Source organism: Nothobranchius furzeri, chromosome 5 (genome assembly GCF_043380555.1).
Source record: "Nothobranchius furzeri strain GRZ-AD chromosome 5, NfurGRZ-RIMD1, whole genome shotgun sequence".
Taxonomy (NCBI): domain Eukaryota; kingdom Metazoa; phylum Chordata; class Actinopteri; order Cyprinodontiformes; family Nothobranchiidae; genus Nothobranchius; species Nothobranchius furzeri.
Genome location: NC_091745.1, coordinates 12,359,884 through 12,504,062, shown reverse-complemented (window position 1 = coordinate 12,504,062; position 144,179 = coordinate 12,359,884). Strand labels below are relative to the sequence as shown.

Sequence of the window (144,179 nt, the reverse complement as noted above, 5' to 3'; positions counted from 1 at the left end):
GGACAGAACGGCTGACAGGAACAAGCAGCTGGTGGACCGCAGGCGACGTCCGGCCCCGCATTATACTCCTGGTCAGGAAGTATGGCTCTCGTCTAAGGACATCCCATTGAAGGCCACCTCCCGTAAGTTCACTCCCAGATTCATAGGTCCGTTTAAGATCCTGGAGGTTCCCACTCCCTCCACAGTTTGACTGGAGCTCCCACGCTCTTTCAAAGTTCACCCGGTTTTCCACTTGTCCCTGGTCAAGCCTGTTGGTTCCAGCCCCCTCTGTCCTGTGCCGGCTCCCCCGCCGCCTGCAAGATACTACAAGGGGGGCCTGGTTTACACCATCCGCAGGATACTGGATTTTCGGCCTCGCGACCACGGCACCCAGTACCTGGTCGATTGGGAGGGGTACGGCCTGGAGGAACGTTCCTGGGTCTCCTGCTCCTTCATTGAGGATCCGTCCCTGATCCGGATTTACGAGGCTGCGTCTGCTGGGAGGCCAGGTGGCGTCCGTTGAGGGGGGAGGTACTGTCATGTGCCGGGGTGAGTGCTCCTCTCATTGTTTCCATCTTTGAGCTGCTGTGTTTCAGGAGAGGGAGGCTCCAGCTGCAGCTCATTGACAATCAGTGGGTCCAGCTATAAGAGGAGGAGGTGATCACTACTCAACGCCGCATGATTAACTACAACTTGGTAGTTCCAGCCCTTTGTGTCTCCTGGTTAAACTAGTGATTTTTTGAGTCTCTGTGGATTTACCCTGCTTACCTGTTCCTAGGATTTTTTTGGATCATTTTGGACCTTACGTTGACTCCTCAGGATACTCCTTGGACTACTGAGGCTCCTCTGTTTTCTGGTTCTCCTGTGGCTCCTCTGTTTCCTTTCCACAGTCCCGCTGGATTACTCACCTCTGCTGGATTACTCACCTCCGCTGGATTACTCACCTATGCTTCCTAAATTTTCTGGACGCAGCACTCACCGTTCTCCTCTCCTCCCTTCCAGCCCGCTCTCCTGCCCTCCTCGCGCTCCCTCTCCTGGACACCCCCCTTCCTGGATTCACCCTGGCACTCCACCTACCTTCCCTAACTCCTCAGCTCCCAGCTCCCCGTAAGTCTTAACTCTGCACCTAACTAGTTTTGACTTGCCTCCCTGTACTCACCTTCTCCTCTGCTCTCCTCTCCTCAGACGCTGCTGTTCCGTTGCAATCCCACTGGGCCTTATCCAGTGCGTCCTCAGTTCTCGATTATTTAAATAAAAGAATACTTCATTTTTACCTGTTTGGTGCGTGAGTGGTGAGTCTGCATGTCTTTAGTTAAACTCGTTCCCAAAACCATGTCAGGACGTATCCAAGCATTTTGGGGGCCGAGGCAAAATAGACCCCTGCCAGGTATTTTAAGTTGAAGTGCTATCTGTTTTTATATTAGACTTTTTATATTTGCAATAAAGTCCAAAAGTGAAGAATTTGTTATTTATTACTTGATTGTTCAAGCTTCCTCACAGAAGTGATCTGTTGTTAAATATTAAAATAAAAAGGTAATTAAATAAAAAATAAGGAACATTCTGGAACTGTTTCTTCCTTTTCTTTTTTGTTTTTTATGTATCGAAAGTATTGGATCGGGACTCGGTATCAGCAGATTCTCAAAATCAAATGACTCGGACTCTAGGGCAACAAAACCTGATCGGGACATCTCTAACATTTACTGTTTTGACGCATTTTAACAAGCTTCCTCCGCGCCGTGATTTTGTTGTACGATACAAACTGTACAGCACTCTCACGGAGTAAAGGTTTGGTAGATATGTTTGTTTACATTTTTGCCGCTGCACGCCTTCAGTGTTAGGGAAAGGAAGGGAGGGGCCGACGCGATGCTGCTGTCAGGGTATCTCTAGGCTCCACAGTAGCAGCGACGGACGGCTGGTTTGACCGGCTCTGAGAGGCGTTAATCAGAATTTGCAGATAGCGTTTTTTTCCTTCTACCAATCGCATAGTGATGTCTGGGCTTAAAAGCAACTCATTAGATTCATAGTCATTTGTAAAAGTAATGCATTACCATAAATAGTAATGTGTTTACCAACATTGGTTATGTATATTACTGATTGCAAAAACACCCCTAGGTATTTTGTCTTCTCTTTTTACTGAATATTTTTATTTTATATATTTCTGCTTTGTTCACTGCAGATTCAAGGAAGAGAGAGGAGACGGATGAGAAACCTCTGCTCTTACATTTCCACAACCTTCCAATGAAAGACGGAGGTGTCCCAACCAGCAGCTTGGCTGGGCAGATGACAGCAAAAGTTGGTGGAGGAGCAGAAACTATCAAGAACCTAGATCAGGACCCTAATGAAAAGACATCTGATTCTTCAGAGATTGAAGTTAGTGGAGAAGATGAACATGATGTGAATCTAGACTGTGAGTGTTCAGACTCTGGGCCTGAAACTGGAAAGGGAGACCATGGCTGTAATGAGAACAAGTCTTCGGAGTCTGATATTAAGACGGTCAACAAATCATTTAGCTGCCCTGTGTGTGGTATACAGTTCCTCCACAAGTGGTCTCTTCAGAAACATGTGAGAGTGACAAGTCATTCAGCAGTAAAGTCTTCAGAGTGTTTGGTTAATACAAAATGTGTGAAAGAGAAGCAACATGGAGGCTCATGCAGAAAATTCCAGAAACAACCGAAATCATTTAGTTGTGATGACTGTGGAAAAAGATTTAGCCAAAAGTCCAGTTTAACCCGTCATATGAAAGGCCACACCGGGGAGAAGCCTATTGCGTGTGACCTCAGTGGACAAAGATTTAGCCAAAAGACACATTTAAACACACGCATGAGAGTCCACACAGGAGAGAAGTCTTTTGCCTGTGAGCTCTGTGAATACAGATGTACCCAAAAGGCAAGTTTAAACTCACACATGAAGGTCCACACAGGAGAGAAGCCTTTTGCCTGTGAGCTCTGTGGACAAACATTTAGCCAAAAGATAAATTTAAAAAGTCACATGAGAGTCCACACAGGAGAGAAGCCTTTTGCCTGTGAGCTCTGTGGACAAAGATTTAGCCTAAAGACAAATTTAAACAGTCACATGAGAGTCCACACAGGAGAGAAGCCTTTTGCCTGTGAGCTCTGTGGACAAAGATTTAGCCTAAAGACAAATTTAAAGAGACATACGAGCATCCACACAGGACAGAAGCATTTTGCTTGTGAGCTCTGTGAATACAGATGTACCCAAAAGGCAAGTTTTAACTCTCACATGAGACTCCACACAGGAGAGAAGCCTTTTGCCTGTGAGCACTGTGGACAAAGATTTAGCAATGAACGTAATTTAAAGACACACATGAAAGTCCACACAGGAGAGAAGCCTTTTGCCTGTGAGCTCTGTGGACAAAGATTTTGCCAAAAGATAAATTTAAACAGTCACATGAGAGTCCACACAGGAGAGAAGCCTTTTGCCTGTGAGCTCTGTGGACAAACATTTAGCCACAAGACAAATTTAAACAGTCACATGAGAGTCCACACAGGAGAGAAGCCTTTTGCCTGTGAGCTCTGTGGACAAAGATTTAGCCAAAAGATAAATTTAAACTGTCACATGAGAGTCCACACAGGAGAGAAGCCTTTTGCCTGTGAGATCTGTGGACAAACATTTAGCCATCATACAACTTTAAAGAATCACATGAGAGTCCACACAGGACAGAAGCCTTTCGCCTGTGAGTTCTGTATCAAAAGATTTAGCGAAAAGTTAAGATTAAACCGTCACATAAGGGTCCACACAGGAGAGCAGCCTTTTGCCTGTGAGCTCTGTGGACAAAGATTTAGCCAAAAGACAAATTTAAACAGTCACATGAGAGTCCACACAGGAGAGAAGCCTTTTGCCTGTGAACTCTGTGGACAAAGATTTAGCCATCAGACAACTTTAAATAATCATAAGAGAGTCCACACAGTATAGAAGCCTTTCGCCTGTGAGTTCTGTGTAAAAAGATTTACCCAAAAGACAAATTTAAACAGACATATTAGAGTCCACACAGGAGAGAAGCCTTTTGCCTGTGAGCTCTGTGGACAAAGATTTAGCTAAAAGACAAATTTAAACAGTCACATAAGAGTCCACACCGGACAGAAACCTTTCGCCTGTGAACTCTGTGTAAAAAGATTTAGCCAAAAGACAAATTTAAACAGACACATGAGAATCCACACTGGCTTTTCGCCTGTGAGTTCGGTGGAAAAGATTTACCCAAAAGATCCATTTAAACGGTCACAAAAGAGTTTATAATGGACAGAAGCCTTTTGCCTGTGAGCTTTGTGGACGAAGATTTAGCTGAAAGAAAACTTCAAACGATCATCTAAGCATCCACTAGGGCTGAACGATCTATTGCAGGGGTCTCCAACATTTTTTGGCCCGTGAGCAACTTTTACACAATGAAAGTACAGCAGAGTTACTGCCATATGATTTATTTACATTGATACTTTCCATGTGGGAATGTGCCTATGTAAAAAATGCTATAATTACTACATTAACAAGCATTGTATTCACAATGATTTACTGAATAATTTTGATGGTTTTTTTGGTCATGAAAGTTAAGTTTTGCTGCGTTTATTGCTGACAATATTAAGGTTGGAGGTTTATCCTTTTTTTCTGCATCTTGTAGGTTTTTTTCTCCGCAGGTCTGAAGGCTGTGTGTTACACAGAGCAGAGAAACAGAGAGCAAGAGACCAGAACCAAAAGAAATGATCACATCACACCAATCTTAAAATATTTACAATGGCTTTCATTAACTTACAGGATTGATTTCAAAGACCTTTTACTTACTTTTAAATCATTAAATGGCCAACGACCTCTGTATATAGCAGAGATGTTTGAGATGTATCACCCTTCTAAATCACTTAGGTCAGCAGTTTGTACGATACTGCAAAATGTGGTGTCGATCCGATACCAAGTAAATACAGGGGCTAGTATTGCCGGTACCGATACCAATACCGATACATTTTACTACTAGTCTAGAACATCTAGTTTTGTGGGATTTATTAAGATAAATAGGATAAATAAAACTTGAGTTTTCAGACAACATTCTTATATTGATGATGGAGAATCTTCTCTGAAAACTCAAGTTTTATTGATTACTGAAAAATTTTGCAATTTTTCCTTTAATAAATCATGTGTACGATGATTATAAAATGCAGGGAACATTTTCAGGCAAATAAAGTTTTCATTAGGAAACTCAAAATGGTTTAAAATGGTTAACAATCTCAAGATTTTTTTCTATTTGAAATCTATGAAGCTGTGTGAAAAAATTCCAAACGGCGATCATTTTTCGGTCTGCCATCATGCAGCCACAACAGTGCTTTCTGCTGTTCTGTGCTTGTCTCGTGCTGGCGCGCTTTTACTTTTTTTTGTAATGTAACGGTCATCGACATAAATATACTGGACATCTCCTTTCCATAGGCTCCAATTTCACATTTTTGAGGCCAAATGGGAGGTGGCCACCACCGCCATTTTGACTGTGTCACAGGTTCCGTCAAGCCCAGACAATTCCACAAAAGGGAAGAGAGGAGGAGCTGAGGGTGGGGCTGTAAGGCTGGGATCAACTGACGACACCCGGTCGAACTAGCTACAAGCTAACCCAAAGCTAACACGGAGGTGGGAGCTAAGCTAACGGAGGTAGCAACCTAGCTACAACCGGAGTTAACTGTGCACAACACCAGAGCTTCTGAGTCAGAGATACGCCGGGCTGACCGCTGGGTGAAACCGTGTGGAACACAGAGGTCTCCGAGACCTCCACAAGCTGGCAGCCGCACAGCAGACAAGCGCCGCTGCGATCTGAGATGCGCAGAGCTAACGCTGGGGAGAACCGAGTGGAAAGGTTTCCATCCCAGAGCTCCACAAGCTGGCAGCCCACGCATCAAACAGAAGCCGCGATCAGACAGAGATGCGCCGAGCTGCCGGGAGACCCAGCCGGCATTCCGCGCAGCAAACAGAAGCCGCGATCAGACAGAGATGCGCCAAACTGCCGGGAGATCCAGCCGGCAGCCCGGCGCATCAAACAGAAGCCGCGATCAGACAGAGTTGTGCCGAGCTGCAGGGAGAAACAGCCGGCATTCCGCGCAGCAAACAGAAGCTGCGAAGCCAGGGGAGAAGCGGGTGGAAAACATCGGTCTCCCGAGAGCTCCACAAGCCGATAGTCAGAACCCAGCTCCACCAACATGTTATATTTCAACCCATTTTCTGAAGTGCAGCATTATGTCAAATGCACTGGGTTTTCAGATTCAGAAATACTTTATTAATCCCAGAGGGAAATTTACCCTATTACATTTAAATTTCATGGTTAAACAGTACATGTTAAAATCTAAGCTCAGCTCGGCAGTGACCTAAAATAAATAAATATAATTTTACTTACCGACAAAAATGAAGTGGAGACTCCTTGGACGCTCTATTAGTGCAATTAATGCCACAGCAAGTCATTTTGTCCAACAATTGCACTAAAAATGTCCAAAACAGAATACACAAACACAGAGACTCAAAATGCCGGAGCAGTTTCCAAGCCAGATCAAGGCTCTACTGAGGCCTTTCCACGGAGCTAGCTCTGTGGTCACGTGGGTCTGAGGCGACGGTCACGTGTGTTGGATGCTCATTAATTATACAGAATTTTAGGCTTTTAATACACTTAAACAGAAGAGTGAGAAAAAAATCACCCCCCTCAGAGTTGTCATGAGTGTAAACTAGATAATTTAAACAAAAAACATGTCTTGGTACCAGGCTGTAAACATGTTTATTTCTGCTGTGAAATTGGTATTTTTAACATGGGAGTCAATGAGGATTTGCTCGCTTCTGACACCAGCCCCCAGCGGATGAGGGTGGAACTGCAATTTTTGGTACTTCCGCGTTGGACTCAATTTTAGAGCTCCATTGTGGGGACTTGGTAACGGCAGACTGCCCCGTTGACTGACATCTGTGGCGTTCCAATCACAGTGCTTTACTGTTTTTTTGGGCCAATCACAGCGTAGGCGGGATGTCCCTGCAAACAAACATGGCTGCCGCTCGAAACGGTCCAATCACAGGTATCAGCCAGGTAAACTACAAATCAAGATGGCTGCCGTTCTGTAGTGGTCCAATCATGGCGCTATATAGATTTCATGGGCCAATCGCAACACCAAAGTAGGCGGGATATTATTGAAGAAAAAAAAACGTGACTATTGTTACTAGATATGCTAGGAACTAGCAGCCCTCAGCTGGTCATTGACTGATTCAAACACTCCCTCAGCTGTCTATTAACATGGATAGGCTAGCGTTAGCCTGGATGGGCTGGTGTTAGCATTGGAGTGGCTATCTATTAGCATGCCTAGGCTGGCCACTAGCTTGATGTCCTACCTCCTCGATGGACCATTAGCATGGATAGGCTGGCGTTAGCATCAGAGTGGCTACCCATAAGCATGCCTAGGCATTCCACTAGCTGGATTTCCTACCCCCTTGACCAGGGGTGACCAGGGGTGTCAAATATGCGGCCCGCGGGCCGTATCCGGCCCGCAAGCAGGTTAAATCCGGCCCACGAGATGGTTGTGTAAACTATTTTCATACTTTACAATGTAGAGTGAAAATAAACTTATCTTTGTGAGCAAGTTTTCTCTGTAATGAGTATAAATAAAACAAAGCTGCGCTCAAGGCTCACTCACACAAGAACTTGAATCACATCCTGAATTTAGCTGCCACTCAGGATGTGACTTCTGATATTGATGTGCTGGTGAAAGCTAAAAGATGTAAAGTAAAATGAGTCAAATATACTTTAAGTGCTGCATGAAAGTGATCTAGCCATGTGATCTGTAAGCTCTTTGAACCACTAAGGAATGTTTATTTATTTATTGATTTTTTTTCTTCAATTTTTCAAGTACACTTTAGGTGTTATACTATTTAGGATACACTGTCCTCAAGCTCCAGCCTTGTTTTATATTGATTGTATTAAAACAAAGAAAACAATCTGAAGTTGTTTTTGGTCCGGCCCACTTGGGACTAGATTTGCCTCAATGTGGCCCCTGAGCTAAAAGGAGTTTGACACCCCTGCCCTTGACGGACCTTAAGCATGGATAGGCTGGCATTAGCATCGTAGAGGCTAGCCTTTAGCATGTCTCGGAGAGTCACTAGTCAGTGACCAGTCAAAGTGAATACTTGTAATAAAGTGTAGTTACTGTGTAAAGCAGTATATACTTGGAATGATTAATAAAAATAAAAACTAGAATTGAACCTGCGTTACATGGTAATAACAATTTAAGAACTCAGAAAAAAATACACTAACTTACTAAGTAATTACCATGTAAGTACTAAGTAATTAGAGGACTGTAAAAGAAAGCGCTACCAATAATTTTTCTTAATATGCTTTTATTTTTTGTGCTATGTTCTGTATATTCTTTGATTTTATTTTACACAACATGATGTGACATTGTAACTATTTCATTTCACTTGTGATTGTTTTAACAATGTGAAGCACATTGGGCTACCGTTTTGTGTATGAAATGGGCTATATAATAAACTTGACTTGAAAGAGAATTTACAATCATGTTTTGTTACTAAATGAGACACTCAGCTGAAACTGGGGGAAATATATGATGAATCTAAATCACAGGAGATGTCCAGAGTTTTTACACGCATGAACCCCCCTCACCCCACCCCTTAAGAGAATTAATGGGGGGGCTTAAACAGGGCCAACATTTATTCTAAAAATTTTAAAATATTTGGTCGCCCGCTATCTACACACGAGCACTCTAGCTAGCTCACCCTGGTCTTCATGGAAGCGCGAGGGTGGGCAGATTAAGCATATGTGCAGAAGGACATCTAAACCAGCAAAGAGAGGGGGCTAGCCCCAGCTCCTCCTGGGGTGCTCCCAAGAAGCCTGATACACAGGCAACACAAACCTTCATAGCTCCCAATACTAATAAAACAACGAAAGGATCCTCGCCCAAAGGGGCGGGGATCATAAGTCTACAAGGGAGCCTCATACTAGACTACGTGATAGAGCATCTGCAATGACGTTGTCAGAGCCCCTTTTGTGCCGGATGAATGCTCGGGAAAGATCTGGAGCAGCTAAAACAGGAGCACAGCAAAGGAGGTTTTGCAACGACACAAAAGCTGACTGACATTCTGGGGTCCATGTGAAAGGAACACGAGTGCTTAACATGTTAGTGAGAGGCTGAGCCACAACTGAGAAATTCCGACAGAAACATCTATAAAAACCAGCCATACCTAGGAATCGTCGGAGCTCACGACAGGTTGTTGGAGGAGGAGATGTTGGAGAAGGATAAGAGACCATGGCCTGGATCTTATATGATAACGCACGTACCTTACCATACTTCCTTTCCTAGGTAGCGGACTGTGGCTTTCACAAACTCACACTTGTCTAAATTCAAAGTGAGTTTAGCTGATCTCAGGCACTCGAAGACGAGTTTCAGAGTCTGAATATGATGGTCCCATGACGAAGTGTAGATTACTATGTCATCTAGATAGGCACTACAGTTTGGAACATCACACAAAACCTGATTCACAAGCCTCTGAAAAGTAGCAGGGGCATTTCTTAAGCCAAAGGGCAATACCGTGTACTGTAGGAGGTTATCTGGAGTCACGAAAGCAGAGACCTTGGATGCAAAAGGGGTCAATGGGACTTGCCAATAGCCTTTCAAAAGATCAAGTCTGGTGACAAAAGAGGCGGCACCCACGCTATCGACACAGTCGTCCACATGTGGCAAAGGGGACGAATCTGGAACAGTAACAGTGTTTAATTTACGATAATCTGTGACGAATCTGTATGTACCATCGGGTTTGTTCTCTAACAAACAGGGTGAACTCCATGAGCTGGTACTGGGTTTAGCCAAGCCGTTCTCTAGTAAATAGTTTACTTCTTGTTTCATTAACTCACGCTTCTGAGGACTGGCGCGGTAGGGGTGCATCCTCACGGGGGTTGAGTCTGACAGCGAAATGCCGTGGGTGATGAGTTTGTGTAGGAATGTCTGAAAACAGCTCAGGAAAAGAACGAACCCGGTCAGAAAAAGTGGCGTAAAATAGCATTGTAGATTTTATTAATTCCCAGATGACCGGACCACTCAGTTTCATGAGCTAAGGCGAGAATATGGTTTCTGAATCTTTCCGGAACTACAATTTGTTTAATCTGGACCCATTAAGAGTCGTTGGCAGAGGGCAGAGTCCAGCAGCGGAACAATATGTAATCATCAATCACATAGGTAGCCAGACATGGAGGGGACGACGGAGCAACACCATCCACAGAAAAATAAGGGTCTAAGGTTTTATCTGTTTTCTGAGCATTAGCCAATGTCTCACAAGAGATAGGTAAGTCCGTTAAAGGACCTCCAGCGGCCAGATCGGACGGAGTTATTACAAGATCTGGACCGGGATAAATCTGAGTCTTCCCCAATTTCAGGGGAAGAAACAAGCTCAGGAGGAGGTAAAACTACACCCCCAGCAGCATCATTTCCCAATATCAAGTCCACACCTTGAGTTGGTAACTCATCTAAAACGCAGAACTTCAGGTCCCCCCGTAACCAAAGGACAGGTCAGGCGAAGATGATGAACCTCATCTGGAACGGCACCCATTTCAATACCCTGTAGTAAGACTGAGAAGCCAGCATGGCTAGCTGTAGAAAAGGGTAACACCTTTAGTTTGATTAGCGTCTGTGATGCACCCTTGTCTCATAAGATCACCACTTCCTGTATGATTTCACAGTTTCCCAGCGACACAAGCCCAGAGGAAAAAAACGGTTTCAAACTAGAGTGAGGTGTTTCACATTTATCCACTGATGTAGGTTTTTTTGAACACAAGGCTACTTTCTTGGCTGTAGGAGAGGTTCTACTTCTCCTATTTTTGCATGGGGCAGTCTCGGATGAAATGTCCTCATTTATGACAATAAAAGAACTGGCGAGATCTCTGGGCCAGGCAGATTAACAGATGGTCTCACCACTTGGATAGAGTCAGGTTTAGACTCTCTGAACCGATGAGTCAAGGAGAACTCATCCGCTAACAGGGCGGCAGAAGAAAGAGAGGAGACTTTTTGCTCAGTCAAATATAAAGCAAGCCTCTCAGGCACATGTCGTTTAAATTCTTCCACCAAAATCAATTCTTTTAGGTCAGCCAAGGAGTTTACTCCCGAAGCTGAACACCATTTCTCAAAGAGAGCAGATTTAAGGTGAGCATATTCTACATAGGACTGATTAGGCCTAGGTTTATCTAACTGGAACCGCTGACAATAAGCCTCAGGAACGAGTTCATATGCGTTTAAAACAGCCGCTTTCACACACTCATAACTAGCGCTGTCCGTTAGAGACAGAGCCGAAATAACCTGAAGGGCCTTACCTGAGAGCTTGCACTGCAGAAGCAATGACCACACTTCACGAGGCCACTGCAGAGTCACCGCAATCTGCTCGAAAGCAAGGAAAAACCCATCCACTTCAGTTTCTCTAAACGGTCGAAGGAGGGAGACACACTTGCTGACGTCGAAGCCAGGCGGTAACGACGAGGCACCTGAAGGAGATGGTGAGGCGTCTCGGTGCAGGGCACGGGAAGGCAAAGACGAGACTGGAGAACGGCCGGCAGTCGTATGGCTCGAGGACGCGGCAGTGTCCAGAGTCCTCATCTGTAGTTCGAGTTCACGGAGGCGAATCTCCGTGTCCATACGCTTCATTTCAATCTCATACCGGAGATTTCGCTCGTGAGTCTTTTCTTCGGCTTTGTTCTTAAGATGTGCTAACTGTAGCTGCAGACGAGCTCTTGATAGTGGGGAACGAGGAGGGCTAGTTCCCGACGAAGCTACATCAGACGGAGGGCCACCAGCAGAGTCCTTTCCCAGAGAAGGCGGAGCTGTGGCGAGGGTCTCTTTTCTTTCATCAAGCCAGTCCTCTTCATCGCCGGAGGGTGGCGGAGATGCACCTGGAGTGGAAGGCGGAGGATGGATTTTCTTGGTCCTGTGTAATCCGTGATGAGCTGACAAAGTGCACCCTTGGTTAGCTGCTTAGGCAGGAGTAAACTGAAGTGGGTGGCAACCTGCTGCAGATCAGCTTTGCGGCAACTCTCCAGCAGTCAGGGTGAAGGAGCCGCCACAAACACATGCAAGTCAAAGGATGCCATTCCAACTGAATGTGTTCGTGCACATGGTTCACACTTGCACAAAGTAGAAATTCACTGAAAGAAAGCAAATTGATTACATATTAATTTGGTACAAGTGTGAACCTAGAGCCCCACGACTGTTATTATTTTAGGTACGGAGAGTGATCACGCTAGATCAAACAATGGGCTGAGACAATGTCTTCCTCCAAACTTGAGTTTATTTACACACAATGCATAAAACAAGTTCTTCTATTTAAAAAAAGGAACAAGACAGTTAAAAACTCCAGAGGGGACTATTGACACCTTCTGCTGGAGGAGGGAGGCAAAACAACCAGGGCTGTGTAACATGCATTTACTTAATACGCACGGCAATCATCATGCAAACAAGAAAAAGAATAAAAACATGTACTATTATCCACACCAACTGGTAACACGGCTGAGCCCTCTCACGTATGCGGCCCTCCACAGTCAACCAGACCCCCTTTCTAAAATTACTCACAATGAAAACATTAGGAGTTTCATAAAAGGAAAAATAAGTATAACAAAATAATCAACTGAACAAAAACAGCAGTGCCAGCGCTTTCTGTTAAAAGGAAGGAAATTATTAAACTGCCGATTTCCTTCCTTTTCAATGTTGGGGCTGCATGGTGGCGCAGTTGTTAGCACTGTTGCCTCGCAGCACGAAGGTTGCAGGTTCGAACCTCGGCTGCGGCCTTTCTGCAGGGAGTTGCGTGTTCTCCCCATGCATGCGTGGGATTCCTCTGGGTACTCCGGTTTCCCCCTCAGATCACAACATGCCCTATAGGTTATAAATTGTAAGTCGCTTTGGATAAAAGCATCTGCTAAACGAATAAACATAAACCTGTTATGTTTCATGGGAAGGGCTCACAGACAACGGCACATCCACACCGCTGATCCTACAGCGCATTTCCATGCACGCACGCACACACACACACACACACACACACACACGCACCATAAAGCCCCAGCCTTTCCAAACAATTGTATAAAATTTAAAAGGATCCCTTATCCGTAAAAATAATCCTCCATGCACCCAGTGTACAGCTCAGACACGCTGCCCCACCTGTCTGTCAGGACACCAGGTAAACGCTCTCGCGCAGCTGGACACAATCAGGGTTTTTAAAGAGCCGGCATAATTACGCAGGGAGGAGGAGCGCAGCGCTCATAGAGAACAAACGGCCATCCATCACGCAAGTATGCTCGCTCTCGGCGGCTTTCGCTCTGTGATTTAATCCCAAAATGGACAATTTCCTTCCGTCATATCAAGAGAAGAAACAAAACACTTTCTAACGCCTTAAGATAACACATTGTAACTTCCAGCGTGTCAAAAACAAATGCTTGGTCAGCCACCCTCCATGTCAGACCCTTGACGCCAAAAGTGCCCTTTTTCGTCACTTGTGTGCAAAAAGGGTTTTTTACCTTTTCTGACTGCAGATCCCAATGCAGCGTAAAACTGACGCGAGGTGAGTCCAGGAGATAAACGGCCGAGGCAGGAATACTGAGAGGAGACTTATGGGAGATGATTTGGTTTGGGGAATGAGGGGAGGTTGAGAGTCAGGGTGATCCAGATTGGAGTTGTTCTGGGATGGAGAGGGAATGCAGGGTTGAGGATGAGAGCGGGTCGTTCTGGGAGGAGGAGGATGAACATGGCTGAATGCGGAGTCCAGGAGTCCTATGGAGGTTGAGTAAGCTATTCCAGATGAGCAGAGAGCCTGAGGTGGGTGAGTCCAAAAATACAAAAAGTCACACAAGGTCCAAAAACACACTAGAGCCAAAATACACTTAGATAAATCACGAGTAACCAAGAGAGGAAGAGCGAGGGCTGGGAATTACCGAGTTGCATCCAGTGTCGAGCTGTGTTCACCATCTCCTTAAGTAGTTGAGCCTCTAAGCTGATGAGGTGCAGCTGCCACTCCCTCTCCTGCAAACACACTCAGAGATATTTTGTGAGAGCGAGTACTCACCACGGCTCACAACACGGACAGGGTGTGCTTATAAGATCTGCAGCAGAAACAGGCGTGATCAAACATGAGTAATGTATAGCATGCACTGTGATTGGAGCTTTTTGGTGATGACCTGGAGCTGACGACATTTAAGGTATAGAACCCGTGACTGGGGACAAATCAGGGGCTCTCGTCTAGAGAGAGTCCGCAGAGAGGGTTTGCTTAATCATAGCGATGGAACAAGCTTTGTTTGATCTTGGAACACCAGCGCTGGCTGTGAAAAATAATACCAACGGGTGTGTAATGCACTAACACATGAGTCCAGGACGGAGGGTCTTCTACCCAATCCAGAGGGATCTAGGTCCACACTGGTACCTATGGAATCCACGACTGTGGTCACTGACCTACTAACGCAGGTTCTCCTGTAATAGGAGCTCTCACCGATCCCAAAACAATAAAACTCACCGGAGTTCTAGATACGAAAGGGAAAGAATGGATTTTAAAACTAACCAGATTTCTCTTGCAGTTTTCCAGCTGTTCCATCAAAAGACTTCAATCTTCCAGGATTTGGTATTAGCATTTTACTTTGAATCATTTAATATTTGTGACGTACACCGTCAGCTTTTGGCCACAAGAGGCCCTCGGTCCCCTGCCTGCACAGCTGCAGGCAGTTAGTTCATTTATGCCTCCCTATTAAAAGGGAAGGCTTCCTATCATTCTGAGAGAGATTTTCAGAAGGGTGTTGACACGGAGGTGTTTGCTCTCCTCTCTAGCTCTCCTCGCTTTACAGACGTTAAAGTCTCCGTTCGCTACCTGAGTGGTATTTCTTCGTTTTGTTACCTGAGTGGTATTTTCGTTTGTTTTGCAACCTGAGTGGTATTTTGAGTTTTGGTAATATTAGTAGTAATTCGTGTGTCCTCGTTACAGAGAGACTTTGCTCACCCTTTTGGTGCAGTTTTGTGTTTACCATTTAGCCTTATTCCAGCCTTGTGCTGTGTTCCTTAGTTTATTATTAGATATCGTTTCTTTATTAGAAATCCCTTTGGTTTAATAATACCCAGTCGTGGAAGACCTTTTTGTTTCCTTTTCAGCCCAGAGTGCTGTTTTGTGTTAATAAATAACCTTTAGAGAATTTTAAAAGTGTTTGTTTCATTCCGGTACAACATCTTCTTTACTCCCTTAATCACATCGTGCTCCTAGCGAAGCCGAGGGACGTAAAAGAGTGGGGGCTCGTCCGGGATTTTTTGTTATTTATAACATTTTTACCCGTAATTTTCGCTTGTACTGTGTTTGAAACTAACCTTTTATTTTTTTCTCTTAGAGGCGAAGCAGGAATCATGTCTACCTTTTACGTACAGGCATTTGTGGAGGCTCCTTCGCGCCGGCTGCTGGAGAATTGCAGAAAATCCGATCTGCAGCAGGTTGCCGCCCACTTCAGTCTGCTTGTCCCCAAGCAGCTAACGAAAGACGCCCTACGTCAGTTCGTCTTGGATTTCCTGGTTGCACAAGAGATTCTTCCGCCTGTGTCACGCCCTTCGTCACCCCCGGTGACTAACGAAGAAGAGGAGAAAATGGAGAAGCCAAAAGAAGCCTGCTCCTCGGAGTCCTCTTCACCTCATCAGAGCCCTTCGTCGTCTCCGTTAACCGGAGCTCGCCTGAAACTCCGACTGGCTCGTTTGCACATTGAGGCAGAGGAACGCGCTCTGGAAAGAAAGCTTCGACATGAGATTGAACTTAAAAGACTGGACGCTGATATTCGACTGCGAGAACTTGAGCTCACACTACAGAGCAGGAAGCATGATCCTGCCACTGTTCGGACTGTTCAACCAGCCGAGGACTCAGACGCCGCCATTTCGCCTCCCCTTGGGGATATCCGACCGTAACCAGAGACTCCGCTTACTCCTACGTCTTCTACGCCACCATTCAACATCACCAAATGCCTCACGCTCCTGCCTCCCTTCCGAGAGACTGAAGTGGATGGGTACTTCCTTGCTTTCGAGAGGATGGCTGCGATGCTCCGGTGGCCTCGCCTTTGCTTTTGACCTGTAAGTTGACAGGTAAGGCTCTTCAGGTGGTATCGGCTTTGTCTCTAACAGACAGTGCTAATTATGATACGGTGAAGTCTACTGTTTTGCACGCTTACGAACTCATACCGGAAGCCTACAGGCAACGGTTCCGCTCCAAAACGCCGCGAGACAATCAGTCTTATGTCGAGTACGCTCATAACAAATCGGTTTTGTTCGAGAAATGGTGTGTTGCTTCTCATGTTACTTCGCTAGCTGAGCTCAAAGAGCTAATCCTATTAGAGGACTTTAAAAGACATGTCCCAGAAAGACTAGTGCACTACTTGAAATGAACAGAAGGTTGCTTCCTTCTCCGAAGCTGCCTTACTCGCTGACCAATATTCTCTCACCCATCGAGTCAAAGAAACTCGTTCGGAGCCCGTACGAGGAGTCAAATCTCCTCCTAAACTTCGCCCTGCTACTGAGAGTTCTGAGTGTTTTTACTGCCACAAGCGTGGCCATGTCATCCGGGACTGTTATGCTCTAAAGCAGAAAAACAGACAAAACGGCAACTCGCCCAGAAAAACCCGACCGGAAGTGGCTCTTTGTTCGTCAAAACCCTGTGCTGGGATAAATGTAACCAAGCCAAACCCATGCTATAAACCATTTTCGTCAGAGGGGCGTGTATCACTTCCGGGTTCTGCAACAGATGAAAAAGTGGTGATATTAAGAGACACTGGAGCTTCAAAAACGCTAATTAAAAAGAACGTTTTGCCTTTCTCTGAAATGAGCCGAGCCGGCTACTCTGTGATTTTACAAGGCATTGAAATGAGAACAGTTGCTGCTGAAGTGCATCAGATTAATCTGTCTTGTCCTTTAGTTTCCAGTATTTTAGCTGTGGCTGTAGTGGACGATCTGCCGACGAAAGGGGTGGATCTTATCCTGGGAAATGATGCCGCAGGAGGTTTGGTTGTGCCTGTTCCTGAGCTCATCACAGAACCAGAGGTGCAAGAGAGTACCGACAGTTTGCCTGCGTGTGTTTTAACTCGAGCTCAAGCAAAGAGGGATCCAGATATAACCCTCCAAGATTCCGTTCTGAGCAAGCTTTTCTCAGATTCTGGTAAACACCCAGATTCTGCAGTTCGTGTGTTGCCTCAGGTTACTCCTGAGAATTTCCCCATAACCTGTGATGCTCTAGTAGAAGCTCAAAATTCAGATGAAACTCTGAAGCCCTTCTTTGCCCTAGCTTGTGGTGATGTTAAGTCTGCAAGTGGCACTACTGCTTATGTGCTAGAAAATAGCATTTTGTTTCGGTGTTGGGCTCAGCCCTCTGCAAAAGGGGCTGACTGGGGGAATGTAAAACAGATTGTGGTACCTGTTAAGTTCCGTTCCCACATTTTGGCTCTAGCTCACGAGAGTGACTGGTCCGGACATTTGGGAATAAACAAAATGTACGCCATTTCTTTTGGCCCGGATTAAAACGCTAGGTCTCGGACTATTGTAAGTGTTGCCAAACATGTCAGACCGTGGGAAAACCGAACCAGAAAATAAGACCAGCACCATTACATCACACTCCTGTGATCTCCACCCCGTTCGACCACATAGTCATCGACTGTGTAGGTCCACTTCCTCCCTCTCGTTCAGGAAAGAAATATCTTCTCACTATCATGTGTTCTGCCACCCGCTTTCCTGAAGCTGTACCTTTATCTTCCATTACAGCTGCTAACATCATTAAGGCCCTAACAGGTTTCTTTTCTGTGTTTGGAATGCCTAAAGTCATACAATCGGACCAGGGCACCAACTTTACCTCACGGGTTTTTGCTCAAGTAGCAGAGACCTTGCACATTGAACATCACAAGTCTTCTAGTTACCACCCGGAAAGCCAGGGAGTAGTCGAAAGATGGCATCAGACTCTGAAGTCCATGTTAAAGAAATATTGTTTTACCTCCGGCAGATCTTGGGAAGATGGCCTGCCATTTGTATTATTCGCTGCTCGGGACACCATTCAGGAATCCACTGGATTCAGTCCCCACCAACTTGTTTTTGGCCACTCTCCAAGAGGCCCTCTCAAAGCCCTGAAAGAGAAGTTTTTTGTGGCCAGCTCCCTCTGCAGGTGTTAGTGCACCTTTGTTTGTCAAGACGTTCCAGAAAAGGTTAAGGGAGGCTAATCTCCTAGCTCAGCAACACTTAAGCAAAGCAAAGCCGAAAATGAAGGTGAAGTTTGACAAAAAGGCAGTTGTCAGAATGCTACAACCTGGAGACCAGGTTTTGTTATTGAGTCCTGTTGTGGGTTCCTCTTTGTCTCCAAAGTTTGAGGGTCCTTTTGAGGTTCTCTCCAAGCTCAGTGAAACCAATTATGTGATCAGAACTCCTCTAATGAGAAAGAAAACCATGACTTGCCATGTGAATCGTTTGAAGCTATTTCCTGAACATGCTACCGCTGTGACTCAGCCTTGTTTAGTCCCTGCAGAGGTTTCTCCCCCACTGCCTGATACTGTGCAAGATGATGCTGTGGCGTGGAGTTCGCTGCCCCCTGTCACCCCACGTCTAAACTGGATCTTCTAAAAGGCTATTGGCAGGTGCCACTAACTCCGTTTGCTTCTAAAGTGTCTGCTTTCGTCACTCCAGATAACCTGCTGCAGTACACCGTGTTGCCGTTCGGTTTGAGGAACGCCCCCGCTACTTTTCAGCGTTTAGTGAACCAGGTTTTGTGTAATGTGCCTCATTGCAGCGCGTATCTTGATGACATAGTCATCTACACTCCGTCCTGGGATCTTCACCTCCAGATTTTAGCTCAAGTATTTGACCGCTTAAAGATGGCTAATCTGACTTTAAATCTCGCTAAGTGTGAGTTTGTGAAAGCCACTGTCCGTTATTTAGGGAAGGAGGTAGGACAGGGCCAAGTGAGGGCGCTGTCTGATAAAATCCAGGCTACTGTTTCATTTCCGCCACCGACCACACGCAGAGAACTCCGTCGATTTCTGGGCATGACCGGTTATTACCGCTGCTTTTGCCGTAACTTCTCCTCTGTTGCCAAACCTCTCACAGACATGTTAAGCACCAACATCCCATTTTCTTGGACCTCCGAATGTAACCAAGCTTTCCTTGCTCTGCGTGACCTACTTTGTTGTGCTCCAGTTCTTACAGCTCCTGACCTTTCTCGACCTTTCAAGCTTGAGGTTGATGCCTCTGATGCCGGAGCCGGAGCTGTGCTTCTCCAGGAGGACGCTGGTGGACTTGATCACCGCATCTGCTACTTCTCAAGGAAGTTTAACCTTGCACAACGCCACTATTCCACCATAGAGAAGGAAACCCTAGCCCTCATATGGTCCCTGCAACATTTTTCTGTTTATGTTGGCAACAGTGCATTCACCACCATTGTCTTTACAGATCATAACCCGCTGATCTTCCTCCATCGTATGTATAACCACAATCAGCGCTTGATGAGATGGGCCCTCCTCCTCCAAGAATTCAACTTGGACATCTGCCACAAGAAAGGGACAGAAAACTTCATGGCTGACGCCCTTTCCCGCAGTTTTTCAGTTGAGGCTCCCTTGTAGGTTCTAGATTGTAAGATCTCTTATAAGGCTAGTGTTGTCTGTTCATTCAGACATCTCGGGAACACTCTGCGGCGCTGGGGATCAGTGCCGTGAGATACTTTGTGTTTAATCTGCCCACCTTTTGAGATCTAGGGGTTAGTTAGTTAGTTCTTTTTTTTGTGTGTGTGTAGATAGCGGGAGTTCTCATTTGTTCGTTCGGTTACAACAACTATGGTCGTTTTTACCTTTTAGTTGTTGTTTTGAGGCGGGGGGGAGTGTGACATACACCGTCATCTTTTGGCCACAAGAGGCCCTCGGTCCCCTGCTTTCACAGCTGCAGGCAGTTAGTTCATTTATGCCTCCCTGTTAAAAGGGAAGGCTTTCTATCATTCTGAGAGAGATTTTCAGAAGGGTGTTGACACGGAGGTGTTTGCTCTCCTCTCTAGCTCTCCTCGCTTTACAGACGTTAAAGTCTCCATTCGCTACCTGAGTGGTATTTCTTCGTTTTGTTACCTGAGTGGTATTTTCGTTTGTTTTGCAACCTGAGTGGTATTTTGAGTTTTGGTAATATTAGTAGTAATTCGTGTGTCCTCGTTACAGAGAGACTTTGCTCACCCTTTTGGTGCAGTTTTGTGTTTACCGTTTAGCCTTATTCCAGCCTTGTGCTGTGTTCCTTAGTTTATTATTAGATATCGTTTCTTTATTAGAAATCCCTTTGGTTTAATAATACCCAGTCGTGGAAGACCTTTTTGTTTCCTTTTCAGCCCAGAGTGCTGTTTTGTGTTAATAAATATCCTTTAGAGAATTTTAAGTGTTTGTTTCATTCCGGTACAACATCTTCTTTACTCCCTTAATCACATCGTGCTCCTAGCGAAGCCGAGGGACGTAAAACTATTTTACATTTTTTACTATATAAAGTTTTCTGGTTTACATTTTTGCTTTGCCTATCACACATACTCAAGGTTTTAATGTTAATCAAAAGCTTTTACATTTTACATTATTGTCAACCAAAACAATCTGAACCCTTTGATGCATGAATTATGAAATCTTCTACCATGATTTTTGTAACAATGATTTCATTAAATTTTGGGTGTGAATGAAACAAATTTCAACAAATATTTTTGTGACATTTAATAATTTACAAATAATTTATTGCATGTCCACCTCAGTGGACAGCGAGCATTCTGAACATGAAATATGTTGGCTGGACTTACTGAAGTCCAAATGGAGGGGCTCACATGCAATAAAGTCTTCAACAGCTGTGCTTAATAGCAAAAATAAATAAAACTATTGTGAGTACCTGTCCACTGTAGTGACCATTATGCATCAAAGGGTTAAAACAACCCAATCAAACACAAATAAAACATATGGAAATGATATTCTTTTTGATCATTTCCTTTTTTATAATCTTCAGCTTGATTATCCACAACAGGGATACAGTTACAGATGAGTAAGGGGGATAAATAAACTTGTTCCATCAACCTTATCAAACTTTTACTCATCTCTTATCTGCTTGGAGTGAAATTACTATATTTGTAACTTTTTATTCATTAAAAGGGTTTCCTATATTTGAACCCAAAAAGAGAACATGGTCTCTGGTTCTTTACTTTTAACCTAGATAAGTCACTAGATCTACTCATAAACCAAACGCCGTTCTCATAACGGGAGTTTTGGTCTAGGATAACAAAACTTCCCCCCTTCTAGAGACCCCGACCCCGGACGAGTTACTAGTGAAAGCAGCATCGCCTGGAGCTGGTGTGACCCGTCTACAGGGCTTTGCATCCGTATCCCAGGTTACCCTCGCCTCGACCACAGACGAGTGGAGTCCAGGACCAGGAGAGTGTGGAGAAGATTTCTCCTTGGCCAACACTTTTCCCTGGACTCAGATCCGAGAGGTAAGTCCAGAGGGCAGTGCCCACTTTCAGCTATAAAGTCTGGCATTGTTGCTCGCGCAGTTGCAAAAGACTTGCAAGCTGAAGCTTTGCTTGATTAAATGTATTTAGTCAAGGGGTTGCCACCTGTTGGATCACACATAAATGCATTAAATGCGATGCGCCGATCGTTGCTCTGACTTTCCAGTTAAAATTAGAAAGAGGATCTGACGGAAATGGAATAAGCAAGCAAAATAGAAAGGCAGAGGTGAAGCTTTAGAAGAGAAACCTTTAATCGTAGAGGGAGATTAATAACCTCTCTAAAAGTTAACCCACGTCTTTCACCACTGTTTCTGCTCGTTAAACAACAACAGACAGCTACAGCTTATAAGCTTGACTCTCCCATATTCCAGTTAGAATTGACAAAGCTCCTCAGATTAAAAGCCAAACTTCTTCAAGAACCAAAGAAGCCTAATTGCCTTCATTTGAACCCTTTGGATTACCATGACCTGGATGACTGACAACCTTCAACATCAAACTGAAACATTAGCTTCTATTTTGGGTTAACGTATGAAAGTCCGCTCTGCACAAGCCCCCACAATGCGGCTCAAATATTGAGGCCATCCCGAAGTACCAAAAGTTGCAGTTCCACCCTCATCCGCTGGGGGCTGGTGCCAGAAGCGAGCAAATCCTCATTGACTCCCATGTTAAAAATACCAATTTCACAGCAAAAATGAACATGTTTACAGCCTGGTACCAAAACGTGTTTGTTGTTTAAATGATCTAGTTTACACTCATAACAACTCTGAGAGGGGTGAATTTTTTTTCTCACTCTTCTGTTTAAGTGCATTAAAAGCCTAAAATTCTGTATAATTAATGAGCATCAGACCCACGTGACCACAGAGCTAGCTCCGTGGAAAGGCCTCAGTAGAGCCTCGGTCTGGCGTCTGGCTTGGAAACCGTTCCGAGATTTTGAGTCTCTGTGTTTGTGCAGGGGCAGATTTAGCAATTTGGGGGCCTAAGGCGAACACAGACATGGGGCCCCTTACACTAAATTTTCGACAATCTTGCCTTTAACTGAATTTGCGAAACTCTCCCCTCTTCTGACATGAGTTATTTTCCCTTTTTATTAGTCCTCCTCTTTTTTTTCCTGTGTTTCCCTCCCTTTGAGTGCTTTCAATATTTGCTCTGCTGTCTTTTTTCTGTCAGCGCTCCTGTGCTTTAGCCTTAGTTGTTTTTTTTTCTATTTTCCATTTTGGTCTGTTTTCCTCCCTTTAAACATTTTCCATTGTCTTTCCTTTCTGCTTCCTTTTGATGTTTACATCGAAAAATGATGTCACTTTCAGAAGTGAAGATAAAAGTTTTTATGAAGCAAGCTGCTTCTTTCTCTTATTGGAGCCACTAGGATAACTTCATGTCATGCTTAATGTTTTGACTATCGCTTTGAGTTTGTTACGAATGCTCCCGCCTCTCTTCTTATTCTTATTTGTGGTCTTATGGCACTTGGCAAACAACAATTTGGTGCATTACTGCCACCAACTGGATTGGAGTGGAATGACTACCAATCACTTCCTGTTTGTGCATCGCAGTCTTAATAACCCTCTTATGACCATAATTATAACAGGGCCGCCTGGTATTTTTTTTAATCTTATGGCTGTAAAATTGTAATAAAAAGTGCAAAGTGTGTGTAACTCTTCTCCTTTTTTCAGAACAACCTCAGCTTTCAATGTATGGTTTGTATTTCCAAACCACTATAACATTTCACGAAAAGAAACGTGAAGCCACTTCTCCTCCAGCTTCACTGGCTGCCAGTCAACTTTAGGGTTCATTTCAAGATCCTGGTTCTGGTCTATAGGGCCTTACATGGATAAGCACCATCTTACATTGGTGATCTTCTTAGTCCCTACACCCCCAGCAGGTCCCTGAGGTCCAGTGATCAAAGCCTACTGGTTGTGCAGCACCAGGCTAAAGGTCAAAGGTGACAGATCATTTGCTGCTGTGGCCCCCCAGACTCTGGAACTCTCTCCCCCTGAGCCTGAGATCAATGGTCTCAGTGGTCTCCTTTAAAAAGCAGCTGAAGACTCACTTGTTCAAGCTGGCTTTTGAATGACCTTCTTCACCACTCTCTCTTTATTCTGCTCTCCCCACCTATTCCACCTTCCTCACTGATTTCCCTCTTTCCTATTCACTCTCTCTCTTTCTTAACATTTTTTCTTTTAAATCCCAGTTGCCTATTTTTGCTCATTTAAAATATATTTTTAAACATTTTCTAAATGCTTTTTTATATTTATATTTTTGTGAAGCGCCTTGTGATTTTTATCTTGACAGGCGCTATAGAAATGATATTTTCTTCTTCTTCTTCTTCTTCTTCTTCTATTTAGAATGTATTTCTATTACAGCCTTTAAAAAATCAGCTTAAAAGTGAAAAAAGCAAAAAACGGATTTGAATTTTTAACAGTTATTACTGAACAGGAACTTCAAAATGACTGGGCAAACAATTTAAACTTTGAACTGAAATGCATCTATTCTTAAAAAAGTTTGAACCTTGGTGTCTTGTAGCAGTTTTTAAGACTTTATTTTTGTAAACTTTCAGATGTTTTTATTTGATGTTGTAGACCTTGAAACAGTTTCTCTCCAGCTGCAGGCAGAGCCCTGCACACCTCACACCGCCATGGGGTGCTTCTCTTGCACACAGTGCATTGCTACACCAAAAACATTTGTTTTAGCAAAAATATTATTTATTGTAAAAAGATAAATAATGCTGGAATGATGCTGAATCTTACAATTAGCAAATAGTTGGGTTGTTCAAATAAAAAAATAAGGACTGAACAAACGTTCATATCCTGGTTCACTGGAGATCTGTCCTTCTTCATGGTCACTGTCTTCAGATATAAGCCTTCTGGGACACCTAATAGATCGTGTTGATTTTCTTTGAGGCATTTCCATAATTTCATGCTGGCTTTTTATGCTAATTAGCTTCCCCGTTCCGTTATCCGCTTTCACCGCGGTGCTGCGCTCCGTTTCAATCAGGCTGTACAGCAGGATTTCCCCTCGTAGCGATATTTTCCCTAAGTCTGATTGCTTCATGCTATAGATCGTTGGAAAGCTGCTTTTATGTACTTTTAGGAACCGTTGGAATTTCCTGGATCTGATCAGCCATTCAAAAGTTATAAAACGGAGCATTTTGGATGACGAACTTGTTGTGTTGGGCTCTTGAATAAACTCCGCACAAGCGATAACGTGGAGCAACAACCACCTTTTATTTTAGCGTCTCAAGCTGTTCACCTGCCACACATTTTCTCTAGCTTGTGAGTACTGTCCCCTAGTGGCGTATGAATGTATATCAATATAGATTACACCACATCCCCCTTACTGAAGTTAGGCTGGTACATTCTTTTTCTCTCCAAACAAAACACAACTGTATTTTCATAACACTTTCTTTTCTCTTGTAACACTCAAACCGTATTCCCTTTTGAACATTCTATTATCAAAAACAAAACTTAACATTTCAAAATACAACTTTTTCCATTGCCAACAATTAACTTCACAAATTAAGTCTTATTGGTTTAATCACTTCCCTACCAGACCGGGTTCTAACCACGCCTGGTGTATGGGCTGTGCTTGGCTCAGAAACAGTCTCTGTAGGAGTGGACTGGATCTGTTTTGCTTCGTTTTGAGTCTCTGTTGGTGGGATCGGCACAAGATGACTGCGGTTCCTTCTGATTGTCCCTTGGGGTCCACTGATGATGTACGATCGTGGAGTTGGGTGGACTGATGTCACTGTGCCCTGTGCTTTTGCATCCTTGATCCAGACTGGTTCCCCTGGCAACAACTTAACCAGTTCTCCTGTTCTGTGTCTTTTGTTGAACCATTCGGTTTGTCTCAGCCTTTTCTCTCTCTCAGAACGACAAAGCTGCTGAAAATCCGGCAGACATGGCTCTAAGGTTTCAGGAAGCATTGGTATAGTAGTGCGAAGCCTGCGCCCCATGAGAAGTTGAGCCGGGCTGTAGCCATTCGCCAGTGCTGTTGTTCTGTACGCCAGCAATGCCTTGTAGGGATCACTGGCCTTCTTGAGGAGATTTTTGATGGTCTGGACGCCTCTCTCCGCTTCGCTGTTGCTCTGCGGGTACCTGGGACTACTGGTTACATGCTCAAAATAGTAGTCCTTTGCAAAGTCTCTCATTTCTTGACATGCAAATTGTGGGCCATTATCAGTAATCAATACTTCAGGTATTCCATGGCGTGCAAATATTGACTTTAAATGCACAATCACATTGGCTGAACGAGTTGGGCTGAGTTGAGCAATCTCGACATATCTCGAGAAATAATCTACCACCAACAGATAGTTTTTGTCTTTTAGCGTGAACAAATCAGCTCCTAAATTCTGCCATGGCCTCTCAGGTAAACGTGTGGGCATAAGAGGTTCCCTCACATTAACTCTCTCCTGTATGCACAGCCTGCACTTAAGGACAAGTTCACTGATCTGATTACTTAAGCCTGGCCACCACACTGCTTGTCGGGCACGTTCTCGACACTTAACTACCCCTTGGTGACCCTCGTGTATTTTGTCCAAAACTGCATTTCGCATGTTTGCAGAAATGACCAACCTTGTGCCTCGCAGTAGTAGTCCATTGTGTACACTCAAAACTGCTCTTTCTGACCAGTAGTGTTTTACTACTCCCTGCAGCTGGTTCCTGTCAGGCCAGCCCTCTGCACAGAACTTCATGACTTGCGAACAAACGCTGTCCGACTGTAGCTGCTCACGGAGATCTGTAAGGTATTTGCTGCTAGTAGGAAGGCCCTCCAGCACTGCATCAACGTAAATATCGGTGTCCTCCATAAGATCATTGTCTCTGGGCGTCACGCTGCCTGCCAGCGGTAACCGTGACAGCGTGTCGGCTGTAGTGATGCTTTTGCCTGGAATGTGCCTTATAGTGTAAGAATACCTCATTAGGCGCATACGGGATCTCTGTATCCGTGGTGGAAGCAAATCCAAGGCTTGCCCTCCAAGTAGGCTCACGAGTGGCTTATGGTCGGTCTCAAGCTCAAAGTGTAGCCCTAAAATAAAGTCACTGAATCTTTCACAGGCCCAGGTGAGCGCCAGCGCTTCTTTTTCCAGCTGTGCATAGCGCTGCTCTGTAGGTGTCAATGATCGGGAGGCATACGCGACTGGTGACCATACGTCATTGTCTTTCTGTAGCAAAACTGCCCCCAACCCATATGAAGAGGTGTCCGCTGAGATCTTTTGGGGTTTGTTTGGGTCGTAAAGCTGTAGTACTGGAGCAGATGACAGTTCTTCTTTTAAACTGCTAAACGCGTTTTGTTGCTCGTGCCCCCAGTACCACATGTTTTTAGTTGAAAGCAAGTCTCTCAGTGGTTTGTCTTTTTCGGAGAGGTTTGGGATGAATTTCCCCAGCTGATTCACCATTCCTAAGAAGCTCCTTAGCTCACTCACGGTGCTTGGCTCTTTCATATTCTGCACCGCACTAGTTTTGTCAGGGTCAGGGCTCATGCCTTCAGATGACACAATGAATCCTAAGAATTTCACTGCTCTTTTGCCGAACTCACATTTTGACATGTTCAGGGTGACGCCCGCCTTCTCTGCACGGTCGAGGACAGCGTGGAGTCTCACGTCGTGCTCCTCTCTCGTGGATCCCCAGACCAGGATGTCGTCCATGTGGCACACGACCCCCGCGAGGCCGGCTGTCACCTCCGTCACCATCATGTTTTGGAAATGCTCCGGTGCACTGGAAATACCAAATGGCAAACGATTGAAATGGTATCTACCAAATGGCGTAATAAATGTGGTGAGGAGAGCAGATTCTTTGGACAGCGGTATTTGCCAAAAGCCCATGTTAGCATCGAGCTTGGAGAAATACTGCGCACCTGTGAGCATGCCTAGTGTTTGCTCTACAGAGGGGAGGATATATCTTTCACGACATACCGACTCATTTAATGGTGTCATGTCCACACAGATGCGGACGTTCTCTTTGTCCTTTTTGGGGGCTACGACCATGCCGCAACACCAGTCTGTGGGCTCTTCCACACGACTGATTACTCCCAACTGTTCCATCCTCTCCAGCTCTGTTTTGACTTTGCCCAGTAGTGGCAGTGGAACACGCCTTGGCACTTTCAGTGAATAAGGTTTAGCGTCAGGCTTCAGCTTAATGGCGTATGGTTTTTGAACAAGCCCGAGCCCATCACATAGTTTCGGGTACGCTTTCCTCACTGACTCAAGGTCGACATTGTCCATTCGGGCAATTAGTTTCAGTCTCACCGAAGCTGTCCTGCTTAAGAGAGCTACACACAGGTTTCTGACTACATAGATTGTCTCTGTAGTGCTCCTGTCACTGTAGGAAATGTCCTCCCTTGTGGACCCAATTACGGTCAATGCTGCGCCTCCTGGTCCATACCGTGGCTTTTCGGCTTTTTGCAAATATTCATTTGGCTGCTTAATGTCTTTGAATGTCTCCTCTGAGATAGCTGTGACATCTGCCCCCGAGTCTAATTTAAATGTAACGCTTTTGCCTCTCACGCAGATGTTAGCAATCCACGGGTCTTCTCCTGAATCCAGTTCACCTAGGAAGAGACCATCTGCACTGTCTGCCACCTCATGCACAGTTGTAGACCTACAAACTCTCCCGTAGTGTCCACGTTTCCCACAGTTGTGGCATTCTGCATTTTTAGCTGGGCACTGTGCTTCTGGGTGCATCTGTGCTTTTCCACATCTAGAGCATGCTTTATTCTCTCGTTTTGTTATTTGTGGTTTTTGTGGCTTGAACTGCTTTTGGTCTCTGCTTCTGAATTTATTTGGCTGTGATTTTTTGACATGCACGGCATCCACGGCTGTTTTGCCCGTGCTGCTTTCCCCTCTTAAGTAAGTTTGTTGTCTTTTTATTTCCTCAGATTGTCTCGCCATTGTGATAGCTTTGGTTAGGGTCAAATCTTTATCAAGCTGCATTCTCTCTGACAGTGATGAATCTTTGAGACCCACAACGAGCCGATCCCTCAAAAGTTCATCGTGAAGTCCGCCATATTCACAGTTTTCAGCGAGAGCATATAGAGCTGTTATGAAGGAGTCAACTGTTTCTGCTGGTTGTTGTACTCGCTTACTAAACTTTGCTCTCTCATAGATCAGATTCTCTCTGGGGACAAAATGTCTATCAAATGCGTTTCTGACCGCATTGTACTGCTGGCGCTGCTCGTCAGTTAGGTCAAGTCCCCTTAGCACGTCGTCAGCCTCGTCTCCCATGCAGTAAACTAATGTGTTCACTTGGTTAGCATCTGTTGAACTGTCCAGATTATTTGCCATTCTGAAACGCTCGAAACGTCTGATCCACTTCTCCCACTCCTGGGGCTTTGCGAAGTCGAACGGTTCCGGTGGCTTGATGGTGAAAGTAGCCGCTGGCGGAGCTGCCATAGCCGGGCCTGTTGCCGCCGGTACAGCTGCCATAGCCGGGCCTGTTGCCGCCGGTACAGCTGCTGCTTGCTCCGTCATGTTTGTCGTTGGCCGTTCGCCCAAATCGACTTTTTCTTCGTTTCCTCAGTTCACCGCTTAGAGCGAGTGCACTTCTGACACCATGTTGTGTTGGGCTCTTGAATAAACTCCGCACAAGCGATAACGTGGAGCAACAACCACCTTTTATTTTAGCCTCTCAAGCTGTTCACCTGCCACACATTTTCTCTAGCTTGTGAGTACTGCCCCCTAGTGGCGTATGAATGTATATCAATATAGATTACACCACAGAACTCAGCACGTCTCTGAATCTTTGTTGTGATTCGGTGCGCTCAAGACAGGGAATCCCGGTGGCTACCGTAATGTATTGTATATGTGCGGAAAGCCCCATTTTTAATCTTTTCAGCACTTTTGGAATTTTAATGATATCTTGAACGGTTCAGGAATTATGGTAATGAGAAGTGCGCATGTCCAAACCCGTCTGCGGCCACAGGTTGGTAAGAAGAATATTGGGGCATTAACAGAGGGGTGCTGGCGGTCAGGGCTAGGGGCCCCCCAACGCAAGGGGGCCCCAGGCGGCCGCCTACCTTAATGGTAAAACTGCCTCTGTGTTTGTGTATTCGTGTTTGGATATTTTTTGTGCAATTGTTGGACAAAATGACTTGCTGTGGTATTGATTGCACTAATAGGGCGTCCAAGGAGTCTCCACTTCATTTTTTTCGGTAAGTAAAATTATATTTATGTATTTTAGGTCACTGCCGAGCTGAGCTTAGATTTTAACATGTACTGTTTAATAAAGGTGGGAAAAATGATCGATTCTAAGATGCATCGCGATTCAGCCGTGCATGATTCCGCATCGATGCAGCAACGTGACATAATGAGATTCTCTCCCTATGTCTATGTCGGAGGTCGGCAATCCGCGCACTGGAGCCGCATGCGGCTCTTCCATCTGATGTGGCTCTCTGTGTCACGTTCTGCCCCTGCCCTCCTGACTGTGTTTCTCTTCTGCCCTGATTAGTCCGTATTGTTCTCACCTGTCCCTCGTTTACCTGCCCATGTTTCCCTAATTAGCCTTCTGTATTTATACCACCTGTTTTGCTCCTGTCCTTTGTCAGATCATTGTTGTTAGTAGTCATCGTTGTTTTGTCCTGTTCATCCCATCCAGTCATTAAAACCATTTTTACTTTATCCGAAGCCTGCATTTTTACCTCCTGGTCAGCTCATCCACACATGGTCCACCGTCTCCACCTCGTTCAACATGACACTCTGTGCTTGTAAAATAATGAATGGATATTTAAATAAAATGCTTTATATTTTACTGCATTAATTTTACATCTGTATGCCAATTCTATGTAAAGATTGTCTGCGTAAACCTGAACAGTTCCAACCCGGTCTTACTGTGAGACCGGGTTGACGCGTCACGCTTGTGCTTAATCATAGGCGCATTCTGAGCTGACGAGGATGTGAGATTCTGGGATTCTCCTCAGACAGGCTCATGGATGCGTCGCCACACTGGAGACAGGAACAAGCACTATTCAGCCAAAGTTTCATAATCAGGGAACATTTTCTAAGTGACAAGTCTCGCTTCAGTCGGAGGAATCTTCCTGCATGCGCTCTGGTTCTGCGACGTGCTCCAAGCCCCTCTCCACATCTTCAGCTCGCTGGGCGCCGTACGTACGCGCTGACAGTGAGCTGCGCTGAGCTCAGTGTCCAGCTCAGATGGGAATCATTTCTTGAGTGATTTAGCTACATCTGTGCGAAACGAATAAAGTGTCAGTTCGTCTGCTTAAGTCAGGGTAATTCTTTCTATTCTTTCTCCGTCAAAATAAACAGTGAAATACGGGAACTATCCGGTCAACACAAGCCCTGCTTTTAACTGTACTGTTTTCTTGTGAAAAAGATCAAATTAAACTTGATTAACACCAGAGCCAGGCGCACTGCGCCGTTGTCTCCGTCACTGTAAATGAGGGAAAAACAAAATGATCGGATCCTTTTCTGACCTCCCCCACCTACAAAGTTTAATTACAACAATCAAACGTGACAGAGCCTGGATTTGTATTCTGAACAGTCTAAACATGTTTTAAAAAGAAACGTATGACAAAAGTGGCACCTGCTCGGTAAAACCACCAACAGGGTAAAAAATATCAAAATATGGTCGGCAGAGACGGGCTACAACTTCTGGACCCAATTTATTTAAATAATTTTATTGATTATCGTCTTATGAAAGATAACTTTGACGTACACGAGCGACCGATACTGGCCGCTGTCACCTGTTGTGGGCAGCGCTCTGCTGTCTGAGGGTAGGCCCCGCCCACAACGCCGCGGCTGCTGCCGTGTTTTCTTTACTGTGGGAAACGAGTAATAATGGCTCTTTGATGGGAACAGGTTGCCGACCCCTGGTCTATGTCTATGCGAAGACAATAAAGTTTTGAGGTTTTACAACTACTTCTGGGGGCAGAGTTGCACTGACATGCGCACTGCGTTGCCCTAGCGCCAATTTAAAACAGAAAAGGCGGACAGGGATACAGGGCCAACATTACCAGTAATCAAAGATGTACCCGTTACATTTAAATCAGATGTCTGTTTCGGTTTTGGGATCCTGGATGTGAAAGAATCACTTAACACAGTATTTGTTTACTATTTTTAAGTTCAGTAATGTTCTATCTTAAAGCTGCTCTACCGAAAACATTATTTCTTATATTATTTAAGTAATTATAGGCAGCACACTTTGAAAATTATTGCTCACTATAGTGAATAGATGAATGTTCTGTTTTTCAGGGATTTCGAAATCAAAAAGAAATTGAAAACTATTCTACTGCTTTTATTAAGTAATGAAAATTTTTGTGTGAAGAATCGTGATGCATTTCAGACTCAAATCAAATCGTTAGGCAGATAATCAAAATCGGATCAAATCGTGAGGCAGGTAGAGATGCACACCACTACTGTTTAACCATGAAATTTAAATGTAATAGGGTAAAACCCAGTGCATTTAACATAATGCTGCACTTTAGAAAATGGGTTGAAATATAACATGTTGGTGGAGCTGGGTTCCGACTATCGGCTTGTGGAGCTCTCGGGAGGCCGATGTTTTCCACCCGTTTCTCCCCTCCCCGCAGCCCGGCGCATCTCTGTCTGATTGCGGCTTCTGTCTGCTGCGCGCGCTGCTGCGCCGGGCTGCCGGTTGGTTCTCCCCGCAGCTCGGCGCATCTCTGTCTGATCGCGGCTTTTGTCTGCTGCGCGGGCTGTCGGCTGGTTCTCTCCGCAGCTCGGTGCATCTCTGTCTGATCGCGGCTTCTGTCTGCTGCGTGGTCTGCTGGCTTGGAGCTCTCGGATGGAAACTCATGTTTTCCACCCGTTCTCCCCTCCCCACAGCTTGGCGCATCTCTGTCTGATCGCGGCTTCTGTCTGCTGCGCGGGCTGCCGGCTTGTGGAGCTCTGGGATGGAAACTTTTCCACCCAGTTCTCCCCAGCGGCAGCTCTGCGCATCTCAGATCGCAGCGGCGCTTGCTGCGTGGCTGCCGACTTGTGGAGCTCTCGGGAGACCTCTGTGTTCCACCCGGTTTTACCCAGCGGTCAGCCCGGCGTATCTCTGACTCAGAAGCTCTGGTGTTGTGCACAGTTAACTCCGGTTGTAGCTAGGTTGCTACCTCCGTTAGCTTAGCTCCCACCTCCGCGTTAGCTTTGGGTTAGCTTCAGTTTAGCTTGTAGCTAGTTCGACCGGGTGTCGTCAGTTGATCCCAGCCTTACAGCCCCACCCTCAGCTCCACCTCTCTTCCCTTTTGTGGAATTGTCTGGGCTTGACGGAACCTGTGACACGGTCAAAATGGCAGTGGTGCCCACCTCCCATTTGGCCTCAAAAACGTGTTATTGGAGCCTATGGAAAAGAAATGTCCAGTGTATATGTCGATGGCTCTGCAGCAGCCTCTTCATGAGCTCACCACAACTCATGTTAATGCAGAAGCATTTGTTATTCCAGTCCCTGTGGCAGCGGATTGCGGATTCAGCCAGAACATAATACAGCAAAAAGTCTGTCTGAGGCAAAGTGAACCTCACGGCTGTAGATGTTTCAGTTTTTCCCTGGAGACATATGATTACGCACAAGCAGATGACCAGTTCAGGTTTTCGCGGAGCAGAAGGATGGAGAGAGAGCGTTCTGGCCTCGAGTGGAAGCATTACATTGCATTGGTTGGGTAGATTACAGGCTTGTCTTGAGGGCATAAAAAATTGGATGACTCTAAACTTTTTGCTTTAAAATCAAGACAAGATGGAAGTTCTCATCTTTGGACCAGAAATCCAGAAAAGGGAATTGCTTAGTCAATCACATGACCTGAATGGCATTACATTAATCTCCAAGAACAAAGTAAGGAACCTTGGTGTTATCTTTGATGAGGACATGTCATTCAAATCCCAGGTTAAACAGGTTTGTAGGATTTCCTTTTTCCACCTTCCGAATATTGCTAAGATTAGAAGCATCCTTTCCAGGAGTGATGCTGAAAAACTAGTTCATGCATTTATTACATCAAGACTGGATTACTGTAATTCATTACTCTCAGGAAGTCCACAGAATATAGTTAAAAGTCTTCAGCTTGTCCAAAATGCTGCAGCTAGAGTTCTGATGAGAATTAAAAAGAGAGATCATATCTCTCCTGTCTTAGCTTCCCCACACTGGCTACCTGTTAAATTCAAAATAGATTTTAAGATCCTTCTTCTCACATAAAAAGCTCTTAATAATCAAGGTCCATCATACTTCAGTGATCTGATTGTGCCATACGTTCCTAACCGAGCACTTCACTCTCAGACTGCAGGTTTACTGGTGGCTCCCAGAATATCTAAAATTAGGATGGGAGTCAGATCTTTTAGTTATCAGGCTCCTCTCCTGTGGAACCAGCTCCCAGCCTTAGTCCATGAGGCAGACACCTTGTCTACTTTTAAGAATAGGCTTAAAACATTTTTATTTGATAGGGCCTATGGTTAAAATCTGATGTTAGCCTAAATCTGGACAAGTGGGGAAGTAGAGGGAGGTGGAGTGTACAGTCGGTAAAGACGGCTCTCCCTTGCCCTGCCTCCAACATGCCTCCATCTAAATAGGATAAATTATCCAGAGTTATCTCTGTAGTTATGCTGCTATAGGCTTAGACTGCTGGAGGAAACACTGACCACTTTTCACACTTCACTACTTTCTTCTACAATCTGCTCTTTAACTGTACTATTTTCTGCAATTTCAGCTGTTAACTTTATTTTCTCTCTAAGTGTTTTTCTCCCCAGAAGAAGCTACAATGATGTTCTGCTGAGCTGTGGTGGCCTCATGGAGGGGGCCATCGTCCAGCACACTGCTGCTAACCACTTAAACATTCTCCCTCTCCTGATAATAACTTTTTGCTTTCCTTGACGTTGGACGTGCTCAGAGGCGGTTTTACCACTAGGCATAGGTAGGTGGCCGCCTGGGGCCCCCTTGTGTTGGGGGGCCCCCTAGCCCTGACCAGGGGCGTAGGACCAAATTCTGGGCCCTAGGTACAAGTCTTCTAGGTGGGCCCCCATGCTCAATTACTTAATATCTCTCTTACACATTTTTTGTCATGCTATAAGACAAGATAATAAATATGATCTTAGTTTAACCACCATATTGAGCAAATACAAATGCCAGCATAATAAAAGTGAAATGCCCAGACTTCAAATATAATTATTTTTATTTGCCAACAATGTGTTCAAACAAAAATCCTGGAATTTATTTTCCAGTGAATGCCCACTGACGGGTCTTCATGTTAGCAAAATCACTCATGAGATCTTTAAAGTCCAATCCTTTGGCTAATTGGCTTTCAATAGAAAGAAGAGCTAGGCTGTTCAGTCTATCCTGGGACATTGTTGATCTCAAATAATTTTTCACCAGTTACAGTTTGCTAAAAGCCAGTTCACCCCCAGCAACAGTCACGGGTAGTGTGCAAAACATCCTCAGTCCAATACAAACTTCTCTAAAAATGCTCTGTAATTGCATCCTGTATGGCATTAAGCAGCTCAAGAGGAGACTGAATGTGTGGAAATGTGGCACCATATATTGTTCTCAGGTGTAGCATCTCATTCTCAAATTCAGCTGTGAGATCTTTGTAATATTTTCTCATCAGTGCCTGGCATGATATCTTCATCTGCTCTTCAGTCATGTCTGTCATGGTTCATGATGTTAAGCTTTGCTAATATGTATTGATATATTAAATCTATATGACATGAAATAAACCAGGTTCTCTCTGTGAATGTAATGTACTCTAAATTTTATAATCCCTGCATTATCAGCCAAATTATGAGATTGTCCGTTTTCAAGATCAAATATAAAGAAATTTTAAATAGGCTTAAAATATCTAACCAAGTCAATAACAATCCTCTAACACCAGTGTCATCATGCTATACAAAAAACAGTGGCAGCTTCTCATTCCTGAGATTACCACGAATCCATCGATACCAAGTTTGTCCTGGTCCATGACTGGGAAGGAGCTGAAATATCCACACAGAGTGAACCTGTTTTTACTGCGAGGTCCGCGAATTAATTGGCGGCGGCCGCCCGCGATAATAATTCTGATTAATATATATATATTAATTAGTGTTTTCACTGATAACACTAATTAATTTATATTTGATCTTGACGGTGAAACTAAAGGCGTTTAACACTGAACACCTAACATGAATGCAGCTTCTGAGAGCTAGCTAATATCAGCTAAAACTGTGTTCTACTGCTGCTGCTGCTGCTGCTCACCTTCTTTCTTGAAAAACCTAGTCAATACTTGCTTCTGTTCAATTAACTTTTTCTCCTTCTCCTTCTTTTCTTTTCTTTTCTTTTTTTTCTTTTCTGGAAGCCAGATTTCCCTTTCTTGGGAAAAGACATGACTGACTCTCCTGCCTCCAGCTCTGGCTGTCGGCATCTGCGATGTCTCATAGCTGTACATGCAGCCGTGCAGCCCCTGGCCGCAGGTGTGGACTAAACCACTTTGCACATTTTTAAGGGGTGATAGATGCCTCAGAGATTATTCAGTTATTATTTTTAAGGCGAAATTCTGTTTCTTAACCTCTTTATCCAGGTAAAGGGAAGTTTATTAAGACATTAAGTAAGTTGGGGGGAAAAAACAACAACAATAAAACATTTTTATTCAAAGCTGTCTCAAGGCCCCTCCCTGCAGTGGGCCCTGGGTAAACGGTACCCTTTCCCCCCCCAGTTCGACGCCCCTAGCCCTGACCGCCTCACCCCTTAATGCCCCAATATTCTTCTTACCAACCTGTGGCCGCAGACGGGTTTGGACATGCGCACTTTTCATTACCATAATTGCTGAACCGTTCAAGATATCATTAAAATTCCAAAAGTGCTGAAAAGATTAAAAATGGGCGTGCATATACAATACATTACGGTAGCCACCGGGATTCCCTGTCTTGAGTGCAACGAATCACAACACAGATTCAGAGAAAGTGGATAACGGAACGGGGAAGCTAATCAGCATAAAAAGCCGGCATGAAATTATGGAAATGCCTCAAAGAAAATCAGCACGATCTATTAGTTGTCCCAGAAGGCTTATATCTGAAGACAGTGACCACGAAGCAGATCTCCAGTGAACCAGGGTATGAACGTTTGTTCAGTCTTTATTTTTTATTATTTTATTTGAACAACCCTCAACTGTTTGCTAATTGTAAGATTCAGCTTAATTCCAGCATTATTTATTTTTTTACAATAAATAATTATTTTTGCTAAAACAAGTTGTTGGTATAGAGCTCCGGACCCCACGTGACTCTCAGTTAGTAGACGCCATATTGGCAGGAAAAAAAGGTAAAAAAAACACGGATCGTAAACATGAACATGAACGGGATTGGCTTGGATTTTACTTTGTCAGAGTTTACTTCACACTTTAAAACCGAAGAAATCGTTTTATATAGTCAGAAGTTAAATAGACTAAACATCTCCGACCCGTACCGTGCCCCTGGGATACTTAATAAAAAACGCCAGAAGCTGTCAGAGCGGACTTCTTACCGGACCTGGTCAGGGAACCCCTTGGGATTCCCCCGGAGGAGCATGGCCCAAATGAAGGGGAGAGGGAAGTCTGGGCCTCGTTACTGCCCAGACTTGGATGGATGGATGGACATATAACAGATTTACATGTAAGTAGTTTAAATAGAGTGCTGTGCTGTTTGAATGTATAAACTGAACGCCAAGAGAAATCACTAGTCTGATTTTTTTTTTCGTGAATAAAATAAATGTCAGGCAGGAGCGTCTCAGGATCTGTCTGAGATCTGTCTCGGTGAGACAGATAATAGCATCCAAAGTGCTTTTTATGTATGATCTGACAATTGATCAACCATTGCTTAAAAATTAAATACAGCTTAGCCGGTTAATTGCTGTGATCATAAGACACGTAAACGGCAGCACGCAGAACTCACGACGCAACGTTTTACGTGATGTTTACTTGTTGCTATGAGTAATAAGACAGAAAAAGCCACGCCAAAATAAGTTTAGGAAGCCCACTAAGAATCGTAATAAAAGCATTTAAAATAAATACCATACACAGTTGAGGAAACGTTGGTTTAAGTACCTGATATGAAGCGGTCGCTGCATAAGTGAAAACCTTTACTCTCGGGATCCCACAGTTTCATTTTAGCCCGGTCTCTAGCGCGTTTTATTACAATGATCCAACGTTTGCGGCGCTCCGGATCTTGGGGAATCCTGTAGATGGCTCATTCCTTATGTCGTCCGCGTCAGTTCTGCATCCTGGGGCACAACAGGAATCTACCATATTTCCCGTTTGATTGAGTTTTCTGATAATAAATAGTCCAGCTGCGGGCTTCTGCATGCCAATATGGTGCCGTTTCGATTTGAACTGTTGCATGCCGGGAGAAGTGACGTCAACTCCCAGAGCTCTATAGCAGTGCACGGTGTGCAAGAGAAGCACCCCATGGCAGTGAGAGGTGCGCTCTGCCTGCAGCTGGAGAGAAACTGCTTCAAGGTCTACCACATCAAAAAAAAAAAAAAAAACTAAAAAAAAACTCAAAGCGATAGTCAAAACATTAAGCATGAAATGGAGTTATCCTAGTGGCTCCAATAAGAGAAAGAAGCAGCTTGCTTCATAAAAGCTTTTATCTTCACTTCTGAAAGTGACGTCGTTTTTCGATGTAAACATCAAAAGGAAGCAGAAAGGATAGACAATGGAAAATGTTTAAAGGGAGGAAAACATGGACCAAAATGGAGAATAAAAAAAAAATAACTAGGGCTAAAGCACAGGAGCACTGACAGGAAAAAGAAAGCAGAGCAAATATTGGAGGTGCTCAAAGGGAGGGAAATACAGGAAGAAAGAGGAGGATTAATAAAAAGGGAAAATAACTCATGTCAGAAGAGGGGAGAGTTTCACAAATCCAGTTAAAGGTAAGATTGTCGAAAATTTAGTGTAAAGGGCCCCATGTCTGTGTTCGCCTTGGGCCCCCAAATTGCTAAATCTGCCTCTGGATGTGCTACTACTAGTTTATCCGTTTAATTATAGATCCACTAGGATAAATACTATAAAGCTTATCTCTCACCAAATAGAATATTTACTAAGAAATCACAATATAACTATAGACACATTACTGTGTCTTTGTGTGTGTGTGTGTGTGTGTGTGTGTGTGTGTGTGTGTGTGTGTGTGTGTGTGTGTGTGTGTGTGTGTGTGTGTGTGTGTGTGTGCGTGCATGCGTGCTTTGTCTTCTCGATCCCCAGTGAGTCGTGGAGGATGGCTGCTTATACTGAGCCAGGATTCTCTGGAGGTTTCTTCCTGTTAAAAGGGAGTTTTCTTCTCCACTGTCACTGCATACTTGCTTAGTATGAGGATTGCTGTAAAGTCACTGACACTGGTCAGTGACTTGATGCAATTTGCTGGGTTCCTTATATAGGAAACATTATTTCTGATTGGCTTAATGAACTAACCTGAAATGGAATGTTTATTATGTGAAGTGCCTTGAGACGACTCTTTTCGTGATTTGGCGCTATATAAATAAAATTGAATTGAATTGAATTGCTTACCGGGGCACTTTAAATATCCATGATAGTTAAATTAAAACAGAAATGTAATGGTGTTGAATGTTAATTATTATTATTTAAAAATAAAAGTAACGGAAAGAAGCTTATCATGACCCGTTTTTAACCCTGCGATCAGAACGATGGGGAAAAAACTCGAACATTTATATATATGTTTGTATGTATGTATACATATTGTTATTTTAAATTAACTTCTGTTTCATTTCATTGTATGATGGCCTGTGTAAGGAAAATAATGTTTAATCACATATGTGACAATCATATATTCATTTTTATGGTTAATCATAAGTTTGCTTTGTGAAAATAAGGTTTGATCAAACATGTATTTATATGCTTATAATTAATCACCTGTATGTTAATCCCCATATTAATCATTTCAATGTTCGGGTGTTACTCACGTCCCTTTGAACTGAACGATGCATATACCAAATGGATGACTCACCTGTGACTGGTACAGCCTAGCACTGAGTTAGACCTATATCTGATTTATGCAGGCTGATACTGCTAGAAGTTTCAGCTTGTGCTGAAGGAGATTCTCAACAGGCGAAGGCCAGGTGCAGACTAGACCATCTAAAAGCTGTTCAAAGGGGAAAAGCCAGGGCGTAGGTCATCACAGCCTTAGCAAAGGAAGATAGGGTAGGAAGCAGATGGGGCAATGTGTCTCCCATCTTATCTGGAGGAGGGAGTGAAAGCAGAGAGGGATGTCTGTTACCAAGGCAACAGGTGATGGCCTTCAATAAAGTTGGGGAGGGGTCAACATGAAACTTTGCTGCATGAGAGGATGAATAAAAAGGTGTACATCTTGTAAAATCTTCAGATTTTTCACAGGGACTGGGGTGGCAGAATCTCTCCTAATGCATGTGGAAAATAAAGTGTGATGATTGCAACATAAGGCAACTTGTGGCTTACTTCTTGTCCCACGTCCCTGGTTGTAACTGCCTTCTATAATTTTGTACATAACTGTAACAGAAATGTTGTGATTGTATATTTTGCTGCCTTTTGGCCAGGGCTCCCTCAAAACTGAGAACTTTAATCTCAATGGAAGCTTCCTGGTTAAATAAAGAATATAAAAATAAGTAAATAAAATGTATTTAGATAATGAAACGTCAAAAAGGAAAATTATTTTACTTGTTTGTCAGTGCATTTGAAGAAACAACTTAAAATGTTATTTATTTAACCAGATGAGTCGATAGAGAACTCATTCACATTTACAACAACGATCTGGCCAAGAGGCAGCAGCAACAGACACATAATTGTCAAAGAAAAACAGATGAGATGAAATCAAACAAGATTAAAATAAAAATAAAGGAAATAACAAAACTATTATAACAGGTGTAAAACTAACTTGTCTTTACTTTAAGTAATTGTTTGAGGAAGATATCACATGTTATGTGTTTATTAGTCCCATTCTGAACACACAGGTGTGTTTTATTCTGCTCCAGCAGGTGGTGCTAGTGCACCTTTACGCTGGTCACCGACCACCAGAAGAAGCAGAAACCGGAAGCTGCTAGCTGAGCTAGCTTTTTGTTGTTCTGGTGTGTGAGGAGAATATTTGAGGCTCTGCAGTAAAAATGTCTTCACTTCAGTCTCTGGGAGAGTTGATCAGCTAAAGCGACTAAATGCTGCTGCAGAAATCTTCTCACCAGGCTGTGGAAACTTTCTTCTCCTCCTCAACAACTTGGTGGAGTTCTTTCCAGAACCAGAGAAGATATTCTGCGGTCTTCGTGACAATCGGAGCTCCAGAATCAGGTTGTGGGTCAGAAAAGCTTTTCTCTAGACTTCCTGCCCTCTGGATCTGCTGCTGTTCCTTTGGCCTCTCTGAGAAACGCGCTCGTTTTGCTGCTTTCATCAGATTGAAGAGGTTCCCTCTATCAGACTCGCTCATCTGAGTTGGTCATCATCGCTGCTCGCTCTCTGATCCATCCTGCTCACACTCTCCGACGGAAAAGCCCCGAGTCTGAATGTGACTCTGGAGGAAAAAGCGGTTAGCTCTACTCCGTGAACTCAGGGGACCAAGGGTCCTCTTTTCCAGACTGGATCTGTCCTCAGCTGATCAGAACCAAAGCGTTGGATCTTTAATCTCCTGCGTTGTTCTGAAGCAGCATCTTAATCAGCTCTCCTGCTTTGTTTCTATTGCAGCTGTTAGCTAAACACGGCTAAAGAAAACCTGCTACCACTTCAGGATCATCCATCAGCTGGGACTGATTCATCGTGTGTTCTTCACCACCTGGACCTGGACAGCATGGACACAGGTACTGGTGGATGAATGAATATATGGTCAGTCTATGGTGAGACATTACAGTGAAATTATGAGAATGAGGTTCAATCTTTAAAATAATGATCTGTATGTGTTTAGCACTACTGGGGTTCTAAACCCCCCAAAGCTTTTTACATCACAACCAGTCATTCACACACTGTTGTGTAACTTTGAAGTTTTAGAGTGATTAGATCTCTCTAATGAATGATTTTGAAGCCAAGTATAGTGGTCATGTGACTCGTATTGATCCAAAAAAATTTTTTGTTTTGAGGGGAGTTAAAGTCCCAAAGTGATCGTCCCACACTGGTGAAGTTACGTCCTGCATTTGACCCATCCCTATGGGGAGCGGTGAGATCATCGACATAAATATACTGGACATCTCCTTTCCATAGGCTCCAATATCACGTTTTTGTACTAAAATGGGAGGTGGCCACTAGGCTTGGGCGGTATTACGGTATACACGCAGTATTACAAAATAGCAACGGTGTCAGTTCCATTACCGTCATGAAAAACAGCTGTGCGTGCGTGCACTTAGGAGACAAGGATTAAAAATGTAAAAATCAATTTAAAAGATGAAGTAATTTCATGTATAAAACTGATGCGTTTTTGAATTTTTGTTTTTACTTAAATATTTTAAAAATGTTTTGTAAGCTTTGGAGATATTTCATAAAGTTTATGAACGTGACGTTACGTAATCACGTGACAGTGCGGAGGAGAAAGGCTGAGCGAAAGGTGTAACATCTGCAGGATGGCGCCGCAGATGGCAGCCTCGGTACATTGCTCTCTTTTGTTTGTGTTGTTTTTGTATATTTTTTTGGAAATCAGCGATGCAAAACGGATTACTTTCAGTAGAGATGAACTACTGGGTATCAGGCAACAAACCACAGAAACAAATTTTCAAAAATTTGAGGACCCTGGGAGTTTATTGGAAGTTTTGATCGGAGGAACTGCTGTTTGTTGGAGAAGGAAGCGCAGGAGGGGTAAACGAGCAGGATCGCTGGTGAGACTCCGCCAACGGGGATTTCGTATGCCTCTCCCAGCAATACACCTAGCGAACGTCCGATCCCTACCTAATAAAATGGACGAGCTGCTCCTTCTGAACAGGACCAACCGAGATTTTGCACACTCCGCTGCCCTCTGCTTTACGGAAACGTGGCTCAGTGACTTGATTCCTGATAATGGCTTATACCTGCCCGGGTTTTGTTTACATCGCGCAGACCGGGAAAAAGAGCTATCAGGGAAGATGAAAGGAGGTGGAATCTGCTTCTACATTAATGAATGTTGGTGTACAGATGCTACAGTTCTCAGTAAACATTGTAGCTCAAACTTGGAGACAATATTTTTGAACTGTAAGCCGTTTTACTCCCCGCGGGAAATATCATCATTCATTTTGATTGGAGTTTACATACATCCTCAAGCAGATGTGAGTGTTGCATTGCAGACTCTCGCCGATCAAGTTACCTCCACAGAGAACAAGTACCCAGACTCAGTGCTCATTATTTTGGGTGATTTCAATCAGGCTAAACTTAATACCGAACTACCGAAATACAGACAGCACATCAGATGTCCGACTAGAGGCAAAAACATACTGGATCATTGCTATACAGTTCTTAAAGGGGCATACCACTCTGTCCCTCGTGCAGCTCTCGGCCTCTCTGACCATAATTTGATTCATCTTATCCCCACTTATAAACAAAAACTAAAATCTGTAAAGCCAGCCATCAGGACAGTGAGGAAATGGACAAATGAAGCAAAAGAGGAGTTACAGGACTGTTTTGTTTGTACAGACTGGAGAGTATTTGCAGATGCCACAGGGGATCTGAACGAGCTAACAGACACTGTGACATCCTACATCACCTTCTGTGAGGAAGTGTGTGTGCCAACAAAGACTTTTCGCACCTTTAATAACAACAAGCCATGGTTTACAGCAACTCTGAGCCAGTTGAGACGGGCAAAGGAGCAGGCTTATAGGGCAGGAGACAGGCCCCTGTACAAATCACTCAGGAACACGTTGAACAAGGAGATCAGAGCTGCTAAAATTAAGTATGCAGCAAAGCTGAAAAACCAGTTTACAGCCAACAACCCACATTATTGTGGAGAAACATTCAGCAAATTACCAACTACAGGAGACCATCCTCCATTTCTGATGCTAATCATGGCCTTGCGGAGGAGCTAAATGGCTTTTATTGTCGCTTTGAGGAAAGGAATGTCACACCCCTCCTCCACTCCAGCATAGCTGCAGCCACCACCCCTCACCTGGACACTCTTACTCCTCTTTCCTCTAAATCACAAGCTACGTTCCTTGTGAAGGAAGAGGATGTCTGCAACATCTTTAGGAGACAGAACGTACGGAAGGCACCAGGCCCAGATGGAGTAACTCCTTCCTGCCTCAGGACATGTGCTGTCCAACTAGCACCTGTCTTCACAACGATATTCAACAGATCGCTGGAGCTGTGTGAGGTTCCATCATGCTTCAAAAGCTCAACTATCATCCCAGTACCGAAGAAATCCTCCCCTACAGAATTGAATGACTACAGACCCATGGCTTTGACATCAGTAGTCATGAAGTCCTTTGAGCGCTTGGTGCTGTCCCATCTTAAAAGCACCACAGGCCACCAGCTGGATCCCCTGCAGTTTGCCTATAGGGCAAACAGGTCAGTGGATGATGCGATTAACATGGGGCTGCACTTCATCCTGGAACATCTTGATCAACCAAGGACCTACGCAAGGATATTGTTTGTGGATTTTAGCTCTGCTTTTAACACCGTTATACCAGAAATCCTCACCTCAAAGCTTTCTCAGCTCACTGTTTCCCCTGCTATGTGTCAGTGGATTTCCAGCTTCCTGACAAATAGGAGCCAGCATGTGCGGTTGAACAATGTTACGTCTGGCACAAGGCTGATCAGCACCGGTACACCACAGGGGTGTGTCCTTTCTCCACTGCTCTTTTCATTGTACACCAATGACTGCACCTCTAAGGACACAGCTGTAAAAATTCTGAAATTTGCAGACGACACCACTGTCATTGAGCTCATCCAGGATGGTGATGAGTCTGCTTATCAGCGAGAAGTTGAGAGGCTGGTGGTCTGGTGTAGTCAGCACAATCTTGAGCTTAACACCCTTAAGACTGTGGAGATGGTCGTGGATTTTAGGAAGCTTCGCACAGTGCTGCCCCCCCTCACAATATCCAACAGCCCAGTGTCAATGGTGGACTCATTCAAGTTCTTGGGAACTATCATTTCCAGGGATCTGAAGTGGGAAACAAACATCAACTCCATCCTCAAAAAGGCTCAGCAGAGGATGGATTTCTTACGGCAACTAAGGAAGTATGGCCTACCACAAGAGCTGCTGCTCATCTTCTACACTGCTGCAGTCGAATCCATACTTTGCTCATCCATCACTGTCTGGTTTGGGTCAGCCACAAAAATGGACAAATGCAGACTACAGCGTATTATTAAAACAGCAGATGCCCAACTGACCTCTGTCCAGGAACTGTACATCAGCAGGACCAGGAAAAAGGCAGTGAATATTGTCCAAGATGCCACACATCCTGCATCTACTCTTTTCCATCTCCTCCCATCTGACAGACGCTATAGATCGCTGTACACAAAAACTACCAGACACAAGAACAGTTTCTTTCCTTCAGCCATTTCTCTCCTGAATCTGTAGATTATTTTACCATCCTTTTACTATAGTTTTTAATACTTAATCAGTATGCTTATGGATGTGTGTGTGTGTGTGTGTGTGTGTGTGTGTGTGTGTGTGTGTGTGTGTGTGTGTGTGTGTGTGTGTGCGTGCGTGTGTGTGTGTGGGTATGTATATATGTATATAGGTGTGTGCGTAAATGAACATGTGTGTGGGTATTATGTTCTTATGTGTTTTTAGGTATTTTTATTCTCATTTATTATGGTTGTTGTATGTTTTAGAGAGCGACCATCTACCGAAGACAAATTCCTTGTAAATGTAATTTTACTTGGCCAATAAATCTGAAAGATGACAGGTTGCGCACCGACTGACTTGGTGTCTAGAGCTGAAATGATTCCTCGAGTACCTAGAATAATTCGAGTACAAAAAATCCTCGAGTCAAATTCTCTGCCTCGAGGATTCGTTTAATTCATATTTAATTAATTCATGGCTTTGCAATCGCCCGGGGTCATGTTTCACCCGGACCGAAATAAGTGACGCACATGCCCACTGGACTGAATGCACACGCGAGTAGCGAATATAACTTAACTTTCTCTTAAGCCATGGCGGACAACGTAGACCCCGGTGGAGGGCGAAAAAGACAGAAAATGTCAAAGTTGTGGGACCATATTTCACGTCGTAAGGCGGAAAACGTAGTCCAGTATAAATACTGTAAAATGGATTTAGCCTACCACAACACCACATCCTCCGTGCTGCAGCACCTGTAAATGTCACTTCTGCAAGCGGACTCGGAGCCTCTACAAGATAATGCATTTTAGCCTGTTTTTCTATATATTCTGCGGACTCTGCGACTTTTTCGTTTGTAGCACTCAGTTTCAGCTCACACCGTACATCTGGTAGCAACACGTCGGACTTAAAATGTGCCAAAAAATAGCAGTTTTTACACAACACGTCAGATTTTTTTATTGTGTTATTGATGTCTGTTGTCCCTCGGGGTTTCTGCAGGAGGACACGGGTATTTATGAGTGGCGGAGAAAAACGAAAGAAAGTAAATAAATGTTTTGTGATCAGTATAATTTGACAAAACCACAGCAAACATGCTTTTGGCAATCCTTGTTAGTGTGAGAAAAAAAAGTGTGGAAATTAAAACGGACGTGTGTTAATAGGGAAACAGCCGGCGAGCTGTTTGCGCCGTGAGCGGTTCTGGTTCTGTTTGGGCCGCAGCCGCTCGCAGCGTTATTCTCCTAGTTTTTGTCTGGCTTGCAGGCAGTGGCGGCTGGTGAAAAATATTTTTGGTGGGGCTGTGCTATTTTTTTATTTTTAAACAAACTTGTGCTTTCTGAGCTTTGTGCACAACTTCACTATTTCCTGAAGTAAGAACAGCTCTTTTATTTCCTGTCTTACATCATTGGACAAACTGATTAATCCAGGTGTGTCTGACTATTGGCACGCTGCCTTGCAGACCAAGGTTGAAAAATACTGCATTAAATTGCACATAAAATAACACGACCATAAATGGTAAATAGGCAATGCAAGAGGCAAGTAACAAAACCATTTTGTTTAATTTCAACATTTGAGTGAACACCAAAAATTATGAGCAGGTCACTGTTACAGTAATGGTAGTAAACACCACTTAGACAAAATTCAAGAAATTTACACTGTTAAATATTTCTGGAGTGTTGTGCCAAGGTCAACTTTATACAAAGATCAAGTGGATGCATTTGTGTGTGTGTGTGATACCTCATTTGTACAGAAATTTTGCCCTTCTGTCCTTCTGAGTGGCAAAGCTCTCGATGAGCTTTTTATTGAAGTCAGGAATGTTTGTGACAAGCTTTTTTTCCATGGAGAGCATGGCAAGAGCATTCAGCCCATCCTGTGTCATGGTGTTCCTCAAGGAAAGTCTTAATCCTCTTTAAAGTAGAAAAGCACCTTTCTGATTCGGCTGTGGTCATGGGTGTGGTGACAAGAATCTTCTTTTGCATGGCTCAGGATGGTGTGAAAAACCTGTCATATGATAAATAAAAAACAACAGATAAGTACATAGGAAACACTTTTATAAGAAATAATGTCATCAGTATCCTCTTACAAATGTCATATTTCCCAGTTTTTGGGACAATAAAACATTTCTGATTCTCAATCAGATGTTTTTACATTTGAGGTAAAAACATCTAATTGAGAATCAGAAATGTTTAATTGTCCCAAAAGCTGGGAAATTTGTTTGCTGCAGCAGAAGTGTAACAAGTAAAATGGAATCAGATTGATGTACAGGTGCTGGCCAGTAAATTAGAATATCATCAAAAGGTTGAAAATATTTCAGTAATTCCATTCAAAACGTGAAACTTGTACATTATATTCATGCAATGCACACAGACCAATGTATTTCCGATGTTTATTACGTTTAATTTTGATATTTATAGGTGACAACCAATGAAAACATCAAATCTGGTATCTCAGAAAATTAGAATATTCTAAAGGCCAATGAAAAAATGTTTGTTTCTCTAATGTTGGCCAACTGAAAAGAATGAACATGAAAAGAATGTGCATGTATAGCACTCAATACTTAGTCGGGGCTCCTTTTGCCTCAATAACTGCAGTAATGCGGCGTGGCATGGACTCGATCAGTCTGTGGCACTGCTCAGGTGTTATGAGAGCCCAGGTTGCTCTGATAGTCGTCTTCAGCTCCTCTGCATTGTTGGGTCTAGCGTATTGCATCCTCCGCTTCACAATACCCCATAGATTTTCTATGGGGTTAAGGTCAGGCGAGTTTGCTGGCCAATCAAGGACAGGGATACCATGGTCCTTGAACCAGGTGCTGGTGGTTTTGGCACTGTGTGCAGGTGCCAAGTCCTGTTGAAAGGTGAAGTCTGCATCCCCATAAAGTTGGTCAGCAGCAGGAAGCATGAAGTGCTCTAAAACTTCCTGGTAGACGGCTGCATTGACCCTGGACCTCAGGAAACAGAGTGGGCCAACACCGGCAGATGACATGGCACCCCACACCATCACTGACGGTGGAAACTTTACACTGGACCTCATGCAACGTGGATTCTGTGCTTCTCCGCTCTTCCTCCAGACTCTGGGTCCTTGATTTCCAAAGGAAATGCAGAACTTGCTTTCATCAGAAAACATAACTTTGGACCACTCAGCATCAGTCCAGTCCTTTTTGTCCTTGGCCCAGGCGAGACGCTTCTTGCGCTGTTTCTTGTTCAAGAGTGGCTTGACACACGGAATGCGACACCTGAATCCCATGTCTTTCATGAGTCTCCTCGTGGTGGTTCTTGAAGCGCTGACTCCAGCTGCAGTCCACTCTTTGTGGATCTCCCCCACATTTTTGAATGGGTTTGTCGTCACAATTCTCTGCAGGGTGCGGTTATCCCTAGAGCTTGTACACTTTTTTCTACCACATTTTTTCCGTCCCTTCGCCTGTCTGTTAATGTGCTTGGACACAGAGCTCTGCGAGCAGCCAGCTTCTTTAGCAATCACCTTTTGTGTCTTGCCCTCCTTGTGCAAGGTGTCAATGATTGTCTTTTGGACAGCTGTTAAGTCAGAAGTCTTCCCCATGATTGTGGTGCCTTCAAAACAAGACTGAGGGACCTTTTAAAGGCCTTTGCAGGTGTTTTGAGTAAATCAGCTGATTAGAGTGGCAGCAGGTGTCTTCTATATTCAGCCTTTTCAGAATATTCTAATTTTTTGAGATACCAAATTTGGAGTTTTCATTAGTTGTCACTTATGAATATCAAATTTAAATGTAATGAACATTGGAAATACATTGGTCTGTGTGCATTGCATGAATATAATGTACAAGTTTCACGTTTTGAATGGAATTACTGAAATATTTTCAACCTTTTGATGATATTCTAATTTACTGGCCAGCACCTGTATGTACAAATTTACATGAAATACACATTTACGTGATTAAATATGTATAATAAGTATGTGTGTTGAAATTAGTTTTTACAGTTATTGCACATTAAACATGTTATTAAACAAATGTCCCGGTTTGTGGGACAACCAAGGATTTCTGATTCTGATTGTCTTGTTCACAGAAATGTAATGTACAGCTTACCTCTGCACCCAGCTGCTGTTGTTCCCTGCATGGCAACGTTAGCTCTGCTGCCTAGCATGGCTAGCTTCACCGTGTTGTTGTCCATGTCTGCCCGGGATGACTCGTGTTTCTTCCCCTTCTCAGAAAAATGTTTCATGTCTGTAACTCCTGACTCATCCATGCCTTATCTGTCCCAGCCGTTTTGAATAACAAACACGGAAAGCAAAATAACGCATTAGCGTGATTGCATCCAGCTAGCCAAGCCTTCCTGGTGTACCAATTTCGGGAGAAGCCTAGTGTGTACAGTTTACCTCTCTCCTTCTCCTGCTGGCTTATCTTTACGTCGGGCTGATCTGGTCCAAGCTCTTTGACATTAAGTTTTTCCACCATAGTTCTCCTCTCGAACGGATACTGGAGAAGAGACCGAACTGAATTCAGTGGCTGCTGAGATCCGGTATCCATGCTGGTTGTAGTCACCGGCGGCGTCCATGTTACATCTGCGTCACGACCAAAAACGACTCTGCCGAGTTCTATCGAACACCAACGAATCCTTTGGCGGTAGCTCCATCGCCCATCATGCTTCTGAAACGTTCTGAAACAACGTCGACGCTGATTGGATACATTCCCACTCCTACCCTTTGATATTGTTGTCAGCAATTGGACAGCTGGTCTCGTCCTGTTTGGGCGATTGAAAAACAGCACACAGCCTCCACCGCTCGGCAGAGCTCGGCAGAGCTTGGCAGAGACCGGCAGAGACCAATATAGATATATATATATATATGATTTATTTTTGTTACAAAACACACAATTAACTTAGAATATGTGATTATTGTTAATTTTATTTATTTATTTATTTTTTAAAATAAAAATTAAAAACACTGAAAAACTGGGAGGGCGGCGCCCTATCGCCCTCTACTGGCCAGCCGCCACTGCTTGCAGGCTAGCAGATTCTCGCACGAGGGGAAAATCGGCTCAGGTTGTTTACTTATTTTTTGCACAGTTATTTGTTTACTGTGAAGTTGAAGGGCTGAAGTTATGCAAACTAATTTGGAATAAAACTTGAAGAATAACTGGCAATTGCTTGCTCATTTTAAGAGGTCTTTCATAATTATAACATGCTATTTGATATCAAATCAAATCACTTTTATTGTCACGTCACATGTGCAGGTACACTGGTACATTACATGCGAGTGAAATTCTTGTGTGCGAGCTTCACAGCAACAGAGTTGTGCAAAAATACAGTAATGTAAAAACAAGTAAAATATAAAAATGGCTAATCTAAGTATACAAATGAATAAAGTAAACAATAAGATAAGAGATATAAAATGTGCAGAGCGTTGGTATGTGCAAAACAGTGGCATTAATGTATAGTATGGAGCGTGTAATGTTGGAACTTGGTGGAGCTCGCGACGAGGCAGCCATACTCGGCGCCATCTTGGCTCATCAATATATGATATAAAGGTTTACAAACACAAAAGGGTAATTTATTAGAGTACTCGATTAATCGAAAAAAAGATTCGATAGAGTACTCGATTACAAAAATATTCGATATCTGCAGCCCTATTGGTGTCCAAAAAGAAAACAACCTCTGCAATTTGGGAATTTTTCAAACCAAATGACAAAGGAGAGCCGGTGAATCCCAATGAGGCAATTTGTAAATTATGCAACAAAAAGGTAACCGCGAGAAATGGAAACACCTCAAACCTACGGACACATCTCAGAATCAACCACCCAGTCACTGCTGCGAGGATGAATTTGGCTCCGAGTTCAGTCAGTGCAACAGATTCAACACCTCTCACTGACACCGATGCAGGACCAGGACCAACAACAAAGTCCACCACCAGTTACGCGCAGCCGACATTAATAGGGGCCTTTGCCAAAACAACAAAATATCAAAGGGACAGCCTCCGTTGGAAAACTTGCACTGATGCTGTGACAACATATTTTGCAAAGGAAATGGTTTCTTTCCACACGGTGGAAAAAAAGTAATTTAAGGACATGGTAACGGTCCTAGATGCCCAGCACGAGCTGCCCGGACGGAAACATTTTTCACAAACAGCGATCCCAAGTTTGTATGTTAAAGTCAGAGACGATGCTCAGGCGTTGCTGTCAGGGGCAGATAATTTTTCCTTAACAACTGACATGTGGTCGTCGGTTAATATGACGCCATACATGTCTCTGACTGTCCACATAATTACACCTGAGTGGAAACTTGAATCCAAATGCCTCCAAACAACCTATTTTCCAGAGAGTCACACAGTGGAGAATCTTGCAGCTGCGTTCAAAGCTGCACTTCAGGACTGGAAACTCGGAGAGGAAAAACTTTCAGCCATAACAACTGACAACGCTGCAAACATTTCTGCTGCAATCAGGTCCCTGCAGTGGCCGTGGCTTAACTGCTTTGGTCACAATTTAAACTTGGCGATCACAAATGCATTGCGTGACCATAAGCAAAAAACTGAGCGCGCCCTCGGATTATGCCGCAGCATTGTGGGGGCATTCCTCAAAATCCCGGAGCAGTTTCCAAGTGAGACCGAGGCTCTACTGAGGCCTTTCCACTGAGCTAGCTCTGTGGTCATGTGGGTCTGATGCTCATTAATTATACAGAATTTTAGGGTTTCAATACACTTAAACAGAAGAGTGAGAAAAAATTCACTCCCCTCAGAGTTGTCATAAGTGTAAACTAGATCATTTAAACAAAAAACATGTCTTGGTACCAGGCTGTAAACATGTTTATTTCTGCTGTGAAATTGGCATTTTTAACATGTGAGTCAATGAGGATTTGCTCGCTTCTGGCACCAGCCCCCAGCGGATGAGGGTGGAACTGCAATTTTTGGTACTTCCGGGTTGGGCCCAATTTTAGAGCCACATTGTGGGGGCTTGGGTGAGATTAAGCTGTGGGAACTATTTGGTCTTCTATCGGGTTTCAGTCACTACGAGAATCAGTCAGAGACAGGAGAGGTTTTCATCTTGTTCACAACCTACCTTTGTTGTAGCGTCAGTCACGCATCATCATTTGACCAATCACAGTTGAGTTGGGGAGACAGCATGCTGCAGACACAACGGCAGCAGCGCTGACAGCACGTATGACTGCTGTTGCTTCAGCACGTCGCTGTGGTTTAGAGCTTAAAGGCCCAGTGTGTAAACATTTAACTCTTTAGCGCCACGCAGTTCAGAGTAAGTATTGCAGCTCCGGTAGCCCACACTAGGGTTGGGCTGCTTTTCCATTCGCCCATCATTAGTCCAGTAAATGACGATGGGCCGTGGTTGGTGCATGTGACTGATTACGGTATGATTCACTGACTGATTTGCGAACACAGAAGAAGTCTAAACATGGATTTTTTATGGAAGCGAAGCACAAATTAGATTTTTCTTTTTGTTTAACTCACTCACTGCCAGCTGTTTCCTGAACAGAAAAGCCCTTCGCTGCCAGCGTTTGTCAGCGTTTTTACTGGTTTTTAAGAGTCACAGAACGTTGTGCTCTATGAGGATGTCATAGCCAAAACTACCAAATCATAGCGAAGACTCACTTCTTACAGGAAGAATCCGCGCGTTTTGAGTGTTTTCTGTTCTTTCATAGTGTGTTCTCGAATTGTGATCTGCAGAAGCTTTTCTGGTTCTCGCCTCATTTTTTTTTACAGCAGCGTCCCAAAACGATCTCCTAACACTCGTGTCAGACACAAGGCCCGCAGGCCACATCTGGCCCGCGGAGCATTTTTATGCAAGTAGTGCTCGCTGCAGAACCACAAAGGAGGAGCTGCACCAGAAGGTGGAGCTGCACCAGAGTCAGTCCCGCCCATAGAGGGTGTTATAGCTAATATCATCTAAAATGCAAGATTGAGGATGGAGTTGAGAGGTTAGTTGAACAGTTTTTGTAAAGGTTCCATATAGGGCTGCACGATATTAGGAAAACCTGCGATATTCGATAACAGTGCTTAATATTGCGATATCGATATTACTCACGATGAATGAACAAATACTAAAGTATGCAGTGTTGATGTCGTTTGGCGTGTGACGTCTGCTCTGGGTTCAAAGCAAACTAATGCATGAATTCCATTACAACATAACATTTTTATTGAATAAATATGCAGCTGCACCTGCTACTGTATTAGCAGCAAAACAACAAACTGCATGCATGCAGTTCCATATAATTAAAAATCTAAATTTTGGAACTTTTTATCATGTTATATTGTCATTTCCTGATAAGAAACACGCCAAAGCCATTTTTGGCCTCATTCACGCATTTTCCTCCCATCTCAGCTTCAATTTAGTCTCCTCCCCTGAAGCGGGTCTGGTCTTGGTTCTCAAATCTGGATATTCTGTGAAGTTCCTGACAAATTATTTCTGAAATGACTTCTACTGAGACACTGCTAGAAAAACCATACATCCCATCTACAACGACACACTGGATGGCACAATTACATGTGAGGCCACTTCTTTATTATCAGATGTAGTGGTGAAGTGGTTATGGAGTCAGATTGGCATGCAGTTTTGTGAAGGTTCGCCTCCCAGCAGCGGCATTAAGTTTTTTCTTCCTTTCTAGCTACACTTCCCTTTACTATGTTTACAACCATTTATTGGTATAACGTTTAAAATATAATGACTAATGTGTTATTTTATTTATTTATTTGTTTATTTAGCCAGTGTGAGTCCATTTGTGAGCAGAGTTTCAACTAAAATGCTGTTTAGGAACGACCAATTCAAAGAACTTTTACAGACATAAATATTTTGAATAAAATAAACATTACAACTAAAATATAAACCTATTAAATGTTTCAACTGGCTAAATAGATTGCTGCCCACCCCACCGAGAGTCGAACCAGCATCAGCAGAGGGGAAAGCAAAACTTAAGGCAGACGATCTTGCCACAGGACTACCAGAGCCCACACAACAACAAGCCTTAAATGTTGTATAGGACGCTTTTGTTGGAGAAGCTGTGGGCAGATATTTGGTAAAAGAAACCTTTTCGTTTCGGGATAAATTCAGGCTTTGTCATGTAGCAAGTTATATTTATCTTGTTTAATTGGAGCATAGAACATAGCATTAACAATTGTAAACTAGTAACAGCCGTAATTCATGTGGGTCAGGTTACACAAACAAAAACGGAAGAAGTCAGTGGGCTAGGCTGAGTTTGCGTGAATAGGCGGGGCTGATTCTGGTGCAGCTCCACCTTTGTAGTTCTGCAGCGAGCACCCTCTCTTTTTATGTGGCCCGCGAGATAATTATCAAAAATATGTTAAAAGTGACCCGCTGGCCGATTTTACCGCAAAGACTACAACTCTCATGATGCTTTGCGGCGTTAGCGCGGAGCCGAAGCGCCTCCTCCTTTGTGTTTTTTCCAGTGTCTGCTGCCGGTGTCTGCAGCTCCGCTGTCTCGGACAAACTAAACACTCCTCTCACTCAGCGCCGAGTTTACTCAGCTATTTTCTGACGTTGAAGCCCAGAAACAGAGATTTTAACCGCTCAGTAATGTGTTCACGACTGAAAGAGAAAGTGTTCCAGCTAACTTCCAGACAGAGCTGATATAACTCCAGCGAGCAGCGACACGCTCAAACCAGCATGACTCTGTGGCTGCTGTAGTTTTTATTTTTCCTCCCCGACACACAACAACGTGGTCAAGCTGCTCAGACATGTTCAGCAGCACAAACCTATGTGAGCACCTGTTGTCATCTAATGTTGTCATTATTATGATGAAGATGAACAAAACAACAGGAGTCTCCTCCTCAGCTCAGATCAACCCCATGATGCAGGTATCTGGCTGGAACAGGTGAGCATCACAGTAAACCAGTGGAGAAAACTGAGCTTTAAATATTTAGGTTTTATGCTCTTTTCCTAGCCTAGTGATCTAGAACAAATTCTTGCTTTGCAAAGTTTGGTCTAGCCACGCTCCATTGGAACCTCCGCAGCCCCTACCAGGACTCTGGCTAGCCAATCACAGCTCTCTAGAGGGGTTTCAAACACATAAAGAGCTGTGATTGGTCCATAATGGTGGGCCAATCATAGTGCTCTATCTGCTTTGTGAACAAATCACAGAGCTTTATACGCTTTATGGGCCAATCAGGGCACTCTATTTGCCTGGTGGGTGGGATGATGCAACAGAGTGAAACAAGAGTATGTCACATTCATTGTCCAGTGGAATGCGGAGATCATTTGAAAGACAACGGTAGAACCCGCCCCACAACCGAGAGCCATCAATGGAGCGTGGCCATTTAGTCTGGCTTGCCAGGCTACTCTTTTCCTGCTCTAAAACATGACAGTTAACAGGTGAGATGTTGCATTTTCATTTAAGATAAAATGATTTTTTTATTTTGTTTGCCTGTGAGAAAAGATTTAACCTACAGTAAAACAGGAAGTGGAAAGGCTGCAGATAGATGAATAGAATAGAAAATCCTTTTATTGTTCTTCAGTGGGGAAAGCTAGATGTCACAGCAGCGATGATCCAGGAGAAAAAAAGAATAAAAAATAAGAAAAATGAATAAACAACAACAAAACATAAATCCTGAACAGATTTTTAAAATGCTGAATATACCACAATTAATGAATACCACTGATGGGTTTTATTTAAAACGGACTTGCTCGAGTGTAATTTGGTTATTCCACATTCAGTGTTAAAGCAAAAATAAGTTTGTTTCCAAATTAAAAGGTTCTAAATTGCATAAATGTTGATAAAGAAAATGTGCAAATTTGCCGTCACTTTTTCAAAAAACATTAAGTTTGGCCCGCGACTTCGTCCCAGTGTGAATTTGAGTTTGACTCCCCTGATCTAACACGTGGATGTTCTGCTTCCTGATCATGGGACGTGTGATGTACACGGATGAAGATCGGCTTTATTGCTGGGATGTTTGTTCTCACGGTGCGGGGGCTCGTTCCGACGCCCACACAGTAAAAACATGCCAATGACAGTTAAAGAGTTGCTAAAGCGTTGAAAGGAAGTATGGCTTCTGCAGATCACAATTCGAGAACACACTATGAAAGAACAGAAAACACTCAAAATCCGGGCGACTGGTGAAGCTTAGAGGTCTTCTGGCCCGCTCACCTGCCTCCTTCAGGATTTCTGTCGGCGTGGGGCCCAGTCTGTGTTCCTCTTGGCATTCCCTGGATCTGGCAGTTCCATGTCTGATCTCGTTGGAGTTGCCCGGGGATCTGGCGGGCCCACAGATTCGCTCTGTGCCAATGGTGCTGCGCCATCGTGGAATCTGCCCAGCAAACCTTCTCCTAGTGCCTACGTCATCGGCAGTCTGCTCCACGGCTCGGAATGTACGTCAAGACTCGACCTCCATCAGCTTTGCTCTTATAAACGCAAGATCCATCAGAAACAAAACTTTTATACTAAGAGATCTTTTCCATGATCAAGCGCTGGACTTTCTCTGCGTCATGGAATCCTGGATCGCCCCGGGTGAGTCAGCTGTTCTAGCGGAGGCTCTCCCCCCTGCATGCTCATTCATAAACTCTCCAAGACAATGCGGCCGTGGAGGAGGCCTTTTAACTATTTTTAAATCTTCATTTACCTCCAACCCTTTTTCTCCTTCCACCGAAATTACCTCCAGGGGTGGACCTTTAAAGCGCCCGAGCGCCAATGGCGCTAAATTTTCTCGTCGGGCGGTAAATACTTGACGACTCACCGCCCGGGTGGCGCCCAAGCCTTATTTGTCATTTACACACCGGCTTTCACTTACATCCTAGACGCGCCCTGTAGGAAGCCGCCGTTTTCGTTTCACCCGCGTGAACCTGCGCGCCTCTAGCCACGTACTGCACGTACTGCACTTGTATGATTCGTGCACGTACTGCACGATTCTAGTTATAGTCACGTGAACTATAAGTTCACTATTAAAGACGTAGTGGAACCATGCTAGAAACACACAAGCACGCAGGGAGATGCCGCCGCCACAGGGATGGGATTTCTTGATGAAATCTCCGGCAAAACACTTTAAAACTGGTGAGAAGAAGCAAGAGAGTTCGAAACGGTATGAAGCGGAGAAGCGTGTGCGTAGGTGGAACGATTCTTGGCGGTTTAAAGAAGACGGGAGGCGCAGAGAATGGCCGTGTTCGAGTTGAGCAGCGCCTCGCCTGGAAAACAGACGAGAGCAGACGGAAGCAGCAGGGGGAGTGGCTGAAAGCCGGACAGATTTCCCTACATGTGTAGCTCGAGTTGATGATGGCTGAAGATATCGCGTGAGCGTTCACACTTGTTCAATTTTCAATTTTAATTCTGGTTCCTGTTAGCAGCTGAAACACATCCTCACGTGCTTGTGGATATCATATATTGTATATGAAGACATGACTGTAATAATAAGTAAAGGTTATCAGCTGTAGGTTTAGTGTGCTCATAGCAAACGTGACAAAAGAAAACAAATCACATTTCTCTTTATGGCCTATATAGTTGTCATCATCAATATAACATGATTTACAGAATACATGTGACCAACTATCATTTCTATCATTTCATGTTCTACCACCGGATGTTTGGATCAAGATGTGAACCAATCAGATCTTAGATCAGGTGAGAGCCAGGCGTTTCCCGTAATCTAGGTTTTGCAGCTGAAGGAGGGCAACTGCAGCATCTTGCTCCAAAATCTGCGGCCGCCTTGATCTCACGAGGTTATCGTTGCCTACGTATGCATGACGTCAGAGCAAGTCGGCGTCAAGTCGGACACAAATCTAACCGGCATGCACTGCGCACCGATCACCGCTGGTCTAATCTGCGCAGAACTGGCTCATCTCGAACACAGCCAATGGCTCGAGTACAGCAAAGCGGAGTTGGTGATGTACTGCGTTGTATGCCGGAAGTATACGACGACAAAATCGAGTTGTTGAGGGAACAAACAAATTCAAACTTGAATACGTTATTATGTTTGTGAATGTGTACAAAATAAAGGTTTATTACATTTAAAATGGTTCAGTTGTTATTTTGACTCGTTTTGGCAGCTGACCAGCGGGGCAGGTAGATTCTTGGCGGGGCCGGTAAATATTCAGAGTTACCGGCCCGGCTGGCCGGTTGGTTTTGAAGTTAATGTCCACCCCTGACCTCCTTTGAACTGAGTGCTTTTGAACTGGCAATTTCTCCCCCCCTCCTCTGTGTGTTAATTTACCGCCCCCCCAGATACAATAAGAACTTCATAACTGGTTTCTCTGCTCTCTTAGCTGAGATTTTCACTCGATATCAACATGTTCTCATTCTTGGAGACTTTAATATTCACATCTGCTGTCTGGAAAAACCATCGGTCTCTTCGCTCAGCCGAGCAGGAACTTCTGGTGGTCCCCCGGTCGAAATTTCGATCGAGGGGTTGTCGTGCGTTTTCTGTTTTGGCTCCAACTCTGTGGAACGAATTGCCACTGAGCATTAGGCAGGCTCCATCCCTTCAAGTCTTTAAGTCTCGTTTAAAGACTCATTTTTATCTGATTGCGTTTCAGCGCTAGGGTCACTTGAACTGCCCTAACATTATGGTTTTAACTATTCTTCTTTTTAACCCAGATGCTTGATATTATTTTGTCCGACATTTGTGTTTTTATCGATTAGTCTTATTCCAATATCTCTTATCTGTAATAGTGTTTGCTAGATATTTTATAATTTTATGTTTTTATCCTGCTTTTATGCCCATGTACTGGGAATGTTTTTCTTTTAATGATGTTGTTCAGCACATTGGGCTTCGGATAATGTTGTAGAAGGTGCTATACAAATAAAATTTGATTGATTGATTGATTGATTTGTCACAGCTTTTATTAGTCTAATTGATGCTTTTGGTTTGACCCAGTCTGTAAATGCTCCAACTCATGTACACTCACATAATCTCGACCTTGTGCTCTCATCTGGTCTGTTGTTAAATGGTCTATCTCTTTTTTCTAAAAGAGATAGACTGCTGGTCTGACCATATGCTTATTTCTTTTGATATTTGTTTACCTGTTAACAATCATTCACTGTGTCCGTCACGTTCGTTACGGCGCATCATTAACTCTGAAACAGCAGGATCTTTTGTCAGTGCTTTTTCTGTGTCTGATCTGCCTAGTCAGCTTAGTCTGGATGATCAGATCGCTTTTTTAATGATAAATTCCTTACAGTCTTAAATTCTGTTGCTCCTCTGAAACCTACTCACTCCAAACATAAATCTGACCCTTGGTTCTACTCTCATACTCGAAGTTTGAGAAAACTTTTTAGACAGGCTGAGCGCAAATGGAAAAAAGACCACCTCCAGATTACATATCAGATCTTGCAGGACCTTTGGTCCAAATATCAACAAGCAGTTATGCATGCCAGAAGCCATTATTTTTCTAAAATTATTTCTGCAAACCGGTCCAGTCAAAAAGTTCTTTATAAAACTATTAATTCAGTTCTCGTTCCTCGTGAGTCCAACTGTTCAGTTATTGCACCAAATCTCCTGGATCACTTTCTTGATTTCTTTTCTGATAAGGTTTCCTCCATCAGGGCTAGCTTATCACTACCTCTGTACACCCTGCCTACCTTAACCTTTAATACAGCGCCCTTCCTCAGCTTTCAACCGATTTCCCTACCATGTCTGCAATCTTTGCTTCTGTCGATGAAACCATCTGGTTCCCAAGACGACATCCTTCCTCCGCGCCTTCTGAAAGAGGTGTTCCCAACAATAGGTCATTATATCCAACACTTTATCAATACTAGTCTTAGTTCCGGTGTTGTATCCCCGTCTTCAAACATGCTGTGGTTCAGCCGCTTCTAAAAAAAACCCGGCTTTGAGGCCTCAGTTCTTTCCAATTATCGCCCTATTTCCAAGCTTCCATTTCTGGCAAAAATTCTGGAGAAGGTGGTCTATGATCAGCTATCGACTCATCTAGCCGATCATAACATAATGGATATCTTTCAGTCAGGTTTTCGACCCCTGCACAGCACTGACTCCACTCTCCTCCGTGTTTTTAATGATATTTTTATGGCTACTGATTCTGGTGCCTATGCTGTGTTATTACTTCTCGATCTGTCTGCCGCCTTTGACACCGTTGACCACCACATCCTTTTATTACGTTTAGAGGAGGTTGCTGCAATACGTGGTCCAGCCCTAACTTGGTTTAGGTCCTATTTGTCTAACAGGTACCAACGGGTGGTGCTAAACAACATCTCATCTCGCTCTGCTCCTCTCTCGTGTGGGGTCCCGCAGGGGTCTATTCTGGGCCCTTTGTTGTTTTGCCTTTACCTCCTTCCACTCAGCTTAATCCTAAAAAACACTCGGTTCAATATCATTTATATGCTGATGACTGCCAGATTTACATGTCGGTGAAACCCCAGCAATCAATCCAGCCTCTTCTAGACTGCCTATGAGACGTGAAATGTTGGCTGGCCTCAAATTTCCTGCATCTCAACGATTCCAAGACTGAACTGGTCCTGTTTAATCCGGTCAGATCCAATCCATTCCAAACCCCAGATCTTTCATCTGTTTCTCAAAATCTATAAACCGTTGTGACAAACCTGGGTGTAAAGATGGATTCATCTCTTAGGATGGACGCCCAGGTCAATGCCACCATAAAATCCTGTTTTTTCCAACTCCGCCGTCTGTCCAAATTAAGAGCAGTTTTATCTAGGAAAAAGTTGGAATCAGTTGTTTATGCTTTTATCACATCTAGGCTCGACTATTCGATGCAATATTGCTGGGTGTCAATAAGTCAACCCTTGCCAGACTTCAACTCGTCCAAAACGCAGTGGCTAGATTCCTTACATGTACTGACAGGCGCCAGCACATAACTCCAGTTCTAAAATCCCTTCATTGGCTGCCCATCACTTTCAGGGTCCAATATAAAATATTGCTTTTTGTCTTCAAATCCCTCCATGGTCTTGCCCCCGTGTACCTTTCTGATCTTCTTAGGTGTGTTCTTGCTGTGCGTTATTTCTAATTCCATGTTGTCGTTCTTTTTTAAAACCCAGAAACGGTTTTGTTACCTGTTGTTGACGCTACGTTTCGCCGACAGCTGCCGGCTTCTTCAGGCTGACGCTGATGGTGGCGCGTCCCTTCCTTCTCCATTTATCTGCGGGCAGCAGAGGACGTTGTCGCCCTCTACTGCCCGCACTCCCCTCTCTGACGATGCAGTCCCATGCGTGGTCCAGCGTGTAAACTCCGTCGTCCCTGTTCATGGTCCCACATCCACGTCTCCTTATCTCGATTGCTTCCTTGATCCATCTTTTGTATTTTTGTTGTTCAGTGGTTATGATCCGTGTGTTTTCCCAGTCCATTATATTGTTTTCTCTTAAGCAATGATCTGTTACGGCTGACTTTTTTATTGTACTTTCTGCTTCTTCTTTTGCTGCTCTTGTGTGTTTTTGATTTGCCTCTTTCTCGCACTCCTTTCTGTGTTCTATTGTTCGTGTGTTGAGTTGGCGTCCGGTTTCTCATATGTATGTTTTTTTTTTTTTTTTTTTTTTTTAACGTGTCCTGTCTGGCTGTGAAGCAAGCAGAATTGATGTCTGAATGCTGGTAACAAGCCTTACAGTTTTACTCTCAGGTGGAGCATCAGAGCATCTGCTTTTAATGTCTCAGGTGGAGCATCAAAGAGTCTGCTTTTAATGTCGCACCTGATATTTAAAACTTTATTGTTATTGTTTTTGAATGCTTTGTAATTTCGACCAGACACGGAGACAGAGGTGAAAGAGAAAGGAAAAGAGAAAAGGTGGGGAGAGAGGGGGTTAGGTGGGGGGGGGATTCAACAAAAATAAACAATAATGAACAAGAGTCTGCTTCTAGACCTGCAAAATGAGACGAGAAAAAAGCAAAACATAACAAAAAAATGGGACACAACACCAATATAACAAAATCAAGCTATCACTGCGTCAACTTGATGAAGAAATATATAATCAATCATTGTTTAACTAAACAGTCACACGATAATATACCACAGTGCATTGAGTGCCCACCATAGTCTTAAGACATGTGTTGAACGTGCCCAAGCCCATACTTATGAGAGCACCATGTGAGCACCTGTGTGTGTACACGCGCTTGTTTATGTAAGGTTTATCTATAGGAGCGTCCAATAGAGAGTGTGAGGGACCACAGATCTGCCCCCCAAAGACGCGTAGGAGACGGGGGGGAGCTCCAAGTCCCAGAGATCCAGGCGCTGCCCCAGAACACAGGAACCCCAAGGAGCCCGCAACCAGAAAGGCCCCCGCCCCCCTCGAGAGGCACAGAGGATCGCCCCGGGGGGCCACAACCAGCAGCCGGCAGAGCCCCGGGAGATATCAGCGGCAAGTCCTCAGGCCTGCCCGCAGCCTCCCACCCCCTAGCCGGCCGAGTCCGGGACCCAGCGACCCGGGACCCAGGGGCGACCACCCCCGCCGGGGACCCAGCAGAGCCCAGGGACCCAGACCCCCCCAGGTCGCCACCGGGATTGATCAGGCAGATGCCAAAAATCTTAAACTCCCTGACCCGGGAGCCACGAACACTCAGGCAGACCAAGGCATCACACCCCCACCAGGTGTGACAGGGGGGAGGGGAGACGAAGATCTATATCATCAAAGGAGGTCCCAGGAGAAGGGAGGAGTCAAAGGCCCCACCTGACATATACAGTCATACACAAACACAGTCACACACTCCCTCCCTCATGCTCACACATGCACATACAACCAAAGACTTACAAAAATACACGCCGGACACCCATTCATGCTCCCCATACACACCCTATTCACTCTGGTCCCGGTAATGCTGCACATGGGGTACAACCACCACCGGTTACCAGAGTTTGACCCTTTCTGCTGGGGTGCTGATGAGCAGGCTCCCCCGCCCACCGCCGAGCACAGCAACCCACCACCCCAGACCCCAACCAGACGGCCAGATCTCCCTCCTAGTCTCCAGCCCCAGGCAGCCAAGCAACAACAGAGGTGTGCTAAGACCCCCTGGTCTCCCTCCACCTGCTCCAACATAGTGTTGTGTGTTAATGAGGTGTATTCTATTGCTGTGGTGAGCGGGCAGTGCGGGCATTTTCTGGCCTATGCCAGCTGATGCCACTGCACCACCCTACTTGCACCCACAGCCCTTGGTGTCTAAATGCAGTTTAAAATTCGAAGTGGGCACCGGCACTCGGGAGGAGGCTGAGAACTCCCCCTGCCAAGTGCCGTTGAATGTGCTCACTCCCAAGGCCCTAAGTGTATGTTTGCGTGGAATGTCGTCGGTGGAAGTGCATAAGGTGCAAATAAAATTGGGGGGCAGGAAGCCACAGGAATGCGGAAATGGGGTCCATACCCGCACTCCTCGACTTGTCCACCCCCCAAGATCCTATGTGCATGTTTGTGTGATGATGTGAGGGAGCAGGAGGAGAGAAATAAACGGGGATGGGGAGGAATGGCTGGTAGGGCTTAGCCCTCCAGGGAGCCAGCTCCCCCACTGACCCCAATAGGCACCTCCGTTGTCATACCGCCGCCCAGGGCATGGAGACCCCAGCCCATCCTGCCAGGGCCCAAAGCAGCAGCATCACAGAGCCCCACAGAGCCCGAGGGAGCCGACCCAGCCCCACCCCAGCAGAATATCTATGCCCATCCCTGCATTTGCACAACTTCCAGAATATATAAGACATAAGACATCCAGGTAAGGTTGGGTCCTCCCCCTCCTGGACCTCCCCCTCCCCTGTGATGGGACAACAGAGGAGCCAGGGCCTGCCCTACGCCCCCGAACCCGGGCCAGGTACTTCTGCGTATTCCTGCCTTCTTCCCGGCAGCGTACATGTAGGGACCCGACCCCCAAGGCCCAGCCCAGATCCCCACACGGGGCCGGCCACCCCAACACCCCGAGCCCCCAGGCCCCCACCCAGACCCACCCAGGGGCAATGCAGCCGCCAGGCAGTAACCCATGGCCGCCGCCAAGACCTCCAAGGGGCCCCACTCACAACCGCCAGCAGTACACCCCCCGAGGCAACCCAAGCACCTCCAGAGGGGGGGAACAGCCCCCCAGTGCCAGACATCCCCAGTGAACCCATCCCCAGGGAACATCCAGATACTCCAAACTCAGACCCTCCACCCCCCCACCCACATCATCCCGCAGGACATCATCAACGGCCCCCCATCACCGCTATGTGATGGAACCGATCAAAGGAGCCCAGAGAGATTTATTTGAAGTGGAAGCAGAGGCTAAATCAAGTGCAATATGATCTAACAAAAGATTTCTATACTGGTTAATGCAGAGATTTTCTCTATTTTTCCAATTCAAGAGGATAGTTTTCTTAGCGATGCATATGGCAGTCAGAACCACGTGAACCAAAGATTTTTCAATCGGGACATCATCCAGGTTTCCCAGTAAACAAAGAGAGGGGGTGATTGGGATATGACATTTCAGAGACTTTGACAGGTCTTCACATACTCTACCCCAAAATTCCTGGACAGGTGGACAGGACCACAGTGCATGAACGTAATTGTCAGGAATGTTGTTTGTGCAGTGTGTACAGATGTCAGACGACACAAACCCCATCTTGAACATCCGATGACCTGTATAGTGTACTCTGTGTAGAACTTTGTACTGAATTAATTGTAAATTGGGGTGTCTGATCATTTTAAAAGTTTTTAAACAAGTTTGGGACCAGAAGTTCTGGTCAAAGCTGACTGATAGATCCACCTCCCATTTTTCAATAGGGATTGCTATTCTATCGTCTATTTTGGACAGTGTCTTATATACTTTAGACAGTAGTTTAGGGGGTTTGAGATTGCAGAAGTCTAAAACCCTTGGCGGGGTTTGTAATTCTATTTTATTGAGCTTAAATTTTTGTTTGACTACAGATTTGATTTGGTGGTATTCTAAAAAGCTATTCTTTTCTATTCCAAATTGGGAGACTATTCTATTAAATGGGATGAAGTCCAATCCTTCATATATGTTTTCCAGGTATAGGATTCCTTTATTTTTCCAGTCCAGAAGGTTCATCATTTTATTATTTTGCAAAATATCAGGATTATTCCAGATAGGTGTGCGTCTGCATGGTACTAGTGAAGACTCTGTCATTTTAAGATACTCCCACCATGCTGTCAGAGAAGTGCTGATACTAATACTTTTGAAGCCTTCATGTTTTCTTACGCTTGAGCTAATAAATGGTAAGTCTGAAAGCTCTATCGTATTGCAAATTGTCTGTTCTATGTCTAACCAGGACTCATCTAGTGGGTTATCTTGCAACCATCTTGGTATATATTGCAGCCTGTTGGCTAAAAAATAATAATAAAAGTTGGGTAGATCCAGTCCTCCTCTGTCTTTGCTCTTCTGAAGCGTTTTTAAGCTAATTCGTGGAGGTTTATCCTGCCAGAGGAATTTGGTAATTGAGGAGTCCAGAGATCTAAACCAGTCAGCTGGTGGTTTGTTTGGGATCATTGAAAATAAGTAATTTATTCTGGGTAAGACCATCATTTTAATTGTAGCAACTCTTCCCATCAGTGATATTGGTAAGGATTTCCATCTAGCAAGATCATCCTCCACTTTCTTTAAAAGTGGGATGTAGTTTAATTTGGTTAGATCTGCTAACTTGGGAGAGACATTAATTCCCAGGTATGTGATATTACCTGACTCCAGTTGAGTATTAAGTAAATTGACAAAAGAGAAATTAATTGGTAGAACTGTTGATTTTAACCAGTTTATAGAGTAATCTGAAACTTTTGAAAAAGAGTTTATCAGTTCTATTGAATGAGACAGAGACGATTGAGAATTCTGGAGGAAGAGTAAAACATCATCTGCATAAAGACTGATCTTATGTTCTATTTTATTACACTTTATCCCTTTAATACCTGTTGTTTGCCTAATTGCTGCTGCTAGTGGTTCGATAAAGATAGCAAACAGTGAGGGGGAGAGTGGGCATCCCTGCCTGGTCCCCCTCTGAAGACAGAAGCTAGCTGATATTTGGTCGTTCGTCCTAACACGTGCAATTGGCGAACTGTATAATGTTTGTAGCCAGTTTATGAAGAAGTTCCCAAAACCAAATTTATGTAAAGTTGCAAATAAGAACTTCCAGTTAACTCTATCAAAAGCCTTTTCTGCATCTAGAGATAATATACTAGTTTCTATGTTTCTACTGTAAGAGAAATCTATCAAATTAAGTAATCTACGCGAATTAGTGGACGACTGTCTACCCTTTATGAAACCAGTTTGGTCAGGGTGTATTAAGAAGGGGGTTACCTTCTCTAATCTTTTTGCCAGGGCTTTACAAATTATTTTGAGATCAACATTAATAAGAGAAATTGGGCGATAGCTGGTTGGAAATGCTGGGTCTTTGCCTGGTTTTAACAAGAGACTAATATTGGCTGAGTTCATGTTTGGCTGTAATCTGCCGCTCTCTTCGATTTCCCTCACCATTCTGAAAAATGTTGGAGCCAAAATGGTCCAGAATTCTTTGTAGAATTCTACTGGGAACCCGTCTCATATGTATGTTTTATTGCAGAGTTTGCATGGGATTTCGTAAATGACTTCACATTTTTGTCCAGCTGATATTTAGTCTTTTGGGTGTACTAGTCTGTTTCTAACTGTTGTGTATGGTTTTGTTGGTGTTTTTATATTGTGTTTTTTCATTGTTGCTCTTATTTTTTTCCATTTGTAGGAGCCAAAAAGCAGTGTTCTGTGTACGTGCATTTTGACAAGATGTTGATCAGCCCAGCATCCTGTGTACGTGCACTTTTAACATCTTGATTGTCCAGCTGCTGCGTACGTGCTCAACAACATGTTGTTCAGTCCAGCTTATGTAACTTCCAGTAAGTATTGGCTTACTTTGACCATATTGGGTAATAAAACAGCCATCCCATCATTTCCCGAAATCATGAGGGTGGGGGCCAGAAGAGTATAACCGATGCTGCGTGGTGTAGGAGAGAGGGCTTTTGCAGCAGGTTTCCAGCCGAGGCATTTAGTTCGAGGCTGAAGGCTGTCCCCATGAAGTGTTGGTGATGTATTGCTGAATTGTACAAATAAAGCCCCACGCTGAGATTGGATAAACTGTCTCTCTCTTGTTTTTGATAAGGAAAAAGAACCACATTTGGTGACCACGAAGCGGGGAGTGGAGGTGTGCTCTTCGGATCATTTCTCAATCCACTGAAACCTGACTCCGGGGCCCTTATAGGTAAGAACAACTTTTGTTCAATTTTGGAGATATTTTCGTGGACTGAGAAATGGTCTGGGAGAAAAAACATGCCCTACTCATAATTTAGAATAACAACAAGAGAAGGCGCTTGTCCAGAGCAGCGGTGAAATTATTCACACATGTGTGAAGTCAGCTGAGTCATTTTGATGACGGACAAAGTTTAAAGTGACAAATTAAAAGCTGGGACAGCGAGAATTGGAATAGAATTTGACAGCTGATAAAAAAAAAAAAGAGTCCAGGAAGGACAAGTAAAAGGTCGACAAGTGAGATCCATATGCCCCGGTGAGGCCGGGATAAGATTGGGATCTGAGAAAAAGCGCTGAAGTTGTGACAGATAAGCTTGCCAGTAATTTGGTTGAATCCTCGAGGATTGGTAAATTTCATGTGTTGTTGGCAAAAGGCATGTGTTGAACTCATAGGAGCAGCGGAGAGGCTGCAAGGGAAACGACAGACCCGGGTGCTCGGGGAAACTGTCTATTGAGTTTTTTTGTGTGTGTGTGTGTGTGTGTGCGCTGAGACAAGTGTGTGTGTGTGTGTTTGTGAAGACAAGCGTGTGTGTGAGTGAGAACAGCTGTGGGTGAGGCGCCAGAGGTTAGGAGGAAAAAAGGAGGAAAAACTAGGAGAAGCTTTAAAAAACGGTGTAAAACAAATCAATATTATTCACTGCAGTGCTACATTTTGATGTTTAATGTTATACAAATTTCAAAGTCTGTGATCTTGTTCTGATTAGCCTTTGAACAGAAAACCAGAAGTTAAAATAATAATAATAAGTTTTTAGAGTGACATATATATAAATAAAAAATATATGCTGAAGTGCACAAGCATGATAACTATTTTTACCAGCTGGGTTATGTGAAATATGAGAAATATAGATTATGAGTAAAAATAATAATGTGTATGTGTGTTGCTGTTTGGCATGAAACGTTGTTCCAGTGTCAAATCGCTTTGAAGTGTGTTTTTTATCTCTATGCAAGTGTGAAAGCTTTGTTGTGTGTGGTTGTTTTACTCGTGAAAGTTCAAATACTCTGATCTTGTTTAAACTATTGCTTGGATAAATTAGAGAGAAACTGATTTTTCTTCTGCTGATTCGGTCTCAATTGTGGTTGACTTTTTCCTGTGTTGTAATGTTATAAAGCTGTATGAGAGTTGCTAAATTCTGAAGACTGGGTGCGGTTGATGTCACCAGGACTTGTTCGTTTCTCTGTACAGACATCCTTAGCGGTCAGACTCTCAGCTTAGACTGGGCAGAGAATCAGAATAGAAGTGTAAGCTCCACCCACCAGCTGTGTGTGCGTTAATCTCCTAACACACACAGACACAGAAGTACAGAGGCGATCCCGCCTCTGACTCCACCTCTGTGTGTGGATTGGTTGGTGAACCGTAGGCGTAGAGAAACCCTACCCTGTGGGCTGAACATTGCTCACACACAGCTCGGACCAAGGATACGGCTATTTTAGCCTGTCACACAAGCCTGACTCCAGCAGGACAGAAGATTTGAGTCAGACTCATCTTGCAGCTTAACTGCTGGAGAAATAAATACATCAGGCATTAAGTTTTCTTTCAACAATAAATAAAGCTTTTTGAACTAACTTTACTTTAGTGTTACATCAGAAGAGATTTGATTTTAAGGCATTTACAATAAGAAGATAAATTGTTCAACATTTGTGTAAACAGAGCAACAACAGATTACTCAAGACCACAGCATCATATGTCACCAGTATCTGTTTCAACTTTCAATTCTTGTGTTATTTTCAGGAGATTATAAATAAACAAACTAGTCAACTAATCAAAGGAATAATAGTGTCACTGAAACTTCAAAATGTCTGTCACGCCAGCAGGAATTTTGGCAGCGAAGAATCCGGCTTTAGCAAAAGAGATAAAGCACATGTCAGAGAAGTGGTCAAAACGGACGAGAAAACTATGCAATCCGTGGCCATCTGAAGGCACTTTTGACGTAGTGGCGTGTGATAATTTGGAATTGAGAATTCAGGATCATAAAGCAGATGGATCCAAGAAAAGACAGCAGAAAAGAGAAAAAGAAATTCAGATCCTGGACTTATTCAGGAATGAAGGAAAGATTTACAGACAGAACTTTAAACATGCCATTCTCAAAATGAAAGACAAATTGGACAAACCCCAGAAGGAAGTGAAGGCCCCAGCAGAAGAGGGCCTGTATCCCCTCTTGGGAACCGTTACAATTACGGGAGATTTTGATTTGCGCGACACATTCGACAAAGGTCCTAAGGGTTTAGATGTCGACAATGCAATTTTAAAATTAACAACATCACAGCAATCAGATGAAGCACCTGGCAAAGAAAAGCATGCAAAAGGAAGTGAGGAAAGAGAATTCGAACAAACAACTCCACCTCGTGGAACGCATCCAAAATATTGCAGTACAGAACGTCGAGCGGTAAGGGAAGAAGGACGAAGGGAGATTGATTGTTTTGCAGAACATAAGGATTTTTTGAAAAGGCAACCGAAGGCTAACTCATACTGGATTGACCTTGAGAACAAGGATGAGGATGTACATGATGAGCTAAACGATGTTGACCAAATTATACAGGACATATCTGAAGGCCTGCGGAAATCCTTAAATCACATCACAGGCACACATTCAGATGAGGTTAGTGAGAACACCACTAGCACAAGCAAGGAGAAAAATTTCAAGCCTTTTTACAAACCAGGCATTCATTCACCAGAGCGTGGTGATCCAAATACAGGTCTGACTCAAGAGAAGGAAAAACCAGGTCCTAGCAATGAAAGCCGTGATCTGAGACCCAGACATGACTTAAAACCACCTATTCGATACACTAATGATGGTCAGTACCCAATTTTAATTAAGGGCACAAGAGCTAATTATATTCCCTGGCAGAGCCTCGACCTCACTGGTTTGGTTTCGCGGCTGCCCGAGATACAGGATGGCGCTGGAAAGTGGATTCGGGCCTTCGAACAGGAGACAACTGGGCTAATGCTTGCCCTTGGAGATCTCAAAGCTATTTTGGCTCGAGTTGTTGGGACATCAGCTATGGGAACATTGCTAGCATCCAATGGAGTCCAATGGATGCTGGACCCAATGGCTGACGGCACGGAGTTTAACACACACAGAAATGCACTCTGGAACATACTAAGAGCAGCATATCCCAACAGGATTGACCCCAAAGCCTTGAAAGGTGAGCCACTTTCAGAGACTGAGAGTCCTGCGTCATTTGTTGACAGGCAGCTCAGACGGTGGAAGCTGGAGACGGAGGAGGGTCCTGAGGGGACGCCAATAATGACTTCTCTGTTCCGAACATCCCTGATTTCCACTCTCCCGACTCCTGTGCGAGACAAACTGGAGGATGTGGTGGGACTGGACTCAATGCCACATGCACAGTTCAGAGACCATGTAGTCCACGCCGTGGACCGCTATCGGAAAGACAATAACAAAATGATTGAGCAAGAAAAGTGTGCTCAAAGAAAACTCACGCAGCTGCACATAAATGATCTCCAGAGCAAGGCAAAAACTCAGGCAGCAGTGGTGAAAAGTGACAGCCAAGTCCAAGCATTGCAGACAGCTGTGGCCCCGCCTCAAACTCCATCTCAACCGGTTATCAATGTCTACCCAAACCAGTATGGTAGACAGCAGCCCGGACCACAGAGACGATTTCCAAATCGTTTCCCCAATCGCTACCCAACTCGACAAGGCTGGGTGCAGCAGAATCGACCCCCACTTCCAGGTTCATGTTGGGGGTGTGGCCAGATGGGTCACCTGTATCGAGACTGTCCGAATCCAATTCCAAACCCTGAATGGTCTGGGCGTGGTCGTGGAACACGACCAAACCGGGGAAGAGGAGGTCCAGTTAATCCATGGGCAGCACAACAAGGATTCTAGGGATGCCCGGAGGGCCCTGGGGGGGAGGAGCAACTACCAATTTTAACAGCTAACGCCGATAAAGAACCAGTGATCAATGTTAAAATAGAAGGCAAATCGGTCCCAATGTTAGTTGATACTGGGGCAACCTACTCGTGCATAAAATCAAATTATGCAACTCATCTCCCCATGTCTGAGAAAAGCGTAAAGACAACAGGGTTCTCGGGAGCAAAACAAATAAACCCCTTAACAGCTCCAGTAAGACTAGCAGTTGATGACAGTGAAATCGTAATCCCAATTCTGATTTCAGACCAAACTCCAGTTAATCTACTAGGAAGAGATGCATTGTGTAAACTAAAAACAAAAATCTGGTGCACACCAGAAGGAATTTATGTAGATAGCTCTGGAATAAACTTTCAAATGACTGCTCAGACAGAACACGCTAAGGTCTACTGGCTTGGTGACATTAACAAGCCAGTCTACGAGATGTTTCAACAATGGGAGAAATTTATTGAAGCTCAAATTCCAGAAGCTACTGTACCATTCAGTGACTATCACTGCACAATGACTTATGATCCATCATGCAGTAGAATCTTTGAAGAAAAATGGGACAAAGAAACAAAAGACTTGCACGTTAGGCTAGTGTCACAATACATCGTGATAGGACAGCAAGGTGCAGCTGTGAATGTGGAAGAAAACCCATTTATTGAAAAATGGCACACTGTGCCAGAATCAGCACCACACATTACCTTAATGGTAAACAAAGGCTTTGAGTCAAAAGATCTTGGACCAATGATGTTAACAGCAACTAAAACAGAGTGGCAGAAAACAGATAACCCGCTAATCTACACTACAAAAAATGCAGAAATGATTAAAATTCTCTGCGGTACCACCATGATGTCAAAACCACAGGTTGTAACAGTCGCAAACAAAAAACACATGCAGGGTGTAGCAGAATCAGAAACAGTTCAAAACGAGTTGAAAGCTGACATGCTAAAACAGATTCCAGACCAGCTATGGTCCAAACATGACACGGATGTTGGACTGGTAACATCGGCAACTCCAGTTCAAGTGGAATTGAAGCCAAATGCAAGACTGCCTTATCGACCCCAATACCCACTAAAGCCAGAAGCAGAAGAGGGTATAAATGCAACTATTGAAGGTCTAATTCAAGCAGGAGTACTAAAAGAAACCTATAGCACATGTAACACTCCAATTTTGCCAGTGCTGAAAGCAGACAAGCTCAAGTACAGACTGGTACATGATTTAAGAGCTGTAAATGAAGTGATCACTGACTTTGACGCAGACGTGCCAAATCCAAGCACATTATTGAGTAACATCGATGGAGAAGCTAAATACTTCACGGTAATTGATCTGTGTTCAGCATTTTTTAGCATCCCATTGGCCAAAGAATCACAATATCTTTTTGCATTCACGTTTCGTGGAAGACAGCTCACGTACAGAAGGCTACCACAAGGGCTAAAACACAGTCCACACATCTTCAATCAAATTTTGAAACAGAGCCTCGAAGGCATCGAGGTGAACAGCACTGTGATTCAGTATGTTGATGACCTACTGATTTGCGCACGAACAATCGATGATTGCCATCGTGACTCCATTAAAGTCCTACAGAAGTTAGCTCGGGGAGGACACAAAGCCTCCCTGACAAAGCTTCAGTATTGCCAACCACAGGTAGAGTACCTAGGGAGAGTAATCTCCCATGGGACTGTCGCCATCTCACCAGAACACGTGGAAGGTGTGAGCAAAGCTCCACAACCACAAACTGTTGGACAAATGATGACATTTCTGGGAATGACTGGTTTCAACTCCGAGTGGATTGAAAACTATGCTGAAAAAACCGCACCACTTAGGGCACTGATTAAAGATGCTGGAAGTGAGTCTTTAAAGTCGACTCTAAAATGGACAAATGAAGCTAAGATAGCTTTTGAAACTATCAAACAAGACATGCAAACTACGCCAAGTTTAGCAACACCTGACTACACAAAACCATTTTTGCTGTACGTCGCAAACAGACATGACATGTATGCCTCTGCAGTGTTAATGCAGGACACATGCAGTGGACGTCGGAAACAACCTATTGCGTACTACAGTGCAAAACTTGACAATGTGGCACAGGGATGGCCCCCTTGTTATCAAGGATTGGCTGCTTTGCATTATGCTTATGAGAAAGCCTCAGTGATAACAATGGGATATCCTGTCACCATCTACACACATCACAAAATATCTGAACTAATCAACCGAGGGAAGTTTGTGTTAAACCAAGCAAGATGCCTGCAGTATATGCCACTACTGACATATCCGGACGTTGTCATAAAGAGGTGTACCACGACAAACCCTGCTAACAGTGTTCCCTTTGAGTTCGAAGGAGAACCACATTGCTGCATAGCTGAGGTATCTAGATACACTAAGCTAAGGCCTGATTTGGAATCTACTCCTTTCGATCAATCTGATGTCACCTATTTTGTTGATGGTTCATGTTTTAGAGACTACTTAGGAAACCATGCAGCGTTTGCTGTTGTGGAAAAAGTAGATGACAGATTTGAAACAGTAAAAGCTGAAAAGTGTAACCAACCCTGTTCTGCGCAGCTAGCGGAACTCAAAGCCCTGACCGAAGCTTGCAAGTTGGCAAGTGGCCAGGTAGCAACTATTTACACTGACTCTGCATACGCCCATGGTGTTTGTCACCTGTTTGGAAGTGTGTGGAGACAAAGAGGTTTTAAGAAGACGGACGGTACACCCATCCTTCATGGAAAGCAGATCAACGAGCTGATCTCAGCAATGATGCTTCCATCGAAACTGGCCATTGTAAAATGCCCTGCACACCGCAAGGGTAACTGCGATGTCATCAGAGGCAACAATGCAGCAGATGAGGCGGCAAAATCTGCCTCCAGGTGTGAAGAAGCCATTTTGACGCCTGTAATATCATTAGAACCTGTAATAACACCAGAAGACATCATTTTGATTCAGGAAAAGGCAGAGAAAAGCGAGCAGCAGTGTTGGAGAAAAAGAGGTGCAACAATGGACTCAAGCGGCTTGTGGAGGTCTCATGAGGGCTTGATCGTTGCACCTGTCTCCCTGCTGACAATGCTAATCTCAGAGAGCCACGGTCCTGATCATTGTGGTCGTACAGAGGTTCTGAAAAGACTTAACAAACAAGGTTACTGGTCACCCTACCTAAAAGCCATGGTTGAGGAAGTAATAGATCAGTGTGACATTTGTGCTGAGAACAATGTGAAAAAGGGCATCACAGTCCCAGCGGGACACATTCCAGTGCCCGAAGGTCCTTTCAAACATTTGGTCATTGACTATGTTGACATGATTAAGTCTGTGCATGGGAAGCGGTACATGTTGGTGATCATTGACAGATTCAGTCGGTGGATCGAAGCCGTTCCCTCCAAAGATCTAGGTTCAGAAACAGTGGTAAAGTTTCTAGTCAGAGAAGTGATTCCTCGCTTTGGTATCCCGTCGGAAATAAGCTCGGACAATGGTCCTGCTTTTGTTGAAAAAGTCCTTAAAGGTGTGTTGCAACAACTAAGGATAAAGCAACGATTAGGATCAGTTTATCACCCCCAGAGCCAAGGAATGGTCGAGCGAGCGAATCTGACGTTGAAGTCTAAAATCTGCAAAATCTGTGCTTGTACTAACCTTAACTGGGTTGATGCATTGCCGCTTGCCTTAATGAGCTATCGCATGCAAACTAACAGAAGCACGCATCTTTCACCTCATGAGGTCCTAACAGGCAGGCCAATGCCAGCTCCTCAGCTCAGAGGACCCCACAAGGGGCCTTCACTGGAGCAGCTAGAGCTTGAATTCAAAAGCTACATCAAGCAACTAACCAGCATCCATAAAGCCATCTATTTGCAGGAAAAGAGAAAGGAGCTCGTCTCTAGCGCAGGCGCAGACGGGCCAGTAGTTCCTGGAGACCAGGTGTACATCAAAGTTTTCAGGAGGAAGTGGCACGAACCGCGGCGAGAGGGTCCCTACAAAGTGGTTCGAGCAACGCCAACGGCAGTCCAGGTCGAAGGAGGATCGACGTGGCATCATCTGACACACTGCACGAAAGTCAAAGACAAAACTCAGGGCAGTATTGTGTCTGACGTAACAAACCGGCATGATGGCCGAGGAAAAGAAGGGCGTGCTAAGCCTGATAACAGTTCTGTTTTGGATGACACTAGGGGGTCTGATGGTGGTGCTGGAGGAGGTGAAGATGGAGACGATGGCCGAGGAGCAGATCGTCGACCCATCACAAGAGCATACGCTAGACGACTTGGTCAACGACGAGGCAGCACACCGTGATCAAGTTAAGTACAATCCAGCAGGCCGGATGCAACATAGGTCAGCATCCTTGCCTGCATTCGACGTAGCAGTTGTTAAAACTGGTGTTACAACCACGATTCCAAATAATGTTTTGACCACAATTAAGATAAATAAAATCCCTGACAGTGTGACCACAGTTCCAAATAATGTTTTAACTACTAGCGCTACTACTACTACTACTGTAATCCCTGATGTTTTGACTACCACAGCTCCTGTTGAAGAGGGGAGGTCCGACTGGAGCTCTTCCTCTCACTTACAGCTAGTGACTCCACTGATTTTAAGACCTGAAACAACGCCAGTTAGCAAGTTAAGAAGTGTAACTACTAAGCCACCTGTTAGTACTACAACTCCCACAGGAGATGTAAATGTGAAATCTGATTTTCCCACAGAAGCCTCTGGTAGTAACCATGTTTGTAATCTTACTCAGCAAGGCCAAAATGAACAAGAAGTGACCAATCGCAAAGCTGTGCCTAAGCCACTTTTTGGGCCGATTAGACCTAGGCCCGGGAGTAACACAGGACCTATCTCCCCTAGAGCGGGCAGACCATTGCCGATAGAGGATAGGCTTTGGGATGCCGCCATGCAAAATAGTTGGTATAAATGGGCTTTGTATACGACGAGAGAAATGACTCCTAATGACTGCATAGTGTGCGCTCAAGCACCCGGAATGTTACCTGAGGTTGTTCCAGAAAAATATACTTCTAGTGAATGTGCCATTACACAACGACGCACTTGTAAGACTAGAAAGGAAATAGAGATAAATAAAAAGATTCCACCTATTCTTAAGTTGCCATTGTGCGGATTCCACTGCAGATTGCTCCATGGTACACGAGATAAGCACAAATATGTTAAAAAATATGCAGAATATAACATCTTAGAGGAATGTGCTGAATTTGCGATCCAAACAGACCAAAATGGTCCTCCAACGGACTACAAAATTGATTATAGTGCTGATTATGAATGTTTTGCAAGTGGAGGTTTCGCTGACAATGGAGGAGTGGACGTAGGTAATACATCTGTCAACTGTAACGTCACTTGGGTATTATCCTGGTTCCCGCATGCAAATATGACGCCACTTCTCATTGATACCCCTGTTTGGTATGAAAACCCTGTAACTCTTAGTCAGGACTGTGAAAACATATCGATGACGATCCCCACTCTGGATCTCATAGGTGAGCAAGACATTCCAGTGGCCGACAGCTACTGGATGTGTGGTGGTGATGTTTTAATGAATGTTTTGCCAAGTTTTTGGGTTGGGTTGTGTACGCTAGTACGTATGAAAGTTCCAGTGACTATCTTACATGAAGGTGTGAGTGAATTACTTCAGTTGGAGACTACCAATAGACGTAGGACAAAGAGGTATGATGTGTTTGATCATAAAGTGCATTTAAACGCCATAGGACTGCCAACAGGAATTCCCATAGAATTTCAAGCAAGAGATGAGGTAGTAGCTGGTTTAGAGTCAATTCTTCCTTGGATAACAATAAATAAGAATGTGAAATGGATCAACTATGTTTATTTTAATCAGCAAAGAATCTTAAATTACACAGTAAATAACCTTGGCCTCTTGGGTGAACAACTTCATGCCACAGTCAAGATGACTTTGCAGCATGACCAGGCTTTGGACTGGTTGCTGGCCGAGAAAGGTGGGCTCTGTAAGTTTCTGAACTCCAGTGGGCAAGAATGTTGCACCTACATTCCAAGTAATACGGCCCCTGATGGTGCATTTACTGAAGGAATGAGGAAATTGAAAGATTTAAAGATAGAGCTGAGGGAGAATGCAGGCAGGGAAAGCTGGTCCTTAGACTCCTTAGCCCTCAAATTGGGTCAGTGGGGAGCTATTTTGGTAAAAGCAGGAATTAGTGCAATAGTAGTACTAATTCTGATTTCTCTATTGGCATGTTGCATCCTACCTGTTGTGAGGAGACTGTGGGAGCGAACTCTGGCTGCCCAAATGAACCTTGCTGCGTCGTCTCAATATGTGCAAATGGAAATGGCCGCAATGGACTCAGCACGACACCCAATGTGCCTGAAGAACGGGACGGCTGATGAGATGGCGGTGGAGTAAGCTTTGCGTCTCATCAGAGATGTTGTTGTTGTGGTTACATGCACTCGACTAAGGAATCGGCCTCGAAGTCCTCTTCCAGCGACAAGACCCCTGCAGCAGTCATCAATGAAACTGAACTTGACTCTTGTGTTTTCTTCACTCCGTTTCTTTTTTCCAGCTCTGCAACTGAGACTCTGACTCCGTTCTCTATTTCGGTTGAGCAGTTGTGTTGTTACATCTAGTATATTCGTATATTCATTACATTTACTGTTGTGTTTAACTTTTTATAGGTTTAGTCACATCAACATCTCCTAGTTGTTCATTCGTATCCACGTCAATCATTTATTTCATATGAGTTTGTATTTTTGATTGCATATTCACGTACAGTTACTGGTTGCAATGTTGCTAAGGGTAATTAATGCACGATCGTACTCATGATTTTTTTTATTCTCTGTTGGAAGGTATCATCACTTCATTTTCTCTTATGTGTGTTCTTTTGTTAATTCAATGTTACCTAATGTCTGCCATATACTTAGGCTAGACTTGTATGCTCACTCTGTGCGTTACGTGATCGTCCTGTTGGGGCAGGAGGTCAAGGGGGAATTTTCCTGTTAAGAACAGCGGACAGGTTTTTCGCCCTCTTACAGTGTGCGCATGCATTTTTGATGTATTGCTGGGGTGGTTAAAGACGACACATTCAATGTTGTGTCTTGCAGCTGATACTTACTTTGCAGTTACTTCGTCGTTACATTTATATCTATATAGTTTGGCTGAAGGCTGCAGTATATTAGTCATTTTGTCATTTAACACCCATTTACTGGTCTATGTTAACATTCATTTATGTGTTATGTTATTTGTTATGTAGCCAGCTTGTTTATGGGGGTGGACACCCCCATGGGGGGGATCTGTAGGAGCCAAAAAGCAGTGTTCTGTGTACGTGCATTTTGACAAGATGTTGATCAGCCCAGCATCCTGTGTACGTGCACTTTTAACATCTTGATTGTCCAGCTGCTGCGTACGTGCTCAACAACATGTTGTTCAGTCCAGCTTATGTAACTTCCAGTAAGTATTGGCTTACTTTGACCATATTGGGTAATAAAACAGCCATCCCATCATTTCCCGAAATCATGAGGGTGGGGGCCAGAAGAGTATAACCGATGCTGCGTGGTGTAGGAGAGAGGGCTTTTGCAGCAGGTTTCCAGCCGAGGCATTTAGTTCGAGGCTGAAGGCTGTCCCCATGAAGTGTTGGTGATGTATTGCTGAATTGTACAAATAAAGCCCCACGCTGAGATTGGATAAACTGTCTCTCTCTTGTTTTTGATAAGGAAAAAGAACCACACATTATGCCTCTGATGTATGGTAGGGTTATCACTGGTTTTGGTTATTGTCTTTCTGGGTTTCTGGTTCTTTTTTTGGGCTGTTCTTTGCTTTCTGTTTTTGTTTGTCGTTTTCCTTTGTTTATTGCCCATATCGGGTATCTGCAGGTAAAACAATTAAAACACCTAATACTTAAATGTATAGATCATTAAATCATTTTATTTCATGGAAAATAGTCAATTTAACATGTCAAAACTAAATTTCTAAACATTAGCTTAGTGTTGCTAACCTTACCATCAATTGATAACTCAACCGTTTGGTTGAGCATGTTTTAGAAAATATATTCTGAATTGATTACAGTTATTTTCTGGTATCAAAAGACATGATAACGTTCTGCAAATACTATGACATGATTTTACAGTGGAAAAATGTACTTACCTTCACAATTTTTTGCCAAAACAGTCCATGTGTCCAGAGTGATTTTTTTGTTTCTGATTTCCTGGTGGGAGCACTGCAGATGAGGCCTGCAATTTCCTGAAACAGTGCCATCTAGTGGATTTTTTTAGTACAACATAACTCAACAAGGTGGTAGAGATGGCTCAATAAGGTTAAGTTAAGTTAAATAATCCTGTCCATTAAATATGGTGTCTCAAAATATGCTATACCAAATGGTTGAGCAGGCAGTGAAAGGGTTTTAATGTTGCCCGTGTCATCAATGTTGTTTAAGTGTTGTGTTAGTGTTTCTGTTTGACCTTTTGGTATGATCTCCAGTATGTCGTCCACGTAGCGTTTCCATAGTTTTATTTAGCAGTTTGGGGGGGGGGCAGTGGCTATGGCTTTTTGTTCCAGGTCTTCCATGAAAAACTCGCACAGGGTGGCTGATAACGGGTTACCCATGGCGAAGCCTTCCAGTTGTTTGTATATTATGTCATCATATGTGAAGTAAGTGGAGTTAGCTACCAGTCCTATCAGTTGTGTTGTCGCGTGCCCGTCCCATTTACCGGTTCCTTTAAAACCCAGTTCCGTTAGAACTTATGAGACGGTGCATCCATCAGGGTTCGGGGGTGTATCGACGAGTATAATTGTACTAGATCCGGGTTTGGACTACCTAATTAGAATCTTCTCTTTTATTTTAAAGGTGAAATGACTTGCACGAATAGCCAGCCCCAGAGTACTACACTTCTTTTAAACTCGTTACCTTTTGGTTAAGATACTAGAGAGAAGTCGGGAGGCAAGCCAAGCCTCTCAGCAATTGTTTGGATTATCCGGAATTAATTGCGCCTCTAACAGCTTATGTGGGAGGTTGGTAACTATAAAATGATTTATGCTAGTTGATCAGGCTATCATAAGTTTATCAATTTATTTATTAATCCAACCTTCCAGCTGATTAGAGACTTTTTCAACCTGCAATCAGAGCCAAAATAACCTCGAATATTTTGCTTTTATCGCCCTTAAGACAACTCGTTACTCGCAAGGAGGGGGAAGTTAAAACTTACCTTATCTTAAGGTTTCTTTATATTATTCTGTTATAAACTGTAAAGTAAGTCCTGATAATTCAGAGACCGATCTTCGACATGCTTACCTCTGTGCAATTATGGCCAGGGCCCCAAACGTGAAGCTTTAGAGAAAACCTGAAAGAATCAGGATTATGTTTCTTTTTCAAAAAAGTTTTATTACAAAATCAAAATACAAAAATGGGTAAAGTGAAAAACAACTGCTATCCCCCACGGAGGAATTAGTTCAAAATGATTAAATAAGAGTTAGTTTACACTAGCTCTTGTCTTCTCAGAATCTCCCCAAGAACGAAGCCCTCTAGCTCTGCTTCTCTCCAAAAAACTGCCTGTCATCCCCCATCCAGCAGGACGGGGGATGACCCCTCCAAATCTGCTCTGTCTCTTCTTGTCGTCTGCCCCAGCTCTCTCAATCTGATCTGAGCTGCATCCTTTTATATCACTTCTGAGACTGCTCTAAACAATGTAAGAGTCACAAGTCATTCTCTCCTGACAGTTTAGGTCAAGGGGTCATTTACCAGATACACTTTTTTAGCTCTACATAAGACATTTGGTATCTTTTTCACTACATGCAGTATTCACATGAGGGCACAAAAGTTACATTCTGCACTCCTGGAATGAGAGCACAGGTCATAAATCTTCATCTTGGTAGCAAATTGTAGATCTTCCTCCAGCATTCCTGAGAGCTCCTGGGTCCAGTTGGACTTTCCTCACTCCATGCCAGTCCTTCTTTTCCCGCCAGAGGTGGAGTTAGGGGCGGGCTCAGGGGTGTGTCCATGGGTGGATCCAGAGAAGACAGCCTGTCTTTTGACCCTTTGCCTAGTTCTGTCCTCACCAGCAAGTCCTGAACTATTGTCCTCTTGACCCTTGTGTGACCCTTGTCTCTGACCACTGTTTCTAAGCCTTGACCGGTTGCTCGGACTTGCAACATCCCCCATGAGGACGAACTGAGGCAAAGGACCATAAAAAGATAGAGCAGCAATGCAAGCCTTCATAAATCTAGCATCCATCTCACTCAGGAACGGCTGAACACTCAGACACCTAACTGTGGCCTCCACATCAACCCTCATTCTCATCATAATGCCATCATCAGCTACGGGTAAGCACAAGGTCCCTTTGCGGGTTGTTACATAACCTTTAAACTGCTTTCTCCCATCTGTGGGATCTTCGCCCAGAAAGAATAAAGATAAATCCATCACTGGAGCCTCTCCACGTGGAAGCGATCCCATCATTTGAGGTGGGAAGCTGGCGCTGAAAACCAAAACATGATTTTTCGTATCTAACAAAGGTGCGGTCCCAAAAGAGTCACAGACCTCTGGGCCGAACCATCCAGTCTTTACAGACAAAATATTCATAAACTGAAAGCAATCTATAATCTTGCCTTGACAAACAAAGTAACACCCCTTCTGGGATTTAATCCTCCATCTCATTTCTCTCCCAGGTGCAATTCGGACAGGGGGAGGAATGCCTGCTGGCTCACTACTTAGACAGACCATAGGGATTTCACGTATCACATCAGGACACGGGACGCATGTCGAAGCTGCCGTCATTACTGATACAACCTCTTCAGCCACGTCAGATGAGGGCGCCGTTGTCAGCTCCTCATCGTGGGCCTGCTCAAGCAGGGCATCTACTCCCGGGGAGGACAACATTAGTATGTCGTCTTCCTGATCAGTCTCCCGCTTGAATCCCTTTTCCATTTGGTCTGGATGTACTGAATAAACCTGCAAGACACGCAGCGTTTATTCATCGTAGCATGTTCACACTGGAGCCCGATCGTCTTAGTCTGAGGCAATCCATCCCTCCCGCGATTCACGGTGCACAAATAGTATGTGCCATTCAAAGAGAAAACAGTTGATGGACCTGCGGAGGGGATTAATCCCTCTATGATATTCTGCCGAATCGAGTCCATCTGGAAGGAACATAAAATATGTTCCACATGAGATATATAACTCATTCCATGAAGCAATAAGTAACTGCATTACTGCATAAACACTTCTTAATTATAGGAGAAAATAAATCATCAGAAGCTGCAGGAAGAACCACACTACAATTCCTATCTGCAGGCATAGTTTTACAACAATAATCCTCACAACAAGTGTACACCAGTTATGAAATGTCTACAACATCCTAAAGACAAACTGGATAAAATAGTTACAAAATCCTGACATACCTCCAGATTCAGAGCGTCAATCAGCTCAGATTCAGGGTGAGTTTGATGAGCCATTTGTTCACTTCAAGTTACAGACTGACAGTTAAGGAGCAAGTGACACGCGGTGCAGAGAGGCCTGCACTTAAACAGGAGCAACAAGAAAGGGGGCTAATGCTCCCTCCACCTTGACACCTCTCTTCCCATCTTATCTGGATCTACCAGGTCCTTTCTCCTTTCTCCTAACAGCTTTCTTCCTGTCAACTGCCACTTGTTGTTTTTACAGGCCAAAATCATACCGATTATTATACCAATGCGTAATATTTCCTGTTTGCCAGGAACTTAAACTACTGTCTTTGGTCTGAAAACACCCAAATTCGATTCTACGAGGCCACCACCTTTCTATCTTTATCACTTTGAAAGTGGTGAAGTTGTGTCCCCATTCTAAATCATTTCTAAGGCAATATTTGTAAACCCATATCTCTACTTCACCTGAAGTTTGATTTAAGATTTTCTTTTTCCTCAATATTATCTGACAAGATCGATCAAGCTCTGTGGATCCTGTCTGATCCATTAAGACTGCCATATACTCCGCCCATGGGCCGGTCTCACCACACTCCGTGTCATTCTTCTCCTCCTGCTCTGCTGCAGAAAATGATGTCACGGAGGGTGCAGCCATGATCCGGTCAAATCCATTTTCTCCACAGGGCAAGCGCAGGCAACCAGTTTTGTTCCCTGTTACACTACAAATCTTGAATCCAATCTGTGTTGCTATCATGCAGGTGGTTATATTCTCATTAAAATCTTCTTTGGGCCATAACAGCTTAATTTTGGATACATTCCAATTCCCTACTAATTGTTGTGGTTCTCCGTGAGTTATATGTCACTGAGGACACATGATACGTTCGGAGATATACATGTACCCCATATGCAATCGCTATACTTAATCCTATGAGGCTAAATTCAAAAAGGATAAAAAAGGCCCATTTAATCCATTTTATTATCCAATTCTTTCCTTTCGGAATATTTACATTTTTCTTTTTAACTTTGGGGTCAACTCCCGCCGGAGTTGCATACCTGACCACTTTTCGTTTTCTGCTGGTTTCCCTCTTATGCTTCTGAGTAGACAACATCTATAAAACAGAAGCATAAAAATCAGCAGAAATGAAAGCGCCCTGCTCTAGTTAGTTAGAGTCAGATTGGAGACCAGCCTTCTACGAGACATTCTAGTGTGAGCAGTCCCATAAATCTTAGGCCAATATGCCTCTCCTCTCCGGGTGGTCACTATGTTAACAGCCGAGCTGCAAACGCGACCCGACAGGTCTATTACCTCTATCAAAGTTAACTGATAAGGCATGAACTTACGCTCCGCCCCTGGTCCAAGACTCTTCAGCTCAACCAGGTATGATGTAACACGCTTACGCATCCCTGGGGGCTCCTGAACAGACAATCCTGTATGCCAGTCCAGAGTCCCTGACAGATAAGTTCCCTATCTGTCGTCTTTATACTCTTGAGTTACCCCAATCTGTGTACCTGTTTCCCATGCATCAGCCAGCGTACCAAATTGCTGTCCTAATATCAAGCTCTTAATAGACTCAAATTTGGACCGAGCCTGAAGCTCTTCCAGTCCTTTTTCTCTGGTCTTGAGCTTGAACACAAATGGATAAGCTTCCACCCATAAATCTCTAACCGGCTTCACCAGGCTAGGATTCCTGAGCAGCTCTCCTACAAAAAACATACTTGGCTGGCTTGTCGGTAAGCAGGTAGTCAAAACACCATTCTTCGTGAAACAGCACCCATCTTTGATTTCACCTCTGTGGGTGCATTCACAGACCTGCCAGGAGATGATGCCTGGATTATTCCTCAAGCAGGTTCCGCAAAAACATATTTTAATGGGAGCAGACAGCTCCACTGCACCTGTATGTAAGTCCGTTCCTCTCTCCAGGTGAGTGGGCTTCTGCTCCCGGAGCCCCGACCATTTAATTAGGGTGCACAGAGATCCGCATATCACGCATGTTCCTGGCCTCAAGCCTCCCCATTGCGCGTAACGATACACATTTGCAGATTCTATGAAGCCCGGAAACATAGCCACTTTACAATCTTTAACACAATCCCCCTTCGTTAGCAAAATTAGGCCCGTAGCACCTGGGATCTTACAAGTCATTTCTTCACTAGATTTTGGCCCAGCCATGACCTTTAATCAAGTAATTAATTTAAAAATTTTTTTTATTTATTTATTTATTTATTTTTTCAATTAATTACTTTTATTTTTCAGAGTTATTTTATAACTTGATGAGGGTGAACGCGCAAACCAGTGTCAGTTAAAACCACGTTCCCAGTTACGTCTTTTATTATAAAGGGACCACTTACGTTATGCTTAATGCAATCTCCTTTTCGAACCGGTCCTCTTTTGACCCAAATTCTTTCACCTTTCTGTAACACAGAGACGTGTTCCGGGTTAGTTTTTTTCTCAGTTCTTTTCAGTTTCGTCCTATTAAGGATCACATTTAGTTCTGAAACTCCCTCCGGTGTATCCCATCGGGAGCTCAGGTTAGTCAGGATGTGATTTTTTATCGTCCTAACTGCTCTTTCTGCTATTCCGTTAGTGTGGGACTCGTATGGGATAGAAAAAATGTGTCTTATCCCCCTTGATTCAAGCAGACAAGAAACTTTGTCATTCTTAAATTCAGGTCCTCCATCCGAACGGAGTGACTCACACGTGAGGGGCAGGTGTAGAGATAAGGCCATGCTGACCGTATTTCCTGTGACACGTTTCAGCGGTATTATCTTGCTCTGATCACCTGGTCCATTATCTTTGATTACCAAAAAGAACTTATGTCCGTTCACTCCTCTAGAGGCACATTCACCAACATCCGTGCTGAAATGCACCCCCGGCACATCACACATGATGGGCAAATGGTCATAAATCACGGGTTGAGCCCCTCCTTTTACTTTACACGACTCACACGTCGCTTTTACTCGTGCTGTTAGTTCTTTCAGCTTTGGTACAGAAATATTTTCTTTTTTGAAAATCTCACGCAACCGTAATACTCCTACGTGTCCGTAATTTTTATGCGCAAATGTCACCAGCTCTTCATCAGCTGCAGCGCTCCTGTTCTGTAAAAACGCTGTGGGTAGAAACAAAGCGCGAGCTTGTACTAATTCATCCACTTCTGCGTTTCCGATCTCATCCTCGCTTTTTCCATTTGTATGGCTATTTACATGTGTCACCTGAATCTGTAATTTTTTCTTATAACACGATACTAAAGTCCACAAGTCAGCGTGTTCCAATCTCTCTCCATCAGTTTTCTGGAAATCTTTAGCTTCCCAAAATGCTAAATGATCATCCAGCCCGTCTTTAACGTATTTAGAGTCTGTGACCAATCTTACTGATCTGAGCTTCAGCTTACACGCGTCAGCAAGCGCCATGACAACGGCCGTCAATTCTGCAGTTTGAGCAGATCCGACAGTCTGTCCAGCTTGTTGATATTTCCTGTCCTTTAGCAGTCTCACAAACCCCCACTTACAGAAGTCTGCATCTGCTGTTTTCTTAGATCCATCAGTGTAGTAAACTGCCTCTGGTTTTATGGCTTTAACAACCTCTTTCCTGTCAGGCTTAAGTTTTGTTTCTCCTTCTACGTGAATCTGCGGGTTTGCCAATAACATCTCCCACTTTGCCCATCTGGGTAAAACGGCCCTCGCCTGTGGGAGGAGATCTTTCCGAAGTTCTTTAATCATATAATCAGTAGATTGAATTATGATTTTTTGTGATCCGGCCAGAGCGAACATCATATCTTTATGTTTCATCAGGGTGGTCAGCACCTTTTCGCTGGGCGTGTAACGGGTCTCTGTTGGTGCGAGTTTATAGCCTTTACATGTTATCAGACTCTTGCTGTCATAGTTCTGAAATAAACACTCTGTGAAATCCTGTCCTACAATCACTCTTACAGCTAACGGTTCATGATGCTCTCTATTTGAAAGATTCATTAGATTAGCACCTATTTTAACCATCACTGCTTGATAAGTCTCAAGCTCCTGTGAGCTCAGTTTGCGGTTGTTCGTCACCAGTTTTTGACCCACTTTGGTTCTGAGACCTTTTTTAAGTGACATTATGGGATCAATGATGTTTCGAAAATCACGGACGTTGCTGGAAATGTACTGAAGCTGTCCGATTACACCTTCCAGCGTCAGTAAGTCATGCGGGGGTGTTATGTTCTGTAGATAGGTGAAAGGTACCGACACTGAATCTGACACCTCAAAACCTAGGAACGTAACTTTTGTGCGTCCTAGCTGGCTTTTCTTCAAGTTGAGTTTGAATCCTGCACATGTCAGTCTGGTCACCACCTCGTCCAAAGTTTTCAGGTGTTCACTTTCACAATCATGCGTGAAAAATATGTCATCAATATATTGAACGACAGGTAAACCTTCCAGATATGACTGTACGACACCTTGAAATTTATTCGCCGCGTTTACCCATCCCATCGGTAAAACGCACCATTCATAATGTTTCCCTTCAAATGTAAATCCAGTTTTAGCTCGACTTTCTTGCGCTAAAGGTACAGACCAAAAACCGTTAGCCAAATCGATGCATGTTTTATATTTTTTAATAGGCATGGTTCGGAGCTGCATGTATGGGTCAAAAGTTTTACGCACGTCGTGCGGAGTCACTCTATTTAAACCTTTTAAATTGTGTACCAGTCTGTAGGTGCCATCAGGTTTAGGAACAGCATGAATGGGAAGACAGGTGGATAAGGTATCTTTCTCTTCGATTATCCCTTTTTCTTTAAGCTCAGCGAGAGTACATCTAATCTCATCTCTTCCTTCTCTGATCGGATACTGCTTTTCCCTGGCAGGCATCGCTCCTTTAATAATGCATTGTTCTTTTACTCTGCCACAATCATTTTTGTGTGTAGCCCAATTACCTTTTTGGATTATTTCTCTGAGTTTGTGTGGGTCCAAACTAGTCTTCTCCAGTTGTTCTTTAATGAGACTATCCATTTCTAATTCACCTAAAAAACTCACATGCAGTGCTGGGTCTTTCGTTATTTTAACTAAATCCTTTAAACTAATTAAGTTTTCTGCACCTTTTATGTAAAGAATGCCCTGTTCGTCTTTATGAACTGCCATGTTACGTACAGAGCCGTCTGCGAGTATCACATTCTTGTATCCTATTTGTTCCATCGGATTATTTTCACGCTTTACTGATATTAATGCCCCGGTATCTAAAATGTATTTTGTATTTTCGTATTTTACTTTAAGCCACTCCCCATCCCAATGCGTATGAGATGAGAGCGCCTCAATTATTTCTACTTTTGTGGTGGCGGTCTTCTCTGATTGTGGTATTTCGCGTCCCAATCTTTGATTGATTGGATCAATTTCTCCTTCTGTTCTCTGGTCATCCGGGCCCACTCCTCCGGATTCGCTCTCCTGGGTCGAGCCACAGGGCAGCCGGGGGGTCCCATGAAAAACGGCCTTGCATTTGGGTCCATTTGGCCCCTGGTTCTCTGGTTCTGATTCGGTTCTGTTCTGGGTGGGAGTTGCCTCGGTTGAGAGCTCACTGATTGGCTCCCTTGCTGTTGGTGTGGAGGGGGCAGAGGGGATGGTATCTGACCTTTCAATCTGTTTCCGGCCTGCCGTCCTAATTCGTTTTTTGACTGCTTAAATTCCCTTGTGCGATCCCACGCCTGCGCTTGTCTGATTTTTTCTGCAGGGGAGAGATTAGGCCACATCGCAGCCATCATTAATCCCCCGGGCAGATCAGCTAAAAGTTTTTCCTGCTGTACTTGGGAAAGCCCTGCGATTGTTCCCAAACACCCAGCTAATGTAACTTTTCCTGCACTGATTTCAGAGCTTAAAGCTTTCCTCCGTCGTTCCCCAGAATCCTCACCAATCCCTCTGGGAGAACTCTCCGCCAGGGACATCAACGAGGCTCCTGGGGTTAAACGCAGATCGTTCTTTAATGCTATAACCTGAGAAATTTCTGGACTTGAAAGTTGTTCAATCGTCATACCTCGATCCTGAAGCCGCTGTACATACCCAGCGTCTGTCTCACCCGATGCTCTTTGTGGCAGAATGGTATGATCAAAATGTCCTAAGCTTACTCTTGACTGTTCCTGAGCAGTTTGCCAATATGGGGAATATTCCTGTTCTAGGATTCTCTCTTTAGGCATTGAATTAAGCTGTCCTCCCTGCGGAGTGCTTCGGTTTACATCCAAAGGTTGGGAGGGGCTGCACGGCGAGTAGCAGTGAGTTTTCACTGCCGAATCTCTAGCCATACATCCACCTCGATAAAAATCATATCCTTGGCCTAAATAAGCATGCTTAAAAGGTTGCCCCCATCCTGGTTGCAACATAACTTCTTCCCTACTTTTTGCTGCTTGAATTGCTGAAGCCGTGAAGCCATCTACAGGGTACCAGTCTGGAAAAGGATTTTCTGCTACTTCTCCTGCATAATTCTGATCTCCCTCTGTATTAATTGCAAACTGGCCTCGTCCTGGTTCTGGAACCGGTCTAACTGGGCCTATGTTAGGAGGTGCCTGAGGGTCATAATATTTCATCTGTACTGGACGGCTTTTCTTATTTAGTCCTCTAATGCCATAAACCATAGGATTTGTCTCATCTCCTTTTTCTGCTCTCTGGGGTTGCTGCTCTACATTTTCTCTGTTCTCACCTTGCTCATGGGCTGTAACTGGGGATAACCAACTCACTTTTTCAGGTGTTTTGCCCCCAGGGATCCGAGTGCTGCATTTTTGTTGGGATCCGCATTCTGACCTGAGCGTCCCTTTGGGTGTGCCACGCACCACCAGTTGGGAACCCTGTTCTTCCTCCGATTCAGCCTCACTCTCGCTGCTTCTGTCTCTGGCCTCAAACCAATGTTTGACTTTCTTCTCTACTCGCGGCAAGGCTGACTTATCCACTAAAATTACGACCGGGATGTCTCCTAGCCTGCTAGAGGCTTCGGAATAAATCACTAAACCTGCGCCATATGCTTCAGTTATCCGACACACCTGGGGTTTGTTATTAAGCTTAAACACTAGCCGTCGCGCTCCTAAATCCAAGGCTTCTGACACCACCCGCTCCCAAGCTTGGTGAAAAGAGATGTCGGGATTATGAGGGTCTACGTTAATTATGGAAATAGCGCTGACACGACCTTCCAGATTCCCTAATTGCTTGTCTAAGAGAGTAGTAATTTCTCCAGCTTCGTAATTACGATCTACCAACGGAATCATAGAACTTCTGCTTTCTGCCCCTAAAAGTCTCCTCAGAGAACTTAAGGAGGACGTAGTACTGGCAGAACTTTGTGGATCTTTCAGAAAGATCAACACATCTTCTTCTCGGATCTCCGCATCTATTTTCTCGCCTGATAAAATTATCACCGGTTCTTGACCTATCATAACATGATTCGGAGGAGCCGCGGGACTATGCGGTTCTAACGGGGGAAACGGAATTGGGTTTGGAGTCCTTTCAGCCCCTGACCGTCTCTGAGTCTCGTCTTTGTCCCACGCAGCAACATGCTGTTCAGTGGGCGGTCTCTCCGCTCCTCTCATGGGCACCTGAGAAGGGGTTTGTACATGTAGAAACGGGTTCCACTGCGCCGGCCGAACCGCGTCAGGCGGGTTCGGTGGGGGTGGAGGAAATCCGCTCTCGGAACCGGGGCTCACAGGGAATTCCCCGCGGAGCGCTGGATACAAAGGGGGCGCGGTCGGAACCGATTGGACTTCATCCCAGGAGGCCGACATTTCAACTGCAGCTCGTCTCCGGTACATTTCCGCTTGGAGCTCCGTTATCCCCAGTCGGTTACATAACGCCTGTCTCATTTGAATTGCCTCATTTTTGCTTCTAGATAAGAAGTAAATTGTTCTACTATTAGCCCGTTGAACCACGAACTCCGCCATAGCAGAGTACATCGCTCCCTGATCACATCGGTACTGCCCGACTCCAAATGGAGTGAGAACTAAAGGTTCCGGTCCAGTTGGTATTTGCTCAAGCAATCCCAGTAGGATCTCATACTGCTCGCCCGTGGGGAGTTTCGCTGGATTTTCCCAACAACACCACGCTATCTGATTAAAAACAGGATCATTTCTTTGTTCTGCTAGAATCACCAAATCACCCACTAACGGAAATACATGATTATTCTTTACTTGAGTTTCAGCATTCGGACAGCGCTCCGCTGCGGCTTGAGCCGTTCCGGCCTCGTTCTGAAAGCTCCGGTTACAGGATACTGCTAAAACGCTTTGTGGTTCACCTTGAAATGTCGCTATTTCTCCGGTGACAAATCTCACATTAAGGAGAACATTTTCCGGTTTCACCGTTAAAGATCTATCTGCCATGGCTGGTTGAAAGTTTCTCTTTTTTATTATTTGTTTTATTTTTATTCGTTTTCACGTCTTATTCTTTATTCTTACTCTTTATTCCTTTTTATTTTTTGCCTAGCTTTTATCCTTGGCTTTTCTTACGTCGGAAAGCCGTGATTTCTTTATACCTCTTTGAGTTAATCGTCCGTTCTCCCAAATTTCTTTCCTTTTCGAGAAATTGGTGCGGTTTTCACTCCAAGGTTATAAGCTTATCAGGTCCATGGTGCGTAAGCTTTTATCAGCCTAAAAGACATAGTTCTACGTCGAATAGTCCGGTATCTAATATTTGAACTTTCGCCGATTAGCCCCACGTTGCAGGCGCCATGTCGCGTGCCCGTCCCATTTACCGGTTCCTTTAAAACCCAGTTCCGTTAGAACTTATGAGACGGTGTATCCATCAGGGTTCGGGGGTGTATCGACGAGTATAATTGTACTAGATCCGGGTTTGGACTACCTAATTAGAATCTTGTCTTTTATTTTAAAGGTGAAATGACTTGCACGAATAGCCAGCCCCAGAGTACTACACTTCTTTTAAACTCGTTACCTTTTGGTTAAGATACTAGAGAGATGTCTGGAGGCAAGCCAAGCCTCTCAGCAATTGTTTGGATTATCCGGAATTAATTGCGCCTCTAACAGCTTATGTGGGAGGTTGGTAACTATAAAATGATTTATGCTAGTTGATCAGGCTATCATAAGTTTATCAATTTATTTATTAATCCAACCTTCCAGCTGATTAGAGACTTTTTCAACCTGCAATCAGAGCCAAAATAACCTCGAATATTTTGCTTTTATCGCCCTTAAGACAACTCGTTACTCGCAAGGAGGGGGAAGTTAAAACTTACCTTATCTTAAGGTTTCTTTATATTATTCTGTTATAAACTGTAAAGTAAGTCCTGATAATTCAGAGACCGATCTTCGACATGCTTACCTCTGTGCAATTATGGCCAGGGCCCCAAACGTGAAGCTTTAGAGAAAACCTGAAAGAATCAGGATTATGTTTCTTTTTCAAAAAAGTTTTATTACAAAATCAAAATACAAAAATGGGTAAAGTGAAAAACAACTGCTATCCCCCACGGAGGAATTAGTTCAAAATGATTAAATAAGAGTTAGTTTACACTAGCTCTTGTCTTCTCAGAATCTCCCCAAGAACGAAGCCCTCTAGCTCTGCTTCTCTCCAAAAAACTGCCTGTCATCCCCCATCCAGCAGGACGGGGGATGACCCCTCCAAATCTGCTCTGTCTCTTCTTGTCGTCTGCCCCAGCTCTCTCAATCTGATCTGAGCTGCATCCTTTTATATCACTTCTGAGACTGCTCTAAACAATGTAAGAGTCACAAGTCATTCTCTCCTGACAGTTTAGGTCAAGGGGTCATTTACCAGATACACTTTTTTAGCTCTACATAAGACATTTGGTATCTTTTTCACTACATGCAGTATTCACATGAGGGCACAAAAGTTACATTCTGCACTCCTGGAATGAGAGCACAGGTCATAAATCTTCATCTTGGTAGCAAATTGTAGATCTTCCTCCAGCATTCCTGAGAGCTCCTGGGTCCAGTTGGACTTTCCTCACTCCATGCCAGTCCTTCTTTTCCCGCCAGAGGTGGAGTTAGGGGCGGGCTCAGGGGTGTGTCCATGGGTGGATCCAGAGAAGACAGCCTGTCTTTTGACCCTTTGCCTAGTTCTGTCCTCACCAGCAAGTCCTGAACTATTGTCCTCTTGACCCTTGTGTGACCCTTGTCTCTGACCACTGTTTCTAAGCCTTGACCGGTTGCTCGGACTTGCAACAGTGTTATGTTATCTGCTGTGAGATTTGTTCTTTTGTGTAGTCTTGTCCTGTCTGATTCTGTTAACTACTATGTCTATGGTTTTTTGGGTTGGTGTTTTTGTGAACAGAGATGTGACGTCATGTGAGATGAGTATGTCTTTGTCTTCTATTGTAATTTCATTTAGTTCTTTTGCCAGTTCTATGCTGTTTTTGCAGTGTTGGTCTGTATTTCCTAATAACAGGCTGATGATTCTGCTGATATCTTTTGCCATGTTGTATGTTGGTGTACCCATGCTGTCAACTATTGGTCTAAGTGGGGTATTTTGTTTATGTATTTTTGGCGTTCCATATATTCTTGGTGTTATGTTCGCCGTGGGAATCCAGTGTTTATACATTTTTTCTGTTATTTTGCCTTTTTCATGCAGCGGCTTCAGTAATTTTTTCATGTTTTTCTTAATGTTTTCTGTTGGATCTTTTTTAAGTATTTCATATGTATTTTTGTCCTCTAGCATCTGGTTCATCTGTTGTTTATATTTTTCTCTGTCCATTACCACTGTGATTCTTCCTATGTCTGCCGGTAGAATAATTATCTGTTCATTTTTGGATAAAGCTGTCATGGCTGATTGTTCTTCTTTTGTAATATTGCTGTGTTGAATTTGGCTGTTTTTTAATATCCCAACTACGTTATTTCTAGGTTCTGCTTTCTTTCCCTCATCTGTGATCTGTTGACATGCTAGTTCTGTTGCTATAATAAATTCATCATATGGTATTTCTTTTGGCGTGACTGCAAAGTTTAAACCTTTCTTAAATATGCTTTCTTCTGCTTCTTTTAGTTTGTATTGTGAAATGTTACGTACCCATGAGTTTGGTGTGGAGTTACCTTGTATTTCTCCCCTCTTTTTCTTGTTTATGAGTTTGTTTAGTTTCTCTGTGTCTCTTTCTTTTACTTTTGTGAACTCTTTTTCCTGTTTTTCCATCATGTGTCCTTTAATTAGTTCCTCCATTTGTTTATCGAGTTTGTAATTTCTTTTCAAGTCCAGGTGTCCTCTTTCCAGTTCGTCCTCCACTCGCCTCTGTTTGGTTATGACGTTCCCTATCCTCTCCTTGAGCAGTGCTCTCTGTGCTCTTTCTATTACATTTTGTGCTGTCTTGGTCCGGATCGGTGTTTTCAGCTGTAGGCTTGTGGGTGTGATGTTTTCGTCCCGGCATCGTAAACAGAAGCGAAGGTGGTTTCTTAGACGTGCGCGTTTCTGGTGTAATCGTTCCAAACGGCGGAAGTCCTTCGTTCCTTGGTGTCCGTATTTCTCTTTGAACATCTTAGGTGTGTTCTTGTTGTGCGTTATTTCTAATTCCATGTTGTCGTTCTTTTTTAAAACACAGAAACGGTTTTGTTACCTGTTGTTGACGCTACATTTCGCCGACGGCTGCCGGCTTCTTCAGGTTGACGCTGATGGTGGCGCGTCCCTTCCTTCTCCGTTTATCTGCAGGCAGCAGAGGACGTTGTCGCCTTCTACTGCCCGCTCTCCACACAAGAGCAGCAAAAGAAGAAGCAGAAAGTACAATAAAAAAGTCAGCCGTAACAGATCATTGCTTAAGAGAAAACCATAAAATGGACTGGGACTACACGGATCATAACCACTGAACAACAAAAATGCAAAAGATGGATCAAGGAAGCAATTGAGATAAGGAGACGTGGATGTGGGACCATGAACAGGGACGATGGAGTTTACACGCTGGACCACGCATGGGACTGCATCGTGAGAGGGGAGAGCGGGCAGTAGAGGGCGACAACGTCCTCTGCTGCCCGCAGATAAACGGAGAAGGAAGGGACGCGTCACCATCAGCGTCAGCCTGAAGAAGCCGGCAGCTATCGGCGAAACGTAGCGTCAACAACAGGTAACAAAATCGTTTCTGTGTTTTAAAAAAGAACGACAACATGGGACCTTTCTGATCTTGCGATTTCTTATCAGATTAAAATGGCGGACGTAGCAGGCAGCGAGGCATCAGCTCTTGGTCCAGTTCCTAAACTATCTCGACTAAAACCAGAGGTGTATAGGACGACAGATGGCAAGGTGATTGTGGAGGATGAACTTCTTAATTTCCTTGCTGTTAAAATTAAAACCTTGAGCCAGGATGAAATTGTGTTGTTGGCCATGAACACATTTGAATCTGAGGGGATTGAAGCTTCAAAAAAAAGTTCTGTTTGAGCTCTGCCCGAGTACTTCACAGCGGTGCGTCGGATATAAAGGGCAGCACAAAGACGCCAATAATATCAAGCTCTGCCTTAAAGTGCTGAATGAGTGTGGGGAAAATATCCCTAGATTTGTATCCCATCACTTGGAGGATTTACCACCTGTTACATTCTCCAGCCTGGATGTATGCTGTTTGCTGCGGCGGATGGAGCAATTGTGTACGGAGGTTAGTGCTTTGAAACACGTAGCCAAACTTCAGGCAGATGTCTGTGAGCAAGTTCGGGCTGAAGCTGGAGAAATTAACCAGCTAGTGGCCGCACTGGAGCGTCAGTCAGGCGACCTGGCTGGTTCTGCTATTCTAAAAGGGCAGGGACCAAGGACGGGTCCTTTTCTGCATCCGAGTAATAACTCAGAGGAGCGGCTGGAGAGTAATGGCGGCCTGGCCGAGAGGCAGGGAGTTGGCGTTTTGGCTGACCAGAGGATCGGGATGGGCCCTGTGGAGGCATGCGCCTCTGTGACTTCACGGAGTGGTGAAGATCGGACTTTGTTAGCGGCCTCTGGTTCTGCGTTTACAATGAATATGGTGGAACCGGAGCCTCTCACACGCTCCCCACAGTGGAGTACAGTCGTGAAGAAGGGCAGGCCTCGTCAGAAGCTGGAGAAGGTTGCTGCAGGGATGCATGTTCCTTCCGCGACTAGACATAACAAGAGGCGTGGAGCCAGATGTATTATTGGCACTGGAACTGTGAGTACTATAAAAACTGTAAAGACAAAAGTAGTGACTGTGTTCGCCACTAAATTTGCCCCAGAAGTTGATGCAGAAACGCTCTCATTGTATCTTAAAGAGAAACTTAACAGAGACGTCACCTGTCTGAAAATTGTTAATTTACGGAGCAGATTTGGCTCCTTTAAGGTTACGGCTGAGTGTGATGACATTGGTGAAATGTATAACCCTGAGCTTTGGCCTGAAGGGGCTCTGGTCAGACGGTATTATGAACCACGGAACCCCCGCTCTCTCCGCTCTGCTAATGTGTCTCCAGCAGGGGATGTTCCCCCTGGCCCAAGCACCTCAGCATAAGCATGTCTCTTCGGGTGCTATCCTATAATTGTCGTGGCCTGCGTCTGGGCCATGATGCAGGGGATAGAGCTCAACGTATTGTTGTGGACAGCTTGCTTGAAGAATGTGAAATATTGTGTTTGCAAGAGACTTTTTTACCTAAACAAGATCTGGACAAACTTAACTGCCTTAACTCTAAATTTTTCGGAGTGGGGGAATCAACTACTGATCTCAGCACAGCTATAGTCAGGGGTAGAATATCAGGAGGAGTGGCTGTGCTTTGGAACAAAAGAATTGATGCTGTAATTAAGCCACTTAGACTGGATGTAGATTGGTGTATTGGCATACAATATATCCAGAATAACATTAGTTTTGTTATCCTTAATATTTATACTCCATACGAAATTGCTGGAAATGAAGGGGAATATATTAGTAGGTTGGCTTTTATTAATGCATTTATTCAAAGTCACAGTACTTATAGTATATATGTTGTGGGCGACTTTAATGCTGATCTTTCAGATAAAAAATCTCAATTTGCTAAACACTTAATACAGTTGTGTGAAGACAATGATCTTGTTCTATCTAGCAAAGTGCTGTTGCCAAAAGACAGTTACACATATATTAGTGAGAGTTGGCATACTACATCATGGCTGAATCATTGTATTAGTACAGCTGATGGTCATGCAGCTTTGGATAGCATGTCTATAAAATATGGGGTAACTGTGTCAGACCATATACCTCTTGCTTTCTCTATAAATGTGGAACAACTGCCTAGTACAATGGGAGTTAATTATGTCAATAATTATGATAATATAAAATTAGAATGGGCAGCATTAAGTGACAAAGACATATCGGGTTATAGTTATAATACAGATCAATACCTGAACAATATCTCTGTGGCTAAAGAGGCTATCCTGTGTGAAGATGTCAACTGTAAGATTCTTAAACACAAAAGTGATCTATGCTCTATGTATGAGGATATAGTGGACGCTTTGTATGAAAGTGGTAGACCTTTTCATGTCAAAGGTAAGAATAAGCAGAAACCTCATATCAGGCCTGGCTGGAAAGAACATGTTGCCATGTATCAGGATGAAGCGCGGGTAGCTTTTAAATGTTGGGATATGGTTGGGAGACCTAGGCAGGGTGTGGAATTTGAACAGAAAAAACGTGCAAATGCCAGATATAAGTATGCTGTTCGTTTTATATCAAAAAATGAGCAGATCATGAGGGCAGATTCAATGGCCAGGAAATGTATGAGTCATGATGTCAAAGGTTTTTGGAAAGATGTGAAAACAGTTAATAATTGCAAATCATCTCTACCAGGTGTTGTTGAAGGTGTTTCTGGGGAAGATAATATTGTAGCATTATGGAGACATCATTATTATGCATTGTTTAATTGTTTGAAAGGTGACCAGCATGAGGATGGCTCTGTAATTAATGATGAATCTATATGTGTAACGACCCATGAGGTGCATGATGCTATTCACAAACTAGCTGATAATAAGGCTTCTGGTCTGGATCACATTAGTGCAGAACATTTGAAATATGCTAGCCAAAGACTAGCTCCCCTTTTAGCTCTATGTTTTACAGGGTTCATGATTCATGGCATACTACCAGACTCAATGATGGCAATTCTGCTTGTTCCAGTCATTAAGAACAAATCTTGAAGGTGACCAGTATGGATAATTATAGGCCGATTGCACTAGCCAGTGTTTTATCTAAAGTTCTTGAAAGAATCATATTTGATAGAGTCACTGTGTACCTCAGTTCCTTGGATAATCAGTTTGGCTTTAAGCCAAAACATGGTACTGACATGTGTATATACGCACTTAAAGAAATGGTCAATTTGTACAGAAATAGAAATTCTTCTGTCCTTATGTGTTTTATTGATGCTTCTAAGGCTTTTGATCGTGTAAACCACAGAAAACTTTTTATTAAGTTAAAGCTACGGGGGGTCCCTGGGTTTATTGTGAGAATCCTGTCTTACTGGTATGCTCATCAGAAGATACAGGTTAAATGGGGTGCCAGCATCTCTGCACCATTTGGCGTTAGTAATGGTGTTAGGCAGGGTGGAATTCTGTCTCCTATCTTATTTAATCTGTATCTTGACGATCTGTCTGTGCAGCTCAGAGCCTGTAACACAGGATGTTTGATGGGTACAACTTTGATCAACCATCTGATGTATGCTGATGATCTGGTGGTCTTTAGTCCAAGTAGTGCTGGTTTACAGCAGCTCCTAAATATCTGCTCTGAATATGGTGTGCAGTACGATATTCAGTATAATGCTGTTAAAAGTGCTATCTTGATATGTAGAACCAAGCAGGATAAAAAGCTAAACTTTCCTGTGTTCAAACTGTCTAATAGTGATCTTAATGTGTGTGAGAAGATGAAATACCTTGGCCACTTTATAACTGATCAAATGCGTGATGATGCTGACATCCACAGACAGTGCTGTAAGCTGTATGCACAAGCTAACACTATAGCTCGTAAGTTTGGTTTTTGTTCACCTCCAGTTAAGGTGGCTTTATTTAAAGCATATTGTACTCTGCTCTACACAGCCCAACTGTGGTCATCCTACAATCAAAGCAGCATGAACAAGCTGCAAGTTGCATACAACGATGCCTTAAGGATCATACTTAAAATACCCAGAGGGGGCAGTGCCAGTCAGATGTTTGTAACAGCAGGCGTTTGTACTTTTAAAGCTCTTTTAAGAAAACTCATATTCACTTTTATAGGCCGACTGGATAGCTCTGCCAACAGAATAATTTTAGCAATCACTGATCCTACTGTGAGCAGTTGTCGCTATTTCTCCAGTATAAGGAAGTACTGGTTGAAGTGTTTGTGTGGTTAACCTTGTGTGGAACAGTTTATAGTAAAGCTTTTAATTACATTTAGATTTTTATTCAATTTTATGCTGTTATCTTTTTATTCTATTTATCTATTTTGTTTCATTGATCTGTTGTTTTATATGTATTTTATCTGGACCTAAGAGTCTGTCAATAAAGATTATCTATACTCCCGGTCGCACACTCGGGTCATCCAGCCTGTTGCTCCTCGAGGTACCAAAAGCGTGTTATAAATCATGCGGACAAAGAGCTTTCTCTGTTGCCGGTCCCAAATTGTGGAACGAACTTCCAGCCGCAGTTTGACAGACATCCTCCTTGGCAGTGTTTAAGTCTAGACTAAAGACACACTATTTTACCCTTGCTTTTAACAGTTAGCTGTTATTTTGGCTTTTACTACTCTTACTTTATCATCCATTGTAAGGTTTTTATTGGTACTTTTTTATTGGCTTGTTTCTTATTTGTTGACTGTATTTTATTGCTCTGTTTTATGTTTTTATCTCTGTCATTGTGCGACTATTCAGCACTTTGGTTGGCTGTATGGCTGTGTTTTTAAAGTGCTATATAAATGTAAGGCAGTGACTGGAATAAGTCACAAGGTGTCGCTGTTGAGCTGGACATATATTGTAGATTTTAGCAATTTTGACCATTTGTCCTCTGCAGGACACCGTAGTTCAGTTTTATCGTTCGCGCGGGCGCCACTTTGGGTTCAGTGTTTACTGTGATTTGTAAAGGCCATTAGCGGAGTCGGAGTGGTGGTTGCCCCATCATCTAAATAAAGAAAAAGCCGGTGCGGTCCGAGCCACAAATTGAACGCCTGTGTCCGACTGGTCTCTTTATTGTGCACCCCAATCCAAGACAAAATTACACAACGCAGAGTCCTGGGTGTAGGGAGGCCCCTGCACGGGTTGGGTTACATCTTTGGTGCCGTGACCCGGATTGTGGCCCCTCGAGACCAAAGAGAAACCAAGGCCATCACCCCCCAGCTACGTCACTACAGTAAGAGGTGTTGCCACCCGATGGGGTACTGAACTAAGTTATAACTGCCTGTGCAGCTGTATTACTGGGACTTTCACCTCCTTTGAAAGTGAAATCTTGGGGCAGTTTTATTTTAGGGTTTTCTGTCGTAGAAAAAAAAACTCAGAGAATTGAATTGAAGCAAGGATGTTAAATGATGTTCCCTGTCTAAAATGATAATCATTGAATATGGTTAAGCACTTGCTGCTGATTTGTGTCATTCACAACCTCGGGGCTGAAGATAGTTGTTTAACTGCACTCTGAGTTTGACGCTGTTTCTTTGTGTGAATTCTTTTTTTTTTTTTTTTTGCGTTATGAGATGATAGTTGTCATACATCTGTGTTGTGTTCTATTTTACTAGAAATATATTGTACTTGTTCCTAGTGAAGCCTATTACAAGTAACTAGGGCTGCAACAACGAATCGATAAATTCGATGAAAATCGATTACTAAAAGCGTTGGCAACAAATTGCGTCATCGATTCGTTGTGTTGCACAACTCTTCCAAAAGCGCCCCCCCTTCCCGCCCGCCATTGCGCGCAGACAGATCAGCGCGAGGGAGAGCCGGCAGTTGTTTGGAAGAGGAACATGGCAGAAGCAGCGAGAGTCAAAAAAGTAAAAGCTTTTTCAGTTTGGGAGCATTTTCAGTTAAATCAGGTGAAGACATGCGTTACCTGCAACGTTTAGGTCAGACTTAGCATGGCACGGGATGATGCAGCGTCTTAAACGCAATATGTCGGGATCATCAGCGAGGAAGGAGAGAACTCTGTGTCCGGGTAAATTAAAAACTTTTCAAAAGTGATTCATCCAAGTCCCGGATTATTACACAGGCTAGACATGCCCTAAGATCGTAAAAAAAAAGAGTCTAGTCGTGAGCGCGACGCTTATTAGATGAGCGGGGGGGGGGACTCGCGCTGCTGCGAACCGGTTCCGCCCAAGGCCGGTTTAACTGGGCAATTGCCCAGGGCCCACGAACTCTAAAGGGCCCAGGGCACGAGCAAAATACTGTATCTATAATTTCCCGCTTTATGAGGACTATGGTGACCGTACGTTCCGTTTTCCCCGGACGTGTCCACTTTTCACTCTCTGTCCGGCGCGTCCGGACTGGGGGTACTTGTATTGATGAAAATGTCCGGCTTTTCATCCAGGAGCAGGGATCGAATTATGGGGGAGCTGTATATCCTACACATCCGGGGAGCCGGAAAAAAAGTTTTCTATATTATATCATTTTTGGACTCTTTTGAGCAGAGAGCGGCACAGCGCATTGCTGCGCAGCGATCCAGGCAGCTGCTTCCAGCGCACGGTCCATTCTCAAAGTGGCGCAACCAAAAAACTATAATTAGCACACGATCGTTCATGTCTGCACATGTTCTCTATTTTCTGTCTTGTTTGTGCCTGCAGCGCTCTGCCACTGCGGAGCTCATCACCTGTGCTGCGGTGATTTCACCTCACGCAGCATCGAAAACGCGCTCTCCGCTACGGTCAGGAGATCCCTTTGATCTGCACAGAAGTAACTGATGAGGTGAAAAAGTAATAATCCAGGCAGCAGTTTTTCTGGAGAGTTTAGAGGAGATGCAGGAAGATGAGAGACAGACAGGACAGGGAAATAGTTAAATAAAAACAAGAAAACAAAACTAAGTGTTGAAAAGTAAAATGTAGGTAGATTTATCTCCACTACACGTTTTTACCTATAAAACAATGTTACACACATGTAATATTTATAAATTTGATACTATTCAGATTACCTTCAACACTCAGTCACACACCCAGGGCCGTTTCAAGACATTTTGGGGGCCAAGGCAAAATGCCCCCCCCCCCCCCCCCCCCATAACTGGGCTCCCCAGAAGCCTCTGTGTAATTCATACCCTCTCCAGTAGTGTTAGTTATACAGTGTTTATAAAAGCCCCTCAGGCATTACTGACATGTTCTAATATTATCAGATGAAAAACTAAATTATCAGACATGCTGTCTCATCTGCTGCTTTTCTAAACTTGCAGAAAGTAACAAAACCATTTGAAAGCCACTATTTGTGGATTCTCTGAAAGTTTCCATGGAGTGTGGGACAACTTATTTTTTCAGTCATTTTTGGAAATAGTGATACATTTTGATTAATTCACAGCCTATGTTTAATTACATTTAAAAATTAGTTGTTTGACATCCCCAGTTATAATAAATGTCTACAGATGAGATCAAACAAAACAGATGAGAATTGCCCTTAAGCTGTTTAATTGGACCAAGCATTTTAGGTCACAGATAGATGTAGCTTAGGGTCTCTGTCTATACACCTTATAAGACAATTTAGGTGATGGCATGTTGTTTTTCTGCTATTGAACTGTTTTCTAATAATGTTGTGTTAAATAAAGTGAAGGAAGGAGAGAAATAACGTTTCCCTAGCAGTTTTTAAAAATTTCCCCATGTAATCCGATTAATCGATTAATCGTGTCGAGACCCCATCCGATTCATCGATTATCCAAATAATCGTTTGTTGCAGCCCTACAAGTAACCCACACATAATTTCCTGTGCAGCTAAATTAGAGATGCAGGACAGTAACAATGATGAGGGACTATGCAGACACTCCAAAGAGGGATCAGCCTCACTTTTTGAACGAAGGGGCAACAGCTAGCACCAGTACAGTGGACCAACAGTCATCAGTGAAATCGAAGCTGGTCACCCAGTTCCCCAGTTTCACTGGCCAGCGGTTACAGCACCACACCCCAATCAGGGGCCTCACCGACTCTGGGCCGACCACACAACAGACCCCACCACCAGCCATGCTTTCACCTCACGCTGATCGTGGTGTAGCTCCGGCTCATGCACCACCACTGCCCGGCTATGGAGGCCAAATGCAGGTGCCCCCACACCCATCTGAAATTCGCCCATGGTCAGTGCCAACCAATCAGACAAGCCAGTCCAACCACAGCCCCATAACTACAGCCCCTCCAGTGTTGCAGCCAGATGTACAGTTAACCATGCCCCCTGCGTTTTCCCCTCAGGACAGTGGCCATGGTCCCACTGCTACACCGGCTCCCCATGTTGCCTCATATCCTAACTACCCAATGATGACTGTCCCATTCAGCTCCCAAACATACACCAGCTATCTGTATTCCACACCGGCCCCCCAAGCCACCATATCAAGCCCCCTAACACTGCAGGGAGTGGGCTTAATGAACAATCCCTCTGCAGCCAAGCTGACCCTTGAAAGTTCAAAGCATGGGCGGACCCCCTTTGTGCCCCATATGCCACTAGCTGCTGTACACGACACTCGAGCTCCCTTCCCCTCACCTGCTGTAAGCCCCGACACTGTCATGCCCCCTATCGTGAACATGACCCAGGGAGGTTTTATAGCTCCACCCGACACCCATGCCTCAATGCACGTACCACCCACCGCTTCAGACCCCCATGTTAGTGGACACCCTGGCATACCCCCCCCCCCCCAGCAGGTACATACTTCTTTAAGTACTCCTGGCGGGGCTGCAGCCAACGTTTACTCCCCACTAGCTGCCTACGGTGGTTTTATACATACCAAGTGAAAAATGTCCAAGTCTTCACCGGCAGTGCTGACAGTAAGGTGCTCGTAGAGGACTGGTTTTGTGACATGCAGTATCTTCTTGAGACAATAGAGCTCCCCGTCCACCTCCGCTTTTCCATGATGGTGCGTCACCTAACTGGTGAAGCCCGAAAGCTGGTTTTGAATCTACCTCTCCATGACCAAACACCCGAAAGGGCATTCGAAGATCTGAGAGCAGAGTACGGCGACACACAGAGCTCCTCAGATCTGCTAGCTGACTTCTATGAGCGTGTTCAGAGGTCAGGGGAGTCTGCCTGTTCATATGCTATAGCACTGGAGGCAACGCTGCGAGCCGTGGAGGAAAACCAAAGAGGAGGCAAGCCTTTCCCTGACCGTGACAGTAAACTCACCCGACAGTTCATACGGGGGATTAATTATGAGGATGTATATGCGAGAATCTCGCCGATGAAGCCCCGGCTTTTGAGTTTCCGTGAGCTGCAGACTGAGCTTCGAAATTTGGCAAAAGAAACGAAGAGATTCCTGCCTCAAAACAAGTCAAAGAAGACTTATGCTCAGGTACAAGTGGCATCGGAGTGTAGTGTGAATGGGAAGGCAGAGAAGGCCAAACATTCCTCAGAGTGGTATGAGCTAGCTAGGATGGTCAAGAAATTAGCATTGAGCCAGGAGGAGCAGGTGGTCAAGTTGACCCACCTTGAATCGAGAATTAATGCTCCATCCTCTGCCACTCGACTGAGAGTCCGACCACCTCCTGGGGCTACAACACCAACACCGGTCGTCACATGCTACCGGTGTGGGAAGCAAGGACATATAGCACTGGTTTGCAGAGCAGTGCTCCCAGGGCCTGACCAGACATGGCCACATGATCCTCAGCCGGTGACTCCCATGGAGGGAAACACTTACTCAGCTCAGCCTTTAAACAGATAAAGCCCATGGTCGCTGGGGCAACAATGGGCGAGCAGCAAGTCCTCACACTGCAGGTGAACAAAGGTGACGGAGGAGAAGGCACTCCCCTAGTTGGTCCCAGGAATGAGGGGGAGGTGGAAGTCAACGGGATGAAGTGCAGGGCACTCATCGACTCTGGCTCCCACATAACCAGTATTACGCATCAGTACTGGCGCAGCCACCCCACCCTCCATAAACAAAAACTACAGCCCTCTAAGATACCCATAGAAGGTGCAGGGGGCCAGAGTGTCACCTACCATGGTGTGCTACGCATTAACCTAAAATTGTTGGGGAGAGAGTTTAAGGGTGTGCCGGCTTTTGTTGTCCCTAACACAGAGTATCGCTCCTCGGTTCCTCTGCTTGTGGGAACTAATGTCCTCCGTGCCTCCAGAAGCCACCTCCAGGCCACCTACGGCCAGCAGTTCCTTCTCCAGGTCAAGGAGACCCATCCGGAGTGGTACACCTCCCTGCTAGAGATTAGGAACACTGAACAGTGTGATGTGGATGACACAGTGGGCCCCGTCGTTTACACTGGCCGTAAGGTACACATTCAAGCAGGGAAAGAGATGGATTTAAGGTGCAAAATAAAAGCTGGACCACAAAGAAAGACATATACAGCCCTAATTGAAGGCCACCCCTCCCTGCGGTTCAGCCAAGGCATCCTGGTCGCCAGAGTTCTGGCTGATGTAAAGAAAGGATGTGCCCCAGTAAGGGTGATGAACCTCTCCGAGCATGCTATCACTATCAAGCCTCACACACATCTGGCCAAGGCATCACTGGTGGGAAGTATTGTGGACTTTTCAGACAGGATGCAGGGCAGTCATCATATTAGCGGAGGTGGAGAAGCATGTCTGGGTATGGGCCATGTGGTGGCAAGCCAAGAAGTGGATTTAAGTGGAGCAGACGTCGAGAACGAGCACCAGCGCTCCCTTCTTAAAGAGCTTGTGGAAAGGATCGTGGGTGTGTTCTCACAACACCCCATGGATTACGGCCATACAAAGACTGTGCAACATGAAATCCCTCTGGTTGACTCTAAGCCATTCCGACTGCCTTACCGTAAGATCCCCCCATCACAGTGGCAGGATGTGAGAAGGTTGCTGACAGAAATGGAGGCAGCAGGAGTTATCAGGCACAGCAAAAGCCCGTACGCTTCACCTGTTGTGATCATAACCAAGAAAGATGGATCACTAAGGCTGTGTATTGACTACAGGAAACTGAACTCCTGTAGCACGAGAGATGCTTTTCCTCTCCCCAGAATAGAGGAAGCCCTGGAGGCTCTAGGCCAGGCAAGATACTTCTCCACCCTTGACCTCACTTCTGGTTATTGGCAGGTGGAGGTGGCAGAGCATGACAAACACAAGACGGCATTCAGCACCCCCATGGGACTGTTTGAAGCAAATCGTATGCCTTTTGGACTACAGAATGCTCCCTCCACCTTCCAGAGACTCATGACCTGCTGCTTTGGCGATCTGAACTTCACCCACCTCCTAATCTATCTTGATGACCTCATCATATTCTCCAAAACCTTTGATGAGCATCTGGAAAGACTGCAGCTGGTGTTCGATCGGCTTCGGGAGCATGGCTTGAAGTTAAAGCCTTCTAAATGCCAGCTAGTGAGAAGGGAGTTTCAGTATCTGGGCCACTTGGTGTCTGCTGAGGGGATCCGGACAGACCCAGAGAAGATCAACAAGGTGAAAAACTGGGTGAGGCCCACAAATCGCAAAGAAGTGTTGCAATTTCTGGGGTTTGCTGGATACTATAGGCGGTATGTAAGTGGGTACTCTACCCTAGCTGCTCCCCTGTACCGCCTAACCACGGGTGACCCCAGAAAGAAAAAGAGAGGGGGAAAGAACAGTCTGGCCACCATTCCACCCTTTTGTGGACAGATGAATGTGAGAAGGCATTTCGGACCCTAAGAGAAAGACTGACAAGCGTTCCAGTGCTAGGATATCCTGACTATAGCTTGCCTTTTGTTCTGCAGATGGACGCCTCAGGGGAGGGTCTGGGCGCCGTTCTAGCTCAGGTCCAAGGGGGAGTTGAGAGGGTCATAGCCTTCGCCAGCAGAGGTTTGAGCCCAACAGAGACAAGGTATCCTGCACACAAACTCGAGTTTCTTGGTCTCAAATGGGCGGTCACAGATAAATTCTACGACCACCTCTATGGGCGTAGGTTCTCGGTACAGACAGACAATAACCCTCTCAAGTATGTTATGTCCTCAGCGAAGCTGGCTGCCACAGGCCAGCGGTGGGTGTCGAGGCTGGCTTCTTTCGATTTTGATGTCCGGTATCGGAGGGGACAGAGCAACACAAACGCTGACGCCCTCTCTCGCATGTCTAACCAGGAGGTCATGCACATCCTGCAGACATTCCCTCAGTGGGTGGGTGTCAACGAACAGGGGCAGGGTGTGACACAGGCTACCCAGAAGACTCAAAGCCCCTCTGGCCATGGCGTGCATACAGGGGAGGAACTGGAACTTGGGCCCCCTACATCCACTGAGCCTTACAGGGATGTGGGGATGGAATCCCTGCCCACCATGACCAAACAGGAGATTCGTGCAGGGCAGAAATAAGACCTTGTTATTGGCCCTGTCTTGCACTATAAGAGTATGAACCAGAGACCACGCCGCAGTGAGCGAAGGAGTGGTGAAGCACACGTGCGCCTTCTCTTAAAGGAGTAGAGAAGGTTAGTGGTAAGGGATGGCATCCTGTACTGCTGCATCCAAGACAGCCAAAGAGGAGTAGTTGAGCAATTGGTGCTACCAGAGGATTTGCGTATGTCAGTCAAGACTGCTCTCCACAATGCCTCAGGCCATCTTGGTTTTGAGAGGACATTGCACATGAAAAGGGAGAGATTTTTTTGGCCACAGATGTTTCAGGAAATCAAGGCTTGGTGCGAGCAATGTGAGAGGTGCTGCCTTAGAAAAACTCCAACCGCAGGGGTCAGGGCCCCCCTGGTCAGTATCCATAGCAGTGCCCCCTTGGAGCTAGTTTGTGTGGATTTTATGACTCTGGAGAAATCAAAAGGTGGTATCGAAAATATCCTCGTGGTCACTGACCACTTCTCACATTATGCGCAAGCATACCCCACTAAAGACCAAAGAGCCAGCACAGTGGCTAAGGTGCTGTATAGAAACTTTTTCTGTCGGTTTGGCTTCCCAGCAAAATTGCACGCAGACCAAGGGCGCAATTTTGAAAGTGCTGTGGTAAAGGAGCTTTGTAAATGCACCGGCATCACTAAGACCCGCACTACGCCTTATCACCCACAGGGCAATGGTACAACCGAACGGTTTAACCGCACCCTCGTGAACATGCTGGGGACACTAGAACCTCACCTGAAGCCCCGGTGGCACGAATATGTGGATGCAATGACACACGCCTACAACTGCACCCGCCATGATTCGACAGGGTACACACCATACTACTTGATGTTTGGCAGGCACCCACGGCTCCCTCTCGATTTGGTGTTTGGACAATCAACCGCTAATGGGTCGGGGGGATATAGCGAGTATGTCCAGACCCTGCATGACTGCTTGTCACGGGTTTATGCACCGGCTAATCAGGCCTCTCGCCAGGCTAAGGGCCATCAGAAAAGATACTATGACCGACACACAACCAGTCACAGCTTCAGTCCGGGTGACAGAGTCCTGGTTAAAGTGTGTCATGTGGAGGGGCGAAGCAAACTAGGAGTCAAGTGGGAGTCACGTCCATACATTGTGGTGAAGAAACAGCCAGACATGCCGGTGTATGTAGTGCGATCGGAGAATGGTGATACAGAGAGAGTGGTCCACCGCAACCTACTCACACAGTGTATGTTTCTTCCCATGGAGCAGGTGGGAGAGGAGGCAAGGGAGGAAATGGAGCTTGATGTGGAGGAGGTTCATGGAGGAGAGGTTGTTAGACACAGAGGACAGTGGAGAGCAGGCTGGTGAAGAAATCAGACAGGAGGAAGAGTCGGACACAATCAAGGACGGGGAGGCAGATAGCCTGGAAGGGGGTGTGGAGGGAATTTCACCTGAAGCATCAAATACATCTCTTGCCCCCACAGGACCAGAGGAAAGGGACACAGAGGCAGGACAAGGGAGTGAAGAGGGGAGGGGGAATGAAACTGCCAGGGGCACCCCCTCATCTCCCAGACCAAGTGAACCAAGGAGGAACTTGCCGAGGAGTCGGCAACCCCCAAAGAGACTGACTTATGGGTCAAGAGCTATTGAACCAAGGAAGGATCAGAAGAAGATAGAAAGGGGATGGAAGCTGTGGCAGAGGGCAAAAGCAAAGAGGGCTGCAAGAAACATGTAGGAATACAGCCAGTGTACCCATACTAATAGGATACACACATAGACATTGTTGCATTATACTGCGCATCTTCCACCACCGCTATTCTTATATACATTTTGAGACTGTTCTGTTTTGTTTTGTTTGATGACCGGGACGCCATCACTTAAAGGAGGGGCGGATGTAAGGCAGTGACTGGAATAAGTCACAAGGTGTCGCTGTTGAGCTGGATATATATTGTAGATTTTAGCAATTTTGACCATTTGTCCTCTGCAGGACACCGTAGTTCAATTTTATCGTTCGCGCGGGCGCCATTTTGGGTTCAGTGTTTACTGTGATTTGTAAAGGCCAGCAGCGGAGTCGGAGTGGTGTTTGCCCCATCATCTAAATAAAGAAAAAGACGGTGCGGTCCGAGCCACAAATTGAACGCCTGTGTCTGACTGGTCTCTCTATTGTGCACCCCAATCCAACACAAAATTACACAACGCAGAGTCTGGGGTGTAGGGAGGCCCCTGCACGGGTTGGGTTACATAAATAAAGGTGGTATGGTATGGTACTGTATGGAAGACACTGCCACGTTTCATCTTCAAAGCTCTCACTGATGGAAGGAGGTTTTGGCTCAGAATCTCACGATTTATGGCCCCATTCATTTTTTCCTTAACACGGATCAGTCGTCCTGTCCCCTTAGCAGAAAAACAGCCCCAAAGCATGATGTTCCCACCCCCATGCTTCACAGTAGGTATGGTGATCTTGGGATGCAACTCAGTATTCTTCTTCCTCCAAACACGACGAGTTGAGTTTATTCCAAAAAGTTCTACTTTGGTTTCATCTGACCACATGACATTCTCTCAATCCTCTGCTGTATCATCCATGTGCTCTCTGGCAAACTTTAGACGGGCCTGGACATGCACTGGCTTCAGCAGCGGAACACGTCTGGCACTGCAGGGTTTGATTCCCTGCCGTTGTAGTGTGTTACTGATGGTGACCTTTGTTACTGTGGTCCCAGCTCTCTGCAGGTCATTCACCAGGTCCCCCCGTGTGGTTCTGGGATTGTTGCTCACCGTTCTCATGATCATTGTGACCCCACAGGATCTTGCGTGGAGCCCCAGATCGAGGGAGATTATCAGTGGTCTTGTGTCTTCCATTTTCTGATAATTGCTCCCACAGTTGATTTTTTCACACCAAGCTGCTTGCCTATTGTAGATTCACTCTTCCCAGTCTGGTGCAGGTCTACAATTCTTTTCCTGGTGTCCTTCAAAAGCTCGTTGGTCTTGGCTATAGTGGAGTTTGGAGTCTGACTGTTTGAGGCTGTGGACAGGTGTCTTTTATACAGATAATGAGTTCAAACAGGTGCCTTTAATACAGGTAACGAGTAGAGGACAGAAAAGCTTCTTAAAGAAGAAGTTACAGGTCTGTGAGAGCCAGAGATTTTCCTTTTTTGAAGTGACCAAATACTTATTTTCTACCCTGATTTACAAATAAATTCTTTAAAAATTCTGCCATGTGAATTCATGGATTTTTTTTTCACATTCTGTCTCGCACAGTTGAATTGTACCTATGATGTAAATTATTGACCTCTGTCATCATTTTAAGTGGGAGAACTTGCACAATCGGTGGTTGACTAAATACTTTTTTTGCCCCACTGTATATATAAATATACACACACACACACACACACACACACACACACACACACACATATACACATGTATAATAGTAACAACAATAAATCTCCCAAAATGCTAATTTGTAAGATTCCTTTGCTTTGTAGTGCTTTAGCCTGCTGAGAGCTTAAAAGTTAAAGATTGTTACTGACAGCAGCTGCATCTAAGTGTTTATTAATTTTCCTTTTGACTGAATAGTTGCTGATTTTATCTTGGAGACGTTTCTCCTCACATAAGCTTCAGATCTAAAGCTTGGGTTGTGAGTAGGAGGCTTAGGAGTTATGGTCATAAACAAACACGCTGATTGTGATGGAAGTTTTTATTGTTCCTAAAGTAGAAATATGTTTTTATCTAAATGAAGTTCATGTTCTTGTTCCCTTTTCCCACATCTTGTAGCCAGTATCACTCATGGTGTAAATATAAAGGTATAGTGGTCTGTAACATCATGTCTGTGTTTCCTACAGATGTTCCACAGCTGGTGCTGGTTAAAGAAGAAGATCTTGAAGAACAGAGTGCTGGTGTGGACCAGCAGGACCCAGAACACCTCCACATAAAGGAGGAACAGGAGGAGCTCTGGACCAGTCTGGAGGGAGAGCATCTCTGTTTGAAGGAGGAGACTGAAGCTGTCAGGTTTCCTGTTACTGCTGTTTCTATAAAGAGTGAGGATGATGAAGAGAAACCTCTGGTCTCACAGCTTCATCAGCAGCAAATAGAAGACAGAGATGTTCCAACCAGCAGCTCAGCTGACCAGATGACAGCAGAAACTGGTGGAGGAGCAGGAACTAGCAGGAACCCAGATCTATACCCTCATGAACAATCATCTGCTTCTTCAGAGACTGAAGTTAGTGGAGATGATGATGATGATGGTGTGAATCTGGACTCTGAGCTGTCAGACTCTGGGTCTGAAACTGGAGATGAAGATGATGATGACTGGAATGAGAGCAGGTTTTCTGAGTCAGATGGTAAGTCTGTCAACAAGTTCTTCACAAGTGGTCTCCAGAGACACGTGAGGGAGACAAGTCATCCAGCAGTCAGGTCTTCAGGCTGTTTGGTTAATAAGAAATGTGTTAGCGTGAAGCAACATGTAGACTCGTGCAGGAAAGTCCAGAAGAAACCTAAATCATTTAGTCATGATGACTGTGGAAAAAGGTTTACTACAAATGTAAATAAACAAATCACATGAGAGTCCACACATAGCAGCTGCTGTTACAGAGTATGGGCCAGCCTCATCCCACCCATACTCTGCTTCTGGCCGCTAACAGGATTAGCAAAACCATATAATATACAGAAAACATCAGTAGAGTTTATTGTGTAACAATGTGTATTTACATCTTACGTATGAACCATAAAATGTGAGATTCCATAAAAATATGAAATATCAATCTGATGTGCTGCTCAATTAATCGAATTTTAGTCACGATTACGATCTGAGTTTTGAACGATTATAAAAAACAAAACAAGCCGATTATTTGCTCCTCCCACTTGCGCTGCCCTGAGTTGCAAATGAAGCGCTCCTCCCACAGTGTTGCCAACTTGGCGACTTTGACGCTATTTCTAACAGCTTCTCAGACCCCCTTCTTGACTTTTTAAATCTTAAAAGTACCTAGCGAACACCTCCGAAACATCTCTGGTAACCCTTAGCTACTTTCTGGATAACTGTCGTCGACGTTTCCTGCAGGTTAGCTAAACACTCCGCCTGCGCTCCGGACCGTTCTTCACAACATTAGGAAAGGGATTGATGTAGTGATGTGTCGGTCGCTAAAGAAACAGCTCTCGGAGCCGGCTCCCTGTTGGATTAACCAGAGTGAGTGACACACACCGCATCTGCGGACTCCTGAGCCGCTAAAAACGGCTAAATGTGCGTGTGCGGCGCGCTAAACACACGTGCAGCTTGCCCCGATTGCTGAGACCAGGTTGGGGGGTGGGGGGTGCAGCTGTGGTTGGGACATTTATTACATTAACTGATGGACTTGTACATACATAGTTTATTAATAAGGTAGAAATAGATAGAAGTAAGTTCCTCACGCTGATACATAATAACTAATCTCTGAGGACACTGTGCTAGTGTATTCTCCTACAGCACCTTGACACAACTTCAATAAATGTTATGCAACATTTTGTGAACATCAATTTATTTGTTATAAATGCCACTGTATAATTCTTGCTGCCAGTGTTTGCAAGATATTGGTATTTGGGTCTGTACTGGTTAGACTTAAATGAGTTAAACCAAGGTCTAAATCCCTTGGGTCATTAACTATGAGCTATAAGTATATTGGTCTTTTTATACTGGGGAATCAGGAGTTATTTTAGTGATCATCTTGTTTCTTATTTATTTTTGTCCTGATTGTGCCCTGAGCAATTTTATGACTGAATAAAAACAAATAAAATCAACATAAATAGAAAAATCGTCCTAAATAATCGTGATCTCAATTTCACTCACCATAATCGTGATTATTATTTTTGCCATAATCGAGCAGCCCTATCAATATGATGGATTCTTGAATATTTTTAACCAGAAGATTAGAACTTTTTATTGCAGAGATTATTTACCACTTAGTATTAACTCAGAGACAAGAGAAAGTGTCAGGTTTAAAAGTTTAAGAAGATTTATTTCTGCACAATTTAAACAAGACTAACTCTAAACACTCTGATAATGATGAATCTAGGTGTGAATGAGATGTGAGATGGATGGTGTGTGCGTGAGTGATGTTGTAATCAGAACTCTCGTATCCGGAGAGGCAAGTTCTGAGTGGGAATGATGTTCCACTCTAAACTATAGTGGGAGTTCCAGAACCACATGCAAACGCCATCCTGTCGGTCTACGTACCCCACAAGAACCTCCGTTGTAGGTCCAGAATGTCAATGGACCCAAAGCTCGTAGAAACAACCGTGGCCTGACCAGATTTTCCTCGAAATGTCCTCAGGTCACGACAAGTTATTATAGGTGTCAGCGAGACCCTGAAGGGGTCAGTGAGTTCAGCTTTTATTCTGAAGGAATCGTTGCGTTCAGGTGGTAACGTGCAACAGATTTTATCCAGCTTGTCAAGGGTCGACGGTTAAAAAGTTACAGGTGGCCGGCCCGAACGCTAGAACTTTTGAACTGAACTAAAGATGTCATGGGAAATAGTTTTATTCATTTGGATGTTTTGATTTACGGTCGAAACAGAATTTGACAGCAAAAGGGGCTTGTTCAAACACCACAGAAAACCATGCCACGCGTCACAAAGCGAAGGTTCTGATTGGTGAGACAAAAGGAAATGTGTCATGTGATTTAACATTTGCACTTTGTCTTGTGTCTAGTGGAAGCTGTGCCAAAATTATAATTACTACTGATTACAGATTATAATTCAAGTAATAACATTGTCATTTCACTCATTGATTGAACATCTGATTTCACACTATAATTGGTAATAACAAACGTTGTTTGATTATATTTATTAAAAGAGTTCTTTGTCCTGAGCTGTAGAGGGAGGCAAGCAACTGATAAGAAACAAGTCTGAAAGCCTTGGCCCAATCTGTTCCCGTCAGATTAGGCAGTTTGAGGGAGACCGGGTGTCTCCTTCCTTGAGCAGACACAGGCCATGACCTCAGGTCAGAAAACAGGTCATTTCATTACGCTACAATTGAAACATCAGATGAATTTAAAGCTACAGCTGTTTCTGTGAATGAGAAACAGGTAGTATCAATTTATGCAGCTCTACCACGGAGTGGCACAGCGTTGCTGAAGCCGTCAATGTTGTGAATTCTTCACAGAGATCTGTGGCGTATATAAAAAAAAATGGTCCAATCGGGATTGGATCCCCAGACTCCCGGGTAAAAGTCACGCTTGCTAACCAGTCACCCAAACGGAGATCTCCCTTGTCCAAGTAGCCAGGGCGCATGATCAATCGGCTCACAGTGAACGGACTCGCACTGTCACAGACGCATGACATTCTGTCTCAATCTGTCCCCCTGCTGATATTCTGCATTCCGTATTCTGCGCTTCAGGCTATGTGATTGTGTGTGAGTGCGTGTGTGTGTGGGGGGGGGTGGGGGGGGGGGGGGGGGGGTCTTGCTCTGTGTGAAAACGAAATAGTACAAGTGACAATGCTGCAGGATTTCATAATTTTATCTCCTCAGCACTGCAGTTGCTCTCTATGTCCAACATGTGCGTAAGCAGGGTCCTTAGTCAACTTAAAGTTGCGCACATTTTTCCGCTAAGTTTTTTTTTTCATAAATCCCAAAGTTTGCGTGGAACGTTGCTTACGCAGTTTTCCGACCCCGTTTTGTAGCATAAATGAGGCCCCAGGTGTTTTTCATCAAAGGGCTTGTCCGTGGACTGAGAATCCCGGTTGAAGAATAGACTGGAACGGTTCGAGTCCTCATCCGTTGATCAGGATGGTTTCAGTCTTAAGTTGATGAGTTCCTTGAAGTCCAGGTCTGGAATGCAAGAATGGAGTTTGGGATGTGAAAGCGCACAGTTCAACTTCTCAATAGGGAGACATCAGGGTCCTTCCATGGTGTGTTGAGGTGGTTGTCCACCTGTCAGGTAGCTGATCTTGTCCCCGAAAAGTCCTTCAGATCCTTTGACCGTGAAACCAGGTTGAAGATTGGGTGCAGGTGATTGAAGTAGTTCTCCTTTTCCAGTGTCTCTTCTTCGCTGTGTCCTGTCGTAGTTGCATCCAGGGGGTCTTCAGCCGAGTTGGGTGCAGATTACTTTGTCATGTAATAATAATAATGTTAATAATAAATCTCACAACACACAAAGTTGTGATTTTTTTATTTTATTGTTTTTTTTTGCTTTCCTGAAATATTTAGAGTGTTTAGAGCTTTTAATAGTTTAAATCTGTTAGATTGTTACTGGTAGCAGCTACATTTAAGTGTTTCAGTTTTCCTTTTGACTTTTGTGATGCTTCATGCTTCAGCATGTAGGTGTAGATTCTCAGTCATCCTGGACACGTCAACCTAAGAGATTTAATGAAAACATCTGGACGTTTCTGGTTATTAACTCTCATCCAAGAGACATTTTCAGCTCTAAACCTTGGGTTGTGAGCAGGCTTAGAAGTTGTGGTCAAAAACAATCAATCAATCAAAGCTTTATTTATATAGCACCTTCCTCGCGACCCTGTCGAGAAGCCCAAGGCGCTGAACACGGTACATGAGAAATGTGAAACTTGATGAGTAAATCGATAATAAAAGCAATTCAAATAGAGCAAAAGAGGTAAATCGTTAAAGTAGAAGACAAATGGGTAAAACAAGGAATAAAGAGACCAATGAAAGCAGGGAAATAAAATCAACATAAAAGAGGGCCTGACTCAAACACGTTCAGGGAACGCCAAGCGGAGGAGGTGGGTTTTTTAGGCGACTCTTAAAGCCTGGCAGAGATGGGGACAGCCTGACTGAGGGTGGCAACTGGTTCCAGAGTGACAGGGCTAGGACTGAGAAAGCCCGGTCCCCGCGAGCAGGCCCTGGACCGTGGATGAGATTTTAAATCCTTCGTGTGCAGGTGGACTTAAAGTCTCTTTGACTACTGCTGAGAGGTTTCTGACATAATTTATAGGCAAAACTGAAACTATTCAAGCTCAAATTCCCCAGCAATTTAGTTTTATTGATGAAGATATATGTTTTGATTCAACTACTTTGAATTCTTTTGACTCTGTATCCCCAGATATGTTGGATGAAATTGTTGGAAGGATGAAACCATCCAGCTCTGCACTCGACATCATTCCATCCTCTATTGTTAAGAATGTTTGGCCAGCTATTTCAAATATGGTTCATAATGTAATCAACGCTAGTCTGCAGTGTGGGGAAGTTCCAAAGAGTCTGAAAAGAACTGTAATCAAACCCCTTCCTAAGAAACCCGGTCTTGATGTCTCTGTATTATCCAATCATTGACCTATTTCTACTCTGCTATTTCGTTCTAAGGTTCTTGAGAAAGTCGTTTTTAAGCAATTGTCAGACCATTTAGATAATAACAAATTTTAGAAGTTTTTCAGTCAGCTTTTAGAACAAAGCATAGTACTAAAACTGTTCTTATGAGAGTGTTCAATGATATTTACAAATATACTGATGTGGGTGACAGTCTTTTTATTACTCTTAGATCTTACCGCTGCTTTGATACTCTTGATCATGTTATACTTCTCAATCGACTGGAGAAGTTTGTTGGTCTCTTGTTCAGCGCTCTTCTGGATGAGTTCCTACCTGTCTGACAGGTATTTTACTGTTAAGATTCGTAGCTTCTGCTCAAGTGATGCTCCCCTGAAATATGGGGTCCCACAGGGCTCTGTACTTGGTCCTCTGCTTTTCAATTTATATTTACTCCCTCTTAGGGCCATCTTTAGGAAATATGAGCTTGACTTTCATCTTTATGCTTATGATTGTCAGGTCTATGCTCCGGTTAAAGCTAAGGATTTAGCTCTGAGTTGTCTTTGTGAGGTTAATGATTGTGGATGGGTTGTAATTTTCTCCAGATTAGTGAGTCTAAGACTGAATCAATTATGTTTGCACCAAGTGGTGCTCCTGTAGTTACTCAGTCTCATATGATGTAAAGGATGTTATGTCTAATTTGGGTGTTAAGATTGATACTCTAGTTTAAATTTGATGTTCAAGTCAATAATGTGGTTCAAGTATGCTTTTTTCACCTAAAGAATCTTTATAAGTCCTTTTTGATGAGGAATCAGTTTGAGGAGCTTATTCATGCATTTATAATGCATTTTGTTTAGACTACTGCAATAGTCTTTACCTGGGTGTTGATCATGGATACATTGCTAGGCTGCAGCTAGTTCAAAATGCTGCAGCCCATCTTTAGACACGCACTGGTCGATTTGATCATATCACTCCAGTTGTTGCCTCTCTGCATTGGATCCCAGTTCAGTTCTGTGTTCAATTTAAGATTTTGGTTCTGGCCTACAAATGTTTAAATGGCCTTGCTCCTAGCTCTTTATATGGAATTCTAGTGCCAAATGTCCCATCTTGTGGATTACGGTCAGCCTGCCTAGTGAGCAGAACTAACTGTCATCACAAGCTGCTGATCTAGCAGCATGATGCTCATTATTATTTTATGGGTTACAGACGAGTGTTGATGCTCTGTGTTTTTATTTCTGCAGCGAGCCTTACAATCTCACCTCACTCCACCCACAGTTTCTTCTTAAAACACGTATTACATTTACTAGGAATGTCCCGATCCAATCACATGCTCGGAAATGGGACCCGATCACGTGTTTTCAGACTCGATCGGGACTCGGGCTTTACTTCCCGATCCGGACTCGGATACTGGGTTCAAATTACAGGAGAGCAACTTGGTTCTTCTTAAAGGTTGTCAGGCTCCCCTAATGCCCTTAACTTACACACCCAGAAGGAGCCCAAGAAAGATCCAGTTTTCACCTATATTATATCATTTATATGGACTCAGCGTAGCGGGGATTCTTTTGAGCAAAGATGCAGAGTGGCAGGCAGACCGCTGATTGTTCATGAACTCCAGCTGCGTTCTGCACACGGCCACGGTAACATTTTCTAAGTTTCTAAGTGGCGTCACAAAAAATATATAATTAACACACAGTCGTTCGTCTCGTCTCGTCTCGTCTTCCTCCGCTTATCTGGGTCCGGGTCGCGGGGGCAGCATCCCAACTAGGGAGCTCCAGGCCGTCCTCTCCCCGGCCTTGTCCACCAGCTCCTCCGGCAGGACCCCAAGGCGTTCCCGGACCAGATTGGAGATGTAACCTCTCCAACGTGTCCTGGGTCGACCCGGGGGCCTTCTGCCGGCAGGACATGCCCGAAACACCTCCCCGGGGAGGCGTCCAGGAGGCATCCTGACCAGATGCCCAAACCACCTCAACTGGCTCCTTTCGATCCGGAGGAGCAGCGGTTCTACTCCGAGTCCCTCCCGAATGTCCGAGCTCCTCACCCTATCTCTAAGGCTGAGCCCGGCCACCCTACGGAGGAAACTCATTTCGGCCGCTTGTATCCGCGATCTCGTTCTTTCGGTCATTACCCAAAGCTCATGACCATAGGTGAGGATTGGGACGTAGATCGACCGGTAAATCGAGAGCCTGGCTTTCTGTCGTTCGTGTCCATTCATTTTCTTTCTGGTAAGTTCTGTCTGTATTTGAGCATGACGTGTGGACGCGCTCGTGCTGCAGCGCTCGTCACTCCGCTTTTTTTGCGGTCAATCAATCAATTTGATCTGCTAGTTAAAGAGTTACTTGTGAGGTGAAAAAGAAGGAAGCAGGGAGGAGTTTTTCTGGAGGATTGGGAGATGCAGGAAGATCAAAGTCAAACAGGACAGGAAGATAGGAAAATAAAAACCAAGAAAAGAAAACAAAGTTCTTAAAAACAATAAATTTAGACTAGGTACAACATGTTTGTACCTGTATAAAGCAATAATTTATCTCTATGTAGTTGATACAATTCGGATCATCATCAAAACGCCGTCTCATGTCCAAGGACGTGTCATGTGCCGGGGTGAGTACTCCTCTCATTGTTTCCATCTTTGAGCTGCTGTGTTTTAGGAGAGGGAGGCTCCAGCTGCAGCTCATTGACAATCAGCGGGTCCAGCTATACGAGGAGGAGGTGATCACTCCTCGACGCCTGATGATTGATTTTTTGAAATTTTGAGTCTCTGTGGATTTACCCTGCTTACCTGTTCCTAGGATTTTTTGGATCGTTGTGGGCCTTACCTTGCCTCCTCAGGATACTCCTTGGACTTCTGAGGCTCCTCTGGTTCCCCTGTGGCTCCTCTGTTACCTTTCCACAGTCCCACTGGATTACTCACCTCCGCTGTATTACTCACTTGTGCTTCATAAATCTTCTGGACGCAGCACTCACCGTTCTCCTCTCCTCCCTGCCGGCCCGCTGTCCTGCTCTCCTCGCGCTCCCTCTCCTGGACACCCCCCTTTCTGGATATACCCCGGCACTCCACCTACCCTTCCTAACTTCTCAGTTCCCAGCTCCCCAGAAGTCTTAACTCTGCACCTAACTCGTTTTTTTTTCTTGCCTCCCTGTACTCGCCTGCTCCTCTGCTCTCCCCTCCTCAGACGCTGCGGTTCCATTGCAATCCCACTGGGCCTTATCCAGTGCGTCCTCAGTTCTCGATTATTTAAATAAAAGAATACTTTATTTTTACCTGTTTGGTGCGCGAGTGGTGATTCTGCATGCCTTAAGTTAAACTCGTTCCCAAAACCATGTCAGAATCATCCGGCCAAGCCGCTAACCCTGCAGATTCACCTCTTGCCGATCTGCTCAACAGGTTTTCTCAGCAGGAGCAAGCCCTGCCTCTGCTTATGAAACAGCTTCAAGCCACTAACAACCGTTTCCAGCAGTTGGAGGCCATGGTACGACAGGTACAACTCAGACTGTCCCAACCGCAGCCCCAGGCCCCCGCTGCGGAGCCTCCGCCTGCAGCCCCCGTTTCTCCTGCAGTTCCAGGACCTGCAGCAGCAGCTCCCCCGGAAGTTTCCTACTTCCATCCAGCCTCCTCACCACCAACGCCTACGTTCAGTGGTGAGTTCTAGGACTGTTACAGTTTTCTGCTGCAGTGTCGCCTTGCTTTCAAGCACTCACCAGGTGCTTTCCCCTCGGACTCAGTCAAGATCTCTTACTTAGTTCGATTACTTCGTGGGAGAACCCTAAGTTGGGCCAAGGCGAAGAGCCACTGTCCTACTTTCCTGTCGGACTCCTGGAGGACTTTTTGACTGATTTTAAATTAACTTTTGGCAGTACTGAGTCTGTTAAGGACATCAGTAAGAGACTGTGGAGTTTATCGCAGGGGCAGAGATCTGTTGCTGACTTGTCTGTGGAGTTTAGAACCCTGGCGGCTCGGTCATCCTGGAATGAGAAAGCCCTCCTCGCTGCCTTCACTGAGTCACTCAACGACCGAATCCGAAACCAGCTGGCGTTGTGCCCGGAACCCCAGTCGCTGGAGGAACTCATCCTCCTTGCCATTTCTATTGATAAACGCCAGCATGAGCTGCGGTACCAGAACTCCAGTACCAGAACCATCCCCACACTGGACCGCCATCATGTGTCGGGTACTCAGCCCTCCGCGGAGCCCACCACCACGGAGGAACCCATGCAGATGGGTAAAACCCGCCTCACCTGGGAGGAGAGGTCACATCGGATCAGGTCAGGTCTGTGTATGTACTGTGGGGAGCCAGGACACTTTGCTAAAGCCTGTCCGGCTCTGTTAAAAGGCAGAGCCCACCAGTAAAGATGGGACTACTGGTGGGCAGTAACTCTTCTTCTGCGAGCTCCCGCTGTGTACTTCAGTGTGTTGTATTTTTTTTTAACTCCGAGCAGTTTCCCATAGAAGCGCTTGTTGACTCTGGTTGTGAGCAGTCCTTGCTGGACCCTGACTTGGTTAAGAGATGGAAGATCCCAACCATTCGGCTCCCTACTCCGCTCTCTGTGTCCTCTTTGGACGGTCGGAATCTGACAACCATTACTCACCAGATCATCCTGTTGCAGTTACGAGTGTCAGGTAACCACACGGAGGCTTTGGCTTTTTATGTGTTTCCCTCTCTTCAGTCACCTCTGGTACTGTGACACTCCTGGCTCTCCCTCCATAACCCCCACGTGAACTGGGAGACTAACAGAGTTGAGGAATGGAGCTCCGGATGCTCACAGACCTGCCTCCGCTCAGCCTCACCCACTCTCCGCAGCCCCGCCTCTCCTCCAGCGTAAAGGATAGACCTGTCCTCTGTGCCACCGGTCTATCACGACCTCAGCCTGGTCTTCAGCAAGGATCGGGCGTCATCTCTCCCCCCACACAGGCCATTCGATTGCAGCATAGATCTACTGTCCGGGGCTCCGCTTCCCTCCAGCCGCCTTTACCACCTCTCTAAACCAGAGAGAGAGAGAGCATGGAGAGCTACATACAGGAGTCCCTGGCCGCCGGCCTCATCAGACCCTCCTCATCACCTCTAGGAGCGGGTTTTTTTCTTTGTTCCGAAGAAGGAAGGAACACTCAGACCCTGCATTGATTGCGAACAAATACCCGCTGCCTCTACTAACATCCACTTTTGAGCTCATTCAGGATGCTAGCATCTTCAGTCGCCTGGATCTCCGGAATGCCTACCATCTGGTTCGAATTCGTCAGGGAGACGAATGGAAGACCCCGTTTAAGACTCCCATCGGACATTTCGAATACTTGGTGATGCCCTTTGGTTTAACTAATGCACCAGCCGTGTTGCAGTCCCTAGTGAACTCTGTTTTAGGAGACTTTCTAAATAAGTTTGTAACAGTTTATTTATATGATATATTGATTTTTTCTAACTCTTTAGAGCAACATGTAAGACACGTTAGTGTGGTGTTGCAGCTTCTCCTGGAGAACCGCTTATGTGTAAAGGTGGAGAAATGTGTGTTCCACGTCCCCAAGGTAAAGTTCCTTGGATTCATCATTGAGAGCGGGAGGCTAAATGCAAACCCTGAGAAGGTCAGAACGGTCACTGAGTGGCCCACTCCAAGTTCTCGAAAGCAACTGCAAAGGTTCCTGGGCTTCTCCAACTTTTACAGGAGGTTTATGAGGAACTACAGCCAGACCGCCGCCCCTCTGACAAATCTGACCTCTGTTAATCGCCCTTTTGTCTGGTCCCCAGAAGCCAAGGCTGCCTTCCAGACCTTAAAGAGGAAGTTCACTAACGGCCCTGTGCTCCACAGACTTGATCCGCAATGCCAGTTCACCCTCGAGGTGGACGCCTCCGACACCGGCGTGGGCGCAGTGCTCTCTCAGGTATCTCCTACGGATAATAAACTTCATCCCTGTGCCTTTTTCTCTCACTGTTTAACTCCCGCAGAGAACAGATATGACGTGGGTGATCGAGAACTGCTGGCAGTAAAGCTCACTATTGAGGAGTGGAGACACTGGCTGGAGGGGGCAGAAACACCTTTTGTCATCCGGACTGACCTCAAGAATCTGGTTTACCTGAGAGAAGCTAAGAGGCTTAATCCACAACAGTACAGGTGGTTTCTTTTCTTCTCACGTTTCAATTCCCAGATTTCCTACCACCCTGGGTCTAAGAACACCAAACCAATCGCCCTCTCCAGGTTGTACGCTCCAGATCAGGAGGTTGAGGCCTCCACAATTCTCCCCCCAGCATGTGTGGTGAGAGGAGTCACGTGGGAGATTCGGGATCAGGTGCTGGAGGCTTTTAAGACTGACCCTGGTCCAGGTAAGGGCCTGCCTGGCCGGCTTTATGTGCCACAGGGCTTAAGGGGCAAAGCCATCCATTGGGCACATACTGGCAGGTTTTCCCTGCACCCAGGTGGAGGTCACACTATTGCCCTGTTGAAACGAACTTTCTGGTGGCCTGCCATGTACAAGGATGTGAAGGACTACATCACAGCATTCCACGTGTGTGCCCAACAGAAAGGGGACCATCGGTCTCCAGCAGGTTCATTAAACCCCCTTCCGGCTCTTTCACACCCCTGGTCACACATAGCCCTGGATTTCGTCTGCGGGTTACCTGATTCCCATGGTTTTTCCACCATCCTCACCATAGTGGACAGGTTTTCAAAGGCTTGCCACCTCATACCCCTAAAATCTCTCCCTTCTTCCTCTGTTACCGCTAAGCTCCTCGTTAAGGATGTGTTCAGGTTACATGGGATTCCAGAGGAGATTCTCTTGGACCGAGGACCCCAATTCAGTGTGGAAGGAATTTGCCGAGGCTCTGGGAGCTAAGGTCTCCCTCACTTCCGGATATCACCCGCTGACGAATGGACAATGTGAGCACATGACTCAAGAGCTCGGGGCCATGCTGTGCTGCGTCTGCTCCTCAAACCCATCCTCCTGGAGCTCCCACCTCACCTGGGTGGAGTACGCCCACAACTGCCATGTTTCAACCGCTACAGGTCAGTCCCCATTTGAAGCCTCTCTAGGTTACCAGCCATCTCTGTTTCCCCAGCAGTCCTCAGCCCCATCTTCGATCCCTCAGTTTCTCCGGGGGGCCAGGCGGGCATGGGTGTCCACCCGAGCCGCGCTGGACAGAACGGCTGACAGGAACAAGCAGCTGGCGGACCGCAGGCGACGTCCGGCCCCGCATTATACTCCTGGTCAGGAAGTATGGCTCTCGTCTAAGGACATCCCATTGAAGGCCACCTCCCGTAAGTTCACTCCCAGATTCATAGGTCCGTTTAAGATCCTGGAGGTTCCCACTCCCTCCACAGTTTGACTGGAGCTCCCACGCTCTTTCAAAGTTCACCCGGTTTTTCACTTGTCCCTGGTCAAGCCTGTTGGTTCCAGCCCCCTCTGTCCTGTGCCGGCTCCCCCGCCGCCTGCAAGATACTACAAGGGGGGCCTGGTTTACACCATCCGCAGGATACTGGATTTTCGGCCTCGCGACCACGGCACCCAGTACCTGGTCGATTGGGAGGGGTACGGCCCGGAGGAACGTTCCTGGGTCTCCTGCTCCTTCATTGAGGATCCGTCCCTGATCCGGATTTACGAGGCTGCGTCTGCTGGGAGGCCAGGTGGCGTCCGTTGAGGGGGGAGGTACTGTCATGTGCCGGGGTGAGTGCTCCTCTCATTGTTTCCATCTTTGAGCTGCTGTGTTTCAGGAGAGGGAGGCTCCAGCTGCAGCTCATTGACAATCAGTGGGTCCAGCTATAAGAGGAGGAGGTGATCACTACTCAACGCCGCATGATTAACTACAACTTGGTAGTTCCAGCCCTTTGTGTCTCCTGGTTAAACTAGTGATTTTTTGAATTTTTGAGTCTCTTTGGATTTACCCTGCTTACCTGTTCCTAGGATTTTTTTGGATCATTTTGGACCTTACGTTGACTCCTCAGGATACTCCTTGGACTGCTGAGGCTCCTCTGTTTTCTGGTTCTCCTGTGGCTCCTCTGTTTCCTTTCCACAGTCCCGCTGGATTACTCACCTCTGCTGGATTACTCACCTCCGCTGGATTACTCACCTATGCTTCCTAAATTTTCTGGACGCAGCACTCACCGTTCTCCTCTCCTCCCTTCCAGCCCGCTCTCCTGCCCTCCTCGCGCTCCCTCTCCTGGACAGCCCCCTTCCTGGATTCACCCTGGCACTCCACCTACCTTCCCTAACTCCTCAGCTCCCAGCTCCCCGTAAGTCTTAACTCTGCACCTAACTAGTTTTGACTTGCCTCCCTGTACTCACCTTCTCCTCTGCTCTCCTCTCCTCAGATGCTGCTGTTCCGTTGCAATCCCACTGGGCCTTATCCAGTGCGTCCTCAGTTCTCGATTATTTAAATAAAAGAATTCTTCATTTTTACCTGTTTGGTGCGTGAGTGGTGAGTCTGCATGTCTTTAGTTAAACTCGTTCCCAAAACCATGTCAGGACGTATCCAAGCATTTTGGGGGCCGAGGCAAAATAGACCCCTGCCAGGTATTTTAAGTTGAAGTGCTATCTGTTTTTATATTAGACTTTTTATATTTGCAATAAAGTCCAAAAGTGAAGAATTTGTTATTTATTACTTGATTGTTCAAGCTTCCTCACAGAAGTGATCTGTTGTTAAATATTAAAATAAAAAGGTAATTAAATAAAAAATAAGGAACATTCTGGAACTGTTTCTTCCTTTTCTTTTTTTGTTTTTTATGTATCGAAAGTATTGGATCGGGACTCGGTATCAGCAGATTCTCAAAATCAAATGACTCGGACTCTAGGGCAACAAAACCTGATCGGGACATCTCTAACATTTACTGTTTTGACGCATTTTAACAAGCTTCCTCCGCGCCGTGATTTTGTTGTACGATACAAACTGTACAGCACTCTCACGGAGTAAAGGTTTGGTAGATATGTTTGTTTACATTTTTGCCGCTGCACGCCTTCAGTGCTAGGGAAAGGAAGGGAGGGGCCGACGCGATGCTGCTGTCAGGGTATCTCTAGGCTCCACAGTAGCAGCGACGGACGGCTGGTTTGACCGGCTCTGAGAGGCATTAATCAGAATTTGCAGATAGCGTTTTTTTCCTTCTACCAATCGCATAGTGATGTCTGGGCTTAAAAGCAACTCATTAGATTCATAGTCATTTGTAAAAGTAATGCATTACCATAAATAGTAATGTGTTTACCAACATTGGTTATGTATATTACTGATTGCAAAAACACCCCTAGGTATTTTGTCTTCTCTTTTTACTGAATATTTTTATTTTATATATTTCTGCTTTGTTCACTGCAGATTCAAGGAAGAGAGAGGAGACGGATGAGAAACCTCTGCTCTTACATTTCCACAACCTTCCAATGAAAGACGGAGGTGTCCCAACCAGCAGCTTGGCTGGGCAGATGACAGCAAAAGTTGGTGGAGGAGCAGAAACTATCAAGAACCTAGATCTGGGCCCTAATGAAAAGACATCTGATTCTTCAGAGATTGAAGTTAGTGGAGAAGATGAACATGATGTGAATCTAGACTGTGAGTGTTCAGACTCTGGGCCTGAAACTGGAAAGGGAGACCATGGCTGTAATGAGAACAAGTCTTCGGAGTCTGATATTAAGACGGTCAACAAATCATTTAGCTGCCCTGTGTGTGGTATACAGTTCCTCCACAAGTGGTCTCTTCAGAAACATGTGAGAGTGACAAGTCATTCAGCAGTAAAGTCTTCAGAGGGTTCGGTTAATACAAAATGTGTGAAAGAGAAGCAACATGGAGGCTCATGCAGAAAATTCCAGAAACAACCGAAATCATTTAGTTGTGATGACTGTGGAAAAAGATTTAGCCAAAAGTCCAGTTTAACCCGTCATATGAAAGGCCACACCGGGGAGAAGCCTATTGCGTGTGACCTCAGTGGACAAAGATTTAGCCAAAAGACACATTTAAATACACGCATGAGAGTCCACACAGGAGAGAAGTCTTTTGCCTGTGAGCTCTGTGAATACAGATGTACCCAAAAGGCAAGTTTAAACTCACACATGAAGGTCCACACAGGAGAGAAGCCTTTTGCCTGTGAGCTCTGTGGACAAACATTTAGCCAAAAGATAAATTTAAAAAGTCACATGAGAGTCCACACAGGAGAGAAGCCTTTTGCCTGTGAGCTCTGTGGACAAAGATTTAGCCTAAAGACAAATTTAAACAGTCACATGAGAGTCCACACAGGAGAGAAGCCTTTTGCCTGTGAGCTCTGTGGACAAAGATTTAGCCTAAAGACAAATTTAAAGAGACATACGAGCATCCACACAGGACAGAAGCATTTTGCTTGTGAGCTCTGTGAATACAGATGTACCCAAAAGGCAAGTTTTAACTCTCACATGAGACTCCACACAGGAGAGAAGCCTTTTGCCTGTGAGCACTGTGGACAAAGATTTAGCAATGAACGTAATTTAAAGACACACATGAAAGTCCACACAGGAGAGAAGCCTTTTGCCTGTGAGCTCTGTGGACAAAGATTTTGCCAAAAGATAAATTTAAACAGTCACATGAGAGTCCACACAGGAGAGAAGCCTTTTGCCTGTGAGCTCTGTGGACAAACATTTAGCCACAAGACAAATTTAAACAGTCACATGAGAGTCCACACAGGAGAGAAGCCTTTTGCCTGTGAGCTCTGTGGACAAAGATTTAGCCAAAAGATAAATTTAAACTGTCACATGAGAGTCCACACAGGAGAGAAGCCTTTTGCCTGTGAGATCTGTGGACAAACATTTAGCCATCATACAACTTTAAAGAATCACATGAGAGTCCACACAGGACAGAAGCCTTTCGCCTGTGAGTTCTGTATCAAAAGATTTAGCGAAAAGTTAAGATTAAACCGTCACATAAGGGTCCACACAGGAGAGCAGCCTTTTGCCTGTGAGCTCTGTGGACAAAGATTTAGCCAAAAGACAAATTTAAACAGTCACATGAGAGTCCACACAGGAGAGAAGCCTTTTGCCTGTGAACTCTGTGGACAAAGATTTAGCCATCAGACAACTTTAAATAATCATAAGAGAGTCCACACAGTATAGAAGCCTTTCGCCTGTGAGTTCTGTGTAAAAAGATTTACCCAAAAGACAAATTTAAACAGACATATTAGAGTCCACACAGGAGAGAAGCCTTTTGCCTGTGAGCTCTGTGGACAAAGATTTAGCTAAAAGACAAATTTAAACAGTCACATAAGAGTCCACACCGGACAGAAACCTTTCGCCTGTGAACTCTGTGTAAAAAGATTTAGCCAAAAGACAAATTTAAACAGACACATGAGAATCCACACTGGCTTTTCGCCTGTGAGTTCGGTGGAAAAGATTTACCCAAAAGATCCATTTAAACGGTCACAAAAGAGTTTATAAAGGACAGAAGCCTTTTGCTTGTGAGCTTTGTGGACGAAGATTTAGCTGAAAGAAAACTTCAAACGATCATCTAAGCATCCACTAGGGCTGAACGATCTATTGCAGGGGTCTCCAACATTTTTTGGCCCGTGAGCAACTTTTACACAATGAAAGTACAGCAGAGTTACTGCCATATGATTTATTTACATTGATACTTTCCATGTGGGAATGTGCCTATGTAAAAAATGCTATAATTACTACATTAACAAGCATTGTATTCACAATGATTTACTGAATAATTTTGATGGTTTTTTTGGTCATGAAAGTTAAGTTTTGCTGCGTTTATTGCTGACAATATTAAGGTTGGAGGGTTATCCTTTTTTTCTGCATCTTGTAGGTTTTTTTCTCCGCAGGTCTGAAGGCTGTGTGTTACACAGAGCAGAGAAACAGAGAGCAAGAGACCAGAACCAAAAGAAATGATCACATCACACCAATCTTAAAATATTTACAATGGCTTTCATTAACTTACAGGATTGATTTCAAAGACCTTTTACTTACTTTTAAATCATTAAATGGCCAACGACCTCTGTATATAGCAGAGATGTTTGAGATGTATCACCCTTCTAAATCACTTAGGTCAGCAGTTTGTACGATACTGCAAAATGTGGTATCGATCCGATACCAAGTAAATACAGGGGCTAGTATTGCCGGTACCGATACCAATACCGATACTTTTTACTACTAGTCTAGAACATCTAGTTTTGTGGGATTTATTAAGATAAATAGGATAAATAAAACTTGAGTTTTCAGACAACATTCTTATATTGATGATGGAGAATCTTCTCTGAAAACTCAAGTTTTATTGATTACTGAAAAATTTTGTAATTTTTCCTTTAATAAATCATGTGTACGATGATTATAAAATGCAGGGAACATTTTCAGGCAAATAAAGTTTTCATTAGGAAACTCAAAATGGTTTAAAATGGTTAACAATCTCAAGATTTTTTTCTATTTGAAATCTATGAAGCTGTGTAAAAAAATTCCAAACGGCGATCATTTTTCGGTCTGCCATCATGCAGCCACAACAGTGCTTTCTGCTGTTCTGTGCTTGTCTCGTGCTGGCGCGCTTTTACTTTTTTTTGTAATGTAATGGCCATCGACATAAATATACTGGACATCTCCTTTCCATAGGCTCCAATATCACATTTTTGAGGCCAAATGGGAGGTGGCCACCACCGCCATTTTGACTGTGTCACAGGTTCCGTCAAGCCCAGACAATTCCACAAAAGGGAAGAGAGGAGGAGCTGAGGGTGGGGCTGTAAGGCTGGGATCAACTGATGACACCCGGTCGAACTAGCTACAAGCTAACCCAAAGCTAACACGGAGGTGGGAGCTAAGCTAACGGAGGTAGCAACCTAGCTACAACCAGAGTTAACTGTGCACAACACCAGAGCTTCTGAGTCAGAGATACGCCGGGCTGACCGCTGGGTGAAACCGTGTGGAACACAGAGGTCTCCGAGACCTGCACAAGCTGGCAGCCGCACAGCAGACAAGCGCCGCTGCGATCTGAGATGCGCAGAGCTAACGCTGGGGAGAACCGAGTGGAAAGGTTTCCATCCCAGAGCTCCACAAGCTGGCAGCCCGCGCATCAAACAGAAGCCGCGATCAGACAGAGATGCGCCGAGCTGCCGGGAGACCCAGCCGGCATTCCGCGCAGCAAACAGAAGCCGCGATCAGACAGAGATGCGCCAAACTGCCGGGAGATCCAGCCGGCAGCCCGGCACATCAAACAGAAGCCGCGATCAGACAGAGTTGCGCCGAGCTGCAGGGAGAAACAGCCGGCATTCCGCGCAGCAAACAGAAGCTGCGAAGCCAGGGGAGAAGCGGGTGGAAAACATCGGTCTCCCGAGAGCTCCACAAGCCGATAGTCAGAACCCAGCTCCACCAACATGTTATATTTCAACCCATTTTCTGAAGTGCAGCATTATGTCAAATGCACTGGGTTTTCAGATTCAGAAATACTTTATTAATCCCAGAGGGAAATTTACCCTATTACATTTAAATTTCATGGTTAAACAGTACATGTTAAAATCTAAGCTCAGCTCGGCAGTGACCTAAAATAAATAAATATAATTTTACTTACCGACAAAAATGAAGTGGAGACTCCTTGGACGCTCTATTAGTGCAATTAATGCCACAGCAAGTCATTTTGTCCAACAATTGCACTAAAAATGTCCAAAACAGAATACACAAACACAGAGACTCAAAATGCCGGAGCAGTTTCCAAGCCAGATCAAGGCTCTACTGAGGCCTTTCCACGGAGCTAGCTCTGTGGTCACGTGGGTCTGAGGCGACGGTCACGTGTGTTGGATGCTCATTAATTATACAGAATTTTAGGCTTTTAATACACTTAAACAGAAGAGTGAGAAAAAAATCACCCCCCTCAGAGTTGTCATAAGTGTAAACTAGATAATTTAAACAAAAAACATGTCTTGGTACCAGGCTGTAAACATGTTTATTTCTGCTGTGAAATTGGTATTTTTAACATGGGAGTCAATGAGGATTTGCTCGCTTCTGACACCAGCCCCCAGCGGATGAGGGTGGAACTGCAATTTTTGGTACTTCCGCGTTGGACTCAATTTTAGAGCTCCATTGTGGGGACTTGGTAACGGCAGACTGCCCCGTTGACTGACATCTGTGGCGTTCCAATCACAGTGCTTTACTGTTTTTTTTGGGCCAATCACAGCGTAGGCGGGATGTCCCTGCAAACAAACATGGCTGCCGCTCGAAACGGTCCAATCACAGGTATCAGCCAGGTAAACTACAAATCAAGATGGCTGCCGTTCTGTAGTGGTCCAATCATGGCGCTATATAGATTTCATGGGCCAATCGCAACACCAAAGTAGGCGGGATATTATTGAAGAAAAAAAAACGTGACTATTGTTACTAGATATGCTAGGAACTAGCAGCCCTCAGCTGGTCATTGACTGATTCAAACACTCCCTCAGCTGTCTATTAACATGGATAGGCTAGCGTTAGCCTGGATGGGCTGGTGTTAGCATTGGAGTGGCTATCTATTAGCATGCCTAGGCTGGCCACTAGCTTGATGTCCTACCTCCTCGATGGACCATTAGCATGGATAGTCTGGCGTTAGCATCAGAGTGGCTACCCATAAGCATGCCTAGGCATTCCACTAGCTGGATTTCCTACCCCCTTGACCAGGGGTGACCAGGGGTGTCAAATATGCGGCCCGCGGGCCGTATCCGGCCCGCAAGCAGGTTAAATCCGGCCCACGAGATGGTTGTGTAAACTTTATTTTCATACTTTACAATGTAGAGTGAAAATAAACTTATCTTTGTGAGCAAGTTTTCTCTGTAATGAGTATAAATAAAACAAAGCTGCGCTCAAGGCTCACTCACACAAGAACTTGAATCACATCCTGAATTTAGCTGCCACTCAGGATGTGACTTCTGATATTGATGTGCTGGTGAAAGCTAAAAGATGTAAAGTAAAATGAGTCAAATATACTTTAAGTGCTGCATGAAAGTGATCTAGCCATGTGATCTGTAAGCTCTTTGAACCACTAAGGAATGTTTATTTATTTATTGATTTTTTTTCTTCAATTTTTCAAGTACACTTTAGGTGTTATACTATTTAGGATACACTGTCCTCAAGCTCCAGCCTTGTTTTATATTGATTGTATTAAAACAAAGAAAACAATCTGAAGTTGTTTTTGGTCCGGCCCACTTGGGACTAGATTTGCCTCAATGTGGCCCCTGAGCTAAAAGGAGTTTGACACCCCTGCCCTTGACGGACCTTAAGCATGGATAGGCTGGCATTAGCATCGTAGAGGCTAGCCTTTAGCATGTCTCGGAGAGTCACTAGTCAGTGACCAGTCAAAGTGAATACTTGTAATAAAGTGTAGTTACTGTGTAAAGCAGTATATACTTGGAATGATTAATAAAAATAAAAACTAGAATTGAACCTGCGTTACATGGTAATAACAATTTAAGAACTCAGAAAAAAAATACACTAACTTACTAAGTAATTACCATGTAAGTACTAAGTAATTAGAGGACTGTAAAAGAAAGCGCTACCAATAATTTTTCTTAATATGCTTTTATTTTTTGTGCTATGTTCTGTATATTCTTTGATTTTATTTTACACAACATGATGTGACATTGTAACTATTTCATTTCACTTGTGATTGTTTTAACAATGTGAAGCACATTGGGCTACCGTTTTGTGTATGAAATGGGCTATATAATAAACTTGACTTGAAAGAGAATTTACAATCATGTTTTGTTACTAAATGAGACACTCAGCTGAAACTGGGGGAAATATATGATGAATCTAAATCACAGGAGATGTCCAGAGTTTTTACACGCATGAACCCCCCTCACCCCACCCCTTAAGAGAATGAATGGGGGGGCTTAAACAGGGCCAACATTTATTCTAAAAATTTTAAAATATTTGGTCGCCCGCTATCTACACATGAGCACTCTATCTAGCTCACCCTGGTCTTCATGGAAGCGCGAGGGTGGGCAGATTAAGCATATGTGCAGAAGGACATCTAAACCAGCAAAGAGAGGGGGCTAGCCCCAGCTCCTCCTGGGGTGCTCCCAAGAAGCCTGATACACAGGCAACACAAACCTTCATAGCTCCCAATACTAATAAAACAACGAAAGGATCCTCGCCCAAAGGGGCGGGGATCATAAGTCTACAAGGGAGCCTCATACTAGACTACGTGATAGAGCATCTGCAATGACGTTGTCAGAGCCCCTTTTGTGCCGGATGAATGCTCGGGAAAGATCTGGAGCAGCTAAAACAGGAGCACAGCAAAGGAGGTTTTGCAACAACACAAAAGCTGACTGACATTCTGGGGTCCATGTGAAAGGAACATTAGTGCTTAACATGTTAGTGAGAGGCTGAGCCACAACTGAGAAATTCCGACAGAAACATCTATAAAAACCAGCCATACCTAGGAATCGTCGGAGCTCACGACAGGTTGTTGGAGGAGGAGATGTTGGAGAAGGATAAGAGACCATGGCCTGGATCTTATATGATAACGCACGTACCTTACCATGGCCTACTTCCTTTCCTAGGTAGCGGACTGTGGCTTTCACAAACTCACACTTGTCTAAATTCAAAGTGAGTTTAGCTGATCTCAGGCGCTCGAAGACGAGTTTCAGAGTCTGAATATGATGGTCCCATGACGAAGTGTAGATTACTATGTCATCTAGATAGGCACTACAGTTTGGAACATCACACAAAACCTGATTCACAAGCCTCTGAAAAGTAGCAGGGGCATTTCTTAAGCCAAAGGGCAATACCGTGTACTGTAGGAGGTTATCTGGAGTCACGAAAGCAGAGACCTTGGATGCAAAAGGGGTCAATGGGACTTACCAATAGCCTTTCAAAAGATCAAGTCTGGTGACAAAAGAGGCGGCACCCACGCGATCGACACAGTCGTCCACACGTGGCAAAGGGGACGAATCTGGAACAGTAACAGTGTTTAATTTACGATAATCTGTGACGAATCTGTATGTACCATCAGGTTTGTTCTCTAACAAACAGGGTGAACTCCATGAGCTGGTACTGGGCTTAGCCAAGCCGTTCTCTAGTAAATAGTTTACTTCTTGTTTCATTAACTCACGCTTCTGAGGACTGGCGCGGTAGGGGTGCATCCTCACGGGGGTTGAGTCTGACAGCGAAATGCCGTGGGTGATGAGTTTGTGTAGGAATGTCTGAAAACAGCTCAGGAAAAGAACGAACCCGGTCAGAAAAAGTGGCGTAAAATAGCATTGTAGATTTTATTAATTCCCAGATGACCGGACCACTCAGTTTCATGAGCTAAGGCGAGAATATGGTTTCTGAATCTTTCCGGAACTACAATTTGTTTAATCTGGACCCATTAAGAGTCGTTGGCAGAGGGCAGAGTCCAGCAGCGGAACAATATGTAATCATCAATCACATAGGTAGCCAGACATGGAGGGGACGACGGAGCAACACCATCCACAGAAAAATAAGGGTCTAAGGTTTTATCTGTTTTCTGAGCATTAGCCAATGTCTCACAAGAGATAGGTAAGTCCGTTAAAGGACCTCCAGCGGCCAGATCGGACGGAGTTATTACAAGATCTGGACCGGGATAAATCTGCGTCTTCCCCAATTTCAGGGGAAGAAACAAGCTCAGGAGGAGGTAAAACTACACCCCCAGCAGCATCATTTCCCAATATCAAGTCCACACCTTGAGTTGGTAACTCATCTAAAACGCAGAACTTCAGGTCCCCCCGTAACCAAAGGACAGGTCAGGCGAAGATGATGAACCTCATCTGGAACGGCACCCATTTCAATACCCTGTAGTAAGACTGAGAAGCCAGCATGGCTAGCTGTAGAAAAGGGTAACACCTTTAGTTTGATTAGCGTCTGTGATGCACCCTTGTCTCATAAGATCACCACTTCCTGTATGATTTCACAGTTTCCCAGCAACACAAGCCCAGAGGAAAAAAACGGTTTCAAACTAGAGTGAGGTGTTTCACATTTATCCACTGATGTAGGTTTTTTTGAACACAAGGCTACTTTCTTGGCTGTAGGAGAGGTTCTACTTCTCCTATTTTTGCATGGGGCAGTCTCGGATGAAATGTCCTCATTTATGACAATAAAAGAACTGGCGAGATCTCTGGGCCAGGCAGATTAACAGATGGTCTCACCACTTGGATAGAGTCAGGTTTAGACTCTCTGAACCGATGAGTCAAGGAGAACTCATCCGCTAACAGGGCGGCAGAAGAAAGAGAGGAGACTTTTTGCTCAGTCAAATATAAAGCAAGCCTCTCAGGCACATGTCGTTTAAATTCTTCCACCAAAATCAATTCTTTTAGGTCAGCCAAGGAGTTTACTCCCGAAGCTGAACACCATTTCTCAAAGAGAGCAGATTTAAGGTGAGCATATTCTACATAGGACTGATTAGGCCTAGGTTTATCTAACTGGAACCGCTGACAATAAGCCTCAGGAACGAGTTCATATGCGTTTAAAACAGCCGCTTTCACACGCTCATAACTAGCGCTGTCCGTTAGAGACAGAGCCGAAATAACCTGAAGGGCCTTACCTGAGAGCTTGCACTGCAGAAGCAATGACCACACTTCACGAGGCCACTGCAGAGTCACCGCAATCTGCTCGAAAGCAAGGAAAAACCCATCCACTTCAGTTTCTCTAAACGGTCGAAGGAGGGAGACACACTTGCTGACGTCGAAGCCAGGCGGTAACGACGAGGCACCTGGAGGAGATGGTGAGGCGTCTCGGTGCAGGGCACGGGAAGGCAAAGACGAGACTGGAGAACGGCCGGCAGTCGTATGGCTCGAGGACGCGGCAGTGTCCAGAGTCCTCATCTGTAGTTCGAGTTCACGGAGGCGAATCTCCGTGTCCATACGCTTCATTTCAATCTCATTCCGGAGATTTCGCTCGTGAGTCTTTTCTTCGGCTTTGTTCTTAAGATGTGCTAACTGTAGCTGCAGACGAGCTCTTGATAGTGGGGAACGAGGAGGGCTAGTTCCCGACGAAGCTACATCAGACGGAGGGCCACCAGCAGAGTCCTTTCCCAGAGAAGGCGGAGCTGTGGCGAGGGTATCTTTTCTTTCATCAAGCCAGTCCTCTTCATCGCCGGAGGGTGGCGGAGATGCACCTGGAGTGGAAGGCAGAGGATGGATTTTCTTGGTCCTGTGTAATCCGTGATGAGCTGACAAAGTGCACCCTTGGTTAGCTGCTTAGGCAGGAGTAAACTGAAGTGGGTGGCAACCTGCTGCAGATCAGCTTTGCGGCAACTCTCCAGCAGTCAGGGTGAAGGAGCCGCCACAAACACATGCAAGTCAAAGGATGCCATTCCAACTGAATGTGTTCGTGCACATGGTTCACACTTGCACAAAGTAGAAATTCACCGAAAGAAAGCAAATTGATTACATATTAATTTGGTACAAGTGTGAACCTAGAGCCCCACGACTGTTATTATTTTAGGTACGGAGAGTGATCACGCTAGATCAAACAATGGGCTGAGACAATGTGTTCCTCCAAACTTGAGTTTATTTACACACAATGCATAAAACAAGTTCTTCTATTTAAAAAAAGGAACAAGACAGTTAAAAACTCCAGAGGGGACTATTGACACCTTCTGCTGGAGGAGGGAGGCAAAACAACCAGGGCTGTGTAACATGCATTTACTTAATACGCACGGCAATCATCATGCAAACAAGAAAAAGAATAAAAACATGTACTATTATCCACACCAACTGGTAACACGGCTGAGCCCTCTCACGTATGCGGCCCTCCACAGTCAACCAGACCCCCTTTCTAAAATTGACTCACAATGAAAACATTAGGAGTTTCATAAAAGGAAAAATAAGTATAACAAAATAATCAACTGAACAAAAACAGCAGTGCCAGCGCTTTCTGTTAAAAGGAAGGAAATTATTAAACTGCCGATTTCCTTCCTTTTCAATGTTGGGGCTGCATGGTGGCGCAGTTGTTAGCACTGTTGCCTCGCAGCACGAAGGTTGCAGGTTCGAACCTCGGCTGCGGCCTTTCTGCAGGAAGTTGCGTGTTCTCCCCATGCATGCGTGGGATTCCTCTGGGTACTCCGGTTTCCCCCTCAGATCACAACATGCCCTATAGGTTATAAATTGTAAGTCGCTTTGGATAAAAGCATCTGCTAAACGAATAAACATAAACCTGTTATGTTTCATGGGAAGGGCTCACAGACAACGGCACATCCACACCGCTGATCCTACAGCGCATTTCCATGCACGCACACACACACACACACACACACACACACACACATGCACCATAAAGCCCCAGCCTTTCCAAACAATTGTATAAAATTTAAAAGGATCCCTTATCCGTAAAAATAATCCTCCATGCACCCAGTGTACAGCTCAGACACGCTGCCCCACCTGTCTGTCAGGACACCAGGTAAACGCTCTCGCGCAGCTGGACACAATCAGGGTTTTTAAAGAGCCGGCATAATTACGCAGGGAGGAGGAGCGCAGCGCTCATAGAGAACAAACGGCCATCCATCACGCAAGTATGCTCGCTCTCGGCGGCTTTCGCTCTGTGATTTAATCCCAAAATGGACAATTTCCTTCCGTCATATCAAGAGAAGAAACAAAACACTTTCTAACGCCTTAAGATAACACATTGTAACTTCCAGCGTGTCAAAAACAAACGCTTGGTCAGCCACCCTCCATGTCAGACCCTTGACGCCAAAAGTGCCCTTTTTCGTCACTTGTGTGCAAAAAGGGTTTTTTACCTTTTCTGACTGCAGATCCCAATGCAGCGTAAAACTGACGCGAGGTGAGTCCAGGAGATAAACGGCCAAGGCAGGAATACTGAGAGGAGACTTATGGGAGATGATTTGGTTTGGGGAATGAGGGGAGGTTGAGAGTCAGGGTGATCCAGATTGGAGTTGTTCTGGGATGGAGAGGGAATGCAGGGTTGAGGATGAGAGCGGGTCGTTCTGGGAGGAGGAGGATGAACATGGCTGAATGCGGAGTCCAGGAGTCCTATGGAGGTTGAGTAAGCTATTCCAGATGAGCAGAGAGCCTGAGGTGGGTGAGTCCAAAAATACAAAAAGTCACACAAGGTCCAAAAACACACTAGAGCCAAAATACACTTAGATAAATCACGAGTAACCAAGAGAGGAAGAGCGAGGGCTGGGAATTACCGAGTTGCATCCAGTGTCGAGCTGTGTTCACCATCTCCTTAAGTAGTTGAGCCTCTAAGCTGATGAGGTGCAGCTGCCACTCCCTCTCCTGCAAACACACTCAGAGATATTTTGTGAGAGCGAGTACTCACCACTAGGGCTGTCGCGGTAACCGCAAAAATGAAATATCGCGATATGAAGAAGCCCACCGCGCTGCATCATGGGCCACCGCGATTACTGAACTTGGTTCAACTCAATGATGCATGTTGAGAAGGATGGCTGCACTGGTATCAAAACGAAACGTTACTTCGCTCCTGTGGGAGCGCTTTGGTTTTCAGTACGTCAGCTGCTGCGCAGCCAGAGTCCTTGGCCGAGACAGAGCTGCCACCAGCGGCAAAAAATAAATAAATAATAAACGCTCGGAGACCTGCTGAAGTCCCGGACAAGCACTGCTTCTGCAACCGTCCCGAAGAGAGTTTGAGCCGAGCTGGAGCTCACTCGCTACCTGCAGGTGGAATGCATCCACCCTAAAGAACCCCCCTGACATGGTGGAGTAACAACCGGGAGAGATTCCCTTTGCTCGCCAGAGTCGCACGCAAGTTGAGTTCGGAAGCGAGCGGGGCCGGACCGGAGCGGAGGGGAGCGGAGGTAGTGGAATTTGGGGTAAGTGCAACGAGCGCACCTCCGAGAGGGTTTTCAGTGTTGCTGCAAATGTTGCCACCCCTCTCAGATCCTCTCTCAAACCGTATATGGTTAACATGCTGGTTTTCCTTGTATGTAACAAGGACGTGACCGAGCTATAAATCACCGTCATTCGTGTGTGTGAAAGTGAAAGTGAAATGATAGTGCGCCCGCCCCCCGGCGCGCGCGCGCCCGGTACATGTAATTTTTTATGCTTGTTTCTAAACAACTAAACAAAATGGGGACTTGTTTCTTATTTGTTAGATGCTGCAGCCAAATTTGCATTTAAAAGTTTAACCTTCTCCTGAATTTTGTTGTTTTTAAGTTCAGTCGGACTCCGACTGTCGGAGAAACGAACGTTACTGCGATCTGTGTTGTTACTGCCCTTTGATCTGCATTCAGTAAAGCGTTATAAAAGAAGGCACGGCAATTTTTAACCTTTTTTAAATGTGTAAACATTATGTTTAGATAGTACTGCAATAAAAAAAAGGACTGCAATAATATCGCATACCGCAATATTAAGCCACCCTGAATCACCGCAGGGGGAATTCCTCAACCGCGACAGCCCTACTCACCACGGCTCACAACACGGACAGGGTGTGCTTATAAGATCTGCAGCAGAAACAGGCGTGATCAAACATGAGTAATGTATAGCATGCACTGTGATTGGAGCTTTTTGGTGATGACCTGGAGCTGACGACATTTAAGGTATAGAACCCGTGACTGGGGACAAATCAGGGGCTCTCATCTAGAGAGAGTCCGCAGAGAGGGTTTGCTTAATCATAGCGATGGAACAAGCTTTGTTTGATCTTGGAACACCAGCGCTGGCTGTGAAAATTAATACCAACGGGTGTGTAATGCACTAACACATGAGTCCAGGACGGAGGGTCTTCTACCCAATCCAGAGGGATCTAGGTCCACACTGGTACCTATGGAATCCACGACTGTGGTCACTGACCTACTAACGCAGGTTCTCCTGTAATAGGAGCTCTCACCGATCCCAAAACAATAAAACTCACCGGAGTTCTAGATACGAAAGGGAAAGAATGGATTTTAAAACTAACCAGATTTCTCTTGCAGTTTTCCAGCTGTTCCATCAAAAGTCTTCAATCTTCCAGGATTTGGTATTAGCATTTTACTTTGAATCATTTAATATTTGTGACGTACACCGTCAGCTTTTGGCCACAAGAGGCCCTCGGTCCCCTGCCTGCACAGCTGCAGGCAGTTAGTTCATTTATGCCTCCCTATTAAAAGGGAAGGCTTCCTATCATTCTGAGAGAGATTTTCAGAAGGGTGTTGACACGGAGGTGTTTGCTCTCCTCTCTAGCTCTCCTCGCTTTACAGACGTTAAAGTCTCCGTTCGCTACCTGAGTGGTATTTCTTCGTTTTGTTACCTGAGTGGTATTTTCGTTTGTTTTGCAACCTGAGTGGTATTTTGAGTTTTGGTAATATTAGTAGTAATTCGTGTGTCCTCGTTACAGAGAGACTTTGCTCACCCTTTTGGTGCAGTTTTGTGTTTACCATTTAGCCTTATTCCAGCCTTGTGCTGTGTTCCTTAGTTTATTATTAGATATCGTTTCTTTATTAGAAATCCCTTTGGTTTAATAATACCCAGTCGTGGAAGACCTTTTTGTTTCCTTTTCAGCCCAGAGTGCTGTTTTGTGTTAATAAATAACCTTTAGAGAATTTTAAAAGTGTTTGTTTCATTCCGGTACAACATCTTCTTTACTCCCTTAATCACATCGTGCTCCTAGCGAAGCCGAGGGACGTAAAAGAGTGGGGGCTCGTCCGGGATTTTTTGTTATTTATAACATTTTTACCCGTAATTTTCGCTTGTACTGTGTTTGAAACTAACCTTTTATTTTTTTCTCTTAGAGGCGAAGCAGGAATCATGTCTACCTTTTACGTACAGGCATTTGTGGAGGCTCCTTCGCGCCGGCTGCTGGAGAATTGCAGAAAATCCGATCTGCAGCAGGTTGCCGCCCACTTCAGTCTGCTTGTCCCCAGCTAACGAAAGACGCCCTACGTCAGTTCGTCTTGGATTTCCTGGTTGCACAAGAGATTCTTCCGCCTGTGTCACGCCCTTCGTCACCCCCGGTGACTAACGAAGAAGAGGAGAAAATGGAGAAGCCAAAAGAAGCCTGCTCCTCGGAGTCCTCTTCACCTCATCAGAGCCCTTCGTCGTCTCCGTTAACCGGAACTCGCCTGAAACTCCGACTGGCTCGTTTGCACATTGAGGCAGAGGAACGCGCTCTGGAAAGAAAGCTTCGACATGAGATTGAACTTAAAAGACTGGACGCTGATATTCGACTGCGAGAACTTGAGCTCACACTACAGAGCAGGAAGCATGATCCTGCCACTGTTCGGACTGTTCAACCAGCCGAGGACTCAGACGCCGCCATTTCGCCTCCCCTTGGGGATATCCGACCGTAACCAGAGACTCCGCTTACTCCTACGTCTTCTACGCCACCATTCAACATCACCAAATGCCTCACGCTCCTGCCTCCCTTCCGAGAGACTGAAGTGGATGGGTACTTCCTTGCTTTCGAGAGGATGGCTGCGATGCTCCGGTGGCCTCGCCTTTGCTTTTGACCTGTAAGTTGACAGGTAAGGCTCTTCAGGTGGTATCGGCTTTGTCTCTAACAGACAGTGCTAATTATGATACGGTGAAGTCTACTGTTTTGCACGCTTACGAACTCATACCGGAAGCCTACAGGCAACGGTTCCGCTCCAAAACGCCGCGAGACAATCAGTCTTATGTCGAGTACGCTCATAACAAATCGGTTTTGTTCGAGAAATGGTGTGTTGCTTCTCATGTTACTTCGCTAGCTGAGCTCAAAGAGCTAATCCTATTAGAGGACTTTAAAAGACATGTCCCAGAAAGACTAGTGCACTACTTAAATGAACAGAAGGTTGCTTCCTTCTCCGAAGCTGCCTTACTCGCTGACCAATATTCTCTCACCCATCGAGTCAAAGAAACTCGTTCGGAGCCCGTACCAGGAGTCAAATCTCCTCCTAAACTTCGCCCTGCTACTGAGAGTTCTGAGTGTTTTTACTGCCACAAGCGTGGCCATGTCATCCGGGACTGTTATGCTCTAAAGCAGAAAAACAGACAAAACGGCAAATCGCCCAGAAAAACCCGACCGGAAGTGGCTCTTTGTTCGTCAAAACCCTGTGCTGGGATAAATGTAACCAAGCCAAACCCATGCTATAAACCATTTTCGTCAGAGGGGCGTGTATCACTTCCGGGTTCTGCAACAGATGAAAAAGTGGTGATATTAAGAGACACTGGAGCTTCACAAACGCTAATTAAAAAGAACGTTTTGCCTTTCTCTGAAATGAGCCGAGCCGGCTACTCTGTGATTTTACAAGGCATTGAAATGAGAACAGTTGCTGCTGAAGTGCATCAGATTAATCTGTCTTGTCCTTTAGTTTCCAGTATTTTAGCTGTGGCTGTAGTGGACGATCTGCCGACGAAAGGGGTGGATCTTATCCTGGGAAATGATGCCGCAGGAGGTTTGGTTGTGCCTGTTCCTGAGCTCATCACAGAACCAGAGGTGCAAGAGAGTACCGACAGTTTGCCTGCGTGTGTTTTAACTCGAGCTCAAGCAAAGAGGGATCCAGATATAACCCTCCAAGATTCCGTTCTGAGCAAGCTTTTCTCAGATTCTGGTAAACACCCAGATTCTGCAGTTCGTGTGTTGCCTCAGGTTACTCCTGAGAATTTCCCCATAACCTGTGATGCTCTAGTAGAAGCTCAAAATTCAGATGAAACTCTGAAGCCCTTCTTTGCCCTAGCTTGTGGTGATGTTAAGTCTGCAAGTGGCACTACTGCTTATGTGCTAGAAAATAGCATTTTGTTTCGGTGTTGGGCTCAGCCCTCTGCAAAAGGGGCTGACTGGGGGAATGTAAAACAGATTGTGGTACCTGTTAAGTTCCGTTCCCACATTTTGGCTCTAGCTCACGAGAGTGACTGGTCTGGACATTTGGGAATAAACAAAATGTACGCCATTTCTTTTGGCCCGGATTAAAACGCTAGGTCTCGGACTATTGTAAGTGTTGCCAAACATGTCAGACCGTGGGAAAACCGAACCAGAAAATAAGACCAGCACCATTACATCACACTCCTGTGATCTCCACCCCGTTCGACCACATAGTCATCGACTGTGTAGGTCCACTTCCTCCCTCTCGTTCAGGAAAGAAATATCTTCTCACTATCATGTGTTCTGCCACCCGCTTTCCTGAAGCTGTACCTTTATCTTCCATTACAACTGCTAACATCATTAAGGCCCTAACAGGTTTCTTTTCTGTGTTTGGAATGCCTAAAGTCATACAATCGGACCAGGGCACCAACTTTACCTCACGGGTTTTTGCTCAAGTAGCAGAGACCTTGCACATTGAACATCACAAGTCTTCTAGTTACCACCCGGAAAGCCAGGGAGTAGTCGAAAGATGGCATCAGACTCTGAAGTCCATGTTAAAGAAATATTGTTTTACCTCCGGCAGATCTTGGGAAGATGGCCTGCCATTTGTATTATTCGCTGCTCGGGACACCATTCAGGAATCCACTGGATTCAGTCCCCACCAACTTGTTTATGGCCACTCTCCAAGAGGCCCTCTCAAAGCCCTGAAAGAGAAGTTTTTTGTGGCCAGCTCCCTCTGCAGGTGTTAGTGCACCTTTGTTTGTCAAGACGTTCCAGAAAAGGTTAAGGGAGGCTAATCTCCTAGCTCAGCAACACTTAAGCAAAGCAAAGCCGAAAATGAAGGTGAAGTTTGACAAAAAGGCAGTTGTCAGAATGCTACAACCTGGAGACCAGGTTTTGTTATTGAGTCCTGTTGTGGGTTCCTCTTTGTCTCCAAAGTTTGAGGGTCCTTTTGAGATTCTCTCCAAGCTCAGTGAAACCAATTATGTGATCAGAACTCCTCTAATGAGAAAGAAAACCATGACTTGCCATGTGAATCGTTTGAAGCTATTTCATGAACATGCTACCGCTGTGACTCAGCCTTGTTTAGTCCCTGCAGAGGTTTCTCCCCCACTGCCTGATACTGTGCAAGATGATGCTGTGGCGTGGAGTTCGCTGCCCCCTGTCACCCCACGTCTAAACTGGATCTTCTAAAAGGCTATTGGCAGGTGCCACTAACTCCGTTTGCTTCTAAAGTGTCTGCTTTCGTCACTCCAGATAACCTGCTGCAGTACACCGTGTTGCCGTTCGGTTTGAGGAACGCCCCCGCTACTTTTCAGCATTTAGTGAACCAGGTTTTGTGTAATGTGCCTCATTGCAGCGCGTATCTTGATGACATAGTCATCTACACTCCGTCCTGGGATCTTCACCTCCAGATTTTAGCTCAAGTATTTGACCGCTTAAAGATGGCTAATCTGACTTTAAATCTCGCTAAGTGTGAGTTTGTGAAAGCCACTGTCCGTTATTTAGGGAAGGAGGTAGGACAGGGCCAAGTGAGGGCGCTGTCTGATAAAATCCAGGCTACTGTTTCATTTCCGCCACCGACCACACGCAGAGAACTCCGTCGATTTCTGGGCATGACCGGTTATTACCGCTGCTTTTGCCGTAACTTCTCCTCTGTTGCCAAACCTCTCACAGACATGTTAAGCACCAACATCCCATTTTCTTGGACCTCCGAATGTAACCAAGCTTTCCTTGCTCTGCGTGACCTACTTTGTTGTGCTCCAGTTCTTACAGCTCCTGACCTTTCTCGACCTTTCAAGCTTGAGGTTGATGCCTCTGATGCCGGAGCCGGAGCTGTGCTTCTCCAGGAGGACGCTGGTGGACTTGATCACCGCATCTGCTACTTCTCAAGGGAGTTTAACCTTGCACAACGCCACTATTCCACCATAGAGAAGGAAACCCTAGCCCTCATATGGTCCCTGCAACATTTTTCTGTTTATGTTGGCAACAGTGCATTCACCACCATTGTCTTTACAGATCATAACCCGCTGATCTTCCTCCATCGTATGTATAACCACAATCAGCGCTTGATGAGATGGGCCCTCCTCCTCCAAGAATTCAACTTGGACATCTGCCACAAGAAAGGGACAGAAAACTTCATGGCTGACGCCCTTTCCCGCAGTTTTTCAGTTGAGGCTCCCTTGTAGGTTCTAGATTGTAAGATCTCTTATAAGGCTAGTGTTGTCTGTTCATTCAGACATCTCGGGAACACTCTGCGGCGCTGGGGATCAGTGCCGTGAGATACTTTGTGTTTAATCTGCCCACCTTTTGAGATCTAGGGGTTAGTTAGTTAGTTAGTTCTTTTTTTTGTGTGTGTGTAGATAGCGGGAGTTCTCATTTGTTCGTTCGGTTACAACAACTATGGTCGTTTTTACCTTTTAGTTGTTGTTTTGAGGCGGGGGGGAGTGTGACATACACCGTCATCTTTTGGCCACAAGAGGCCCTCGGTCCCCTGCTTTCACAGCTGCAGGCAGTTAGTTCATTTATGCCTCCCTGTTAAAAGGGAAGGCTTCCTATCATTCTGAGAGAGATTTTCAGAAGGGTGTTGACACGGAGGTGTTTGCTCTCCTCTCTAGCTCTCCTCGCTTTACAGACGTTAAAGTCTCCATTCGCTACCTGAGTGGTATTTCTTCGTTTTGTTACCTGAGTGGTATTTTCGTTTGTTTTGCAACCTGAGTGGTATTTTCGTTTGTTTTGCAACCTGAGTGGTATTTTGAGTTTTGGTAATATTAGTAGTAATTCGTGTGTCCTCGTTACAGAGAGACTTTGCTCACCCTTTTGGTGCAGTTTTGTGTTTACCGTTTAGCCTTATTCCAGCCTTGTGCTGTGTTCCTTAGTTTATTATTAGATATCGTTTCTTTATTAGAAATCCCTTTCGTTTAATAATACCCAGTCGTGGAAGACCTTTTTGT

The 144,179-nt window shown here is 44.7% G+C and overlaps 4 protein-coding genes across 4 annotated transcripts; 3 read left to right on the top strand and 1 right to left on the bottom strand.

The window, feature by feature from the left end:
- The first annotated feature begins 41,064 nt into the window (after positions 1 to 41,064).
- Positions 41,065 to 131,218, top strand: LOC139069965 (zinc finger protein 271-like). The gene is made up of 3 exons (XM_070551437.1): positions 41,065 to 41,177; positions 110,222 to 110,719; positions 124,874 to 131,218. Exons 1-3 carry the CDS (start codon positions 41,168 to 41,170, stop codon positions 126,628 to 126,630), a joined length of 2,265 nt encoding a protein of 754 aa, XP_070407538.1. The 5' UTR covers positions 41,065 to 41,167; the 3' UTR covers positions 126,631 to 131,218.
- On the top strand, positions 59,361 to 71,260 carry LOC139069966 (uncharacterized). The gene is made up of 2 exons (XM_070551438.1): positions 59,361 to 59,471; positions 66,378 to 71,260. Exon 2 carries the CDS (start codon positions 68,731 to 68,733, stop codon positions 70,780 to 70,782), a length of 2,052 nt encoding a protein of 683 aa, XP_070407539.1. The 5' UTR covers positions 59,361 to 59,471; positions 66,378 to 68,730; the 3' UTR covers positions 70,783 to 71,260.
- Positions 93,717 to 134,363, bottom strand: LOC129160822 (uncharacterized). Its single transcript, XM_070551454.1, has 3 exons — positions 132,587 to 134,363; positions 132,337 to 132,427; positions 93,717 to 93,765 (listed from the first exon to the last, which is right to left on the bottom strand). The coding sequence occupies exon 1, from the start codon at positions 134,361 to 134,363 to the stop codon at positions 133,581 to 133,583; it is 783 nt and encodes a 260-aa protein (XP_070407555.1). The 3' UTR covers positions 93,717 to 93,765; positions 132,337 to 132,427; positions 132,587 to 133,580.
- On the top strand, positions 122,153 to 123,873 carry LOC139069970 (uncharacterized). Its single transcript, XM_070551455.1, has 2 exons — positions 122,153 to 122,831; positions 122,957 to 123,873. Exons 1-2 carry the CDS (start codon positions 122,315 to 122,317, stop codon positions 123,145 to 123,147), a joined length of 708 nt encoding a protein of 235 aa, XP_070407556.1. The 5' UTR covers positions 122,153 to 122,314; the 3' UTR covers positions 123,148 to 123,873.
- Positions 134,364 to 144,179: the final 9,816 nt, after the last annotated feature.

Bases quoted from the DNA above. Each gene is read 5' to 3' on its own strand.
- LOC139069965 (XM_070551437.1), top strand. The intron at 110,720-124,873 runs GTAAGTCTGTCA...TGTTCACTGCAG, and splicing joins CAGGTTTTCTGAGTCAGATG to ATTCAAGGAAGAGAGAGGAG.
- LOC139069966 (XM_070551438.1), top strand. From the start codon at position 68,731: ATGTCTGTCACGCCAGCAGGAATTTTGGCAGCGAAGAATCCGGCTTTA.
- LOC139069970 (XM_070551455.1), top strand. From the start codon at position 122,315: ATGTGTTCAGGTTACATGGGATTCCAGAGGAGATTCTCTTGGACCGAG. The intron at 122,832-122,956 runs GTAAGTTCACTC...TCCCTGGTCAAG, and splicing joins CCCATTGAAGGCCACCTCCC to CCTGTTGGTTCCAGCCCCCT.
- LOC129160822 (XM_070551454.1), bottom strand. From the start codon at position 134,363: ATGAAGCGTATGGACACGGAGATTCGCCTCCGTGAACTCGAACTACAG.